Here is a 144,179-nt window from a genome sequence, read left to right as displayed (position 1 = left end):
TGAAGATAAACACGTGTCCATGTAGTTGAGAAGCAACAAGGAAGACACACCAGCCTGTGTGATCACAAGGTATTGAAGGGAACAGGTAGCGGATATCAAAGAACAAAAACACCATCATTATGTGCTCATCTTCCCCATACAAACGCTGAAGACAAATGTGTGCATAAGCAAGGGTAGTGAAGAAAGCTGATGGTGCGTGGCTGTTGAGAGATATAGCGTCTGGGGTCTTAAAAGATTGAATGTAAACCAGTGACCATCTAGCCCAGAAGCAACAAAGCCCACATGGAAGAAGTACACCTGCCTGTGTGATCACGAGGTGTCGAAAGGATCAGGTATCAAGCACCAAAGAATAAACAATCATATCATCGTGAATGCAGGTGAGTGCAGGGTGGGGACCCAAGGCCCATCTGTAGGCAACTGGACATCCCTTTGCAGAGGGTAGCGAGGAGGAGACAGGTCTGTCAGCTTCCTCTCCCCGTAGACCCCCCACTATCACGATCCCAATTCCAACTTACAAATCTAGCTAGACCAGAGGGTGTACACTGAACTGGACACACAGGGAATCCAGGTCAGATGAACCCCTCAGGACCAGTGGCGAGAGTGGTGATAACAGGAGGGTAGAGGGAAGGTGGGATAGAAAGGGGAGGGACCGATTATGGGGATCTACATATAACCACCTCCCTAGGGGGTAGACAATAGTAAAGTGGGTAAAGGAAAACCTTGGACAGTGTAAGATATGATAAAAAAAATAATTAATAAATTATCAAGGGATCATGAGGGAGGGGGGAGGAAAATCGAACTGATTCCAAGGGCTCAAGTGGAAAGCATATGTTTTGAGAATGATGAGGGCAACAAATGGACAAATGTGCTTGACACAATGGATATATATATTTATGGATTGCAGTAAGAGTCATATGAGCCTCCAATAAATGACTTTTAACAAAAAGATTCACAGGTTTGAATCCCAATATTGATTCACCACGTCAGAATCCACACCACAACAGTGGGTTTGATTTGTTCGGGGCTTCTCTGTGATGATGCAAATGAATGGATACAGAGAACTTTGAAAGTAGTTTAGTAGACCTGATAGTTTATCTTCTCTTCCCTACCATTGGTTGATTTTGACTCATAGGGACCTGATAGGACAAGATAAAATGCCCTTGTGGGTTCCCGAGTTTGTAACTCTTTGGGGAACTATAAAGTCTCATTTTTCTCCTGAGGAGCACCTGGTGGCTTCAAACTGTGGACCTTGCAGTTAGTGGCACAACTTGTAGCCTACTAGGGCACCGATGCTCCTTGTATAAGGTAAGAAGGGGCCAGAAAACATGTATAATCTTCTAAGTGTCTCCCTGCCTTATTTTCGCTAACCAATATGAAACAGCATCCTATTTCTCCTCTTGGCAATTGAGGAGCCCTGGTGGTGACCCTCTGCAGCACAACTCGTACTCCCTGACCTTTACCACTGATGTAAAAGGAGGAAACTAAAACAGGTGCCATTATAAAAGCAAGACAGATGCACATTCATGGAGACTGAACTATGATAGAGGCAACTGGAATAGACAAGAAGTTTAAGATCAGTCTATCTGAGAAGGAACCCTATTGGCATGGTGGTTATGTGTTGGGCTGTTAATCTCACGGTCAGGAGTTCAAAGCACCCATCGGCTCTCTGGGAGAAAGAAGAGGCTTTCTGCTTCTAAAAAGAGTTACACTCTGAGAAACCCACAGGGGCCCTTCTGTCCTGTCCTGTCAGTTGGGTCAGAATTGACTCGATGGCACTGAGGTTTTTCACTGCTCTTGTTTTTTTTAAAATATTACCCGAGGCAAGCAAAATATTTTATGCATAAAAATTTCAAACTAGTGTTATTTTAAGCTGAAAGCAAAGTATGTAAAGCACTACAAACAATTGTCCAACACTAGAATAGTAAATTTATCACTGGAATATCATGGACATTTTTAATAATTGTATATGTTGTGACTATCTTATAGGAAAGATGAATTTTACATATGCATCTATGGTCACAGCTGTTTGAAATATGTGTAGCAAAACCCTGATTAAAACAATAATGTGGAAAGAATTTGAGTATTCTGAGATGCTTTGCCCCCTAAAACAAATATATAGGCTTTTACAATGAAGCAAAATGTAAAAAGAAAAAAAAAAGATAACATAAATAATCCACTAAGCTTTAGGGCACTTTTCTCAATCAAGCTCTAAAAGATTAAGGGTGAGAATAAGAGAGAATGATTTTCACATGCCTCTAAGGAAACCCCGGGCTCCAGGTACAGTGTGTGCATTGCATGGAGAAACTCAGCATGTCAAGTTGCAAGCATGTCAAGTTGCAACCTCACTCACCGATTGCAGCTACTGCGGTTGTGCACAAGAGACTGTTTTCAATGAGAAGTCTTCCACACGACAAGAAATACGCTGGGAAATTGAAGCTTGGGCACGATGCTGTCAAGTGAGAGAAGAAGAAATCAAGGCTCAAGAAGACTAAGTGACCCATGATTATACAAGGATTTAATGGAAGGCATGGAGGAAGATGTTAGTCCTCATTCCCTGTGCAACATTCCTTTTGTCACACCGACGACATGCTTTTCCCTGAACTGCGGCATCAGCCCTCTCTATAGCTTGCAATTTACTTTATGCTAAGAGGGAGCGGGGGAAAAAAATCACATCAACTCAACCTAGAGTCTAAAGTATCAAGTTGGGACCGGTTTTCTTGATGAACTCATCTAAACCAGTCCACTAGGTGGGAAGTTTTCATTTGAAAGGTAACTTCACCCTTGAGTAAAGTCTAACAACCTCAGCAAATTAATATGTCCTTGTGTGTAGTGAGATATAATTTTACAAATATTCAATAAATCAAAAAGGAAATAAAATTGAAGTCACTAATATGAAGTATCAATTATCAAACCATGGCATGCTGAAGAAATGTTTTTGATAACCAGGGATTTTTTTTAAGAAAATCAACACTATTGTCATATAATCTACATAGACTAGCGAGCAGCCCACTTACTTACGAGGACAATGAATGTGGACTCAGCTTAACAGCTCAGTTCTGCCTCACTGACAATATAGAACATTCCTATCACCCCAACTAGTTTTCGTGTCTTTTTAATCAACCCCGTCCCACTCCTGGCCCTTCCCACTCTCTCTTCTCACCACCAATTAGCTTGGCCTTTTAAAAGAGCTATCATTGAAGTGGTTTCCATGTTGTTCCCAAGGCATCAATTCCACAATAGGCCACATAGCTCATACTACCATCACAAAGCCACAATTGGGCTGTAGTTGATACTCAGTCACGAGCCACATACCATGTGAGTGAAATGTGGAGCCTGATCAAAGCAGGCACTGCCTTGTCTTCTTCGTGCCCATCTTCAGCTTTGGAATGGTCCTGCTTTCAACCACAGGTTCTTCCTCTTTTCTCTAACCAAGAGTTTACGGTCTGAGAGCACAGCTTCCCCCCATTTCAGTACCCCAAAAATGCATTTTCAAACTTGACCTTGCTTTGAAAAGAACAGCAGACATGCTCCAGCTCATGTCAGGAGAATGGAATTTATGAGGCAACACTAATGACCTCCTTGGCTCCTCACTTTTTGTATTAAAACATTACCGATTGGTGTTCAAGATTTCCTCCTGCTGCAGCAACTTAAACATAATTTGGATATCCCCCCTTTTTTTAACTTACTGTTGTGTTGTCGTTCCTCTGTTGTCACAGGCATGAATATCAGGTAATGGACACCATTCATTTTTGTGCTTAGTTGGTCGTTTTCCTGGGGTGCCTGTGACGGGAGAAATGTACGCACAGAAACAAGCAGCTCCCTGTCGACTTCCGGCCCAGCTGCTCTGTGGATGGATGCGATCTCTCCCACGTGCTCCAGGTGGCTTCTAAGGGCGGACTCCCTGCAGAAGCCTCTAGTTGCACATCTTAAACCACTTACTGGGTTTGAACGGGCTGTTTCAGCCGGAGTGCAGTGATAGTACTCACATGTGTAATATTTGTAACTCCTGGTGTTACATTGCCCTCCCCAAGCCACCATCATCAGAAGAGACTCCACAGGGCCTTTGTGCACCCTGATTCCCTCCTTGTGCATGGATACATATATTTCCACCATGGGTAAGCACAAGGCCAAGTGATATAATCCTCAGCCCTTCTTGAAAGGCGCTTTGCTTTGTCTCTTAAATGCATATGACATTCATTGACAGGCTTTACAGTTTGGGTTCATGAAGGTTAGCTGTTTTCCCTTTTTCTCTTCCAAAGGGTACATTACAGAAAACTCTAACCAACCTGTCTGTTTAAAAACGTACTATGGTTTTATCAGGGGCTTTAAATTATTGTGCTTAAGACTTTTGTTCAATGCCAACCAAAAAATAATATGGTATTAGTCTGAACAATTCAAGGTTTTCATAGTGTTTTTGTTTTTGTGTGGACACTAGATAAGAAGGTTCAAGCAATTGCCTTCTTTGTTTTGAAATGAGGACTTCAAACCGGTTCATTATGGTTTGACTCATTGGAGAATTTGCATAGCCATCCCAGATAGACTGACTCAGAATCTACATTTTAGAAAGGAGGGCTCAAAAAATTATGGGAAATTTCATTACCTTTTAATTTCTTCTTCTACATAGGGTTTGAGGTCCCTTCAAATATAAGAATCACCTGGGTATTTGTTTAAAATTCTCATTCAGGATAGCAGGGGTGGAAATGCAAATTCCCAGAGGAGGTTGAACCCAAATGAACCAAGTTCAAAGAAGCCAAGATTGAAAGGCAGCATAGCAGACAACAGCCTTATTTCGCTCAGTCCTTTGCGGGTCAGTAATGCAAATTTCAGGAGTTCTTAATGTAACTGATAGCTGTGGTCACAAGTCTACATTGCCCCAACAAATTGTTAAAAAAAAAAAAAGAAAAGAAAAACATTTAAGGGACTTGGTAATAGGTTAGTTTAGCAATTAGCAGAGACAACACACGCCTGTGATTTCTTGGTGAGCCCCCACGTGCGATGATATTGCTGAGCCACACAGAAACCTTGTTTCTTAAAAGTACCCTCCGAGAGTGCATTGCCCATCCACACATTCGTGGCTCTGAACCTCTGATTTTTATTTGAAGGATTCCTGTCAGAAAGGGTGGGGTGCTTCTGTCTGGAGGGTTCACTAATGCATACCATCGGTATTCAGAAGCCGTCTGTGTCACATGGGATACGCCTTGTATCTTTCTATCCTCGGTGCAGAATAAAGACATATTCTCTTGTTGAGTGATGCTTGCCAGTTGTTATTTCAGAGCAGTTGGCTTGAATTGTGACCTGAATCCAATTACGTGAGTGTGCAATGTGGGCGATTACAGCAGGATACTCTGAAGGGTGTTAGGGAGATAGAGAACCTGCATCGTGACCTAATGATTTCATTTAGCTTTTGGCTTATGTCAGTGTTCTTCCTTTAACTCTCCAAAACACAAAGACCAAGCAGCCATGTGTGGTAGGGGATTGGCTTTAATAAACTAAGCAACCATTACACATCTTCTGGGTCAAAAACATTATGCTAAGAGGTGTGTACACAGTGAGGTGAATTTTCCCTTTACCAGTACCATCTGCCAGGTTCATAGTCCACCTCATTACTTCCGCACTACTTTGTATTTCAAAATATGCAGTCAACCCAGACATTCTAGAAAATTCTAAATATTGTTCAGTGATTTTGAGATTTGCGTGGGTGACAATACATAAGGCAAAACCCAATAACAAATAAAATAAGGAAAAGAGAAACATGGTAATTTTTTTGTTTTATGAGGCAAGGTCTTTGAATTGGATGAGGAGGAGACTTCAAAAAAGTTCCTGGGAAAACCATGGAATGAAAAGGTAATGGAATTTTTCACAGAAATTTTCAAGCCCCCTTCATCTGCCATGACCAAGGGCACATGGCTATGCCCATACTACATAACTTACACAGTCTCTGTAGTAAACATTCTTTTATGGATGTGTGGGACTCGTTAAAAATAAAATGAGGCCAAAGCTCAGCTTTCAAGGTTATTTGCGTATGACTGTAAAGCATGTTAAGCTACACAGCTAGGCATTTGTATTGGGCACTCCACAGTTCAATTGACCGCTATTTTACCTCCATGTCCCACTTTCTTCTCTGTCACAACTGACCTGAAATTTATAAATTAAATAATAATTACTGAACCACCTGCTTTGGCAAAATGAAGTCACACATCAAGAGTAAGAATTCACTGACAAATTAATTGAACCAATAAGGACTTTGAAATTATTTCTTCTGAATCCCATTTGCAGCAGAGGTAAATTCCAAGTAACAATTAGATTTTCTTTGGCTGAAGGACAAACGTGGAGAGAAACTGGCTTCCCACTAAGTCAGTCTTCACCATTTTGAACATTCCAGAACACTGCTGTCCTTAAACCAGAGCCATTAGGCAAGCAGGTCCTTACCTATCAGTTGTGACATGCCTCGCTTAGGATGAGATGACACTTCTGTCACATTCCTTCCTCACATGACAGTCACTTAAGAGAATCGTCCAGACAAATTCCAGTGAGCATCCCTAGCGTCCATGTATTTTTAGCACACTTCCTAGATAGTTTTGTGTCCTAACTTATCCAGAGCCTCAGGATCACGGTGGCTACAACATATTCAACTTCCAATATGGGCAGGTCAGCATGTCTTTCCGGAGAGAACACACTCATCACCTCATTCTCATTCAGTAAGACAGATGCGCAAAGTGGCTTCTCGTTCACGGTAAGCCTAGACACATGCCTGCTAGGTTTTCTGAGCAAAACCTAGTGAGCAAAACCAGGAAAGAAAATGCTTGTCATTGCTGCAGTGCCACAAGTCATGATAACTACAACGTTATGAACAATATATCACATTGAGAGCCACTGTATGTTGAGATATGCTTGGAAGGACTGCTCAGATTGTCTCTATGACAAAATGTGTAGAGAGTGAGGCTTCTTCTAAAATATACCATACCACTAAGAAGCATAACCATGGGTTGAAGGATGGGGTGTGGGGGGCGGGCAGGCAGAGTTTCATTCTGTTGTATGTAGAGATATGGTGAGTCAGCACCAACTCTAGAGCACCTCACAATAACAGTAACAACATACACAGTAGTTCTATGTCCTTAGAGGGTCACAGGTAGGTGTTGGCCTGAAAGGGGAGTGCAAGCTCAGCAGCCAGTCCAGGGAGAAAAAGGAGGCTGTTTGCTACTGTAAAGAGTTACAGTCGAGGAAACTCTAGCATTGCCAGGAGTCAGAGTCGACTCAATGGTGGTGGTTTTTTAAAAATTTAACTTATATAAGAAAAAATTCATAGTCAGCATCCTGAACACCCACACCCACACACACACCACCACCACCACCACCACCACCACCACCACCACATCACACACCACACACGTGCACACTCACCAGAAAAACGAAGTAAAGAAGGCAGAATTACACGTTGTCACAACACCAAACTCTAAGCATTGGCCCTTGAAGTTCCATTCTATAGAAGATGGTATTTCTACTTCATTTTAACCCTCTCGAGGCTGCCCTGGATTTTTGCTGATAGAGGATTCCACAACTTATTCGTTTGTTGTGCTATAGTGGCTTGTGTGTTGCTGTGATGCTGGAAGCCATGTTATTGGTATGTCAAATTTTAGCAGGGTCGCCCAAAATGAACAAGTTTCAGAAGAGTTTCCAGACTAAGAACAGAAAATGAAGAAGAATTTGACGCCCTACTTTGGAGGAAGAAGCTGCTGAAAACTTCATGCGTAGCTTTGAAGCATTTTCAAATACTGAAAACCTTTCACAAAGGAAGCAGAGGATGTCAGACATATTGCCAGCAGATGGGCCCGTCAGGTTCACGGAATAACACAATCTAGAGGAATGGCCTGGCATTCATTGTCAGCAAAGATCTTGCTAAATCCATCCTGAAGTGCAATGCTATCTGTTATCAGACTGTATCTATCCAACTTTAAGGAATCAAGCCAATGCAACTATTATTCATATTTATGCCCCGATCACAAAAGTGAGTAATGAAGGAATTGAAGAATTCTAACCAATGACATCAGTCTGAAATTAACCAAACCTTCAATGAAGATGCGTTGGTAATTATCGATGACTGGAATGAAAAAACTGGAAACAGAGGAAGTTGGAAAATATGGAATTGGTGATAGACTTGAAGCTGGAATTTATGTCATAGAACTTTGCAAAACCAACGACATGTTTGAGAGGTTAAAAACGGAGGATGGGGCTGCGCACCGGCCAGAGGAGGGCCAGGCAGCACAGACCCTCCTGTCAGTCCCAGGTCTTTCGGTACCAAGATGAGAGGTTGGAGGCGGAGGCACGGAACAGAGATAGAATTTATCCAGGACTGTAAAGTGGGGAATGATTTTATTGAGGCAGGGAAAGAACTTCCAGGAGGGAAGAGAGAGCAGAGAAAGGGACAGGAGCATCTTCAGCCCCAGGGCAGCTCAATGAGTTAAGTCAAGGAAATCATGCCTGGCAGTGAGTCAGTGGGACATATACAGGGCTTGAACCAAGGACATATGTACTGATAAGGGGAAGAAAGGCCTTCTGGTGCTGCCGTTGCAGGCTCTGAGTCAGGATGTGGTCTGTGAGTAAATTGTCCCAGACCACTGAAGGAAGAGGCTGTACAGACCCAGCCCTGAGAGATAAGCTCCTTGGAATGCTGGAGGCAGGGACTACACAGTCCATCTCTGGCCTTGAGAGGCAGGGGAAGGGGCCGCACAGTCCAGCAGGCTTTCTTTCGGGAGAGCTGGGGGAAGTGGTTGCAGAGTATGAACCTGGCCCAAACAATGTTCATAGCAAATACCCTTTTTTGACAACACAAAAGGCGTTGATACACATGGACTTGCCCAGAGAGAATACACAGAAACCAAATTGACCACATCTGTGCGAAGGCATAATGGAGAAGCTCAATATCAGTAGCTAAAACCAGACCAGAGACCAACTGTGAAACAGATCATTAATTGCTGTAAAATTAGGATAAGGCTGAAGAAAATGAAAACAAGTCCACAGGAGCCAAATATGACCTTGAGTCTATCCCAGCTGAATTTTGAAAACGTCTTGAAGCGCCGAACACAACTGACAGAAAATTTCCTGTGTGGGGACATCAAGACCATCATTCCTGAAGGAAGCAAAAGGTCAGTACAAAGACAGGAAATAAAAGATCCAGGTGAATATCAGAAAAAACTCTGAAACTTGCTCTTCACTGTCGAATAGCTAAAAGAAATGGAAGAAAGGATGAAGTCAAGGAGCTAAATAGAAAAGTTAAAAGGGTAGCTGGAGAAGACCAAGCCAAAATATTATAGCAAAATGTGAAAGGACTGAGCATTAACCAAAGGGGAAGAACATGCCCAGCATATCTAAAACTGAAACAACTCAAGAAAAAATTCAACCTTTTAATTGCAGTTTTGAATATATTTGAAAGCTACAGGCATGGTATTGATTGCATGACGCAGGGAGCATCAGGAGAAGATGGAAAGGATACACATGGGGGACTTGGGCCACGAATCAAGAGGCAGTTGTGAGAACAGGATAAGGGAGTACTGTATGGCTTAAAATCAAGAAAGGTGTGCATCCGGGTTGTATTCTTTCACCATATTTACTCAAGCTGCGTGCTGAGCAAATCATAAGACAACCTGGATTATATGAAGAAGAATGTGGCACCAGGATTGGAGAAAGGCCTATTAGCTTATTAGCAACCTGTGGTATGCAGATGACAAGCTTGCATGCTGAAAGTGAGGAGGACTTGAAGCACTTGCTGATGAAAATCAAGGACTGAAGCTTTCAGTATGGGTTACAACTTAATGTAAGGAAGACCAAAATCTTCACAACTGATCCAATAGGTAGCATCATGATAAATGGAGAAAAGGATGACGTTTTCAAGGATTTTACCTTAGAGCCACAATCAATGCCAATGCAAGTAGCAGTCAAGAGATCAAACAAGTTGCATGACGTCAATCTGCTGCCCAAGAACTCTGGAGAGTATTGAAGAGTAAGGATGTTACTTTAAAGAGTAAGAAGACTAAGATGAGAATGATCCAAGCCTTGGATCATTCAAATGCCTGTGAAAATGGGTCATTGAATTAAGAATGCCAAAGAAGAACCTACACATTTGGTTGGTTGGCGAAGAATATTGAAACTTCCACAGACTACTAAAAGGACAAAACGTTCTGTATTGGAAATAGTAAGGTGAGAGTGCTCCTTAGAGTCCAGGATAGCAAGATTTCATCTTACATACTTTGTACATATTGTCAGGAGAACTCAATCCCTGGCGAAGGTCATCGTGTTTGGTAAAATGGAGGGGCAGTGATAAAGAGGAAGTCCCTCATGGTAGTCACCTAATCTGGTGTCATTTTAAGGATTAAGAGTGGAGTCTATGCTGTCAATCTGGAGATAGCCAATGAGACTTCTGTGGGCATGGCCTTCTCTGAAGAATTCTGGGAAATCTAGTACTTTTTCCTTGGAGGCGGGAGCCACTTCTCTCTCTCTGCCACTCCCTGGGAGACATTGCAGAAGACAAGCCACAGGGATGTAACCAGACCTCTGAAGCCAGAAAAGCCACAGAGAGACCCCTGCCAGTGCTGAGATGCTTACAACACCACTGGACCCAAAGACTTTCTATCCACTGGCCTGTGATCTTCTACAGTTGGTGTCATTGCATGTGTTTTGTGAGTCTGAAGAGGACTTTATAGATTGGTATCAGATATCTGGGCTAATATGAGACTTATGGATTGATCTGGACTGGGCAGGGATGTTTTCTCAATGATCACTTGCTCTTGTATATAAAACTCTTTCTTATACACATATGTGTGTCTATGGATTTGTTTCTCTAGTCTACCCAGACTAACAATCCCTCAATGAGATAGACTGGCATGGTTGCTGCATCAATGGGTTCAGGCTGCGATCAGTCATGAGGATGGCAGAGGTCTGACCATGAAGTGTTTCTTTCTGTTGTGCATATCGTTGCTATTGGCCAGAGCTGACTCCATGACACCTAACAGCAACAACAATCACAAGGACTCAAAAGACCAAAATGGACTCAAAATGATGTGAGCTGTGCTTATTTTCAGAATAATGAATTTAGGCAATTCAAACTAAATTCTTTGGATGTTGAGGCTAACCTTTGCCTGACCAACTTCCATGTATGGGTCCTCCCTGTGACAATACGTGCTCTATGGCCTGTGATAGAAAAAATTGAAGATTTGGTAGAAAAAATGACGAGCTCATGTTGCTATCGAGATTACCAATGGCAGTCTGTTCTGGATTTACTAAAACACACAATTGGAGTTGAAATACTTCTTAGGTTCAGCACCAATAGTTTCAATAACCCCTGGGGAAAATGATGGAAATTGGGAGTGGATAGGGGCAGATGAGTAAAGTGGTCAATAAATTAATCCCAGACAATGTTGGCAAAGACAAAGATAAGCTTGCCAATTTATTTATCCTCTCCATGATATGTTCGTCAGAAAAGTAAAAATACTGAAGATGCCTAAGTTGTAATTGGGAGCACTCATGGGGCTTCCTAATGAAGGTAATAGTTTTGGGAGTGAGAACGGTGCTGAAGTTGAATGAGCTGATGGCTATGAGCCACAAGTTCACGAATCAGTTAAAATTTTAAACTTTGCAGGATAAACAACCTGGAGGAGAAAACAATTGGATGGATGGTTCTTGGGGACATGGAAGAGGGGGAGGTGGGGAAAGGAGGGGCGTGTTAACAAACCCAGAGGCAAGGGAACAACAAGTGATGCAAAATCGGTGGTGAGGAGGATGTAGGAGGTCTGGTAGGACTTGGTCAAGGCCAATGAAATCAAGAGGGATTACTGAAACCCAAATGAAGGCTGAGCATGATAGTGGGACAAGAAGAAAGTCAAAGGAAATAGAGGAAAGAACAATGAAGCAAAGAGCATTTATAGTGGTCAAAATACAGGCATGAACATATATTTACAATATGATGATGGGGAAATAGACCTATATGCATATATTTATAGGTTTAGTATTAAGGTAGCAGATGAACATTGGGCTTCTACTCAAGTACTCTCTCAATGCAAGACCACTTGATCTATTAAACTGGCATTCTATGACGCTCACCTTCCTGACATGATTGCTGAAGACAAAGCAGGTGCATAAGCAAATGTGGAGAAGAAAGCTGATAGTGCCAGGCTATCAAAAGATAAAGCATCTGGTGTTTTAAAAGCCTGAAGATAAACAAACGGCCATCTAGCTGGGAAGCCACAAAGCCCACATGGAAGAAGCACACCAGCCTGTGTGATCACGAGGTGTCAATGGGATCAGGTATCAGGCATCAAAGAACAAAGAATCATATCATTGTGAATGAGGGATAGTGTGGACTTGGGACCCAAAGCCCATCTGTAGGCAACTGGATATCCCCTTATAGAAGTGTCACAGCGAGGAGATGAGCCAGTCAGATTGTAGTGTAGCAATGATGAAACATACAGCTTTCCTCTCGTTCTTTAATCCTTCTCCCCCCTCCCCAATATCATAATCCCAATTCTACCTTACAAATTTGGCTAGACTAGAGGATATACATGGGTACAGATAGGAACTGGAAACACAGGGAATCTAGGACAGATGATCCCTTCAGGACCAGTGGTGAGAGTGGTGATACCAGGAGGGTGGAGGGAAGTTATGGTAGAAAGGGGGAGCCAATCACAAGGATATACCTATAACCCCCTCTGGGGGACGGACAACAGAAAAGTAGGTGAAGGGGGACATTGGAGAGTGTAAGACATGAAAAAATAATAATTTATAAATTATCAAGGGTTCATGACGGAGGGAAGGCAGGGAGGGAGGGGGAAACGAGGAGCTGATATCAAGGGCTCAAGTAGAAAGAAAATGATTTTTGAGAATGATGATGGCAACAAATGTACAATTGTGCCTGACACAATAGACCTATGTATGGATAGCGATAAAAGTTGTATGAGCCCCCTGTAAGATGATTTTTGAAAAGTTTAGACTTCTAATGGGGATATATTAAAAATATTATTGTATTGGTCAGTAATACTAAATATACCATGGACTACCGGAAGAACGAACAAATCTGTCTCAGCAGAAGTACTGCTGCAATGCTCCTTCAAAGTGCAGATGGCGACACTTCACTGCAAGTAGTGCGAGAATACTCTCAGGGGCAGCAAGCCCTCCAAAAGGACACCACGTGAGGTGAAAAAAGAGGAAGACTGGATCAGCTAACTGACACAGTGGCTGCAACAGTGGGCTGGCGCTTGACCACAATTGTGAGGAGGGCACAGGACAGGGCAGTGCAGCTTTCTGTCACGCATAGTGTCTCTTACCCATCAGAACCAGCTTGATGGCGCTGACAGCAGCAGTCCACAGTAAGGCTTGTACAAAAGTTTATGGACAAAGGGAGTTAAAAGAAAGACACATTTCAAATGTAAACTTTATTTCTCAGCAGAAGCACCATCAAAGTCAACGTTTGGGTGTGATGCTACCACAGTCCATATTAAATAGCAGGGTGCTGTGAATTTAAGCATGTCCATAAAGCCTTTTTTCACAAGATCGATGGATTAAAATTGGGTGTTTTATGTTTTTTTAAGATTAGGAAACAAAATTATGTCAGAAGACTCGAAGTCAGGACTGTAACGTGGATGCCCTATGAGTTTCCATGGAATTCATGCAAAATTACCCTTATTTTACAAGCATCTTGGACAAGAAAATGGTTGTAGTAAACAAGGACCCTCTGATGAACATTCCCTGGGTGTTTTAAATTTTATTTATTTTAGTTCTCCCCCCCAACTCCGGGTGTTTTTCTACTAAAGATTTGGTTAACTTTGTCAAGCCACTCTCTTAATCAGCAGATGTGGTCATTCCTTGGCCCTTCCCAAAGTCAACAAGCACACTTCCTTACACATCACAAAAAAGGTTGCCCTGACATGGTCTTGACCAGTCTCCTTTTTCTCGGACTGGACAACTTCAACCTCTTTGTAATCCTCACTTGGACTGTACTCCATCTTCACTATCATATTGTTAAAGTCATTTTTACCGGCTGTTACAATTCTTCCAAGAAATGCTCCAGGATCTTGACCTCACTTGTGTAAAATTTCTATTGGAATCTTTGCTCTCGCAGCTGTTCTGGGTGCAAGCCTTTTGGCATCTGTTGAGCAGAAAGTTCTCTCAATTTAACTTTTTAGTTAAAATTGTATAAGCTTTACCAATTGAGATGTCTAAGATACTGGCTATTGTTTCTGCTGTTAATCATTGGTCGCCTTCAATTAGGGACTGAACAAGATTAATTGTTTCCTTTCAGACTTATGTGAATCATTTGCCTTTGGGAGCTTCATTTTCAATATGCCTTATACCTTCTTAAACCAAGTTATTCATTTGTAAAATGATATTTTCTTTGGAGCATTGCCACCATAAACTTTTTATAATACATTGATGATTTCACCATTCCTCCATGCAAGTTTTACTGTACATTTGAGGTTTTCAATATTTCTGTTTTTTTTTTTGTTTGCTTTAGGGTTGTCTCAGAGGTGTTATGTCATTGGAGGTCACTCTCTTGACATTGTGTTATATGTTTTTTCTGTTTTTTAGTATATGAAAGCAAGGATTGATGAACCTGTAAGGAGAAGAAGTAGAATAAGGGTGCTGTTGTGTTGTTTTTCGGGGGAGGGTTACAGTGGTGGAGGTTGTAAAAGGGAACCGATATCCAGGAGTCCAGGAGCAAAGGAAAGTTTGGAAACTGATTGTCGTAGCACTGATATAATACTGCCTGATGTGACTGAACTATGGAATGATGTGATATTTGTATTAACTCCCAATTTATAGTAAATTCTTAAAAATTAAAAAGTAGTAAAATTTGATTCAATTTCAGTAGACTATCTATTGCTTCAATTTTAGTAGACTATATATTGCTCTGATAAGGGCTCTTTCATACTGTTTTACCTTTCTTAATGCCTAAAGCTTGATCAGATGCATCTTTAGCATATGAAGGAGCCCTGGTGGCATAATATAATTACACATTGGGCAGTTAACTGCAAGGTCAGCAGTTCAAAACCACCAGCTTTTCGAAGGGAGAAAGACAGGGCTCTCTACTCCAGTAAAGCATTACAGTCTCAGAAACCACAGGGGCAGTTCTACTCTGTCCTATAGGGTCTCTGTGAGTCAGAATCCACTTGATGGTAATGAATTTGGTTTTGAGTTTGGGTTGGAATATGATGACTTTTTGTTAGGTGCCATCTAGTTGGTTACAACTCATACCAACCAAGTAATGCCCACTTTGGGGACATCTTAACAATCATTGCTCTGTTTGAGCTCATTTTTGCAGCCATTGTGTCAATCTCTTCAGAGACTGGTCCCTCCTGATTGAGGGACCAGAGTATCTGAAAATAAGTCTTGTCATACTTGTTTCTAAGGAGCATTCTGGTGGCACGTTTTACAAGATAGAAATGTTCATTCTTCTGACAGTCCCTAACATATTGAATTTCTTCATCAACATAATTAAGGCTATCAATTCATCCTCAGTCTTCCTTACACATTGTTCTGCTTTCTCATGCACATAAAGTGATTGAAAATACCTTAGCTTGTGTAAAGTGCACAGATTTTCAAAGTGACATCTTTTAAAATAAACAAACCAAAAAACAAAGAAAGATGAAACAAAAAACATCTTAAAGGGTTTTTCATAACATACTTGCATAATGCCATATACCATACAGTTTCCTGAATGCTATTTCTATGGGCGTTGCTTCTAGATTCAAATAAAATTATGGAAAACAGCAAATTGATTATGGACTTTCAAATTAGGGTCAAGTAGGCTCTATTTTATATAAACAATCTAAATTTCTCATGGTAGGGAAAGAATATGTAAGCCCCCAAATAGACATTTAATTAATATGAGTGGGCTTAAAAAATTTTGGTGGAAAAATTCCATCTTTTCATTTCATTTTTCTATGAACTTTTTTAATCCCCTTGCATTCTTGAAATTACCAATAATTAGCATGCCTACTAAAATTTTAAGTTCTACTTTGTTCTAACAATTCGGCAGTCTGAGATGCTCACCTTCCTGGCACGATCGTTGAAGACAATGAGTGCACAAGCAAATGTGGTGAAGAAAGCTGATGGTGTCTGGATACCAAAAGATATAGCATCTGAAGTCTTAAAGGCCTGAAGATAAACAAGCAGCCATCTAGCTGAGAAATGACAAAATCCACATGGAAGAAGCACACCAGCCTACCCTGACTTGATCGCTGAAGACAAAGTGGGTGGATAAGCAAAATTTGTGAAGAAAGTTGATGGTGCCCGGGTATCTAAAGATATAGCATCTGAGGTCTTAAGGGATTGAAGATAAACAGGCAGCCATCTAGCTATGAAACAACAAAGCACACCAGCATATCCCGACACAATCGCTGAAGACAAATGGTGCATAAGCAAATGCTGTGAAGAAAGCTTATCGTGCCAGGCTGTCAAAAGATATAGAATCTAGGGTCCTATAAGCTGGAAGATAAACAAGGGGCCGTCTAACTGAGAAACAACAAAGTCTACATGGAAGAAGTACACCAGCCTGTGAGATCACAAGGCATCGAAGGGATCAGGTATCAGGCATCAAAGACCAAAAAACCATAACATTGTGAATGAGGGAGTCCATCTGTAGGAAATTGGACATCCCTTTGCAGAAGGGCTGCAGGAGGAGACCTGCTGGTCAGGGTACAGTGTAGCAATGATGAAATATACAATTTTCCTCTAGCTCTTGAATGCTTCCTCCCCCCACTATCATGATCCCAATTCTACCTTACATATCTGGCTGGACCGGAGGATGTACACTGGCACAGATAGGAACTGGAAATACAGGGAATCGAGGACAGATGAACCCCTCAGGACAAGTGGTGAGAGTGGCGATGTTGGGAGAGTAGAAGGAAGGTGAGGGAGAAAGGGGGAACAGATTACAAGGTCTACATATAACCTCCTCCCTGGGGGATGGAGCATATGAGGGGAGACATTGGATGGTGTAAGATATGACAAAATAATAATAATTTATAAATTATCAAGGGTTCATAGGGGAGGGGGAGAGGGGAGGGAGGGGAAAAATGAGGAGCTGATACTAAGGGCTCAAGTAGAAAAGAGATGTTTTGAGATTGATGATGGCAACATATGTACAAATATGCTTGAAACAATTGATACATGTATGGATTGTGATGAGTTGTATAATTCCCTAATAAAATGATTTGAAAATTTTTTTAAGTTCTGTTGTAACTGGCATGAACAATATTATTTGTACAGCATGAACAATATTATTTGTAACCGGTCAAGTGCTGGGTTGATTTTTCTCATGATGCCTCTGGGAGGCCAATTCAGTAGGAGTCCAGTTGCTCTGCTCTCCCTCACCTCCTCTTTCTCTGGAGTCCTCATCTTCCAGTGTGGTGGACGTGCTTCTACTCAGCACAATGAATGTTTCCATGTCAACAGACTCATTTGGCAGCATCAAGTTTGCTAGTCCAAGCAAACATGAAAGGATGGGAGGAAGGAGGGAAAGAAAGAAGGAAATAGAAATGAAGAGAGAGAGAAACACAAACAAGTGGGGGAGAGAAGATATTTGGTTATTTCCTTCAAAGGAATACCTGCCTTATATTGTGTATAATAAAAATGGCACTTCTATAATTGTTTCCATTGATATTCGATATGAAGCAGTTCACAATAAAGAATTACAGTAATTCAGCAAAAACAAATCAAAACCTTAAAGATCCAAAGGCTAGTAAAAAAGTTCACATTAAACTTGTAAATATACCTAGTATATGCATTTATGTATGTTTATATATATAATTTTGGCTTTACATTAGTGATTTTACCTAAAACTTAGTTATTTTATTAATTTTACTTTTCTTTTTACCTGAGTTCAGTATGAGTTTTGAAAAACGGTCATTGTGAAGCTATCTTACACAAAGGCCTCACCTATGTGAAAGTCTTAAGTTAAAGCTGATGATTTACGTTATTGTCACTTCGCTGACCTTGAAAAGACTGACATTTTTCCGGCAATTGTGGGAGTCTCAGAAGGAGTGTGCTGTGGACCTCAGTTACACAGAAAAACTCACTGGGTGGTCTGCTTGCATAATAGCTGGAGACTAGGACACAACAGTGTGGGTCATTAAATAATAGATATATATAAAGTATAATTTTAACATTCAGCATAAAATGATTTTAAAATACTAGGGTCATAAATAATCTGGAATCAACTGATTATTCACATTTAGACACCGCATTGTTTCTGCTTCACTTTCCATTATATGAATATCTAATAACAATAGCTAATGATTAGGATGGCAACTATAGGAAAATAATATTTAAATGTATCTGTCTGTATAGTAAGTGAAGAAAATAGATTAAATAATTACCTGGCTATTTAATTACTTAATTTAGCCTAAAATGTAGCGTAAAAGTTTAATTTAAACTAAAAGGTGTTTTTTTTTCAAAGAAAATAAAGACTCATGAAAAACACGTGACTGTGGGGGTCGAATGGACAAGTAGACTTCTCCATCCTACTGTTGGACCCAAACACGGCAGAGCTGCGCCTCAGCATTGGGACTTGGGCCACTTTGAGCGTACTGTTCTCATAGATCATAGATATGAGGTACATTTTTCTCTAAAGAGAAAATAGATTGAAATTCTTTATTTCTCCCCTGTCACATCCTATTCTCTTAAAGAGCCAAAACTAAATATATAGCAGAACTAATGCAAGGCCCAGTATTTTTATTCCTTTGTATGCTGATCTGCAACTGCAGCAGTAAAACTTTCAAAATCAAATGACCCTTTTTATGTCGACTTTTATTTGTCTTGTATTCCAATTGCAAAGAAAGTCTATAAAACAGTTGCACTCTGTAACTTGCGATATTCCATTCAAGTTGTCAAAGGAGGAAGGGAGGAATGGCTGTAGTTTAAAAATAGATTTGTCTGTGACCTTCTCTAGTGTAGGTAAAAGAACTTCATTATTGAAAGGAACTACGCTAATAAATAAAATTTATTTGTACCTAATGTACAGGTAATGAAAAACCGATACATGACTTTCTATTTTGTACAATTTACCATCTAATCAAGTGTTTCCTAAGACTTCTGTTTAATGTCTAAGATTGATTTATTCAATTAAGTAAAAAAAAAAACAACCAAACACCCACAAACTTCTCCATTACTCTGCATCTTACTTAGAGGCACAGACTCATTCTTTTGAAACAGATCTACGATTCACTTAATTGCAATTTCTGTGTAAAGGACAACATGGCATGATCAGATCTAAGACTATATGAATAGGGCATAATGTTATCAGCAAATAAAACCACTCAAATCCGGGTGCTGCCCACATTGCCAAGAAGCAAAATCCTGATGACACTTCATGTTAGCCAACCACAGAGCTTTCAAGTTATAATGCCGATTCAAATTCAGATGTCTGCTGTATATCAAATCAATGTGTTTACAGTTTTACTTCTCAGATTTCCACCCCCCAACCCTAGTGTGTCTTGTTTGTTTCTTTGTTTCCTTCATTTGCTGATTTATCAGCCTGAGACACAGCAGTTCTGATGATTTGTCTCCGCTCTGCCACAGTGGCCCTTTCTGCACCTTCCCCCAGCCCTCCCTCATCGATATGGCTTGAATTAACTCATGTCTAAAATTATGTTTAGATCTAAAATTCCAGAACACTTGAAATTGACATTTAACTCTACCAGCTCACAGGCTTTTCCTCCCCAAAATGTTTTTTGTTTCGTTTTGTTTTTTAACACCATGCTTTCTAGTCTTTCCATCAGTAGCTGTTCTAAGAATGGTCCATAATTTACCGTTCCAGGAAGAGTAGACCTTCAATGGTAGCAGCTTCTACCATGACCTCCAATGACCCATCGTCTTGTGTAACCCCAAGGTGGACCAAGGTGGGTGTGCTGCAGCCAATGGAACATAACACACGTGGCTTCTGAGAGCCGGTCATGGAAGGCAGTACAACTTCTCCTTTGACTTGGTGTATAACATGCTCTGGAGAGACCAGCCACCATATTGATAGGGCCCTAAGCAGTTTGGGGCCAACAGGTCCTAGGAAGGAGAATGTTACTCAGTCACAATTTCAGTTTTATTGCACCCCTCTCAATTCATCCACATAACCCCTCTGATAACTGACCTATTAAGCTCTCCCTCAAGTCTCGTTCTAAAGATTCTGTAAGCATAATAAATGATGGTTTCATATTGCTAAGTTTAAGGTAGTTTCTTTGTATCACAATATAATTGGAGCACAGGAAAGCAAGAAAATGTTGCTTTGGATGATGGCAAAAAGAAGAGGAGGAATGATGATAGAGAAGAGACCAAAAGGAAAATAAACAAACCTTGTTATCTTTCTGATTCTATATCACCCTAAGGCAAATAGATGGTCCCCAGTGAAATTTTGATAAGTAAAATATCTAAAATCCTGAGGTATTTCGTGGCCTTTCTAGCACAGAGAAATCCAAGTCACCAAGACATCATCAGTCCCCTGAAGAAGCTCCAGGTCAAATGGAAGAGATATGTTTTACATGAACACCCTCACCTCGCCCTTCTCCATGACCACCAGGAATAACACTAAACCCCGAAAACCGCCCACAGTGGAGGTTCTCCTTCTTCCCCACCCTTCTATACAAGGCGTTGTTTTTCTTTGAAACATTTCAAATGAAAAATCAGAGGAGCGGAGAGGGATGAAAAAGAAAAAAACGTCAAGTTGGCCAGGACATCTGAAAGTCTCTCTAGGGACTGAGCAGGAGTCCATAAGATGGCTTTGTTTTTCCAGGTCTTGTAAATATTTCTCTTTGCCAAGGTACAGTCTTGCCACTTCTCTCTTACTCCTTTTAGTGGAATATACTTACATTTTCTTGCACTGATAGGATTTTGCCTTGTGTTTGTTCCAGCTTTTTCAGGTTCTTTCAGTATTATGTAAGAGAAGTCACTGCTAAACCAAGAGTGAAATACTTAACAAGGGCTAGAGGTAGGAACTCAAAGAGTCCATGGTGACTAGAGGGGAGAATAGGACAGATTCAGCTGCGAGCCTCAAGGTCAGCAGTAGGAAACCACCACCATCAACCCCCCCCCCAGGGGTAAAGATGGGGCCTTCTACTCCCTTAAAGAGTCATACCCTCAGAAATCTATGGGACAGTTCTACCCTGTCCTCCAGGGTCACCGATATGGTCAATCATGAGTCACCATTGGTGCGATGGCAGTGAATTTGACAGTGAGAGGGGAGGAAGGATGTTCAGAAGTGGTAAAAGATAGGCAGGGGCATATCAAGGAAGCTTTGGTATACCTGTTATCTTCTGGGCAGGTTACTCCAGGGTGGGTCCACAGAGGGGCTTCATCAACATTCACCAGGTGCCACTCTCAGTCCACTAACAGACAATGGAGGGAACAATTTTCTGAGACCTGGGAGTGGGTGGATGATTTTTAAAAGCTCCATTAAATCAATCTCCCGGACATCAGGTTTGGAAATTTTGATGTTATTCCACTAGGAGATCTGAGCTAGAACATAGCATGATCGGGGATACTATTTTGAAAATTGTTTCTGGCTGCAGGCAGTGCAGATGATTGGATAAGAAGGAAGAATGTGGGCAAGCACGGAAACAAGTGGAGGCTGCCCAATATTTCTGGAGGTGAATTATGAGGATCTGAGCTAATAACTAAGTAGCACTGGGAATGCAGAGGAAGGAATGGATGGAAAAATATTTCTGGTTTCAAATCAATACATCTTTAAGGTGGACTGGATGGGGAACGCATAATTTTTATATTAAGATTCCAGGAGCCCTTTGGATCCACCCTCAAAACTTCCCTTCTGTCTGGTAGTACTTAAGAGACTTTTAAAAGGAGATAACTTTTTATTTCATAATTATTGAAGAAGGATTAAAATCTAAACACGTTGGTTGAAGAGACAGTAAAAATCACACTTAGGTAAAACATCAAGTGAAAAATGTGGAAAATGATATTAAACCATTTTTTAGATGAGGGGCCGTCATTACAATCGAGGAAGATATTGAAAGTGATGAAGGTAGTATTAATGACTGTGTAATTTCCTATATCGATAAATAGGGGCAACATTGATTTGAGGGATATTGATCTGATCTTTTGCTAAGTTCTATTTTTCAAAGCTTAAAACTTAAAATTTCATTTAAATAAACATTGATTTTTTTTCAGGTCAAACACTTCAGGCTAGAAGAATATCTCAGTGTTTTGAGTACACCTGGAAGCTTTCCTTTCTGATCTCTATGTGCTGAGAATGTCTTCTCTTATTCATAAAATGCTTACACACATCCAAGACTGGTAGCATAGTTTGGGGTCTTTAATAGTATTTATTTCTCATAAAGCTTTATAAGTACCCCAAACTAAACTTGCTGCCGAGAAGATTTCAACTCATGCTGACTCTATAGGGCAGAATAACACTGCTCCCGTGGGTTTCTGAGACTGGAACTCTATCAGGGAGTAGAGAGCTTCACTTGTCTACTGTAGACCCGCAGGTAGTTTAGAACTACTGACTTTGTGGTTCATAGCCTGCACATAATGCACTGCACCCCCAGGACTCCTGAGCTTGTGAGAAAACAAAAACCAAAAAACAAGAACAATGTTGGCGCCACACCTGAATTCCTTCAGCTCTCAAGGCTGACTGTCAAAAGGCAGAAGTCAGACATGCTTCCAATCTCCATCCCTCCATAACCTATTCACTCTGCTCGATGCCTGGGTTTGATGTTGTTGTTAGACACCATCAAATCAGTTCCAACCCACAGCGACCCTACGCTCAACAGGAGACAGGCCCCATCTTCCACCAGGCTCACAATTGTTCCTGTGTTTGAGCCCATTGTTGCAGCCACTGTGTCCTTCCATCTGATGGACAGCCTTCCCCTTTTTCGTTTTTCCTCTGTTTTACCAAGCATGGTGCTTATCTCCAGTGACTGGTCTCTCCTGACAACATGTCCAAAGTATGTAAGACAAAGTATCACTATCCTTACCTCTACGGAACATTTTCCCAGTACTGGGTTTGACAGTTCATGGCAATAGCTGCTCAGAACTCATAAATGATGCTCACAACTATGGAATTTATTAGGGTAAACGCAGGTAAGAATATTCAGTGTACAGCTATTCGGTCAGAACAGCTTCTTCTCCCTCATGCTAGCGGGCAGACCTCTCTGCCCTCACTCTCGTGGCTTGGACTCTGTCCGGCTCAGGTAATGTTCCATAGCTCTTTTAGGGCCCCCACTAACTGCCCCAAAGGCAAGCAACCCGCCTGTAAGTCTCAATGTAAAAGCACCCAGCTCCGGGCCTGTGGATCACCAAGGTCAGCCCCGGGTAAGTGCCCCAAGGCACCCCAGTACACAAGCCAGCCTTTGCCCCTCAGCATGCACTTTTCCTCGGTCTGCGGGTTGAGAAGTCCTCCACTTTGCCTTATGCTGTGGCTCCTGCTTTTATACGGCTGCTCCTGCCATACCGAGTCGTCTCCTGGATCAAAGGAGTTTAAAGTCCATGGATCTGAGGGTCCCAAAGACCAACTCTACCGCTGGCTCTTCTCTTTGATGGGTGATGAAATTCTCCTTTCCGACTTGTGAGACGATAGACTATTTATACCCAGCAGGAGGGCAGTCACACTTAACCCTGTTAATAATCTTTCAAGTCACAGCGTCTTCTTCCATCGTATTGCCCAGATCCATGAGGGAAACTAAGATCGCTTGGTGGGAGCAGCAAATGCTATGGCTAGAAGAGCCATGTTAAATCATTTGCCATGTTGCCAGCAGGTATCTTTAGCAGCTGTGACAGTTAGGCTTTATGACAACTTGGGTGACTAGGACTCTCGAGATTCTCCCTAACATAGTGAGGTCACCTTCATGATGGAATCTTCTGTGAGGCAGCCATGCAGTGTGGAGAGAATGTTGTTGTTGTTGCTGTTGTTAGGTGCCATGGAGTTGGTTCCAGCTCAAAGGAGCCCTATGTCAAACAGAAGAAAACACTTGCCAGTCCTGTGCCAGCCTCAGAATGGCTTTATATTGTAGCCCACTGGTACAGCCACTGTGTCCGCCCATCTTGTTGACGGCCTACCTCCTTTTTGCTGTCCCTCTATCTTACCCACCATGGTGCTCTCCCTAGGCATTGGTCTCTCCTGGTAGCAGGCCCAAAGTATTTGAGCCCAAGTCTTGCTATCCTTGCCTCTAAGGAACATTCTGGCTGTACTTCTTCCCACACAGATGTGCTCTTTTAGCAGTCTTTGGAAATTTCAATATTCTTCACCAGCACCATAATTCAGATGCATCAATTAATTCTTCATTGGTTTTCCTTATTCAGCGTCCAATTTTCACATGTGCACAGTGCAATTGAAAATACCCTGGCTTGGGTCACACGTATGTAAGTCCTCCATGTAACGTCCTCGCTTTTCAACACTCTAATGAAGTCCTTACCTAATGCAATGCATATTTTGATCTCTTGACTGCTGCTTCCATGAGCATTGACTGTGGGGCTCAGCAAGATGGAATTCTTCAGTTTTTGAACCATTTATCATGATGTTACTGGCTGATCCATTTATGAGGATTTTGGTTTTCTTTACATTGAAGTGCAACCCAGACTGATGCCTACAATCCTTGATCTTCATCAGCAAGTGCTTCAAGTCTGACCACTTTCAGCAAGTTTGTATCATCTGCATATTAAAGGTTGTTAATAAAACTTCCTCTGATTCTGATGCTGCATTCTTCTACATATGATCCAACTTTTCTGGGAATAATAGACGTCCTCCATCTACTTACAACCTTACTATGATTGAGGGAGATTTCATTCAGGGTGTAGCCCACTCATTGTAAATCAATACTATTAATAGGAAAGATGAATTGCCTTTCCCTATAAATGGAATTTCTATATAGATAAATTGGAAATATTTTAGAGACAACAAATTTAAGATACCATTTGCATGAAGGGCTACACTCAGTTTGAAAAAATATATTTTTAAGGAAATTATTTTAAGACTTTTAGTCATGTTGACCTGATTAATAACCACCAAATATTCTAAGAATTAATGAAGAATAGAGACCAGAAAAGAAGGAATTATACTGTGATATCAGAAGATGATTAGAAGGCTTGAAAGGCTTAATAATAAAAGTAGGAAAATGCATTTCCTCTCCTGTACACCTGAAGCATGAGTTTACTGAGAATTCAAGTTTCTTGTTTTGCATGTAAATGAAAAGGTATTTTTTTTAAAGATAACAAATGCACAATTCAATATACAGTTTGCTGAGAAAAGTTCCTAACATCTTGCCTGCCAACAAATCCCTGGGGCTCTTCTGCCTACTTTTCAGACTCATTTTCACCAGCACCAATGGAATACAGCAAGTGCTAGATTGCATGAGTACTCACCAATGTGTTGGTGATGGCTTGAAAAGCATGTTTTCAGGTACATTGTAAATAAAACTGTTTTTGGATATCACTCTCTTTTCCTGTCTCTCAACTTTGTTGAGCATGATGCCCTTTGCAGGGACTGGTCTCCCCTGATAACATGTCCGACGTATGTAAGACGACAGAATGCATGAAGTGATACACTAAGCCCATCTTATTGTGATTAAAACTTTCCAGCTTGTCTCATCATGTTGTGAGGTCTGCTTGTTTTGTGTCAATTTTGCCATTTTGGTCTCTTAAAAACCGATCAACCGAAGCAGTGGAAGAACATAGCTCTTCGATTTCCCGTGGAATGTTACGGGTTAGCTATTTAACAGGACAGGGAAACCAGGTTTTGCTATGATGAATACCAGGTAGCAATTCAGTACCCGGCCTATAAGAAGCATTATTTATACAAACACTGAATAATATATAAGTGTTGACTGTGACAACAGTAAGGGGTCTTCGGGGGAAAATAACCAAGGGGAGTTATTACAGACAGACACCTTTGAGCTAATGTAAGAATTCTAGTCTAATCGAGTTGTGAAGAGTGTCAAATATAAACGAGTTAGTTATGAGCAGAGGAGAACCCGCAATGCTATAACCTCAGGGTGATAGCAGCTCTGGAGAAGGGCAGCTCCGGTGTTTCCTGTCTTTATCCTGCTGCTGACATGCACATGGATGTGCTCCACAGGGTGCTCCTTAGAGCAAATCAGGTAACTTCAATGCACTTGAGGACTTGAATAACAATGAATGAGGCAACAATTCTAATTCTGATGCCATGATCATCCAATCTTTTTGCTGAGCAGACATTGATTTTCCTTGATATTTTTCCCTCTCCTAATTTCCTCTCTTTAGGAAATGGGTTTTTTCACCTGGATTTTTCCACTGGAAAAAAAATACAGTTGTGGTTCGTGTCATTCCGAATGAGGAGCTAATTAATATTTTGAAATTAATAATTCATAACATTTTAATATTGTTTTAAAATATCTTAATGTGTTTTAATATTTTAACATGAATAATTAATCACTGTTTTAAAATTGTACAGCCATTCCAATATTCAGTTAAAGCTTTGAAAACAGAGGGGAGTCGATTTGCAGGTTCTATATCCAGGACTAATGGAATTATTGTTACCTTCTGATCAAAGGTCTATTCTGTCTCTTATATATTCTGAGGATCATAAAGGCACAGTTGGATCTTCACGGACTCTGCATGTGCACTTGCTGAGTTCAAAACAAGAATAAGTCTGACCTTCTGGGTCTCTTTTTGTCTGTTCATCACTATTGGAGGTATCTTCTTGCCGTCTCTTTCTCCAAAATCTTTCATCTCAACTCGAGAAGCCGTTCCCGGATTGTGTTTTCCTCACCAAAGCTCCATCTCTAGACTTCTGAACAGAAAGACTGCCCTGCTACGGAACTGCAGTGTGATCGTCTTTTTGAATGATAGAAAGAGCAAGAATAAAAAGAAATCAAGTCAAACCCTGTGGGGATCAAAGAAAAATTATTATTATAATGGTATATATCAGAATTCTGGGATGCAACCTTGATGGTATTGAAGCCATTTAATACATTTTGTTTCATGATCCTTTTTTAACCTCGAGAATAATGACTTGATGCAACACCATTTAAAGTCTTTTAAAATCAATGCATTGCTGATGCCTCGCTGCCTGGCCTTACATACACTTTGAATCAGCGCTTGGTTACTATGCTAATCACCTGGGGAGTACGAGTCAGCTGCATGCTTTCATTTCACACCCAGGGAGCAGGCACAGAATTCCCAAACAGAGGAGAGCTACAAACAGGTTTCAGTATGCACACACTGCTACCCTGGGGCTGGGTATGCTGCATATTTGTGTACACAGTAGATGCATGTGTGTGGAGCAAATGGGGATCACAGCGGAAATACAGCAGAACTAAATACACTGCTACAGAGAACACTTCGTGGGAGCAAAGCACCTTTTAGAGTGGGGTTTCCTTTCATTGAAACACCCAGTGGCAGATCACCCAGTAAGCAAGGTAAGCCCTTTTAAGTCCTTGGCTATACTTCTTGTTGTTGTTAGGTGGTGCGGAGGGGTTTCTGACTTACAGAGGCCCTAAGCGCAACAGAATGAAACACTGCCCAGTCCCACACCATCCTCACAATGGTTCCTCTGCCTGAGCCCATTGTGACAACCGCTGTGTCCATCCATCTCCTTAGCTGTTTTCCTCTTTTTGGCTGAGTTTCCACTTTACCCCCAGTGGACCAGCTGCTCCTTGGGTGAAAGATGAGGCTGTCCACTCCTGTAAAGCATCCCAGTCCCAGAAATGCACAGGGTCCATTTTATCCTGCCCCATAGAGTGGCCGTGTGTCAACAGCGACTCGATAGCAGGCAGCTTCTTTTCCCACCTGACCAAGCATGAGGTCCTTAGCCAGGGACGGGTCTCTCCTGACAGCATATGTGCTTACTTACTACTCTGTAATAAGCGGTTTCACATTAGATTCACGTGAAAAGAACAATTCCACATGGGTTTCACTAATACGAGATTGTTTACTGCAGATTATTAAGAAAGCACAAATAAACTCATGCTTACCTTGTTTACTGGGTACTCTGTCCAGATAGGCAATTGTGAATTTGAAAAGCAGTTTGGATTCTGTAGGAAGGGGTTGTGCTTTGGGTTGGGGAAAGACAGATGACAGCCTGACCTTTGAAGCAGTATCTGTGATGCAGAGAAAAGTGCAAGGATTCACCACAGATGAGGAAGTAAGCAGAAGTAAATCTGTGCTTACCTTGCTTATGAGGTAATCTGCCACTAGCTGCCACAATGTTTTCTAATTATTACAATGCGAACATCATTAGAATAAACAGGAACAAGTGTATTTTCCTCTCTGATTCCTAATTACAACATACAGAGTACAGATAATAGCCTTTTTCGGCTGTCAGTAGTTAGCAAGTTTGAGCCAGTTTTTAGCAGTCCACCGTCTCCATTGGATGATGCTATAAATTGCAACACAATTCAGCACATCAGTGTGTAATTTTCCGAGGTTTTATAAAACCATTAATATAAAACATTAATGTGGTAGGCCTGTAGGCCTTTTTTTTGGTTGTTTTTGTTGTTAAGACTTTAAATCCATTGACTTGCAACTGGCTTTTAAAATGACATTTTTTCCTGGCTGCCTTCAATTAGTTCCAAATTAAAAAAATAATAATAATAAAATAAAATAAGAAGATGCCAGATGTCATGAGGCCAATAAGCAGGTGGGCCGAAGCTTCTGTACCAATTCAAACTGGCACCGCATCAAACCTGGTGGGTATAACCTTTAATTCACTGCCTCCCTGGCACCAGATCTAGCGCCATCTGCTCAGCCTTGCTAAGCTGTGCTTGTTTCTGTGCAGGGACGAAGCCAGCAACGCAAACTGTCTCCTACATGTGCAGGGACTCATCAGTGCAACTAGTTTTTCGAGACCCATATGGTGGCATCTGCGAATGCACACTGTCAGCATCGCTGCCTGTACCGCCCTGTGTGCTTTAAGAATGAGCGGAAAGGACGCCAGTTGTAATTCACTAGCTCGAGCCAGGAGGAAAACTTTTTTTCCCTCTCAACTGAATGTTTGTATTAGGGTCTTTGGAAATGAGCACCCCAGCTCTGTTATGAGGCTGAACTTGGAGATCCAGCACCCCAGGAAGCCTTGTGAAAGTCAGACCAAAGAGGATCCCCATATTTACTCAAGAAGGCCAGAGCAACAGAACCCAAAGTCATGTGCCCACCCTCGGCACTCATGTCCCCACCCTCGGCAAGGCTATCTTTTAAGAACTCTTGCTTCGATGAAGAGCTTGACTCCCTCTGTCAGGGAGTTGATTCCGCCTCAGGATGGGTCAGAGTTGCACAGAGGAGAGCTGCTGCTCCATAGGTGTTTTCCTTGGCCGTATAGGTGGAAAACTAACATATGAAGAGCTACAGCTGGGGTGGAGGGGAGTTAACCGTGTGCCTCCAGGACACAAATGAATATTGGAGAGAACACATCTGCTTCATCACTACCTAAGTTCAATGTGTCATAGAAACACACAGCATTGTGAATCAGGGCCCTTTATGAAGAAGGATTCTTTACCTACTTTTGACCTGAATATGCCGCGCACCAAACAGGTGCTATGGAGGAAACACAGAAACACATTCCAGACACACACCATCTAACCGGCTTTAGTGGAATGGCCGGGAAAGCGTGTGCTACATGCATACAATGATCCCAGAGCACACCGCTCCCGAGTGAAGCAATGCTGCATCTGCTGTATTTGTGTCTACTGGTAATTCACCACTTAGTTCCCCATCCCCCGGGACAATCGTGCTGAGCCTGAGTCCCAGGAGATTTGCACAGGAGTCTATGATGGGTGCGCTGCTAGGAAACACATATTTGTTAGTTTACCAATTTTCAATTTCTTATGCTGACACTCAGTTTCATGAAAGGAAGAACTTCACTTAGCTCACCAGTCATGCTAGACGTTGCTTCTAGGTTTAGGGTCCAGTGAAAAATTATAAAATGTATAACTAAATTTATAAACTAAATTAATTAAATAAATGAATTTATCAACACAAAGAAAATATTGCTTTCAGATCATCTAGGATATATTTCAGGAATATATGAATTATATAAAACATTGGTTAACATGTCTCAATTCCTGTTACTTCTGGTAAGTAATATACAACCAACCAAACTCACTGCCATCGAGTCATTTCTGACACACAGCGATTCTATAGGACAGGGTAGAATGGTCTCCCCCTTTGGGCTTCTGAGACAGCCTCATCTTTCTCCCTTGGGGTGACCTGGGTTCAAATGGTTGACCTTGGGGTGAGCATCTCGGTATGTAGCCTGCTGTGGCCCCCTGACTCAATATTTCTAAGAAACTAGCTTTATGCAAAAGTACATTCAGCATTTCACAATATTTCTCTTATTTTATGATTTTACTAAATGCTCACATAATTCCCATTGTAGAGAGAGGTCGGTACAACAATCCCAGGAGAGTTAGTTAGGTTTAAGTATGAAAGACAACCCAGCTCAGAAGCCAGAGCTTAAGCTTTTAATCTCATTAAAGGGCCTCTCTTCTATCAAAATATTTTGTAAATTCAATCTAAATCAAACGGGGGCGGGGGGAGTGCCAGCCAGGTCGCTTTATATTGCCACCCCATTTTAAGTCTTGTTCAGAAAGTTTCTATTTGCTAAGCCATTATTGTTGTCTTTAAGTTACACCGCTGGAGGCAGGTGCGTGCTTAACCTGTTGTGTGTTTAGAAGATATTTGTACCCTGCCATCTATACAACATATGTGCTTCACTAAAGATCCTAAAATTCACAAGTATAAAATTTCCAATTCTCACTCTGTTAACACCCCTCTCTGACTGTTACATTTCTGTATATACAGGAACTCCTGATTGCTGTATTAGTGATCTTGATCCCAGCTGGCAAACGAAAGATCTGGAAATACGAGGCGGAATCATTTAGGGGAAGGATCGTGATAATTGCAGAGCAGGTTTTATCACACACATGTGAGAATGCTAATTCACCCGATAACCACTAGCAACCCAAACGAGGAAAGGAAGGCATTTTCTAAACCCACATTTCCTGAAAAATGATTATTAGGGACTATTGATATTCGTTATCACTGTATATATAGAGAGATATTTAATCAGAAAAGCTGAGCCTAATCATCTGTTTTACAAAAAGAAGTATTTCCCATCGAATCACAGTTCGTATGCCAGTCTATCTATGTAGATTATACATCTCTTCTACCTTGAAACTCCAAAAGATTGCACTTGGAACATTTGTTGTGGCTTTTCTTCATTTTAACATTCATTGTGCTCCCTTCTCAGTCTCACGCCCACTGTTCTTGTCCCCCTTCCCCATGCCACACCTGCACCTTGACCCCCAGCGACACAAAAGAAAGAAGAGAAGGAGGGAAGGGAAAATGTTGGGAGAGGAGAAGGAAGGAAATGTAGGAGAAAGGCCGTGGATGGAGAGAGAGGCGAAGGAAGCAAGCTAGGATGGAAGGAAGTTAGGAAGGAGGGAGGGAGAGGGGAGGAGACAAAGAAAATAAATATGTTAACACTTGCTATAGGGAACATTTTCAGCAGAAATTCAGCCCAGAGTTCATTTGCAAATATGCATTTCTGCTCATAACTCCTTGTACTCCTGCTGGGGAGAGATGAGAAGAGGATGGAAAAGGTCAGGGGACAGGGAGCTAACACAAAAGACAAAGGGATTATTTTTCCCAGAGGGGAAGGTTAAGGAGCAGTGCCTACATTTTGAAAGCAGAGTAGAGGCCACTGTCGAAGCAGGCAGAGGAGCGCACAGGAAGCCAATGTCAGTCGCCACGTGTCCTTCAGGAAAGGCCTCATCTCAGCTGCAGTAATTTTTCTAGTTCACTGAATTGCTTCAAGGATCAAATAAGATAATGGAGATGACCCTGCGTTGTTCAATGTGGCATGCGGCGACACAAACGTAAGGTGACTTTTTAGAAGCATTGTTAGCACTCTTTATTGCCACCCTAGCCCACATACTTTGTCAACGGAAATGGCACAAGCAAGACTCTCATCATCAGGAAAGTCTGGCTCCAAATGGCAGCTGCCTGGAAAATGGCCACTTTGCACATTTAAGTTCCACTTCATCTCACATCAGAGCTGCCAGGTCAACGGACTTGAGCTTCAGAAACCTAAATCAGCACAATTTAGTTCTCAGGGACCACAGTCCTCATTTCCATTCAGGTAGGTCTTGCAACCTGGAATCTGTTCAGAGTTGAAACCACAAAGGAAACTCTCCTGACTGATTCATTGGCGGAGATTAAGGATCACTCCGGGTAGCTGCCTAAAAAGGCAGGAATGCGGTAAAACCAAGTTAGGAAACCTCTCTCTTCTTTCCCACTTCTTCTCCACTGCCTATTGCAAAGACCACCTAGGTTTCAAGCACAAAAAGTATAAAGGAGGAAATTTAGGATAAAGAGAAGACTGCTTAACTCCTTCACCCAATGTTCCTGGTAATATCAGTACTTTCCCACTGGCTCCTCTTTCACATTTTGCATAAAATGTTGCATGTAGTGACACCATCTTGCCCAGTTTATGGCGCAAAGAACAAAAGCATGTGATCAGTTAATAATGGAATGGTAATATGATCATATCCTTGGGTGGTGCAGATGATTACCCACTCAGCTATTAGCCACAAGGTCGATGGCTTGAACCCATCCAGATGGGCCTTAGGCAAGTGTGTTTCATAAGACCCTTTTAAAGTTTGGAAAACAATGAAGCTACTTTGAAGACGATGGTGAGGTGTGGCTGGCCCAAGCCTTAGTATTTTCCATTGCCTCATATCTGTAAAAAAAAAACAAAAAAAAACCAGACAATAAAGAACGAAACCCCAAAAGAACTGGATTTCGGTTTTTATATTTGATTTATGATATTGGTGAAGAATATTAAATATGAGGGGGTATCTCCCTTACCCAAATCCACCCCCCAGACCCCCCCAAAACAGATAAAACTCCACTGGGCAGAGCTTTCCTAGTATACATTTTTCCCACAAGGCAAACATCCAGCAAATCTCTCTGAATTAGTGCACTCAGTGGTGCCACCTGGGAAGATTCTCTCTGGTCGTAGTGAATTTTTTCATAAAAGCAGTTTTGCTGCAACCTTGTTTTTCCTGTGATGGTCAATTTAAGAGAATAGTGTGGGGCTGTGGAATTTTGTTTCCTGCTCAGGGAAACATGCCGCAGAAACTGTTGTGATGTTGAACACAGCTTACAAGGACAGTGCTATGGATAAACTCAAGTGCTATGCATGGTTTTCTCAGTTCAGAAAAGGTGAAATGTTGATTGATGACAAACCGTGTTCTGAATGTCAGTCAACTTCCTGAATGGATAAAAATGTTGACTCAGTGCATGTGGAGTTCATTCCATCAGGTCAGACTCTTCATCAATCTTTCTATTTAGAGGCTCTGAAAAGATTGCATAACAGTGTGTGACCAAAAAGGCCTGATTTATGGCAGATGGCAGATTGGTTTGGCCAACACAATGCACCTCCTCATGCAGCCATCCCAGTGCACCAGTCTTTGTCGAAAAAGAGCATGCCTCTCTTGTCCCATGCACCTGACTCACCTGATCTCATTCCTTGTGACTTCTTTTTGTCTCTGTGAATGAAGAGGGACATGAAAGGACAGCAATTTAATGAAGTCAAAGAGGTAAAGAAAATAATGAGGGAGGTGCTGTCAGCCATCCAAAAGATGATTTTGAAAAATGTTTCCAAGAATGGAATCACAGATTTGTCAAATGTAGTAAGTGTAATGGAGTATACTTTGAAGGTGATAAGGTTGTTTTTTTTTTTTTAAAAAAAAACAACAACATTAAATACATATCTTTGACGAAAAAATTCAGGGTTGGGGGCAGAGAAACTTTGCATAAACCTAGTCCAACCAGAAGAACAAATATACCTGTGTTAGAACAAATACAGCCACAATGTTTCTTAGCAGTGAGGATGACAAGACTTTGTTTCACATACTTTGGAAACATCGCAAGAAGCAGTCCCTGGAGAAGGCATCTAGGCCTGAGAAAGAGGCCAGCAAAAGGAAGACTCAATGAGACAGACGGATACAGTTGCTGCAGCAACTGAGGACCATTGTAAGAATGATGCAGAGGCATAGATGGCTGCTGAAAGTCAGCGCTGGTTCAATGTCACCTAACAGCAATCACAGGAGGGCCTCACAAAGGCCCTAATTAACTTTTTTCTGATTCTTTTGTAAACCAGTGACTCAAGTCTGGCCCATTTTTGTATCATGAAAACCCAAAACCAAACCCACTGCCAAGAAATCCATTCTGACTCACTGCGACTCTGCATAGGGAATCCGAGATTGGAAATCCTTAAGGAGCAGACAGCCTTCCCTTTCTCCCACAGTGGTTGGTGGGTTTGAATAGCCCGCCTGGCAGTGAGCAGTCCTCCACCTATCCTACTGGGCCACCGGGGGGCTTCTTTGTATCACAAGGGACCCTGAAATATCACGCCAAGGCAGAGGCCTTTGGAGGCAGTTCTACTGTCCTCCAGGGTCACTCCGAGTCACACTTAGTTCGATGGCAGCTGGTTCAGGTTCATCACAAAGACTTTTAATTTAGCTGATCTGGAGGGAAGTGATGCATCTGAGTTGTTTTGAAGCTTCTCGTCTAGAGGTGAAAATGACTCTCCAGATAGCAAGCATGCCGGATGCGATGACTGAAACCAAGTAAATGAAATACTCCCTCCCATTCACTGGATACACATTCACTGGTGCCCACTTTGAGCACAGTGAGAGGCCCTATGATACCTGCAAACAATAAACATAATTCAGGGCCAAGATGTTTTCCATAGGCAGGATGGCTTTCTTAATAGGTTTGTCTACGTAACTTTCATTTCCTGAATTTTGCCCTCAGACTGTCTGCCTTCCATAGTAGCTTGAATAGCTTTGTGCTAACCCTCATCTCTCCCAGGTGGCAAATAAAATCATGGAGAGAAGAAAGAGGTGATTCCACCCTGATGGTACCAGAAGAAAACCTTATTATAGGATCAATGGCTTATGAAGGGGAAGTTGAGGCAGACAGATGTACAAGGAAAATGAATAAAACATATCAGAATGCATGGGAGTCACCTATGGAGAACATATCCTACAAAATTCTGATTTCCTTCAGGGTATGGGTTGAGTGATTGATAGACACTTAGAAATGGAAGATGATTTTAAGCCCATAAGACATTTGTACCAGGTCAACCGAGCAATACTTACACCCAAGAGTGAATGCAGAGCAAGATCGCAAAAAGGGATTGAGGGAGGATATAAGGAAGACCACACAAAGGAAATCATTTCTGTCTTTTAGAGAAATTATGCTGTGGGCCAATTCTGCAATTGGGCAATGTCTAGTTTCTGCACCAAAGAGCGGAGGTTTTACAGGGATTTGCGACTCCTTCCACCTTCTATCAGGGTGGCTATTTGCAATAAGGTCTTGTGATGCGTTGCCTGATGAAGGTGGCTAATATATTTAGCATAAATATTTAAATTTATCCTTGCATTTCATCAATGCCTGTTATATGCACAACTACAATGTTTTTCAAAGTACAGTTTGTGGACGCAGTCTAGTAAGATTCATTAGGACTGTCTAAAATGCATTGGCTACCCACCTATTTTTCATTTAATTTTTCTTCAATTGTACGAGTCTAGTTCCACTCTCTGCTGGTTAGTCTTATGAGTCACCTTACAGCCACTTCTATCAAACTGATTCCAACTCTTGGCAACCTCATGTGCATCAGGAAGTTGATTTTTCATAAGTAGACGAGTAGGCCTTTCTTCTGTGGTGTCTCTTGAAAGACTAGAATTACTCAAGTTTTGGTGAGTAGCTGAGTGTCTTAACCATTTGCACCACCTACTCGTGTATACAAAGTTATCTATCTATCTATTGCTACGGTTGCCAGGTTCCTCAAGTCAGTTCCAATAGGTAGCTCCCCTGTGTACAACGGTACCAACCACTGCCTGGCCGTGTGCCATCCTCACCATCCTCCCTACGTTTCAGTCCCCTGCTGCAGCCATTGTGTCCATCTCACTGAGGGTCTGTCTGTTTGCTCATCTTCTACTGTACCACACATAACAGCCTTCTCTAGGGAACGGTCCCTCTAGGTGGAATGTCCAAAGTACGTAAGACAACTCTGCTGATATCCTTCTTCTAAGGAGCTTTCTGGATATGTTTCTCCCAAGATAGTACTCTTCAGGTCATCAATGGTTCTTCCAATATTCCTGGACAGAACCATAAACCAAATGCATCAATTTTCCTTTGCCCATCCTTTTTCATTGCCCAGTTTTCACATGCTTATGAAGCAATAGGATATATCCTGGCTTGGGTCAGACACATCAGGCCCCTAAATGACATTTCTGCTAACTTCAAAGGGGTCTTTTGCAGCCCTTAGATGATAGGAAAAATAGCTAAACCAAACTTGAGAATTAAATGTCCAATGAAAGGGGAATCGTCTTTTAACTTATCTTATGCTTAAGTGTGGGCTTTCATAAACAACTACTATATATGTATATAGTTGTGATTTGTAATGATTTGAAGTAAAAAAGAAAACGGTTCATACAAAATTGTGCCAACCATGTGTGAATGCTATGCTTAATAAACTATCTATGAAAAGAGGAAGACTGGAAAAATGAATTAACATGTATGAAATAACAGCAATTATATGTCATCTTTGAGAGCTGGGCCTATAGATGACCTTCCTTCAATTTTCCACAATGACAATGTACTATTTTCACAATGAGCAAAGCCCCTGTGCATTTATTTCTATCTGTATACATTCCTTCAAGTGGCTTATCAACAACCAAACATACCAAAGAGCTTCAGAAAATTGGTGGAAATAGTCTACTAAAATTAACACCCAAACCACTACTATTTCATCAATTGCACTAGGCTGTGACCTTGCAGGACAGAGACCGGCTCCTTGGGTTCTCTGATGCCATACAGCTTCATGGAAGCAGAGAGCTGGCTTTGCCCCGGACTATGGGCTTGGAACACTGACCATGCAAATAACTTGTCAACACTTAACCACGGCACCCCCAGGGCCCTGAAAATACTCCATTATATTTTAATTTCTTTCCTCCCCACACACAATTTTCAAAGTCATCTCATATGTATTACAATGAACGTTCTGCATAGTTTTGCATGTGCCTTGAAGGGGCCTCCTCTCAGAACATCAGCACAATCTTTCTAGTGAGTCCCTGCTACGCATTCACACTTGCCCAGAGCCCGTGTTGTTTTAAAGTCTATAGCTTTCAGACTTGGAAAACACCAGTGTGTGGCAGGAGCAAGGGGCAGGTTATTGGGCTTTTTGTGAAGGACACACGGATGGTCGCAGTTAGGCGTGGGCAGGACTGCTTCCCACGGTCATGATGGGTGTATCTTTTAAGTATGCAGTGTGGGCAGTTCACGTTCTGGGCTCCAAGACACTGGAGTGCCAAGCCCCAGAAGGTCCTACAAGGTTGCCATGGGGCACAGGGGGAGCAATAATTCTTGACCTATGTCAGTTAATCCAGCAGACAGTCACCAAGCATTTTAGCCACTGTACCACCAACATGTTAGTAGCAAAAAAATAAATATTTATTAAGCTTCCGAGTCTGTGATACAAAGACTGAAGCAGGGTATGTCTGGGAACTGCTTCAGGTACTGAATGAGGTGACTCATAAGCTGATGGTGATGTATCATGTTCTCCCTTGGCTGGTCAAATTCAGCTTTGTGGTTTGTTCATATGCCTCTCATTCTCCAGCAGGCTTCCTGGGTATGTTCTCATGGTAATGGCAGAGGGGAAAATATAGGAAGCACTCAATTGCTTGGTTAAGACTCTGGTTAGGTTCCATCTTCTAGCTTCCCCCTAGCCAATTGGAGTGGGGCAGCCAAGCCACTTGGCCAAGCAGATCACAGCAATAGGTGTGGCACCAGAGAGCTGTGACCCAGACGTTATTAATGCGATCAGTATTCCACAGTACAGAAAGTATTTTTAGGTTTTTCTCTGTCTAGAGGGTTATTCCAGCTTTCTGGGCTGGTATGGCTGCGAACACTGAGTGCCCTAGTACATGTGAGAGCACACTCAGCCTGGGGAAAACAGCGTATTAGATTTCTCTTCGTTATCCTTGCAGGATAAACTGACAAATGCTTTCTTTTTTTGTTCTTGTTTATGTTACATCCAGAATGGGGAGTGGGGGGAGGGGGAGAAAGCTTTATTGAAGAAGCATCTATTGGGATGCAGCTGGGAAGATCTGATATCGCTGGAGAAAATTTCCCTTGGCCCTGGCTGACATGTATTCATTTTAGAACCAAAAATTGAAAAGAGCATCTGGTATTTCATAATGAGTCTTTGTTACAGTTTATTTTTAAGCTTGCATTTTATCATCCAACACAAAGTTAATTTCTTACAAAACTAATTCCATGAGAGCATCAGTATGGATAAATGCTCATTGAGTAACTGAATGGTGGATTTAATCAATTGATATGTGAATTATGTGCTACAATAAATTAATAGTAGAAATATATCTTGCCTTCTAATTCATCCTGACAGAAATACAGAAATAGACTATGTATGCTTTCCCATTTCTCCAGACTAATCTTTGTAATGGACAGCAAGAACCACCACCACAAAAGGGGCATCGACCACCCTACTCACAAATATGCATCTTATCTGGGAATATTTAGTAAAATAAATCTAAAGAGCATGCTCCATGAATGAAATATGCAGATTAAAAGTCGAAGGCTGTTAAATCTGTCGAGAAGAGTCACATCTTTTCTCTTTCTTTAATTGTCCATTTAGATTTCAATACAATGATGTTTTAGAATTAGAAGACATAAGTCATCAGCCACTGTTTCATCATTAAAAGTGAATACATTACTGAAATCATTTTCAACTTTATTATGTGATTGAGACAGAAGATATGTAGAAGAACATTGTAAATAAAAGAAGCTAAGCTCTTTGTAATAAAAATTGTCAGAATTATTACTAGTCATGAAAAGCATGCCATTCTGATACCTGCTGCCACATGGATGAACCTTGAAATCATTATGGTGTATGAAAGAACCCAGTCACAAATGAACACAGATTGTGTGATCCTATCTATATGACATACAGAACAAAAAATCCACTGCAGGGACCCCTATTTGGAGTTTCCAAGACTAAATCTTTAAGAGCCAGACAGTCTAAGTTTTCTCACACAGAGTGGCTGATCAGTTTGAACTGCTGACTTTGTGGGTAGCAGTTCAATTTCTAACCCACAGCACCACCAAAAATATGAAATAGGAAACTACAGAGAGGGAATTGACTGCAGATTGCCTAGACTAAACCAAAGGAAATGACAGCAGAAATGAGAAAGCATTGCTAATAGATATTGAGTTTCTTCTTGGACTGTTGAAGAGATACCTAAAATTATATTACAATAAAAGTTGCACAACTTGTGAATATACTACAAGCCACTGAACTGGCACTTTGAAAGGATGGATTTTATGATATGTAAAATATATAATTGGGGGGACGTGGCAGTGATACTTACAGAAAGACAAACATTGTAAAGAACTTTTTTGCAATAAGTGTGAATTATGAGTAATTGCATGAAGATATATACAGAGAGTAACAATATACCCACAAAGATGTATACATTTCATAGAGGCTAATTCCTGAAAATACATCTCTGAATATGGTAATTCATACAACAGACAAAGTTCTGAACCATTTTAGACATGACCAAACACCACGAGGGAGTGCTCGGCCTAGGTGCTCAGGATCATAGTCTTGGGGGTCATGAAGATCGGCTGGCACAATCTGGCTCACAACGAGTATGTCTACATCCTACCTGGTGAATATGTTGAATGAATGACGGTGATCTTAATGGTTCATTAGGTTCCATGACCCTCTAATGTGCAATTGTTGGTGTTTTATTAGACGGAAGAATGAACGGTCTTCTTTATTTTCCCTTTGGACCCATTTGGTTGTTTGTTCGAGTTTCTATTTTCTTCTTCTTTCACTTGGGTTGAGTTGCTTCAATGTTTTATTTTGTTGTCATTATTTTTTCTTTGCAATATTTTCCTTTATATGAAATCCAGGATAGTTATATCTTGGACAGGTCTATCTTTAGAGATGGTGACTTATTAATAGTTCCTTAGGGTCATCATGCAGCAACCTCTCTGTTGGGTAATTAAGAAATTGAGGACATAACACAAACAGACATATGTACATCTATGTTTATTGAAGCAGTTTTCAACATAGCAAAAACATGGAAACAACCAAAATGTCCAACTATAGAAGAATGGATAAGCAAGTCCTGGTACATTCATACTATGGAATTTCAAGCATCAATAAAAAACGATAACTCAAACACCACAGGCCATGGAGAAAACTAGAGAACATTATGCTTAGCAAATCAGTCAATCAAAGAAAAATACTACTTCCATTATTATAAAGAAAAACAGACAAGAAATGAGAAAAGACTACTAAGTGGCAAGGGATAGGAGTTGGAAAAGAGAAAGGAGAGGAAATGGGAGGTGTGTATGTGGTGGGTTGGGGTGGGAGTGGAAGGTTTAACATTGCCCCCCCAAATTAATTAATTGAACATTTAAAATTGCTTCATGGGGAGTGGGGACATGCCAGATTCCTTATCTTTCAGATTGAAATATTGGCCTCACTGGCAAAAAAAGGAGGAAAAGCAAAACTGAAGTGGACTTGGGGTCTTTAATGATATAAAAGTTCATTAAAAAATGTTTATTAAGGTTAGTGCAGGGGAGCTTGGGGTGTAATGGGGAGCTAATAGTAATGGATTCAAGAAGGAAGAAACTGCTCTGAAATTGATTGTGGTGATGCTTGCACAACTATTTTTAATATATTTAAACAATCAAATTGTATAGTATATAAATCTTGGCAATAAAACTATTAAAGATTCAAAAGTAAAGATAAATAAAGAGAAAATATTTATTAAAAGAAAGAAAAGTGATAAAAATTGAAAATACATGGAAACCTTTAGTCCAATGCACCAATGTCCATGTGGCCATCAGTTTGCACTCTCTGAGACCAGAAGAACTAAATGGTTCCTGGCTACCAATATCAAATGTGCTAAGTGGGCACATATTAGAAAGTCACAGATGGAATGGAAAAAAGTTCAAAATTTGAACTGATACCAGACTTACTGGTAAGTCAAAGACTGATGGATAGACTCTAGCCCTTTGTAACCCTTCAGGTCTGGAAAAGAATGCACCACCCATGGTTCAGTTTTTAGCCAAATAATGGACAATTCAATAAGGGAAACAGTAATAAACACTAATGAGATATGGACAATTTGGAATCACCAACCATGTGAGATCAAAGGGTGAGGTTCAGAAGGGGTGAGAAGGAAGGAGGAGTGGAAGCAGGAAATACGGTGAGAAAGTGCAATAAGTGATGCTGCATGGAGGGAATAGCAATGAGTAGGATGGAACAAAATGTGTATGAATTATTGAATGGAACATTGATGGTCTACGGTGCAAGCCTTCACTTAATTAACAATACAAGTGAAAGGAAATGGCATTGCTTGGGAACGCTTTCCTTAGTTCTCAACGTGAAATCCTTGCTCTTTAATACTTTCAAGAGGTCTGAGAAGTACTATGAGGCAGAAGTAGGGGAAGCATGATGGTGGGGCAGATGGAAGGTAAAAGGAAACAGAGGGATGATCTAGGAAGCAAAGCTATGCATAGAGGTATAAGCACAGGGGTATCCATATGTAAATACATTAATCCATAAAAGTGGAGATATTGGCCTTTGTACATTTATTTATAAGGTAATACACTACTGAGGTAGTGGACAGACTTTGGGCCTCTGCTCCTCCCCTTTCTCAATACAAGAACATAGTGTTCTAACAAATTAGCAATCTGTGATGCTCATCATCCCAACATAATCGCTGAAGACAAAATGGGTGTGTAAGCAAATGTGGTGAGGAAGGCAAATGGTGCCCGGCTATTAAAAGATACAGTGTGTGGGGTCTTAAAGGCTTGAAGTGAAACAAGCAGCCAGCCAGCAGAGAAACGGCAGAGAAACAACAGCAGAGAAACAACAAGCCCTCATGGAAGAAGCACACCAGCCTGTGCAATGATAAGCTGTCACTGGGACCAGGTAACAGGCATCAGAAGACTCTTAACAATAAAACAGACAAAATCATATGGTTAAGAACAAGGGGGATTGGAACATAGACCAAAAGCCTATCTATAGACAATGGAACATCTCCCACAGGGGGGTCACAGGGAAGGGATGAGTCAACCAGGTGCAGTAACGCACCGATGAAACACACTATATTCCTCTGGTTCCTTGATGCTTCCTCACTCCCCTCCACTATCCCTCCAGTAATGCTTCTCACTTCGGACTAGACCAGAGCATGTACACAGGTATACATAAGAGATAAGAGCTAATGACACACACAACTCAGGAGCAAGAATGGGAAAAGAGATACGAGATGGGAAGGGTGAAGGGTGGGGGGAGGAGGAGAAGAAGGGGGAACCAATCAAAATAATCGATACACAACCACACACACCCCTCCAGGGGAAAAAACAGTGGAAACCATGAGGGAAGGGAGAGAGTGGTCAGGTGAGGCATGAAAATAATAATTTATATGTTCAGTATATCCCACTAGTCAATTTGTGACTTCTCTATATTTGTATCCTTCCCTGTTTTCAATAGCTTATGTATTCCCCCATGCAAAGGTTCTCAGGTTTGTCCCAATTCCCTCATAAATGGCCCTAATAGTTTGAGATTTTACTGTGAGGTCTGTGATCAACATTGAATTGATTCTTGGGCATGGAATGAGGTAAGGGTCTTGTTTTGCTTTTCTACAGGTAGATGTCTATTTTTTCTAACACCACTTATTGAAGAGGGCATCCACTTCCCATTTGATATTTTTTGGGCCCTTATCAAAAATCAGTTGTCTGTGCTAATGTTTTTATTTCTGGGTTTTCAGCTCTTTTCCATTGGTCTGAATATCTGTTGTTATGCCAGATATTATACCACACTGTTTTGACCACTGTGACTGTAAATATGAGCTAAAGTCAGGTAGAGCAAGCCCTCCCACTTTGTCCTTCTTCATGAGGAGTTCCCTGATAATTCTGGGTTTCTTCCCTCTCCATATGAAGTTGCTAAACAGTTTTCCAATTCCTTGAGGAAGGATGATGGTATTCATATTGGGATAACATTAAACTTATATAGTGCAGAACTGACATCTTTACTATATTGAGTCTTCCATTCCACGAGCATGGGATATTCTTCCATTTGTTAAGGTTATTCTTGGTTTCTTGTAATAGTGTTCTGTAGTTTTCCTTGTACAAATCTTTTGCTTTTATAGTCAGGTGTATCCATAGAGATTTCAATTTGTGCTTGGCTATTGTAAAGGGCACTGCCTTTTTAATTGCCTTTTCTGTGATCCTGTCTGATGTGTATAGCAGTCCAATATACTTCTGTTTGTTGATCTTGGGTCCTGCCATGCTGGTGTATTTCTCCATTGCTTCTAACACTCCACTTGTGGAGTTTGGGGGATTTTCAATATATAAAATCATATCATCTGCAAATAATGATAGTTTTGCCTCTTCCTACCCCAGACAAATACCTTTGATGTCTTTTCTTTTTCTTATGTTGTTAGCTTGGATCTCCAGTAGATGTTAAATAGGAGTGAGGACAAGGAGCATCCTTGTCTGGTTTGCTTTTTCAGTGGAATTGTATTCATCGTTTCTCCATTGATTAGCATGTTGGCTATTGGTTTTTCATATACAGCCTATATAATATTGAGAAATTTTTCTTCCATTCTTTTCTTCTTAAGTGTCTTAAACAGGAATGGGTGTTGGATGTTGTCAAATACTTTTTCCTGATCTATTGATATTATCATGTGGTTCTTTTAATTTTTCATATCAATGTGGCAAACAATACTAATGGTCTTTCATATGTTGAACCAGCCCTGCATCCGTAGTATGAATCCAACTTGGTCATGGTGAACTATTAATTATAATATGCTTTTGTATTCTATTGGCCAGTATTTTGTTCAGGATTTTTTTCATCAATGTTCATTAGGGATATTGGTCTATAGTTCATGACTCTTGTGGGATCCTTGCCCTCTTTAGGTATCAGTTATACTAGCTTCATAGAAAGAGTTTGGGAGTTTTCCATCTTCTTCTGTGTTCTAGAAGAGTTTGTGTAGGATTGGTGTCAGTTCTTCCCTGGATGCTTGGTAGAATTCTATTGTTGAAGCTATCTGGCCTGGGGGATATTTTGTTGGTAATAGCTTGATAACCTTGTCTATTTCTTCTATTGCTATGGGTCTGTTAAGATTCTTGACATCCATCTGGGATAGTTTAGGGAGGGATTGTTTTTCCAAGAATGTGTCTATATCTTCCAACCTGTTGGATTCATTAGCATATGGGCCTTCATACACCAATGAAACACACAACATTTCTCTAGTTCTTGGGTGCTTTCCTCACCCCACTATCATGACCTCAATTCTACCTTACCTTAGACCAGAGCATGCACACTGCTACAGACAAGAACCTACAGCACAGGGAATCCAGGAGAGATAAACCCCTCAGGGCTGTCTCCTCACAGTATGGCTACAATCTTGAACAAGAATTCTAGGTTGAAATAAAGATTGAATTCTTGTCTAAAACACTTCTAGGGCAGCTAATGTGTGATTTGCATCTTTAACAAGGATATGTGGTAAATTGTCGAAGGAGGAAATAAAATATTCCACATCAAAAAAAAGAAAGAAAAGAATGATTCATAATATATCAAGGGGTCACGAGGGTGGTGGGGAGGGAGGGGGGAGAGGAGCTGATTCCAAGGGCTCAACAGAAAGTAACAGTCTAGAGAAGAATGATGGCAACATATGTACAAATATGCCTGATGCAAGTGATGTGCAGATTATAATAAGCCTTGTAAGAACCCTCAATAAAATGATAAAAATGATACTTCAAGGAGGTCTTGTGCATATTTGATTGATATTGTATGTGGTTCATTAAATCTAAGTAAGCTAAGTAAATTTTTTCCAGCTTCAATTTTTTCTCCATTTATCATGACACTGTCTATTGAGTCAGTTGTGAGGATTTGGGTTTTCTTTATATTGAGTTGTAATCTGAACTGAAGTCTTTGATTTTCATCAGTAAATGCATCAAGTCTAAGGAGAACAACATACTTAGAAACATCTGAGAGACTTCTAGTGTGTGAAAATAAGAAGACAGGCAATGAAAAAATAGAAATCAGAAAATAATTGAGACATAATTAAGAGTAATAGAAACATAATTAAGAGGAGACAAAGTTCAGCAAAGAAAATGAAAGGTTTGGAAAGGAAGAAAAAAGTCATTAAGGTGGGAAAGAGGTCAAAGAGAAAATACAAGTTCTCTCTTGTTAGTTGTCTTGGAGCTGATTCCCTAAGCTTCCCTGTGCACAACAGACTGAAACACTGCCCTGTCCTGCACCCTTCGCCCTATTTTTGTTATGTTTGAGCCCATTGTTGCAGCCACTGGATCCATCCATCTCCTCCCTGGCCTTCTGCTTTTTCCCAGGCCCTCTGCTTTTCCAAGAGGTGTTATAGGTTATGCCTTAAGCTAGTTAGTTAAAAAGATGTTAGAGCCCACAAATTGTTCTTTGGGAGAAAAATGAGGCTGTCTAACTGTCATAAAGATTTAAAGTCTCAAAAACCCAAACGGTCAGTTTTCCGTCCTATAGATTTACTATGAATGGGAGTTAGCTAGATGGTGTAGTGCAAGTTCTGTTATGGGACTGGTGTATCTATGAATACCGTCAATTGATAAAGGCTGTAGAGTAAGACTGTGTTTAAAATGAATTATTATAACATAGATTGCCATTTTTTGACAGAGCCAGGAGGGTCTATATTCACAAAATATTTCTGAGACAAATATAAATAATATACCAGACTCTTCATACTGCCATTCCCTTCTCTGAATAGTTGAACTCAAATCAAACCAGCCACCTACAAATATACAGATCCCAACTAGCCCTAGAAGGCTTGAGAGAGAGTAGCTAATTTAAAGATATTCCCAAAGCATAGATTCACTTATCCACATTTATCTTTTTTTAATTATTCATCAAGTTTTTCTGGCATATCATATGATTCTTGAAAACAACCAAGAAGTTTTAAGAGTCAATATCAGTGTTCACACACCGAAATGCAGGAAGCCACACCACAGACACACCCATGGATCTCTAAAACCAAGAGGCAGTATTCCAGGACAGTCACTCCACACTGAGTATCTGCTTCAGTCAGCGTCTAAAGAGGCGGAAAAAAGAATCAATTTAAATCGCATATACTCAGCCTCTTTGGTTGAGATCACATGTCCATGTCACACACAACATTCATATCGAATTACTAATTTCTCCTCTGTCAAGCAACAGCTTAACCTTGGATTGACTTCTTCGCTTACAAGCTACACAACGTTATCATGTGACTGGGAAAAGCTGAAAGGAATTCAAGGAAAGCAGGCAAGGAGCGCCACCCAGCTCAGATGGAGCCAAAGAAGCCTAAGTGACAGTCTGCAGCTCATGTTGTCCAGGGCAAAACTCACTGTAGTAGTCAATCTCCGGTCCCGTTTCAGATGCATCGCAAGAAACAAAGTGGACTAAGAATGCAATCTTTAGAGTACATTCTATAGGCATTTGAGAGTCCCTGGGTAGTGTAAATGGTCCAGCACGCTCACCTGCTAACCAAAAGGGTAAGGTTCAGTCCACCCAGAGGTAGCTTGGAAGAAAAGCCTACAGAAAAATAAACCATGAACATCCCCCTCGCCCCGTGTGTCATTTCTGCACGGTCACATTGAAGGTCACCGTGCGTTGCCATCTCCTCAACAGCAGCTGGAATGTGGTCACTTGGTAATGGGAGCATGAACCCAGCCAAGGGGTTGACCCTGTTCAAAACCATTTTGAATCCACTTCAAAATGGAGAACTACTGTGACTGAAGTGGGTGGTGGCCACATGCCGCAAGATGCAACTGGAAAGTTGGGACCCAAACTGAAGCCATCATTCTTCTTGCTTCTTCCCTTGTCTTTTTGCTTTGGGACAGACTAGTCCCAAAGGTGGCTTGATCAATTGTGAGAATATTCTCATCTTGTGACTTTATGGCCAGGAGACAAATATACCTGTTCACTGTCTCAACTTCCATGTCAAATAGCAATAGTTATGTTTTTGCTGCTTAATGGTTTTCATATTTAAGAACCAGTGGCAAACTTCCAAATGATGACATATGATCAACAAGAGAAAGAGGCAAATGCAGTGAAATTATATAACCATTCAAATTAATATTTCCTTATTTTATAGAGTGCAAGAATTCAATTTGTTGCAGTAGATACCTTGTCTTTATTGTATCTAACCAAATATGTGCATGTGGTTTGGTCTGCTTTGACTCAGTGTCTCTGAAATAAAAGCACAGAGAAATATACTAAGGAATACTCCCTTTAGGCTCAGGAAAACATCTATGAGATTTACATTTGCATAGCCTTAATCATAGAACACATAGACCTAACCACTTCTTAGAAAATTAAGCATTGTTTTAGACTCTGAAATTTAGAGGGTAGCATTACTGAACAAAAAAGATATACAACAATATAATTTGTGTAAATTAACAGAAGAAAAGTTAAATTCCAAGATAAAACCTAAATTATAAATACAGATGAAATATGTAGTAAACATTGGTAGAGTTATTGAAAAATGGGTGATCAGAAAAGTCCAGGCTTTTTAGAGATGAATAGCATTATTAATAAAGAGACTTTTGAAAGAGCATCGGTGCAGAAGTTTAGAAATTTGTAGGGAAATGGCGAGCAGATGAGAAGGGGCTTTCACATGGAAAGAGAGAAAAGTACCCAAGAAAAGAATTTGTAAATAATACAGCCTTAAATCATTTCTCGCTTATAAAGGGTATGAGCAATAACTAATTATGATGTATTCTGAATCCAGTGGCCTCCTGTTAAAATACATTGTGGATACAAAAGTATTTTTAGAAGTAAAGAAAAAATGTTAGAGTGAGGTACATTGGTGCCCTGGCGATCAGAGAGAAAGAGTCATTTAAAATATAACTGCGGAATTGCTTTAAAACAAAATAGCTAGGGAGTTCCATTGTTAGGTGTCTGAGAGGGCAAGACAGATCCTGTAAGAAGCATTTTTATGGGGGGGATGAGGGGATGTGCTCCTTAAAGTTAGCACACTGATTTTCTTTGTCCATTCCTTCTTTGTCATTAAAAAAAACCCCATGGGAACAGGGTCTATTTTCTTCCATGAAAATGACATTTCCACTGAAAGAGGATCTAGGGAGAGGGAACTGCCCAGCTGAGCTGGTCTAGGTTCTTGTGATGAGTTCAATAGCCCAACTCAGACCAAACTCAATGCCATGGAATCCCTTCTGACTCACGGCGACCCCACAGGACAGGAGAGAGCGGTCCCTGTGTGATGCCCACACTGTGGATCTTTAGCGGAGGAGGAAGCCCTGCCTGTCTTCTGAGGAGAAACGGATGGTTTCAAACTGCTGACCTCGCAGCGAGCAGCCCGATGCCTAACCATATAACTGCCATGCCACAGGGCTCTGGCTCCCAGAACAGGCGGGCTCTGTTAGATGCCTAGGCTCTGGCAGAATCCAGTGATTTGTGCAAATGGTTAAGTGCTTGACTACTAACCCGAAGGTTAGTGGTTCAATGCACCAAGGAAGAAAGGCCTAGAAAAAAAAATAGCTAGGCTCCATCTACAGAAATAAATTTAATATACAAAAGGAAATCATAGCTTAGTCACGTTTACTTTTGAATTTTTAGTGTATGCTTTATGTGAGCATTACGTATTACACATGTTTGAGTGGGACAGAGGAGAGCTGCCCCTGGGGCATTCGGGCTGTCTCCTTTGCAGAGCAGACTGCCACCTCTTCCTCCCATGCAGCAGCACGCTGTTTCCACCCGGAGGCTGCGGTTAGCAGGAGAGCACTTAACCACGGCGCCACCAGTCCTCCTTCACTATAGGAGAGTAATTTAACTATTGTACCGTATCTTGGAATCCAATACCAAGATTCAAACATTTTAGGTGGAAGATCGGCTAGCAGCCCAGCCACCTGAGATATCTGCCAGAAGGCCAGGTGTTCTGTGGGAATCTCTTCCATAGCTTAGCATCTGGGTTTGCTAAGTTGTTACCAAGGGAGGAGAAGCGGGGAGTGGGGGCGAATCTACCACAGTGTGCAGTGCTGAGGTTACTGGCCTCTTTGGAATAATAATATGAAAATGTTTTCTTTTCAACAATGAGACGTACAAAATGGGAATAGAAATCCAAAGGTAACAAAATAGTGTATGCTCTAAAATGTCTTTTCTGCATTATTTTTAATTTATGTTAAGACTGTATTAGCTTCAGAGTGTTTATCTATGTCCCCAAGAGGGGATTAGCTAGAACATTCTTTGAGATAAACTAAAAGAACTGCTTGGTGCTGGCACTGTTAAAATTTTCTGATGTGCAGGTGTCTGTACTATTTGTACAGTTGCCTGATTGGTTCTCATCCAGGTAAATCCACAGAGAATAAGGTTTATCGTTTCAGGATAGAGAGGTGCAGAGGCTATTACAGGGTAGAGTGAAAATCTGCCACTCGCCACTTCCATGCTGTTTTCTAAAGAGTTTCATGTTCTGGCTCTCAGAATATAAACAAGCCTTCACCTTTTCATTAAATGTGTCTTGCTGAACTTTGTTGAATCCCATTCATGTTTTTTCTTCTCTAGCATCTTCCATAATCAACCCTGTATTCATAACTCTGCATCAGTATTACAAAGTAAGACTATACATGCATTCTGTATATACTTATCTATATATAAGTATAGATGTGTGTTACTAGTTGCTCTTTAATTGGCTCCATATTGCCAGTCATTATGGACAAATAATAAAATAGACCAGACCATTTTTAATTTTTATGTATGCTTTAGAATAGTCCTGGACAAAAGAATTCAATCATGTACTCCTTTCCTTGAGGAAATGTTGAGGTACTGTGCTATGTGCAACTGATAGGAGAGGCTTCAGAATAGCAATGGTCATTGCTTCCCTGGACAGTGGCACAGAGAAGGTCTGCACCCACGACGCCCGTTTGTAGTCAGTGCTGCGCTCCAGAGCATGAGCTCCCGCATCAGCTGTGTTAACAAACGATTTAACCAAAGCTCCCTCACTCTGAAAGCGCTTCACCCAGGTGGCCACCATAGATGTGGAGGTCAGAAAGACTTCTTGGGAGAATTCCTTTTAATTCAGTTGTGTTAAAAGTGGCCCAGAGCAAAAAAGAAAAATTAGAAGTAGAAAGAGGAGGGAGGAGGGAGAGGAGGAGGGGGAGAACGAGAAGGAGACTTGAGCCTGAAAATCTCTAAAGTAATTAGGGATACAGTGGACTGATCTACTGCCACCAAGAAAGTCTACAAGCACAGCTTTATAGCAGAGCCAAGAAGAGCTGCAGTTGCATTAGAAATGACCCACTCTCCCAACATGTGTGTAACTAATGGCTGCATAAGACAGCTCCATGCCTCAGACATGGGCCAGAAGGAGAGAACGCTGAATATATTAATGCAATTACAAAAATTATAATTAGTGCAAATGATTCCATGGTTTTTAAATGTCAAATAAAATTTAAGGTAGAACTCTAACCAATCATGACACATTCCTGGCTCATTCACCTTATTTTAGCCCCAGCCTTGTAGAGAATGTTCTCAGAGGCCACCTCTTAAGAAGTGCTGAAGAAATAGCCACATATGAACATCTGCCAGACCTCATAAGACTGCACTTCTTCCTAGGCAGGATCAGCTTAGTAACCCCTCATCTTTCCCCCTTTCTCCCCAAAACAACTCTCAACCCCTTCCCAACACAACCACCAGAGGTCAGGAACTGCAGCTAGTAGGACAAGGAGCCTGTGAGGGCTGGAGTGAGGGTTGTGTTGTGTGTGTGTGTGTGGGGGGGGTTGTTGTACTGGACTTGAACGAGATTAAGGACCCTGATGGCACAGTTGAGTATGCATTGCACTGTTGACTTCAAGGTTAGTGATGTAGACCGGGCAACCACACTGCAAGGGGTGTGTGTGGGGTGGGGGGGGGAGAAGCAAGCTACTCCCATGAAGTTTTATGGTCTTAGAAACCCAAATAGGGCAGTTCTGGTCTGTTCTAGAGGATCACATTGATGAGTGAGTGTGTAAAGTGAGACTAAAAGGTCCTTCTGGCTTTGTAGATTACACTTTGGGCTGCTAACTGGAGTCTGCTCCCTTAAAGATTTACGATGTTTGAAAACCTAAACCCTACAGAGGGTCACTATGAGTCCTGGCTGGCATTGGGGTTAGTTGAGACTGAGATTAGCTTATTAAATTGATTACTCTTCAACATTGTCACCAGGTGTCCAGGACAGAACTAGTCCGATGAGTAACCAAGAGAGAAAGGAAACTTTCTGCTCATTCTACATAACAAATCCACAAGAAAGTAAATCAACCCATAATTATCAACCATGAGTCATGTTCTAGGCAAGGCAGAAGGTACCACTGGGGACTAGCTAAGATACACTGGACAGATGGAAGCATCTCTGAGAAGGCAGAGGAGAGCCAAGCCAGAGTCTCCAGGATTCCCTCACTGGTAACATCAGAGAGGCTGGAAGGTGGACCAAGGACCAGACAGGGTAGAGATGACAAGGAACTGGATTTTCCCCTTAACAATGAGAGTCAGCATTGCCAGTATTTTCAGTGTACTTGGAAGCATCCTGCGTTGGGGCCTTTGCACTAGCTGTTTCCACTACCATGTTATCTGCCCATAAAATATTCCCACAACGCACTCACCCCCCTCTTCTACAGTTTTGCTTGAAGACCCTCTCAGTGAGTTCTACCTCCCTTAACAATTTAAACTTTATACTTCCTCCTTCATCTCAACATTCCAGTTCTTTGTGCTTGTTCTAAAGTTCATAGAATCTCTTCTGTTTTGAGTGTCAGGCTGCCATCAACTCAGCTCTGACTCACGGCATCCCCGGGTGACCCGGTGTAACTGTCCTACACTATTTTCTTGACTGCATTCTTTATGGAAGCGGATTTGAATCACCAATCTTCCAGGTAGTAGCAACGTGCTTAATCATGGCATCACCCAATCCACTTTCACTGAGTCAATTCCAACTCACGGTGACACTACACATGGTTTCCAAGACTGCAAATATTTATAGAAGCAGAAAGCCTCATCTTTTCCCCTTGGAGCATCTGGTGGGTTTGAACAGCTGACTTTACAGTTAGCATGGTAGGTGTGCTAGTCTGGGTGGACTAGAGAAACAAATCCATGGACAGACATATGTCTTTAAGAAAGAGGTTTATATACAAGAACAATTGAGCATGGATAAAACATCCCAACCCAGTCCAGATCAAGTCCATAAGTCTGATATTAGCCCATATGTTCGATACCAATCTACAAAGTCCTCTTCAGACTCACAAAACCCATACAATGAAGCCAAATGCTGAATGATCGCAAGCCAGTGGGTAGAAAGTCTTTGGGTCTAGTGGTATTGGAAGCATCTCAGTGCTGGCAGGGGTCTCTCGGTGGTTCCTCCAGCTTCTGAGGTCTGGTTGCATCCATGTGGCTTGTCTCCTACAATGTCTCCCAGGGAGCAGCAGAGAGAGAGAGAGAGATATCTTCCGCCTCCAAGGAGGAAGTACCAGATTTACCAGAATTCTCAGAAGAAGGCCATGCCCACACAGAAGTCTCATTGGCTATCTCAATTGACAACCTAGGCTCTACCCCAACACTCTTAATCCTTGAATTGACACTGGATTAGGTGGCTACCGCAGTAGGATTTCAATGCCTCAGTCCCAGCTCCCCCAAGGCACCTCGAGTAGCATTTGCATGTTCTAATTGCAGTGTGGCTCCACAGGACAAAGCTGAGCCCGTGACTTCTGTCAGAAAAGTAGCTCAAAATAATAATTTATAAATTATCAAGGGTTCATGAGGGAGGGGGAAGGAGAGAGGGAGGGCAAAAGATGAGGACCTGATGCCAAGGCCTTAAGTGGAGAGCAAATATTTTGAGAATGATGAGGGCAACGAATGTACAAATATGCTTTATACAATTGATGTATGTATGGATTATGATAAGAGATGTATGAGTCCCTAATAAAACTATTTTAAAAAAGAGTTAGAAAAAAGAATTGTAGCTCTAGAAACGATATACAGGTCACTGTGAGTTCGATGGAGTTGACGGCTGTGGGCTTTCTGGAATAAGCATATACGATAGAGTTTACTTATGGATTAGCTCCTTATTCTAATGTTGCTATTGTTGTTAGGTGCCATCAAGTCAGTACTGATGCACAGGGACCCCAGGTGTTACAGGAGGAACCACGTCCCGGCTCTCTGCCCTGTTCACACGGTTCTTATAGCTTGGCCGTTGTTGCAGCGACGGTGGTGTCAGTCTATCTTGCGCAAGGCCTTCCTTTTGTATTTCCAGCCCCTCCATTTACTAAGCATGACGCCTTTCTCCAGAGCCTGGTCTCTTCTGACCACAAGCTCAAAGTACACGAGACAAAGAGTTGTCTTCTTTGACTCCGAGGAATATTCTGGATCTACTACTTCTAAGACAGATCTCTTTGATCATTTGGTAGTCCACGGTACTTTCAAGATTCTTCTCCAGCACAGTAAGCACAACGCATCCTTTTTCTCACTCAGTCTTCCATATTTACTGTCCAACTTTGGCATGCATATGAGGTGAGGGAAAATACCATGGCTTGGGTCTGTTTCACTGTAGACCTCAAAGTATAATCCTTGCTTGTCAGATTGTTAAAGAGGCTGTGTCCTGTGGATTTACTCCATGCAGGGCAGTGCATTGTTTGATCTCTCTCTCTCTCTCTCTCTCTCTCTCTCTCTCTCTCTCTCTCTCTCTCTCTCTCTCTCTCTCTCTGTGTGTGTGTGTGTGTGTGTGTGTGTCTGTCTTTAAACTTTGGAAGATATATTTATTTTTGATTAAAAAAAAGTTTCCTTCATGGCACAGCTTGTCAGTGACCTGACAAGTCACTTCGATTCTCAGATTCGTGTGACGACTTGGACCCTGGTGAGAACCACTTATGGCTGTGTGCCCCGCCCCCATCATTGCGCAGAGTGGAGCTGCGGAGCAATGGGCCACCAGTGCCTCACAGCCGGTGGCCAAAGCGGTCCCTGCTCTGGCTGCGGTGGGAGGTATCTTCACGCACGAAGGGGCTGGACCTAATTCAGGGCCTGGCGGGCAGGGGTGGCCCCTGGGCTGGCCGCTCAGGTCCCTTCACCACACCTGGCACTTCCGGGTGACCTCCCGCAGGGCCTTCATGCCCTCCATGCTCCAGTTCTTCACAAGCAAAGCCAAGACGACAGCTTGACTTCTTGAGACACGCATGTCACCGGGTTCTTCTCAAAGACGTGGACGAGAGGCTCGCCCTGCCCGAGAAGCACTGTGGTGGTGAGTAGGGGCTTACTGATGTCACTGGGCCCCACCTCAAACTGGGTCACCACCAACAGAATGTGGCTACGGAAGGAGGTGCACACCCCCTGTTTAGGGAGGCTGCGCAGCACCTTGTTCCACTGTTTCAAGACAAGCAGCGGCTGTCGGTCCACGGTGCTGGGCCCCTTCTTCCCCCGTGCCTGGAAGTGACCTGTTTGATCTCTTGAATTGCTTCTATGAGCATTGATTGTGGATCCAACGTCCTCGACAACTTCATCATTTCTCTATTTTCCATGATGTTATCCATTGGTCTAGTTGTGAGGGGTTTTGTCTTCTTCACACTGAGTTGTAATCCTTGGTCCTCATCAGCATGTGCTTCAAGTCCTCCTCACTTGTGCCATCTGCCTTTCGCAAGCTGTTAGTAAGTCTTCCTCCAACTCTGCTGCCCCGCTCTTCCCGTGACAGACACCTCTCCTGGTTTTAAATCATGCAGTCTTCCCTTGTTCTGTTTGCATGACTGCCTCTTGATCCGTGTACAAGTTCTGCATGAGCACAATGAGGTGTCCTGAAATTACCACTCTTACCATGGCTGTCCATAACTTGTTATGATCCAGACAATTGAATACTTCACACAGTTAATTTCTTTCTGGTATTCTCTGATGCAATTAGAATGTAACTTTAATAGAATTATCCCCATTTGGGAAGAAATTGTTTTTTCTTCAGAGTTTTTCTCTGGAAGTTCCAATGTATGAAAGAGTGCACCGTCAATAAATATTTAAGGGAGGAAAGAAATCACAGTAGGGGAAATAAAATATGAGTAAAAGCAACATGCAACTTTAAAAAGGGTATAAAGTCACCATCATCTTAAGACCGGTTTAGATCAAGTGTGGAAGTAAGGAGGAAAGGAAGTTATCTCCGGCTTGGATACTGTTGGGGAAGGAAAACGTGAGAGAGAAGGGAAGAGAAGCCGAGATCAGAACATACCAGGGATACAGTCTGGTCCATAGAAGCACTTCTCTCCAGCCAGAAGCCAAGTGTCTTTCTAGTCCCCAGCACCTCAACCACGTGGTCTCTTGGCCAGGAAGCCTGATTGCCTTTCAGTCTCATAGTTTCTGTTCAGTCTCATGATCTCCTTGCCTCAGTCTCTGGGCTTAGTTTGCCTCTCTTGTTCTGCCCTATGATCCCTGTACTGTAGCCTCTGGTGCCTCTGAGCTCAGCCTCCATCATTTCAGATAGAGATGGGGAATGGGCTTCACGGGTGGCTCATCTGCTAATGGGTTTGGGATTTCTCTGTGTGTCTCAGATACACTGAGCGAGGATTAGGTCTTTCAGAAGACCACACCCCATTGGAAACAAAGGGAGAATACATCCCACCTAATCCCTGTACATTTGCATAGCAGAGAACTCACTCCAAAATAGGATTATAACCACAGGCACAGAGGCTAGGGTTTATAACACATTACATACAGGATATTGGCTAGAAGGGTCATATTAATTGACCACATTCCAATGAACAGCAAAGGAATTCATCCCACAGGAAAGGCCATGGGTGATACATGTTACACAGAATAGAGGTGGTTGAAACAAAAGTGTAAACTGATCTTGAGGCCAGATAAACATTCTTGGCAATTACGAAAATGTGAAGTTTGAACAGTGAAGATACAACAGAAAAAAGAACATAACTGGCAGTGTACATACAAATTAATTTGTGAGAGGAATGTAAAGTACGCTTATGCTGTGGTTTCACAATGTCCTCGAGCCAACCCCAATGCAGAGTGGCCACCATCAAGATGTCCATACTGAGACTTGTGAACTAGGAATGGAGGCAATTGGAACAGAGGAGTTTGAGATTAGTAATAGTATACTCATCGAACCAATATACATAGTGAATTGATTGAAAACAAATCTGATACTTTATATGATGCTATTAGTATAAAATATATAGCAATATATGACTTGACAATTCACAGACTAGTATTCACATGTGCTGTAGCATTTAACTCTTACAATGTCCCTGAAAAATGCACCATTATCATTTTCCTTTGATTAGACATTGAAATGAGCAAAATGCATTAAGTTCATGCAATGGGATAGTACTTAGGAATTAAAAGTTGAAACTCACTTATTGCCATTGAGTCAATGCTGACCCATAGCAATTCCCCAGTGGATTTCTGAGACCATAACTGTTTCTTACAACAGAAAGTCTAGTCTTCCACGGAGCTGCTGGTGGTTCTGAACTGTCAACCATGCAGATTATAGCCCAGCATGTAATTATTACATCACTGAGGCTCCTGTAAAAATTATTTTTTAAAAGATAAAAAGGTATACTAATTAAATGATATATACTACAATGGTATTTTTAAACCTTTATGCATTTAAATATATCTTTATATACGTGTGTAAATAATATAGTTATATTTCATATATTCACACATAGAATTTTCATATATGAATTTACAGAAATTTATATATGTGAATGTATTTATTAAATATATACAGATTTAAACATACTGTTGCAGTCATTATACTGTTGCTAGAAAGATCTCCACAGTTCCCATCACATAAACATGCCTTACACATTCTAGAAAGACCTGGAAGTAATGCCTGTCCCTGTGATGACCCCAAAAGAGGAAGCGCAAGACCAGCGTCCTAAGCAGAATCCCCCCATTTCCTCTTCTTACATGCTTAAAACAGTAGTCTGAACATTAAGTTTCATTGCTTTCAATGTGAGATTAAAATAGAGAAGAAAGTTATTAAAGCATAATTATAACATAATGCAGTCTTTTATTTTTTTATACTAAGAGAATTCTAATATGCTGAATTACTTACCTCTAGCTTTATAATAGATGAAAGTTACATTCATTTGCAACTTTTGTTTAAAGAATCTAAATTAGAGGGAAATGTTTGTTTACTCCAGTGAATGAAACCAAGTTTAATAGAAATTAAAATACAAAGGAAGCAAAGAAAAGTGATTTACCAAAACTTATTATTTATTTACAATAGGCTTAAGCCTTTATATTATATAAATTATATATATCAGTAAAGGGCCTTTCGGCTTCTCTCCAGGACCCTTGGCACACCTATAAATTTCAGCAAATCTTTAAAGGCTCTTTTTTTCTGATGAATTCGTTCACTACAAATTAAATACTTATTGTAAGCAAGTAATTTTTTATATAGTTATTGTATTTCCTCGTTTCAAGAACACGTGTTTTCCCAGATTCATTCCAGACAATCCCCACATGTGGGTGTTACAGCTTCTGTTGCTGTATAATTACGGACCTCTAGAATAAGAACGCTGTCACTCAGGCAGCTCCTCCTCTACCTGCTGCCGTGCTAAGGAGATTGCCTCCATTATCTCAATTAATCCTCACAACAGGCTGATGAAGTAGCGGCAATAATCGGTCCCCATTTTGCAGACGAGGACTCAGAGACTCGGAGAAATGAAGAAACATAACCAAAGTCTCAGTAAATAGCCGAGCAGATTTTAATGAAGTTTTTGAGGCACGTGAGTCTGATTTCTTTTCTTTCTTTCTTGTAGAATCTCATATCTCAAAGGTCAAACACTGGCCCTTGTTCCTCTTAAGCTGACGCACATTATATGGGAATAAATATTTACGGATGGATGTTGCCTGGGACCTGAGACCAGGTGTCCTACTTAAAACAAAGAAAACGTACCTGCCGCCTGCCCATGACTCCTCCTGCAGTGGCCCCGCAGTTGTCATCTGAATGGTGCAAATACTTATGAATCTTGAAACTGCCTAGATGTAAAAACAACCTGTCACTGGGTTTTAGTTGCAGCCACTTCCCTATGGGATTTTACTAAAACTTAGCTCATTATGATGCCATTACCAAACACGTCAGATTGATTATCTACTTATTTCTTCTCCTTTATCAAAGGCCTGATTAAAGGACAGTGAGCGTGTTTAAAACAGTATTAATCTAACAGGGCAGGGAGACAGGAGAAGCTGCAACAAGAAAGCATGCTAAGAAAACAGGCTAGAGAAACATAACGGCTTAGAAAAATTCAAAATATTATAATGGTATGTAGCCTTCAATTTGGCAAAAAAATAAACATCTTGCAGAAACTAGAACAGAAATATAAAATTATATAAGTACAAGAGAAAATTTAGTACAAGTATTCTATTGTCTGTCTAATATTACTTTTAGAAAGAGAGAAAGAATAGAATTGAAGAAACTTTCAAATACAAAAGACACACTCAAAAGAGGTCAAATCTCCCCAGCTTGAAAGCAGAGGCTCCAAGAAAGTAGATGGGAATCAGCGAACTCCAAGCACATTATCTTGAAACTTCAGAAGACCAGGACTTAAAGAAAAGCTCCTTGAACAAAGGAAGAGGTTTCATGAAAGGGGCAGCATCCAAATGCATCCAAGCTCTCAAGAGCAACACTTACTCTGTGTCTTCATAATAGACTAATGGGAAAAATCATCACCTTAAGTTAGTTCTACACCTGACATTATTCAACTGTAAAATTAAAACAATTGCTGATACCTGCATGCAAAATGTCTTCTATACGACCATTTATTAAAATATATGCATGTGTATAAATGCATGTATGTAGTATATAGAAGTACATGTAATATGTGTGCCAATGCTACTGAGTGCCATCAAGTTGGTTCCAACTTATTGCGACCGTATGCACCCAGAACAAAGCACTGCGTGTGCGCCCACTGTTGCAGCCACTTGTTCAGTCCATCCTATTCAGGGTCTTCCTCGTTTTAGCTGACCTTCTTCTTAACCATGAATGATGTCATCCTCGAAGGACTGGTCTCTCCTGATGACATGTCCAAGGTATATAAGGCACTTCTAAGGTGGTGCTTTTTGGCACACTACTAAAACAGATTTGTTCATTATTCTGCAATCCATGGGACAGGAAATAGTCTTGCTATTCCAAGATTATTTCTTGCTCCTTTAAAGCCATTAGCCATGGCTCTAGGTCATGGGGTCATGTAGGGAAACCAAGCTAAGGAGGCCCTGGCATCTTCAACAAGCATTTCCAAAGTCACAGCGGATCTCTCTTTCCCAGTAACAAAATAGGAAAGAACATGGCATGCCATACATAGAAAACGTTTAGAATCAATGCCGGAAAATGCAAATACCATGTCTCACATCTCACTGGCTACTTTTAGTCTTGTGAAAATTCAGAAATGTAATCTAACCATATGTGGAGGAAGAAGATAAAGGAACTTTGAAGAAAACCCCTGTATTTGCCATGCAGAGACGTCAACGCATACTTCCAATACGTTCTCAGAGAACTACTGGAGCTTCCACTTGAGGAAAAGCAAAACCCAGACTCGCTGCCATTGAGTCAATTCCTACCCATCCTGACCCTGTAGGACACAGAAAAGCTGCTCCTGGAACTTTCTGAGACTGTAACTCAGGGGTCCTCAGACTTTTTAAACAGGGGGCCAGTTCACTGGCCCTCAGACCATTGGAGGGCCGGACTATAGTTTAAAAAAAAAACTTTGAACAAATTCGTATGCACATTGAACATATCTTATTTTGAAGTACAAAAACAAAACGGGGCAAAAACACCCGGCGGGCCAGATACATGACCTAGGGTGGGCGCATGTGGCCCGCGGGCCATAGTTTGAGGATGCCTGGTGTAACTCTTTAGGGGCATAGAGTTTTTCTCTCACAGAGCAGCTGGTGGTTTCAGACTGCTGACCTTACAGTCATCAGCCTACTACTTAACCACTGTATCACCAGGGCTCCTACTTCAAACAAATTAAAGGAGTCAACCAAGACAGAAGAAGCTGTAAGGTCTAAAAGTTTAGAAGATGTGGGATGGAAGAATAAGGTCAAGTCAATGAACCATAGAGCAAACTTGTCCAAATGAAATATGTCAGGTGACATTTGTTTTTCCCTTACCTAGAGAAAATTCAAAATGAGCAATTTGCCGTCCTCATTCTTAAGGATTCAGAGAGGAGTCATTCATTTTGTTATAGGTTTACTCTGGAAGTAAAACTTGTGGTTGTAGTGTTGAGCTCTCTGATTTGACAGCTTGCCCACTTGACCTGACACTGTGGACATCGGATTTGACTGCATCTGGGCATGGGCTCTGCTTACTGTTTCATTTTCTCACTTTCATTTGTTTTCAGCTTGGCCTCCAAAAATACTTTACTCTCTAGTCAGATTACTGATAGGCTTTGAGTAGCAGGGGTCAATTCCAGCAGAGTATAATGTACTCTTTCTATGTAATTATAATGGGTACTACTGTTTTTAATTTTTTCCTTCACACATTGTTCACTTATTTAACTATGCATGTGTATTAACAATAAAATATATCATTGCTGGTCCTTTGTTACTTCCATTTTCACAAACCTAACTGGGAATGGAGTTTTAAAAAGCCATTGTCAAAAAGAAAAGGAAAGTTATAAATATGAACATACCGGTCCATGTTTTAAAACCCCAGTAAAGCATGAGTCCTTTCAACGTATTATAAAATAAGTATTAGTTTCTCTCCAAGTCACTTTTCTCCCCAACCCAAGAGCCTTTCTCGCATAGGCTCACTGAAATCTTTCCTGGAAATTTGAAATTAGGAGCAAAGATCTCTGGTCAAGTTACTATTGGGTGCTAGGATTGTGACAGCTATTTTGCCTCATGCACCTAGGAGAAGGCTCCCGTGCCTGGAGACCATTTATTCACCGAGAGAAGAGCAGCTCCCCATGATGCGTGGCAATTCTCCTAAGACCAATTGTACTTGTGGCGAAGGGTAGCAGTTCTCAGACCACATCTAAGACTCCAGTGACCTTGTGATCCAGTGGTCACACATCAAAGTGTGCTTGCCTTGCTCTCTGGCCTGCCTTTGCTTCCGTTTTCTTGCATGTAAAATAAAGATGCTGGTAATGCCACATCATAGGACAAATGTGAGTCTGATGGATTACTTTATCAGTTCTCATCACCTCTTGCTCTACCAATCTGAAGATTCTATACTCCTATTGACCAGTGACTGGTTGTGCACGCATGTATTATGAGAGCCAGACTTGGCTGTGTGACCAGTTTTAAGCACTGGGTATGAGCAAGAGTGGCGAGCACACATTTGAGCAGAAGCTGTAAGAACCATGGCTCTCCTTCCCTTCGTTTACCACCAGCTAAAAGTGACATGTGGGGTAGAGCCACATGGTGGAGCTGATGTTGACCTTCAGTTGACAAATAACATGAGAAGAAAGAGGAGGAGGAGAAGGCACAGGAGAAGAAAACAGAATCTTTGTTACAATGTCACTAGACTATAAGAATGACTCTATACCATATCCTAATATAGCAAAAGCCAGCAATATAGAAAATCAGTACCTAGAAGTAAGAGTGTGCAGTAACAACAACCTAAACCACGTGGCATTGGCTTCAGGAGTAAGTAGGGAGGGACAAGATACAAACTATGGGAGGCTGGAAAACTGGTGACTCAGGCTACTCACTGGAAAGAAATTTAAAACATATGATAAAATTGTTTCCAGCTGTAAAAATTTGAATGGCAAGAATACTGACATTAAAGAACAGCCTTTTAAAAAATGGGATTTGAGACTCTGGATACTATAAATTAGATGTGTTCCAGATTTTTTTGACAAAATAAGACAAGAAATATGTAAGCTACAATGTTTTGACCCTTCAGCAAGGACAATTTAAAGGGAAATAGAACAATGAAAACTTCAGAATTTGGGGCGGGGGGGGACTGCCAAACAAAACTCTCTCATTTAAACAGATTGAAAATCAAGTCAAATGATGTTTTGAATGGCAGCATTTGATGCAGACAGATTCGTGGCCGGAAACAAAATGAAATTAGAATTAACGTATTTTTGTTAGAGCTTCCGAATCAGCTAAGGTGACGACCATTAAATTAGAAAGAGAGAGATCATGTGATGTCTGGGAAAGAATTATTATTGTGCACGTAGTCATTTGGAATGTAAGAAGTAAAAAGCAGGCAGAATTTTTGAGAGCTTTTATTGCCAAAGAGATGCTTGCTTAAATTAAAAAGACACTGCGATGGCACTTTAGAGACACTCTGGACCCCGCTATTCTGTGGACAAGAAGTAAGCCCAATCTGCTGAGCTTCCAAGGCTTCGCAAAAGTGGTCCAGGAGAGCAAAGAAGGTCCTTCCAGATGGCAGAGTCTGACGCCTTAGAAACGATCTGACAAGCTCCTATTCCCAGAGAGCAGAACCAGGTCCTGATCAAGGGTTGGTCCTACATCCAGGAAGGAGGCCCTGCTATGGAGATTGTGGTTGTCAGGTGTCCTCTCTGCGCACAACAGAACCAAACACTGCCTGGTCCTGAGCCATCCTCACAACTGTTCCTATGATGGAGGGAGCCCTTTGGCAGCCACGGTGTCCATTTATCTTGCAACAGTCTTCCTCTTTTGATGGTCTCATCAGTTTACCAAGCATGATGTTCTTCTCCAGATGACCTGGCCAAAGTATGTGAGTCAATGTCTTGCCATCCTTGTGGCTGTGTTCCCAGACACAGACACAATGAGATTTCAGAAACACCAGTGACGTCTACAGGCCCACACTCATCCCCATTTGAAAGGAGGTGTTTACCGTGGTTGGTGCCTCACCGCTAAATGTTGGATGTGGATGTGCGGGAGATAACTTCTTTTTCATTCATTAGTTTCTGAATCTAGAGCCTTGTTCATTGGATGTAGAATTGGAAGAAAAGTATCGGAAATCAGAAGTTGACTATTAATGTTTTCACTGCTCTTCCTTTCAGGGGATGAAACACCTGAATCTGCTGGCATGTGACTTACAGTGTCACCTACTCCAGAGACAGGTGAGGCCAGAGGACTTGAATGATTCACTGTGCTATGACCAAGAGGTGCTTTACGAACCATCCCACGGTTCGCTTCTCTTTTTTTCCTCCACCTTACAACTAAAATGGAGGCTGCTATTTCAGTTCATTGCTTAAATAAATAACATATATATAATTTACATATATACGCATATCTATAACAATGTAAGGCCAAGTGGAAGCCAATGAAAATCTTTCAGGTTGCAAGTCCCTGCTACAACCACGGAATCTAGGAATTTAATATAGAAATAATTTAATTAGTGAGTGTTTAGAATACGTAGTTCAGCCCTCTGCCATCTAGACGACTCCAACTCATAGCCACCATGTAGGAGAGGGTAGAGCTGTCATTATGGGTTTCCAAGACTGTAAATCTTTACAGGAGTAGAAAGCTCCATCATTCTCCTGCGGAGTGGCTGGTGGTTTTGAACTGCTGTAATCCAGCATACCAAGAGTGCTCTGAACATATCTCCACCCTAGGTAAGTATTTGATATTATCCCTTAAATGCACTGTTTTGTTACTTTTCTATTTTTGCTTAAACTACCTTTTTTCTTTGCAAATAAATACCTGCCTGGTGGCATATACAATCACAATGAGCCGTAGTGGTATTGTGGTTACCTATTGGGCTGCTAACCACAAGGACAGTTCTACTACATCCTTCGGGATCTCTGTGAGTCAAGGTCAATTTGATGAGAATGATATTTTGGGGTTTTGGTCTATGATCACTGAGCAGAAAGCCTCTTCACCCATGGAGCAGCTGGTGGGTTTGAACTACTGACCTTGCAGTTAACAACCCAAGGAGTAACACACTATGCCCCCAGAATTGGTGGAAGTGCCTTGGTGGCATAGTGGGTTGTGTGCTTTGAGCTCTGAACCACAAGGTCAGTACTTTGAACCACCAGCTGTTGTGAGAGAGAGAGAGAGATGTCTACTGCGAAGATTTAAAGTATCAGAAATCCAAAGGCCAGTTCTGTACTGTCCTACGGTGTCACTATGAGTTGGAATTGACCCCATGGCAGTGAGTTTGAGGGATTTTGAGTGAATTATCTGGAGTCTCTAATACAGGCAAGCATTCAGCTGCCGCTAACCAAAAGCTCGGTGTTCTCAAGTTCGCCCAAATGAAGTACTTCAGAAGAAAAATGTGATGTACTTCTCAAAAACCAGTCACTGAAAATCCTGGCTTCCACCTCTGTTGTCTTTTAATCTGCTCTGAATGTATTGCTAAAGTCAATAGATGGTTTCTGGCCTTTATCTTTGTTAAATTGATTACTATTGGTCATTTGCTTTAACTTAGAGTGCTGTGATCGCCTGAGGTTCACTCCGACCAGCTTTTTTATCTTCTCCTCGTCTGTCTCAGTCATTCCACTGTGTAGTTTGCGTGGCTTCTCGGGCTGGACTGTCACAGTGACTGCTGCAGTGGGTTCACATGTAACACTCACAAGCTGGCGAAGGGCCGGGCAGTGTGTCCTCCTCCTGTACAGAGGGTAGCAATGAGTCGGAACCCACTCAAGTGCTCACAACGGGCTGACTTCATCTGACCTTTGCTCACCAAAGTTTGCATTTCCCCTTAGCCATGCTTTCCGTTCAAATCTCTTTCTGAATTATTGACACAGATTCCACTTGGAGATCCCACAGGTAACTCAAGCTAAACCTATCGGAATAAAGGTAAGCATTTTAAATTAGCTTACGGAGCTTCACTATTCTTGCTTCTGGTTTTATTTCTCTGGATGTCCCATGGGTTTTCTTATCTAAAGCAACACAACCAAACTCATTGCCATAGAGTTGCTTCCAACTCTAGTGACCCTTCTAGGATTTAAGAGGCTATGTCATTACTGAGCTGCAGATAGTCTCATCTTTCTTCTAAGAAGTGGATGTTAGGTTTGAACCTCTGAACTTGTTGGCAGTTGAACACCTACTGGACAGCACTACCAGGGCTGATAATATCAGGATTCTATATTCTCTGTCCTATCTCCATCTTGACTCATTCCATCTAAATAAACAGTCAATGTCAATTTTAACTCTTCCATAAAGTTTGAACTTACCTCTTGAAAGTATGAATTGAGCATGCGCATAGGTGCTCCTACCCATATATCATGACATTCTTCATGTGGGCATTTGACTGAAAGCCTTGGGAAGGCAAAACCATGTTTGTGCTATTACACCGCATTGTGTCTCCAGTTCCCAGCATAGTAATTTATACATAGGAGCAGTTCTTTATGTGCGAAATAGTGTAGTGGTGTGGGAATAGGCTCTCAGGGCAAATTACATGAGTTTGAGTGCTAATTCTGCCACTTACCATTTAGATAACTTTACACAAAACACTGGATATCTTTGTGTCTCAATTGTAGATGTAATGATAGTTCCTGTTTCATGAAATTATTTTGAGAATCATGTAATTCATTTCAAAATACATTTTTAAAGTTCCTTGCACAGAAGGGATTATTTTGGTTATAAATAACAATTTATTTGTAGTATGTGATTGCTACCCCTATTTTTCACCACAGACAACTTCAATCTAGCTCTGAGCACTAGATTGTATGGCCTGGGAAGACAGTACAATACAATTGGAATTTATTGTTAACTACCACAGTTACCTTAAATGTACACACGGTAGGGAAGGAGTCAATTTACAGTCTTCCCTGTCTAGACCTCCTGTGTCCTCCAAGGGAAGACCTGATCGATCAGAGTCCACAATTGTCTGGACACATTTACTCTCTGTAGGGCTCTCAACCTTCCTATAAAACTCGATAGGGAGATGTACTCTGGATTTTCAGCACCCTCTCTTAAACTTTCTTTCCTCAAATGATTGGTCAGAGAGGAATAGGAGGTCTCACTTACATCTTAAATATAATTCACACAATCCAACATAGCCTTAAACCACAGTTCCTTTGTGGAATGTGTACTTGCATAGCAAATGGAGCTCCTCGGTTCGTATTCTGCTCTTATTTCTGCCATTCACAAGTGGCTCGAGAAACTGATAGGACAAGATTCTGGCATGCACGGTCTTGCCTGAAAGTTTGTATTCCTAACACATCCATTTGTTCACTAAGGGACCAGACTAGGGATGGTGGGCGACCTAGGCCTGGGTTCTGCCCTAAATGTTAAAGAGGGTCCAAACGTGAGTCATATGGGTCTGGGTCCAGCGGGTTGGCCGGCTGCTAAGGGGGTGAGTATATACACTAAATAGTAAGGGATTTTAAAAACCATTGCATGTGTGTAGAAGAAGAATTAAGAGAGGATGATCAGGTTTGTTTAAAGATAGGGAAATACTCCCAAGAAGGAAACTCTCAGGAGTTTCTTAGGTTTAAACAAATGCAAATAAACCCACTGCTACTGGGGTGTCTCTGACTCGCTGCAACCTGGGGTAGAATTTCAGAGGCTGTGGATCACCAGAGGAACAGCTACCCTCATCTTCCTCCTGTGGAATGGCTCGTGGATGGTAACTGCCATTCTTACCCTTATGAGCCAATGCCTCGCCTACAGGGCACCAGTGCTCCTCCAACCAAACCCTGTCATGGTGTTGGTTCTAACTTGAAAGAACCAAACCTCCTGCCATTGAGTTGATTGAACTCAGAATGATCCCCAATAGGGCTTCAGAGGCTGTCAACCTGTCCGGGAGCAGACAGCCTTACCTATCTCTTGAGGAACAGCTGGTGCATTTGAACCACCCAACAGGTGGCTAGCAGCCTGAGGCCTAACCCTAAATGCCAACAGGCCTCCTTCTAGACTTAAAGGAAGGAATAAATGCTCTCAGCCTAGGCATGGAGAAATGCGGACAAGGCCAGTGAGCAGACCAGATTTAGGGAAACAAGACTGTACCCATGCATCTTCAAGAAGGGATGCGGTGAGGGGCTGGTGTCTGTCACACTGGCTACATGGAATAGGGCCACAGAGACCCGGGCAAAGGGTGCTTGCTTAGGCTCTGTGCTGTGAAGGATGGGTAGCTCCCTGGTTACACTTAGTCAGATCCCATTAGAAGAAATGAGGCCCAAGAAGAGACACGCACATGTTTCAGCATAAAACTGGCGTCCAGAGTAAGACCTGAACTTTGTAAGGAGAAGGCAGCATTTTCCGTAGAGGAGAGACAAAGATATTAATTCATGTTGTCAGAGTCACGAGCAGTGACATAAGGCCAGTATTCTAAACACAGTTCTAATTTGATTACCCCTTAAAAAAAACCCCAAAAACCATGAAACAAACCTAAATAGCAAAACAGAAACAATTTCAAACCATTAGAAATGAGCTCATGTTAAATTCAATGTGGGCTGCAGAAGAATCCAGTAGATCCAATAAAATAAAATATCCCAGACACCTGGTGTAATTAAAGCAAGTAAACCAAGTGGTAAAAATATCTCTGATCAAAACCATGCTGATCTCCGACAGGAAGACGAAGATTCTGTGACTCTAGAGTCTGAAATAAGTAGCCTGGCTAGAGTGGGCCTGGAACAGGCAGAGTACAATTCCTTCTGGTGGGTCAGAGAGCCCGTCACTGTACTGTGATGCCTTCAAGGTAGGTTCTTCACAGACTCTCTAAGTAGTTCAAATCCCTTTGGTTTGGTTTTATTTCTTATGGTGTTGAGTCTCTGCGAGGAACCCCGGTGGCCTAGCGGTGACCCACTGGGGTGCTAACTGCCTGGCCAGCAATTGGAAACCATGCCGCCTTGGAGGGAGAAAGATGGGGCTTTCTACTCCAGAAAAAAAGCTAATGTCTCAGCAACTCACAGGAGCAGTTCGATCTACCCTGTCCTATAGGGCTGTGATGAATTGGCATGAAGTCGATGGCAGTGAGTTGCCTATTTGTTTTTCTTTTGAGTCTGCGCTGCCTCCGTGAGATGGGCAGAACTGGCTCCTCGGCTTTCGAGGCTGCATTTTTCTGGCTGCACAACAGTGCCAGTTTGTCCTCCCACCGCGTCACTGGGAGAGTTCAAACCTCCGAACAGTGGACGGATGAATCCGTAGCCACTGCGCCACCAGGCTCCCAAACCTACCTGGCCTTCTATCTTATTCTATATCATTGAAAAGCATTCTATGTAATGGAAAAGCACCTGTATACTTAAGAAGTCCCACCGCTAACCGAAAGGGGGAACACACCAGCCAGAGGGAGGAAAGGTGGGGGTCTGCCCCCCTAAGGTTTTACAGCCTTGGAGACCCTTGGGGGACAGTTCTGCTCTGTCTGAGTTGAAATCAACTCCCGGGCAGTGGGTTTATATCTATTCAGTGAAACACTCAGAGGAAAAGGGGTCCTTGCCCAGGTGCTGGAAAGAATCCAGTCCGTTACTGGGGAAGATACAGAAGGCTCATCACAGCCCCTGTGACTGCACCCGCGTTTCCTTCCCATTCACTAGCACAGATTGACCTCATCTATAAATTGTCTTTTACTTGTTGGTCACATCTAAAGAGGTCACCTGCAGTGTTCCACGCCAGTTCCTGGTAAACGATTCTTGATTGCAAAAATCTCAGTACCCCGTCAGTTAAAATGTCACCTATCACTTAGGCACGGCGGGGGTGTTGCAGCCTAGTAAGGGATATAGTCAGTAGACAAGAGTGGTTTGAAAAAGTATTTTTTAAAAGATTTTAAAGTTCATTAAGAAATGGCTTTTCCTTCCCCGAGCAGGAGGATGGTGTGCCAGGAGCTGCAGGGCATCGGCGACTGTAAGGTGTTTTTAACTTAGGACTTTTATGCACTGAATTCTGCCCCCAGTGCACAGTTACCATAGCAACTACTGTATCATCTGTACCTAGAGCTATTTTTAAGATCCTGATAAATTTCTTAAGGAAATGTACTGGCATCGTAAGGCAAATCTCTTCCCTAACTCTTCTGTGTGCACAGTGACACCAGCAAGAATCCACTGCGACAGAAAATGCGCTACAGCAAATATGTTTATGTGTATTCCGTTTATTGAATCTACAGTTTATGGTAATTTATGTCCAAGGTGTTTTTTTTAAGTGTGCATTTAGGAAAGTTATTTCACAGGTTAATTGTGCTATAGTTTACATCTTAAAAGCTGCAACTATTTAAGGCATATAATTTTTAAGTTGTACACACAAATTCAAGGAGCTTTCAAATTCCTAAAAACTCCATTATCTTTTCATGCCATTTTTCCATGAACTTTGTGACATCCCCTATTATATTAGGATACTCAACACAGCTATGAGGTGAATATACATTTCTCTTTTTTTGATATATTTTTATTGGGGCTCATACAACTCTTATCACAATCCGTACATGCATCAATTGAGCAAAGCACCCTTATACATTCATTGCACTCATCATTCTCAAAATTCACCTTCCACTTGGGTTCTTGGAATCAGCTCGGTTTCCCTTTTTTCTCCCTCCCCCTCCCTCCCTGCTCCCCCTTTCCCCTGATCCCTTAATAGTTTATAAATAATTATTATATCTTACCTTACACTGCCCGGCGTCTTCCCTCACCCACCTCCTCATTGCCCATCTCCCAGAGAGGTTACACATAGATCTCCAAGATCCGTTCTCCCTTTCTACACCCCCTTCCCTCCTGGTGTCGCCACTCCTACCGCGGGTGTTGAGGGTTTCGTCCGTCCTAGATTCCCTGTGTTTCCAATTATCTTTATGTCCCTTAAAATCCGCCCCTTCAACCCTTTTCTAATCCCCATCCCCACCATCATCCTAGAATAACCTCTGATTTCCTTTCCACTGGTTTGCATTTTCTAGAAACATATCTGAATGAAGCCATACAATGCATGCTCCTCCTTGTCTGGCTTCTTTTACTCAGTCTAGTTATCCTGAGATGCAGCCATGTTGTAGTGTGCATTACGAATTCATTCTTTGTCTTGCTGCAGAGTAGTCCATCACAGGTCTGTGGCACCATTTTTTTATGTACTCATCCGCAGATGGTTATTTGTATCCTTTTCTAGATCTAGGCTAGTCCAAATTAAGCAGCTGTGAACACTTGTGTGCAAGTCTTTTCATATACCTAAAACTTCATTTCCCCAGTGTAATTTACCTAAGATTGACATATCTGAATCATATGGTAAGGCTATGTCAACTCTTGAAGGAATTGGCAAATTGTTTTTCAAAATAATTATTCCACTTTGGCTGCCTACTAGTTGCATATGAGAATCTCAGATGAAATTTCTGCTAACACTTGGTAGGTATGTCAGTTTTCTAAATGTTAGTTAGGACTCAGTGGCCTCAGTAATCATCTGATAAAGCACAGGGTCTATGTATGATTTCTCCCCAGGAGAACACTGAGACGGTCTGCTCTAATAAAGATTTACAGTCTTGGAAACTCTACGGAGGGTCACGATGAGTCAGATTCAAACCAGTGGCAGTGGATTTGGTTGAGGGTTTTCCTAGATACACAGGGGTGGACCTTTGTGGTTTTACTTAGCATTGCCCTAGAATTAACTTTTTTAATTCCTAGTGTTCATTTGTCATCCCACTTTTTCCTTTGATAAATTAGCTATTTAAAATTTTGCACACAAAAAAAGCATAGATAATTCTAGGTCTGTCCTTTGACTTTTATGACTATCTCCCCATTGGTCCTTGGGGGTTTTGAGAACCGCACCTCCTAGCCTGAAGTCTATTTTGGGGGCTCCTCAGTGGTGTTGTGGCTTTGCTTGGCCCCAGTTGCTGATCTGTTATTTGCCTACCTATATGATCGACATGGGAAGCAAGCCTGAGGAGAAAGCAATGGGATTGAAGGTTCCGAAGGAGGAGGGTGGTAGGAGTGGTGCACAAACAATGCCATAAACAGCGCTCTAGCTGAGGGAATTACTAAGAGGCAGAAGATGGGCAAGTGTGATGGTGGGAAAAGAGGAAGATAAAAGGAAACAGAGGAAAGATCTAGGAAGCGAAGCTATGGATAGAGGTACAAACATAGGTGTGCGTGCACTTCCCTCAAAACAAGAACACTTTGTTCTAACAATATGACTTTCTGTGATGGTCCCCTCCTGGCAAGAGCACTGAAGGCAAAATGGGTTCACGATCAGATGTAGTAAAGAAGGCTGATGGTGCCCAGCTTTCAAAAGATATAGCATCTGGGCTCTTAAAGGCTTGAATTAAACAAGCGGCCATCTAGCAGAGAAGCAAAAAGCCCACATGGACGAAGCACACCAGCCTGTGTGCAATTGTGAGGTGTCATCAGGACAGGGTAACAGGCATCAGAAGACCCCAAAGAAACAAACAAAAACAACATACTGTTGAGAAGAAGGGGAATCAGAGACCCAAAACCCATCTGTACACAATGTGACATCACCTCACAGAGGGCCACGAGGAAGGGATGAGTCAACCAGAGTGCAGTAAAGTACCGAAACATACAGTATTCCTCTGCTTCCTTTAGGCATCCTCACCCCTCCCTATCATGACCCCAATCCTGCCTTTCACTGTGAGCTTGGGCAGAGCATGTATACAGGTACAGATAAGAGCTCCAGATACATAGAATCAAGGTCAGATAAACCCCTCAGGAAGAGAAATGGGAGTAGTGATACCAGGAGGGTGGGGTGAACGTGGGAAGAAGGGGGGGAAGAAATTGCAGGGGAAGGGAGACAACAGTGAATGTAAGATATGAAAACAATAATAATTTATAATTTATCAAGGAGTCACAAGGGTGGGCAGGGGGATGGAGGGTAAAAAGAGGAGCTGATACCAGGGGCTCAAATAGAATGTAAATGTTTAGAAAATAATGATGGCAACATATGTACAAATAAGATTGATACATTTGATGTATGGACTGTTATAAGAGCTGTAAGAGGCCCCAATTAAATGATCTTTAAAAGCTAATAACAAAATAAAATTTGGCTACTTTTTAAAACAAAATTGAGAAGTTTGGGGTTTTTGTTTTTGTTTTTAATTGTGAATATTCTTAATATATTATAGACACAAATCTTTGCCAGATATATGGTTTGTAAAGATTTTCTGTCAAAGTGATTGGTCCATTAATTCTCCCAACAGTTTCTTTCAGACAATAGAAATGTTTAATTTTGATGACATTCAAATGGCCTCCCTGTTTTATATATGACACTTCTGGCACTCTATCTAAAAAATGTGCCTTACTCAAGATCTCAGATTTGAGTCTACGGTAAGACTGGAGGGGTTTCTTTTGTTTGTTTGTTCATTTAATAGTGCAATAATTATCCCCCAAATCCTGTTGTAATGGACACGTACACATAGTGGCATGCTGCACTTTCATTTTCATTAAACTCAAAACACCTTATAGATTCCGTCCATTTCTTGTGTATTATTAGTGATGCCTATTTAGGATTATATCCTCTCCATGAATTACCTCTCTCCTTTGTAAAAGAATCTTGCCTCCTCTAATATTTATTTTTATGAAATGTGCATTGTTTCACATTGATATAGCAGCTTTCTCTTGCTTGGCATTGACCCAGGTTATCTTTCGCTGTCCTTTATTACCAAAGGATTTGCATCTTTAACTTAAAGTGGGTTTCTAGTAGGTGCCATGTAAGGAGGTCTTGTACTTTTTTTTCAAGCTTACAATCTCTGCTTTGTCATTAGCTCTTTACTCCATTATCATTGTATTTGTTTTCTATTCATGCAAAATAAAATATTATAAGTTTAACAGTTTTAAACAAGACCTACTTAATATTTCACTCCTTTGTAGGACAGGAATTGGAATGGGTTCCAATTTCTCGCTGCTTAGTCTCCCAAGCCCAGAATCAAAGTTTTGTTTTACTCAGAAAACCTTTGGGGTTAATTTTAGGATTTTTGTCTGCTTTAGCAATCAGCTTAATTATTGATATAGTTAGGTTTAATTCTGCAGTTTTTATTTGTTTGTTTTGTTTTCTACTGCTTTCTTTTCTGTTTCTATTTCCCTCTTTTTCTGTCATTCCCTCAATTCAGCTTTTCCTTGTTGTTGTGCCTCCTCACCCCCCATTTCATCTCTTTTATTGACTTTAGCTGTAACTTGTTATCGTGGTGGCTGCTGTGGGATTTAAAATATACATTTTTAGTCATCACAGTCTACCTTAAGGTGACAAAATACCACTTCGCATATAGTCTACCACCCATCTGTCACTTGTTTGTATGATGGTGGCTTGCATATTAATAAAATCCTGGAAGCTGTGCTATCAGTATTCCAAATACTAGCATGGTCACACATTTCAGTGGAAATTCCAGAAGAAGATAGAAAAGGAAGGTAGTTCTGAGTATCGATCTGGAAATGAAGCAATGGAGATCCTATAGATCACAGAAGAACACTGTGGGATAGCAGTGCTGGAAAATCAGCTCCCAGGGGCGGGCCAAACTAAAAGCCCAAACTCACTGCCATTGAGTCAATGCCAGCTTATAGTGATGCTATAGGACAGGCAGAACTGCCCCTCTGGGTATGCAAGACTGTAACTGTTTCCAGATGTATAAAGCCTCGTCTTTCTCCCACAGGGCGGTTGGTGGTTTCAAACAGCTGACCTCAGGTAGGCGACCAAACTCATCAGTAACCACGATGCCACTACAATATGGCCGCAACAAAAGACTCACATGTGTCAACGATTACAAAGATGGTGCAGGACCAAGCAATGCTTCGTATGCTGTACACAGTCTTGCCAGGGGTCAGAGGCCACATGATGGCAACTGACCACAAAGTCATCATCACATAGAGCCTTATGATTACATCCTTCCATTTCTTCTCTCCTGTCCTTTGATTCACAAGTGACGATTGTCATTTGTTTTAGAAGTGCCACACTACATGCTAATTATTTTTGCTTAAATAGTCAATTATATATTTCATGGGCTTAAAATAATATGAAAACAATGCAAGTCTTACCCACAGTTGCAAAGCTTTGCATTCCTTAGTACGTACCGGTAGCTTCATTCAGTGCCACTTTCCTTCTGTCTAGCAAATGAATTATTTTAAGCATGTTTATGAGTCTGCCAATGATACATTCTTTCAGACTTCCAGTCCTGCAAAAACATCACACTTTTACTTTCATGTTTGTATTATTTTTCTTTTAAGTACTTTAAAGACGTCATCTTGCTACATTTGCTTTTGACAAGAAATCTGTGACTCTCATTTACTTAGTCGTCTGTACATAAAATGAGAGGGTACCCCTAAAATCTGGAATTGCACTGAACAAAGTAGAAATCTCCTAATATGGATCCCCACCCACCCTAGACGAACATTAAGCAACCTGCTCGGCGTTAGAGCACCCAGTGGTGTCTCCTTGGAAGGTTCTCTCTGGTCACTGTGAATTTTTTCATAAAAGCAGTTTCATTAGAACCTCGTTTTTCTAATGGCTGATTTAAAAAACAGCATGCAACTGTGATATTTTGTTTCCTGTTCTTTAAAAATGCCACCGAAACCGGTGTGATGCTGAACACAGCTTACAAGGGCAGCTCTATGGGTAAAACTCAAGTGTATGAGTGGTTTCCTCATTTCAAAACAGGTGAAATATTGATTGATGACAAACTTCGTTCTGGATGTCCATCAACTTCCTGAACAGAGAAAATGTCAACTCATAGTGTATTTGGAGTTTGTTCCACCAGGTCAGACCATTAATAATGCTTTCTGTTTAGAGGTCAGAAAAGATTGCAAAACAGTCTGCAGCAAACATGTGGCAGACAGGGAACTGGTGTTGCCACCACAACAATGCACCTGCTTATGAGGCCACCTCATTGAGCTAGTTTTTGGCAAATAAAACATCATGCCTCTTGACCCATCACTGGATTTACCTGACCTTGCTCCATGGGACTTATTTTTGTTTCCTTGAATGAAGAGGGACATGAAAGGACAGTGATTCAATGATGTAGATGAGGGGAAGAAAAAAACATCCAGGGAGATGCTGTCAGCCATCCAAACAGATGAGTTTGAAACTGTTTCCAAGAATGGAATTACACATTTGACACATGTATTAAGTGTAATGGAGAGTACTTTGAAGGTGATAAGGTTGCTTTGTTTTATATAGATATATATATATATACATATATATATATAATCTGGCTATTTGGGGGATACAACTAAGTATCCTTTTTATAGTTGCTTTTGAAATTTTTTTCACCATAGTGGTTTTGAGCAACATAATTTTGATGTGCCTTAGTGTAATTTTCTCCATGTTTCTTCTGCTTGGGATACATTAAACTTGAAACATTTGTCTATAGTTATCATCAAATTAGGTAGGGATGTGGTCATGATGTCTTCAAATATCGCCTCCCCCAAGATCCCCACCCCAAGTCCTTTAAGTACTCTACTCAAATGAGTCATTAGGTTTCTTGAGGAAACCTGTTGGTTGGTACAGTAAGTTAAGCATTACGCTATAGCCACAATGTTACTGGTTCAAGCCCACAAACAGGAAAGAGATGGAAGTATGTGCTTCCATAAAGTTTTACAGCCTCAGTAACTCTGTGGAGCATCTCAGCTCTGTCTCATAGGTTCACTATAAGTTGAAATTGACTCAACAGCAGCAGGTAGGAGATGTGAGACTCTCTGAGAGTACTTTGTTTTATTTCTACTGTTAATGTTATTTCTTCTACGTCTTCAAGTTTATTAACATTTTCTTCTTTGATTCCTCCTCTACTGCTAATCCCAACCAGCAAAATTTTCATATTTTATCATGTAGTTATATTGGGAGATAAAAGTATTTACATATGGGTCTTTGTGCAGGTAACCATTCATATCTTTACTTAACATGTTAAATCCTTTCTCTGGCTTCTAGAATATTTGGAGTGCAGTTATCTGTTTCAATGTCCTGGTCTGTTAATTCTAATATCTGTGTCCATCCTAAGCTGGTTTCAGTGGATTGATTTTCCTCCTCATTTCCATGCTTCTTTGCATTCCTGTAATATTTTATTGGATGGCAGACACTGTGAATTTTACCTTGTTGGGTGAATATTTTTATATTTTTTTAAAACTTCCTTCGTTTTATTCTGATATATCCATTAAGTTACTTAAAAACAGTTTGATCCTTGCTTTTCAGGTTTGTTGAGTGGGACTAGAATCGGGTTGAGTCTGGGGATAATTATTTCCTACTGCTAAAGGTTTCCAGCCTGGCTCATGGTAATAGCTACTATTTCCAGTCCTATCTAAGCCTCCTGTAGATTTGTTCTAGCGATTTTATTCAATTCTTTTCTCGGTTTTGGTTAGTTTCCATATATGCATATGCTAATCAGTATGCTGAATCCTTTGACTCAGCAAATCTTTATGCACTCTCCGTTCATTGTCGCTACTCTTTTCAAGTGTACAAGAAAAGTTCTTTTCTAGTGTACACTTTTCTGAGTACTAATGCTCCCTTAGTCCCCCCAAACTCTTGCTTTTGAAGGTAAGTCTTTCACAGGTCTCACCTGGTTTGTTTCCTATCTCTCAGTTTCACTGTCCTTAAAATCCTAATAGCCAGGATCTTGAAAACCATAGATTTATGTTTTTTAATTATTTCAAACAGAAGAGTAACTGCAGTACCTCAATCCATCTTGCCTCAAATCAAACATCTAAATATACATTTTAAAGCCTGATAACACAAACTCCACAAAACATGAAAGACATATGATTCTAGAGACAACGTGCGATTGAAATAGCTAATGAATATTCATCTCATATAACTGCCTTGACTAGGATGATTAGAATTTGTGCCTCTTCAATTCAAATACAATAATGCTGTCACACAATGTGTATATGTTGTCTCATATAGAGAAAGGAGTCTCACCAGCATTGGCTTTGATATTCATCGTGGATACAAAAAAGAGTGAACTCTTGTATTTTCCAAGAGGAGACAAATCTTGCCAGATTTTAGCAAAACTCATTATATCTAAATAGAAGAGGTTTCTTTTTGAATCACCATATTGATTCAAATTCACAAACCACTCAATTAAACCTCATTCAGCCAGAACTTTTCATTATAATAATGATAAAATTCTATAGGATCATCTAATAGTTAAAAAAACAAAATTATTAAAATAAATTATTATTTTTTTAAATACTAGTGACACACAACAATCTGTATACCTTTGCTATTGTTCATGCACATTTAGATTATTTCTCTATTTTGTCTATTTAAAAAATGATGTAAAGAACATTTCTGGGGGAGACTTCTGGGAAGATGGCAGACCAGGGGACCCGCATACTCTGAGAGTTCTTTCGAACAAGGCGGGTTTGGTGTCCAGGTAGCTGGATAGTAGGAGTCTGGTGAGTGAAATATCCCCTCGGACAGCACCTCACCTTCAACCCATGCGTTTTTCCTGAGCCGGGGCCTTTGTGATCCAGGATGCGATTTGTGGTACATCTCGGGTCAGTAGGCTGCCACCACCGTGGCCACGACTGACTATAGCCCCACTCCATCTCCAGACGGGGACTCCACTCCCAGAGTCGCTTACTTGCTCTGCTGAGACACGCGCAACGGTGGCGGGACCCCCTACAGCAGCTGTCCACTTTCCAGACCCCTCTAGGAGAGAAGCTTCCCTTTCCCGCAGCCCCCTCTCCCCATGTGTCAGCAATCTGCTCTTGGGCCTGCATTCCTCCCTTCATTCATCCAAGGCCCAGGTAAATGACCTACAATCTACCTGGGCTGCCTGGGAGACCCTCACGGGGGTCCATCCACCCCCATTTCTGCCTGGGACCTCTCCACTGGCACCCCTCTTGCCCAGCTGCCCACCCCCATCAGCTTAGCTCCTGCTCCATTCCCTGCCCAGGAACCTGCACTGCGCACTTCCCACTGGCACGACCTGCAGATGGAGCCCATCCTGCTTCTATCCCCAACACTGCATTTTCCACGGGAGCCACTTCAGGCTGGCCTGTGCCACTGTGGGGCCCTGTGGCCGTGGCCTGTGGTGCAAAACCTGCCAGCCCTGGGCGATCTTTCCAGCGCTGACAGTGCCGGGTATAACAGTGGGCGTCCCTGCCTATTGGAAGCGCAAGCGACAGGGCTTTGCACACTTGCCGAAGTGGCTTTGCCCTCCCCAGTGTGCAGAGATTAGAGCGGCCAGCGCCTCCGAGCTCTGAGCTGCTGCAGCACATCCCTCTCAGGGTGGAGGGCAGGTGTCATTGCCCGCTGTTTCCCGCCAGGGCCGCTGCTGTCCCAAGTGGCTCATACGGTACAGCCGAGGAGCCTGTGCCACTCACAGGGCCAGCCGATCAAGCAATAAGCGCATGCCTGCTAAGGAGCCTAGGACATGGCTTTGCAGTCCCTGCCGGAATCATCTGTATGCTCCGGCTTGCTCTCACCACTCCGGGGCCCTGTGGGGTTCCCAGCGCCAGCTTCTAAGCCTGCCCCAGCCCTTCCCAGCTGGCATAGGAAGCGAGCACTGAGGCCTGTGCCTCTCTCAGCACCCCTTGCGCCCCAGTCTTTTTGGCTGGTCCAGGAGGCCCACCCCTGTGGGGCTTCCCCCTCCTGTGTAGCCTCTCCCCACAGGTTCAACTCTACAGGCCGGCAGGGACCTGGGAGGGCTTGCTGATCTGAAGAGCATTTTCCCCTCACATAGCCCACCTCCGGAGCCCAGATCAGCACCATGTCTGGTGGCAGCGAGACCTCACCCATCTCTGCCTTCTATTAGGCATTACTAGAGCTTGGAGGGGAAAGAAAGTGAAAAATTTAAATATATCTTTTATCTCGTGCTAGTTTTTCTCTTTTTATTCTTGTACTTTCTGAGTTTTCTTTTCTCTCTTCTTTCTTCCTCCTTTTTCATTATTTATATTATTTCTCCTCTGTCCCTTTTCTATAGGTTTTCCTTCTATCTCTCTATTCCTTCTCCTTCCACTTCTACTATTATCACTTCTTTTCTCTCCTCTTTTATAGTTTCTCCTTCTTCCTCTCAGTCCATTTTTTTTCTTTTTCCTCCCAAAAATTTTTTTTAAAAACTATTTTTTAACTTTAATTTTTTTTTATTACTAAACAAAGAAAGGGCTGCTAAGGGTACCCTGAAAGACCAGGTAACAGCAGCCTGGGAGCACACACTGAGGCTACAGCCCCATCCCACTCCAGTCGCTGTAACATCTCACCACTGCGGGTCACTAAGCCTTCGGGGAATCTGCCTACACAGCAGCCTGACCCATCCTTATAGTAGGGCATAGGCAGCTTCCTGAATTAATCCTTATCAGTAACAGAGGTAAGGTTCCCCTGACCTCATAGTAACATAGGATCCAGGAAAAATCAACATACCACATCACTCACAACAAATAAAACCAGAGAGATGAACCGTAGTAGCTAAGCTAATGTCTCACATAGAAAAAACAGATACAGATCTGCCACAGAAGGAAATCTTCAGAAGTCTGCTGGCAGTGATACAGGAGCTGAGGGAAGCAACCCCCAAATCAGGATGCAATGATAGAGAAGATGAAGTCCACAATAGAGGTGATGAATTACATGCACCAAAGGGAACTGCAGGAGCTAACAGAGTAGGTAGAAGAAGCTACACGCAAGGTCACAGAATTTATGATTAGACTTGAGGAGGCAGAGAACCATATCAGTGATCTCGAGGACACTCAAACAGACCTAAGCAATCAAGAAAGACAGTCAGATAGGAAAATTAAAGAAACAGAAGATAGCCTGAGATCAATGACAGATGCTATGAAGAGGAATAATATTCAAATAATCGGTCTACCAGAGCACAGCACAACACAACACACAAGTCAACAGCCAAGATAGTAAAAAAATTTCTGGAAGAAAATTTTCCCACCCCAACAAGGGAGAACCAGGCACTCATACAGGAAGCAGAAAGGATGCCAGCTAGACTAGACCCCAAGAAGAAGATGCCAAGACATATAATAGTAAAAATAACCAACTTAGAGGAAAAAGAGAAAATTTTATGAGCAGCAAGAGAAAGGAAGACAGTCACATACAAAGGAATGCAGGTAAGAATATGCTCAGATTTATCAACACGTACCACGAAGAGGAGGAGAGAATGGAGTTACATTTTCCAAAAGCTGAAAGAAAAAAATGCCCCCCCCCAGAATCCTGTACCCTGCCAAGTTATTCATTAAGATAGATGGTAAGATAAGAGTCTTCCAGGACAAGGAAAGACTCAGAGAATATGCTTCAAAACACCTGACCTTGTGGAAGATACTGGCTGACTCACGATGGCCACAGGATCAATATTCACCAAGAACAGGGAGGAGACCACCATATAGCCCATCTCCTTCTAGAAGCCAACATGCCAGCAACAAATACCAGGACAACAGGGTTTCGGATGGAAAAGAAGACAAGATAGAAACTCTCCACTCAAATACAGCACACTGATATGAAGTGAGATATGTAAAGACCCAATACACAGCAGACCGAATACACAAAATCCAATACACAAAACAGATAGGTAAAGACCCAATACACAGCCCCAAAATCAGTTCATATGACATCTATGAATCCACAGATAGTGATAATAACTCTGACTATCCAATGGATTCAATTCATACATTAAAAGAAAAAGGCTTGTGGATTGGCTCAGAAAACAAAATCCATCAATCTGTTGCCTGCAAGAGACACATCTTAAGCGCATAGACAAGAATATGCTAAAAATAAAGGGTTGGCAGAAAGTTTATCAATCAAATTGTAACTCAAAATAGGCAGGGGGAGGCTATCTTAATCTCTGACAAAATGAAACTCAAGATCCAAAACATAAAAAGAGACAAAGAGGGATACTACATAATTGCTCAAAGTTTCAGTAAACCAAGAAGTACTTAGCATACTGAATATTTATGCTCCTAATAATGGTGTGACGGATTTCGTCAAGCAAAATATAAAAAAAGAAAATAAAAAGATGAAAAAAGAAATAACATACTCACCAATCATAGTAGGTGACTTTAACACTCCACTATCAGAGAAAGACAGATCACTGGGAGAGAAGCTCAGCAAAGAGGCCATAGAGCTAAACAATGGAATTAGACAACAGGGCCTGATAGACATTTATAGAGCTTTCCATGCAAACGCAAAGGATTTCACATTCTCTCAAGTTCACATGGATCTTTTTCAAGACTAGATCACATGCTTGGACACAAGAGCAGCCTGAGTAAATTCAAACACATAGCTATTATCGAGACATCGTTCTCAGATCACCATGTCATAAAGCTGGAGATTAATAAGAGGATGTACAGAAAAGCAAGGGCAACCAACTGGAGGGTGAACAATAATCTCCTGCAACATGAATGGGCACAGGCCTAGATTAGAGAGGATATTAGGAAGTTTCTAGAAACGACTGAGAACAAGAATACAATGTATCAAAATTTATGGGACACTGCAAAGGCAGTTATCAGAGGTAGCTTGTTATCATTAAATGCATATATGGAAAAAGAAGAGAGGTGTATGACAGATATGTTAACACAAAACCTCCAACAACTAGAACAGAGTCAGCAGAACAACCCCTCCAATAGCAAGAGAAAATAAATAATAAAAATCAGATCAGAGTGAAACCAGTGGGAAGACAAGAGAACATTGCAAAAGATAAATGCAGCTAAAAGCTGGTTCTATGAAAGAATGAAAAAAAATTGATAGTCCTCTGGCAAAGCTTACCAAGGAGAGAAAGGAGCAAACATCAATAGCCAGGATGAGGGATGAAACAGGGGCAATAACAACAGACCCCAATGAGATGAAAAGGATAATCACAAAGTACTATGAAGGTCTGTATTCTAAGGAATTCAGAAACATGGAAGATATAGATAAATATTTGGAAAAACAGTCTCTTTCAAGATTAGCTCAGATAGAGGTCAAGAACTTCAACAACCCATAGAAAAAGAAGAAATACAAAGGGGCATCAAGAACCTGCCAACAACAACAACAAAAAACATGCCAGGGCCAGATGACTTTACAGCAGAATTCTACCAAGCATTCTGGAAAGAGTTGACACTGATCTACCACAAAGTACTCCATAACATAGAAGAGGATGGCCAACTCCCAATCTCATTTTACTAAGCCAGCATTACTTTGATACCCAAGCAGGGTAAAGACCCCACAGTTATAGAGAATTATAGACCAATATCTCTAATGAATATAGATGCAAAAATCCTTTAAAAATATTGGCCAATAGAATACAAAAGTTTATAAACATATCATCCACCGCAACCATGTAGGATGCAGGGATGGTTGAACATCCAAAAATCCATCAATATTATATACCACATAGAGAATAAAAAGGATAAAAACCATATGATAATATCCATAGATGCAGAAAAAGTATCTGACAACATCCAACACCCATTCCTAAGCAAAACACTCATGAAGATAGGATTGGAAGGTAAGTTCCTCAAGCTGATACAAGCTGTCTATGAAAGACCAATGGCCAACACCATAGTCAATGGAGAAAAGACAAAAACAATCCCACTGAAAAAGGGTAAAAGACAAGGATGCTCCCTGTCCCCACTTCTATTCAATATTGTTTTGGAGGTTCTGACTAACAACATAACACAGCAGAAGGACATCAAAGGGATCAAAATGGGATAGGAGGAGGTGAAACTATCACTTTTTGTAGACGACATGATCCTGTCCACTGAAAATCCCAAAAGATTCGCAGCTGGAGTTCTTACCATGATAGAGGAATATGGAAGAGTGGCAGGATACAAGATCAATAAACAGAAGTTGGTAGGTTTTCTATACACATCAGACAGGACCATGGAAGTGGGGATTAAGAAGGAAGTACCCTTCACAGTAGCTAAGAACAAACTGAAATACCTAGGAATATATTTAACAAAAAATACTAAAGACTTATACAAGGACAACTATAAGCCCTACTACAGGAAACCAGAAGCGACCTCCACAAATGGAAGAACATCCCCTGTTCACGGATTGGAAGGCTGAAAGATGACAATCCTACCTTAAGCACTTTACAATATCAATGCTATACCAATTCAAATACCATCAACCTTCTTCAAAGAATTGGAAAAACTGACCACCAATTTCATATGGAGAGGGAAGAAACCCAGAATTAGCAGAGAACTCCTCAAGAAGAAGGACACAAGTCGAGGTCTCGACTTACCCGATTATAATGCCTATTACACAGCTACAGTGGTCAAAACGGCGTGATCCTGGCACAATGACAGATACCCAGACCAGTGGAAAATAATAGAAAGCCCAAGAATAAAACCATCAGCATATAGATAACTGACCTTTGACAAGGGACCCAAAACCATCAAGTGGGAAGCAGATGCCCTTTTTAACAAGTGGTGCTGGAAACAATGGATATCCACAACTAGAAAGATGAAACAAGATATTTACCTGACCCCATGAACAAGAATAAACTCAAAGTGGATTATAGACCTAGAAGTTAATCCCCATACCATCAGGACCATCAAGGAGGGAATTGGGACTAACCTCAGAGCACTGGCCCAGGGAATTCATAGGTTCAATACAATAGGGAAGGGTACACATACAGGTGAACTGGAAATCGACAAATGGGATTTAATAAGAATAAAGCACCTGTGCATCTCAAAAGACTTCACCAAGAGGGTGACAAGACAACCCACAGACTGGGGGAGAGGGTTTTTAGTAATGACACATCAGACAAAGGGCACATTACTAAAATCTACAACACCATCATGACTTGCAAAAAAGATGAAAACAGTTAACCCCCTAAGGAAGTGGGCAAAAGAACTGAAAAGAACTTTCAATAGGGAGGAGACCCATATGGCCAATAAGCATATGAGAAAGTGTTTCGAGTCATTAGCCATAAGAGAAATGCAAATCAAAACAACCATGAAATACCACCTAACACCCCTGAAGCTAGTCCAAATCATCAAATCAGAGAGCAACAAGTGTTGGAGGGGCTGTGGTGAATTAAGAACCCTCCTTCACTGCTGGTGGCCTTGTAGATTTGTACAGCCACTGTGGAAAGCAATCTGGAGATACTTAAAGAAAATAGAAATTGATCTAACTTATGACCCAGCCATCCCTTTACTGGGCATATACCCGATGGAAGCAACAAATAAAACAGTCATCTGCACTCCAATATTTATTGCGGCACAATTCACAATCGCAAAGACTTGGAAATAGCCTAAGTTTCCATCAATAGATGAGTGGATTAGTAAACTATGCAGCACTGAAAAGCACGGATGATCACATGAAACACATCATTTCATGAGAAGAGCTGGACGGAATCATGTTAAGCAACATAAGCCAAACTCAAAAGGACAGGTATAACATGAGTCCCCCAAGGTAAGTACAATCAGCACACCAGGGATAGAAGAATAAACACCTATCTTGCAATAATGTGTGGAAGCATAGATAGTTGGAGGGAGGGAAGGCCACCCTAGGGAGGTACATGAGAGTCCAACATAAAGAAGGGGAAGTGGGGCAGGTGGAGGGAGAACCTGGGTAGGGAGAACTGAGTTGATGGCACCGGGGAAACAGGGCACTAGCCCACTCAGGGGGAGAGTATTGGTTGTGTCCCCACAGAACTGGAATGTGTATACAGACTCCACCATGACACGCCAAGCCAGGAGGACAATGTAACTCGTGGAGGAATCCACAAAGAGACTGCAACATATGCCAGCACTAACCAGAATTAGCCTGACCCCCACCATAGAAGGGAGTACCACAGAAAATGAAAATAGATCGTCTGGTGTGGGAAAAGAACTGACCTACCACACCACACCCAGAAGGAAGATTAAGCAAAGGAAGGAGGAAGAACTGAGCAGAGCACAACTGGGCCCACCATGCTCAGAGGACAATAGCCTGGATCGGAGCACCCAATGTACACAGAGGACCATATAGCCGGCCTCATGGTGAGATGTGCTATCCTGCACTGACCCATGCCCCTACACGGGACAGCACCGGAGACATAATGTGGGATGTGCAACTGAGCTGCCCCCACCACACTGAGGCAAAACACTGGGGGTGTGCAATGGAGCGGCAGGGTAGCAGAGCAAGGAGGTCCCAAGGGAGTATAAAGGATGGACTTTGAGGCCAGGACATGGCACCCCATCACACTTGTCTGGAAAACACTCCTAAAGGTCAACAAACAGACCTTGAACTACTAACAGGTTTTTTCCCCCCTGGCTTTTTGTTTTGTTTTCCTCTTCTTTTAAATTTTGTATGTCAGTGGCTTTTTTGTTTGTTAGCTTGTTGGTGTTGCTGTCGTCGACACTATGTTCTTATGTGCAATTATGGTGCTGTCAAAGCCAGGTGCAATTTTATGCACATATTACTGTATCTACAGGTTCACCAGATAAGGTAGGCTGGACAAACAATGTGAGAAGAAAGTAACGGGACCAATGGTCCCTGAGGGACATGAGAGTATGGGAGGTAGGGGAAGGGAGGAGGTGTTGGTCAACCCAGGGACAAGGTAACAACGAGTGGTTCAAACCAGTGGCAGGGAGGGGATGGAAGGACTGGTAGGGAGTGACCAAGGGCAAGGTAACTGAGATGAATTACTGAAACCAGAATGAAGGCTGAACATGGTAGTGGGACAGGAGGAAAGCGTAAGGAGATAGAGGAAAGGAGTAGGAGGCAAAGGGCATACAGAGAAGCCTAAATACAGACATGTACATATATAAATATATTTATGATTATGGGAGAAATAGACCTATGTGCATATATTTATAGGCCCAGTAGTAGGGTAGTAGGTGGACATAGGGCCTCCTCGTGTGCATTTCCTTAATACAAGAGCACATTGCTCAGCTAAACAGTCATTTCATGATACCCACCTTCCCGACATGATTGCTGAAGACAGACGTGTGCATAAGCAAATGTGGCGAGGAAAGCTGATGGTGCCTGGCTATCAAAAGATATAGCATCTGGGGTCTTAAAGTCTTGAAGGCAAACAAGTGGCCATCTAGCTTAATAGCAACAAAGCCCACAGAGAAGAAGCACACAAGCCTGTGTGAACACGAGGTGTTAAAGGGATCAGGTAGCAGACACCAAAGAACAAAAATCATCATTGTGTGATCACCTTCCCCACAAAAATGCTGAAGACAAATGTGTGCATAAGTAAGTGTGGTGAAGAAGGCTGATGGTGCCCAGCTATGGAGAGATATATCATCTGGGGTCTTAAAGGCTTGAAAATAAAAAAGCGGCCATGTAGCCCAGAAGCAACAAAGCCCACATGAATGCATCACACCAACATGTGTGATCATGAAGGGCCGAGGGGACCAGGTTTCAAGTACCAAAGGCAGGGTTGGGAAATTATATCATCGTGAATGAGAGGAGCGTGTGATGGGGACCCAATGCCCATCTGTAGACAACTGACCATCCCTTGCAGAGGGGTAGTGGGGAGGAGATAAGTTACTCAGGGTTCAGTGTAGTAATAATGAAACTCACAACTTTCCTCTAGTTCTTAAATGCTGCCCCCCAACTATCATGATCTCAATTCTACCTTGCAAACCTGGTCAGACCAGATGCACAGCGGTACAGATTGGAACTGGAAACACAGGGAATCCAGGACAAATGAACCCTTCAGGACCACCGGTGAGTGTGGAGATACTGGGAGGAGAGGAGGGACAGAAAGAGGGGACTGATCACAAGGATCTACATATAACCTCCTCTCTGGGGGATGGGCGACAGGAAAGTGGGTGAAGGGATATGCTGGGCAGTGTAAGATAAGATAAAATAATAATTTATGAATTATTAAGGGTTTGTGAGGGAGGGGGGAGTGGAGAGAGAGGGGAGGGGGAAAGGGAAAATGAGCTGATTCCAGGAACCCAAGTGGAAAGCGAATTTTGAGAATGATGAGGACAACGAATATATAAGTGAGCTTTACACAATTGATGTATGTATGGATTGTGATAAGAGTTGTATAAGACTCAATAAAATAATTTTTTTAAAAAAGAACATTTCTTTATATGTTTCCCTGTGTACATGGGCACACATTCCTTTAAGGTTCCTACCTAGATATAAAATTATTGGCACATAGGTATGCATACCTTCTTCTTTCCTGAATAATGCTAAAAGTTCTTATACCGATTTATATTTTCATTGGCACTGAAATGAGATCACTTTTGCTCCACCTCTATTCCTATACTTAGTTTATTTCTATTTTCAGGTATTTTATTCAAAACTAGGAAAAATGGTAATGGCTGTGTTCATTCTTTTTTTTCTACCAATTTTCCTCAAAAATCTACTTTAATCTTATATTTGGGTGCTCTGAAATTAAAGATGAAGACACTCTTTGCTCCTTACCTCAAGAGTGTCACAGACTAAGCTATACAACATTGACCAATAAGCAAAATGATTAAAAGGCACATTCGGGTGGCCGATAGTGGATTATTTAGCTAATCCAATACTTAACACTTTTTAACTAGGTAGAATAAATTTACCTGGATTTCTCTCTCTCTCTCTCTCTCTCTCTGTGTGTGTGTGTGTGTGTGTGTGTGTGTGTGTGTGTGTGTAGAGTGAAACAGGTATAGTAAAAGAGAGAAAATCTATGCTCAGCCTGATGGATGTTCCCTTCAGAGGGTCAGTTCTAGAGTCAATAATCCTTAATAAAAAGCAAGATATTGAATATTTTAGTAGTTATGGGTTGCACAGTTTGTTGCCTAACTATGACTTTACCCCGGAAGTGCAAAAATAGCCACAATGTATAAACAAATTAGTGTGGTTTTATTTAAAGCACACTTTAGTTACCAAATCAGGCTGCAATTCTTATTTGACACAACAGTCATACTGAATGAACATGGATCTGAGGCATAAAAACTAATCAAAGAGACAAGATTCCATGGATAACCTATTAGAATATGTATGATTATTATTTTAGTCTGTTTAGCGAGAATAACTTAAAAGTAGCTTTAGTTGATAGAAAGACAGTATGGAAGAGAAGAGGAAAAAATGGCATCAAATGACAAATTTCACCCACACTATAACTTTCTTGTTATTTGGTGTATGTCTTTAACTTCATTGTGACTCATAGGCCACCCTACCTACAGGGCCAATCTTAAGACATATGATTCAGTGACATTTTAATTTCAAAAGGCAACATTAAACTGTATGTGGTTGTTGTTAGTTGCTGTCAATTCCAAGTCATAGCAAGCCCATGTGTGCAGACTAAGAGTTTTCAAGATTGTGCCTTTTCAGAAGAAGGTCACCCACCCCGTTGTCTGAGGATGCTCTGAGTGGGTTTGAACTACTAAGCTTTCAGGTAGTAGGAAAGCATGTAACTGTCTGCACCACCCAGGGACTCAATAAACTATAGGTAGCATCAATATGTAAGTTAGTGAATGAAGGGGCTTTCTGAAAGCAGGCAGCATGCTTTTATATTTACTAAGAAAAGAAGATGATGATATGTTTACTGAGCCCAACCAGTTGAAAGTGTGCACAAAAACTCCATCTTTTAGTGATAAGTATGTAGTGATTCTTACCACTTACCTGCTGAGATTTCTTAGACTTTCACTTTAGAATATATGCAATGGCATACTGCATTCTCCAGTATGAATTGTGCTTAAATCTAGTATTCAGGAAAGTGAATTGGTTTATCTTGTTGAAATATACTAGGTTTAACCAATCTTCAGTATCTGAAACAAGGGAGGATCCCCACTGAATAGTCTTCTCTTTTCCTAATGAATCTAGGGAAGAGACTGTGGGGGAAGGTATAGATAGAAGTATAGGATTCTGGGGTAGGTATTAACAAAACTGCAATTGTGAGACATAAATTTTTTTGCTCACTTACAGAATGTAATGTAAATGGGGCTGGTGTACTTTCTGTTGTACACATTTTAGCTGTATCTTCTTAGATGAGGGGTTCTCAACCTTCCTAATGCCATGACCCCTTCATACAGCTCCTCATGTTGTGCTGAGCCCCCAACCATAAAATTATTTTTGTTGCTACTTCATAACTGTAATTTTGCTACTGTTATGAATCAGGCGACCCCTGTGAAAGGGTCATTCGACCCCAAAGGGATCCCGACCCAGAGATTGAGAACCACTGTCTTAGATGCAAACATGATTTTACTTTTGTCTCTGAAGATTACGTATGGTTAAAGTGTGCACGAGTCAAGTTGACAAGGGGCGGCTTGTGATGGTTAGACTTTTGGTCGACTTGAACCTGAGTAAAAGTAGGGGTGCATTCCAACCTATCAATCAGGTCAGCCTGATGGTATCTTTCTATAAGATACATTGGGGACTTCTCTCTCATGCCTTTTGCCTCCAGCTTGCTTGGATTCTGTATTTGCTTCTAAGGATGGCATATGTGGGGTGCCAAACCTGGAAGCTATCTGTATCCAGCCATGTTCCCATCAACCTTGGATCCATGAGACTCAGCTCTAACTGGCCTGTGAACTTCTGCTTCATCTTTCTGTTTCGTCCACCTATAGCTAGGTGTGAAGAGGGCTCCATCTAGCATGGATACGTGAGCTTGAGTTGGACTGGGCAGGGATGTCTTCTTGATATAAAAGTACTTCTTGACATGAAGTTTCTCTTACATATATGAGTGTCGTTGGTTTTGTTTATTGTGATTACTTAGGCTAACAAAGCATCCCAGCAGCTGCTCATTAGTTTTGACCCTCATTTCGGGAGGTAAGATATGATAAAGAACAGATGGTATTTAAAGAAGACGCTTAAGCTGAAAAACAGGTTTGGTGTAAAGCAAGGCTAAAGGAATTAACAGAATATTGTTTGAGATGTTTCAACGAGTGGATGCAATACTGGGAGTGTTCACTCATCAATGCCAAGGAATTTGGAAGACAGCAGCTACCTGGCCAGGTGACTAGAGGAGATGCATATGCATGCCCATTCCAAGGAAAGATAATCCAGCAGATGGAAGCATTATTGAATAATATCTTTAATACCAAAGGAAAATACATTTCTGAAGTAATTTAAAAAGGGTTGTAGTAATACATTGACAATGAAGTGCCAAAAATTTAAGCCATATTTAAAAATTAAAAATCACATGGATCTTGCTGAAAGTAGAGAATACCAGAAAGATACAAGATTCCATATGCAAAGGAATTTGAGTGTGTGGATTGTAACAAATTATCAATAAAATTGCAAAGAATGTTTAGCCTGGAACACTGGGCTAGTTCTCATGTGAAACCTGCATACAAAGTGGAGGACATTTAAAAGGAATAAGAGGATACTGTTCAAAATCAGGGCAGGTGTGCACCAGGGTTTTATCTATTCACTGTGCCCATTTAATCTCTAAATTAACCAAATAATCCAGGGAAGTGGACTATGTAACCAAAATGTGCACGATATTGGGATGGAGAAAGATTCCTTAATAGCCAGCACTATGTCAATGACACAGCCTTGCCTGTTGGAAGTCAAGAGGCCTGGAAGCAATTACTGAGGATATAATACGACAGCCTTCAAAAAGAATTGTGTCTCAGCAAAAAGAAGACAAATACCATCTACACCGGACCAGTAAGCAACTCCATGATAGAGAGAACATTGCAGGTGTCAGGGATTTCATTTTACTGATGATTCAGAATCAACACCCATGAAAGAAGCAATCAGGGAATTAAATAAAGTATTGCTTTGTGCAAAAGTACTACACAAGCCCTCGTTAAAGTGTTATAGAGGAGAAATATCACTTTGAAGTCTTCGATGTGCCTGACCCAAGCCCTGGTGTTTTCAATTGCCTCCTAGGCATGCGAAAGGTGAACAATCAATAAGGAAGACAAAAGTGGAATCCGTCCTTTTGCACGATGGGGGTAGTGAAGAACATGGGGCATGCAATGGACTTCCAGGTGAATGAACAAATTTGTTTCGGAACAAGCACAGCCAGACGGATCCTTTAGAGTGAAGAAGAAGGGTCAGTGTCTTATATACTGTACACATGCTAACAGCAAAGGCCAACCTTTGGGAAGACCAGTTTTCACCAGGGGTAGGTATAGTAGAGGGTCAGCAAAAAGAGGAAGACACTTCGTGAGCTGTATTGACATAGTGGCTTCAATAATAGATTCAAACTCAGCAATCCTTGTGAAGCTAGAGCAGGGCCGCCCAGTGTTTTCTTCTGCTGTATGTGGGGCTGCCGTGAGCTGTAACTTTCTCTCTGTGACGACACTGAACAACCATAGACTAGATATTAGGTAGTTGCCATTCATAATCATACATTAGCATCACATCGGCATCCCAGTGAAGCCAACAGAATCTTCTTACTTCTATAATGCTCTCAGTGAATAATTGTAAAATATAGAATATACCTTTCTTAATATTTTAAATAATAAGAGCTAAAAGTAATCAAGGTATTGTCAAACATAATTTCCAACAATCCTGTAAAGCAGAAAAGATAATGATCCCACTACTTGATAGATGGAAAAAAAAGGCACAGAGATGTTCAGCAACTTCATTAAGGACACACAATTGAGATTATTTCCAGCTGGAATTCAAACTGACATGTTTCTTTAGAATGCTCTTTCCTTAAACAGTATATCAGTCAGCCCCTTATCCTAAGGAGAACCTGAAACCCAAACATATTGCTTATACTATTTGTGTTAGTCTGGGTAAACTAAGTAAACAAATCCACAGAAACACATACGTTTAAGAGAGTGTTTTATATACATTAAGAAAGCATCCCAACCCAGTGCTGTCCAAGCCCACAAGTCCAACATGAAGCCATATGTCTGATACAGATCTACAAAGTCCTCCTCCATCTCACAAAACACACACTATGATGCCGACTGCAGGGGGAAAGCCAAATCAGTGAACGTGTACGCATCTCACCACCTAGGGCTGCAACTGGACAGGTTCATGTGGCTTCTCCTCAGAGATGTCCTGCAAGAACTGAGCCTTACCAGCTGAAGCAGGGAACTGGCTAAGGCAGCTGCACCCTGGCTGGACCATCAGAAAGCAAGATATCCTGGAACCAGAAAGGCCAGGCTCGTTGAGCCATTTATCTCTCCACCCTTCAATTAATCCCACATGTGTTTATCAGGTTGGCACAAAAACCTTAACTATCTCACTATTGATTACCATTTTCTTACTATTCATCCCCAAAAGCTTATATTTAAGACTAAACTGTAAGTAGTATTTTATGTAGTGCTTTAAAGCCCTTGAGTAACTTTACATTTTAAAGGACCAACATATAATAATATAGGTTCGATGCTTTAAAACATAAGTTTTCTAGCTTATTTGGCTTTTTTACCACTATCCATGAAAACAAAATTCAGCCCCAACCCTAGAAAGTGAAAACATTTGTACTATAGCCTGTAATCCAGGACAAAATGTAGGTATCTGTATTTGCATCTTCCCCAACATTCCTGCATCTCCTAGAGGACTGTATTGTCCACTTTGGGAAGCACTGCTTTAAATGATGACAAAAAGAAATTCCATTCTGTTATTTTAAAATTGTCACTAAGCATAATCTACTACCAAAGAGAAGGCACTTTTCTCTTTGTCTAAAACAAAGACCTTTCCAGAGGAAGATCTTTCAAAGCTCTGCTCCAAACCTTGTCCTTATTCTCCAGGCCAATGAGGCATTCCTTCCTCAATGCTTCCTAAGGACCTTGTTCCTATGGAAATGTTACATTGGGTGACAATCATTTGCTTTTATGTCCCCCACCCCTCCCCCCTCTGAGATGTGAGCTCCTTAATAATGCGAGGAAGCATATCACACTTCTTAGTTCTCTATAATCCTGGTGAGGTCCACACATGAAAGGCAATTGAATGTTGATGAAGAGTTGAATGAATGCGAAAAATGACCAGATTTATTGGCCTTAGAGAGACGCGCAGAACCCATGAAACTATGACCCTTAGTCACCCTTCAAGCCTGGAACTGAATTTCCACCCAAGATTCAATTTTCAGTCAAATGTCAGAGCTGAAAGGTAAATAATAACACAATGGGAGGCGCACACTCCTTTAGAACAGCCAACTAGAGGATGTCAAAAGGGCAACATTTGCCAATGTAAATGAAAATACAATGTCTCATAAAGGGAACAATAGGTGACATCATGATAAACCGAGAACAGACTGAGGTTGTCAAGGGGTTCATCTTGTGTGGGTCCACAATGGATGCTCGTGGAAGCAGCAGTAGGAGACCAAAGGACACACTGCGTTGGATACATCTTCAGAACAAGGGCTCCCTTTAAAGTGTTGAAGAGCAAGGATGTCGCTTTGAGAACTAAGGGGTCCCTGACCCAATTGCCTCATCTGTATGTGCAGGTTGAACGCGGAATAAGGAAGACTGGAGAAGAATCGGTGAGTGTGAACGATGGTGCTGGTGAAGAGCACTGAAAGCACTGTGGACTGCCAAGAGAACAAACAAATCTGCCCTGGAAGTCGTACAGCCAGCATGCTCCCTAGCAGCCCACATGCATTCGGACATGCTATCAGGAGACACTGCTTGGAAAAGTGAGAGGCAGCAAGCAAGAAGAGCTCAGCAGCACGGATTGGCGCCCTCTCTGACCCAATAGTCTCAAACTTAATTGTGAGGATGGCGCAGGAATGGGAGGTATTTCATTCTGTGGATCTAGGGGTCGCTCTGAGTCAGGATTGACTAGATGACAACTGACAAATGCAGCAAAGCTTAACAAGCAAGACGGGAACTGCAACTGGTGAACACGGGGAGGAAGGAGGATGCGCGCGCTGATGTTGTGCAGGCTGCGATCCACGGTCCAAATCAAAACGTGTAGGCATTGCTAAACGAAGAACCAGTTTATTCTGGAAACTCACTCAGGTCACAAGCACAAGTTAAGGGGGAAAAAAGTTGGAGGCATTGGATGAATGCACTCCATGATTCCAGCATTGTTACTCTCTGCAAAAGAGACAAGACTGAAAAACAGCAAATCTTAAATAAAAAAAAAATCTTTTTAAAGAGGCTTTCTTAATCAAAAACATCTGTTTCATTTATGGCAGATGTGTGTAATCACTATTGGAGAGGGCTGCTATCCAATAAATAGCAAGCGGTGCAACTTAGAAGAAGCCCTGGTAACACACACTAGCTGTCTCAGAGATGCGTATGCTGTTGCTTTGTCTTTTCCAAAGCTTCCACGGGGACACAGCCAAAGCCCATTTGCCTCCTCTCAAGTTTTAATAATATTGTTAAGGAATCCGTTATAAGAAATTGCTGAGAACACTTAGGGGAATTGCTAAATAATTCCACAGTAGTTCAGCTTAGACATCTTAAGTGCTAAACTGCATAAGACCACCGAGTTTTCATTTTGGTTTGCTTTGTTGGATTTTTTGGGGGGAGGTGGGTTTGTGCATGAACCCACGTGACCATTGCCAGTGTTGTCCTTCTAACTAAAATGTCAGAAGAAATGGGATGTTCTGAGCTTTCATCTTACTGGATGAAACGGCACTGCATTCAACATGTGAAACGCAGAGTCCAACTTAACCCAGGGGCTGGGCTTCTCCAGATACCACAGCAAAGGGGGACATTGCAAAGTTCTTGCTTATTATTTTGCTTTGTCTTTCGTGGTATGAAATTCTTTGCTGTGCTATTCCACTTTCAAGGTTTGGTTTGCTTTTGTCCGTGTGGTGGGGTGTCATTTTTGTTGGTTGTTGTTACTGTATGGGATTATTACTTTGCACTGGGTGGTGTTACAAGAGGCATGTTGTAAAATCTGGAGATGGTGCCAGTAATTAGGCAGCTGGGTGGCCTAGAATCCTCTCCATCACACTGTCATCTCTCTGCCAGTTCGCTATGCTCCCTTTTTAAAAAGAGAAGACAAAACAAAACGCTTTGTTTTTCCTCTACCAGGTTCTTAGAGGCTCTGGCACAGCCTCAACTTCCACCTTTAGGATTCATGCACTTTGCTTTGCTTTATAATCACTTTTCAAAAACAGTTTAATGAAGGATCAGGGGTAAAGAGTTAATGTGAAAATGAGGCTCCGCCCACTGAACCACAGGCTTCCCCCACACACACATGCTGTGCACATGCATTAACATGGGGCCCAGGTTTTGAAACCCAAGTCGTTTTCCAGTGTGCATCACTCAGAATCAAGACAATACCAGTCCTTGTCCGGGGATTATCATAAATAAGTGTGAGCAGAGGAACACTGCACATGTCTAGCTGCTCTCCCTTTCTAGCTCTGTGCCGTCTCGGTCTCTCCCGCTCTGATCTTGGTTTGGCTCTTTTCATTCTAACATGTGTTTGTGAGTGAGAAGTAAATAAGTGTGTGTGTGTGTGTGTGTGTGTGTGAGTGTGTGAGTGTGTGTGTGTGAGTGTGTGTGAGTGTGTGTGTGTGAGTGTGTGTGTGTGAGAGAGTGTGTGTGTGTGAGTGTGTGAGTGTGTGTGTGTGAGTGTGAGTGTGTGTGTGAGTGTGTGTGTGTGAGTGTGTGTGTGAGTGTGTGTGTGAGTGTGTGTGTGTGTGAGTGTGTGTGTGTGAGTGTGTGTGTGTGAGTATGTGTGAGTGTGTGTGTGTGTGAGTGTGTGTGTGTGTGTGAGTGTGTGTGTGTGTGTGTGAGTGTGTGTGTGTGTGTGAGTGTGTGTGTGTGTGTGAGAGTGTGTGTGTGTGTGTGTGAGTGTGTGTGTGTGTGTGTGTGAGAGTGTGTGTGTGTGTGTGTGTGTGAGTGTTTTGAATTTTCTGCTTTGGGGTTGGTGAGAGACCATGGGATCTGCTACACAGAACAACATTTGGTATTCTATAGTGTTTATTGAACAAAACGGTTGCCTCTCTTTGGAATTATTTTTCAAAAATGTTTGAGGCTGGCTGTAGTTGGCCCAAGGATCCCTGGTGGTTTAGAGGGTAACACACTGGGCTGTGGGCTGCAAAGTCACCGACTGATCTGCAGGAGAAGAATAGGCCTTTCTGTCCCTGCAAAGAGGAACGGCCTTGCCAGCCCCATGGGCAGTTCTGCTCAGTCCTACAGAGTCCCAACGAGTCAGAGCAGACTCGATGGCACAGGTTGACTTTGCCTCCCAAAGAGATAGTTCTATCTTCTACTCCAGGCCCAAGGGTGCACGTTATCTGGTACAAAATGATTAGGTTAAAGATCTTGAGAGGAGACACTAAACCTGGATTATCTAGCTGTAATTATATGCAGCCTCATAAGAGAGACCGGGGAAATTGAGATACAAACACCGATGACCACACACACATACAGACACACACACACACACACACACGAGAAGAAGGCAATGTGACCTTAGAGTGATGCAGTCACAGCCAAAGAGTACAGGGCACATGCCAGGATCCCAGAGTCAAAAGTACAGATCATCCCACACAACTTTCGGAGGGAGCACAGCCTTGCCAACTTCGTGATTTTGGACTTCTGGCTTCCACAATTCTGAAGAAAAAAAATTGATGCCGTGGTAAGCCAAGTAATTATGTTGCGGTGAGGTGCTATACCAACCACAGGAAACTGATTTCGTGGTGAGCCTCATGAATCACAGACAGGCGGAGCCCCGGGATGTGGTGGCCCTCAGGAGACCAGAGGTGCAGGGAAGATGAGGAAGGTGCAGTCGGAAGGCAGGGTCTGAGGGGAGGCACCTGAGTTCCAGCCGCTGTTCTTACAAGATCTGAGCTAGGAAGAGATGCGTGGGGGGGGTGGGGGGAGCCTTAGCCATAACCCACATGGCAGGATGAGACTGGTCAGGTGGGAGAGAACACACACACCGAAAACTCAGTTTACTAGGCTTTGAATCACCACTGACCTATACAGAATATTTTACCGTTTCCATTTTACAGATGAACGAAAGAGGTCATGCAAGGTTACATATCACTAATAAATGTTTCAAGCCAGCATTCAAACCAAAGCCTACCTAAGTCCTAGTCTAACCTTTCACAACTGCACTATACCCTCCCTCTCAGCTTTGCTACCCTATCCGGACTATAATAAGAGGCTTCAGGATACAAGCCTGTTTATAGGAGAAGGACAATGTAAATGCTCAATCCAGTTCTGAACAGACCACAAACTCCATTGAGATGCGAGAACAATGTGGTTGAAGAGGAATTGAGGGTGGGAGTCAAGGTAAACTTCATTCAAATTCAGACTTAACCATTGGCTTGCAGGCTGGCCTTACAGTATGAATAATATTGTAATATTGTAGCTATTACACAAACACAATCCATATACGAGAATATACAGTCAATCCTCATTATTGGCAGATTCCATAATCTGAAAATTCACTTACTTTCTAAGATTTATCCATGATCTCAGAATTAATACCCACTACCTTCACCTGCACTGACACAAGCACAGCAACAGAGAATAAACTGACCAGCAGCCATGTGCCCAGCTGAAGTCAACCAAGGTAGCACCTGCCTCCCAGGCTCTACGTTCAAGCTGTAGATGACGTGTTCTTAGCAGGCTCTATTTAGGGCCACGGTTCTTAAAAATTCTGTTGTATTTGTTTGTTGATGGCTTTGCTGATATGCCAATTGTACAAGCACAAAAATGCCTTATGGAGAAAATATCTGTAATAGAACAAGTGTAAGTTATAATTCTGTTGGCTATGAATTCAACGTTAAGAAATCAAAGCATACATTAAATAAAATATCTTTAAAGAGAAATACTCCAAGCAAGGCTATATATTGATTGGGAGTGTGGTAGTTACATAATCTGCTGTCAATTTGGGATTTGGGAGGATTAAGAGAAAAGGAGTGGAGTCTAGTCTATCAATCGGGTCATAGCCAATGGAGCCTCTGCATGGGCATGGCTTTTTCCTAAGGATTCTGGGGACACACACACTCTCTCTCTCTGCTCAGTCCCTGAGAGACTTTACTGACAAGATTCATGGATCTATGCTGATGGCAGTGAGAACCCTGAGCATGGAGAAACCGCAGAGAGACCTCTGCCAGTGCTGAGATGCTTACACCACCACTGGATCCACAAGATTTCCCACCTGCTGGCCTGTGATCTTCCTGCATTTGGTGTCATTGCATGTGTTTCATGACTCTGAGGAGGATTTTATAGATTGGTATTCGACATATGGGCCATTATCAGACTATGGACTTGATCTGGACAGGACTGAGATGTTTCCTCAATATTCAATTGCTCTTATATATAAAGCTCTTTCTTATACAGATATGAGTGTCCATGAGTTTGTTTATCTAGTCTACCTGGACTAACACAGGAGTTCTGAGTGTTACAAATAGCTTGTTTTCAGCGGCTAACTGAAAGGCTGGGGGGGTGGGGGGGGACTGTCAATTGAGCCGACCCAGAGTTACCTCAGAAAAGGCCTAGTGATTTGCTTCCAAAATATCATCCATTGGCAACACCACAGTGGATCATTTAATCTGACCCAGTTGGGGTTGCCATGAGTCAGAGCTGAGTCAATGGCATCTAGAAGCGTTTATCCAGCAACAAAACCAGGGTGATCAGAATTTGGGTGTCATTCCCAGAAATGTAACCCTGGATTCCTCCTAAAAGCAATGGTTCATTATTTGCTAAGTCAGTGTTTGTGACAATTTTATAATACAAAACTACCACAAATAATAAAAATCAACTGTATGTAAACAAATGCTTAGTTCCAGGTCTAATAAAAAAACTCCTGTCACATGGCAGAGCCTGGAGAAAACTGACAATAGGCATTGTGTCCAGATAGTGGAAACTTGTATGCTTTGTTTTTCAGATAACCATTGAGTTCCATTGAATCTAAGGAAAAGAAGAAGTGGTTTGATTTGGTGTAAAATCCTCTTGATTTGAAGTCCAATTCCCTAAAATTTTTAGTTTTGCAGTCCATTTTCAGAATCACTTTTATTTCATCCAAAGAAAAACAAACTTGTTTACAAATTACAAATACAAGCTAACTAGGTAAAGGCTCAGCCTTCTTTCTGACCTGGAGGGTGCATCAGGCTGCAGTTGATAGACTGCTGCTAGGTGTTTCTTGTCAAATTCGTACAAGATTTGAACTTGACCCCTGGAGGCAGACCCCTCTTTCAGGAAGAGCCCCTCACTAAAGAGCCCAAAGTAGTCATGTTTCAATGGCACTAACTGACAATAAAGAAATGCTAAACATAAAGCATTTTACACCTCCTGAATGTATTTTAACCCCAAATCACAGAGTTCCTTTGAAATATAAGCTACTTGAGTTTGAAGAGGCAACCATTGAATAGTGCTATAAAGACAAAATAAACAGGACCAATAATGGAACCTGTCGATCTATTATTACAAAAAATGAGTGGATATTTCAAATAGAATGCGTATACTATCTAATTGATTTTGAGAGAGAGAGAACTTTACAAATTGCCCCATTGAGCTCAATGAACAGCAAGCATATGAAGTCTACATTATCACCTCACTGGCAGAGAGTTAGCTCCCATGAGAGTGAGAGCAAAAGAAGGCAGGGAGGAGAAGACAGAGACTGGGACAATTGCTTCAGGAGCAATGATGGCACTGTTCTCGACTCGTTCTTTGAGTGGGTTTTGCTTTAGTCCTGGTAATGTGTTCTGATAAAGTTAAATGCTGTCACCAGCACCCCTATAGCCAGTCACATCCATTTATGAGTGGCTGCCATTGGTTACCAAGGCCATCAGAAGCATTGAGCTAGAACAAACCATACTTGTGTCTACTTGTGTGACATCAAATCCAGGACCCCGGGTTCCTTACTCCTGTTGCCCAGTGAACAAAGCTGCCAACCCTCTGGGAGGGGTTGTCAGAGATGATTCTTATTTAAAGGCCTCAGAATTCTTTTTAAAGGACAAACTGGGGACAGATAATGGTCTAGGCCAGTGGTTCTCAACCTTCCAAATGCCATAACCCTTTCATGCAGTTCCTCATGTTGTGGTGATTCCCCCCCAGCCATAAAATTGTTTTCGTTGCTACTTCATAACTATAATTTTGCTACTGCTCTGAATTGAAGGACTCCTGTGAAAGGAATGTTCGACCCCCAAAGGGGTCATGACCCACAGGTTGAGAACTGCTGGTCTCGGCCTTATCCTCTAATGTTTAGACCTATACTTCAGTCACTGGTGGACACAGGGCGGTGACTTCATCTACCTATCTGTATGTATCGTGGGTATTAGATTTTTAAAAGCAGGAACGTTTTGACTTTGCAGTTATACATTAGAGGAGGTAAAATATTATGTGGCAAGGACAGAAGGTGTAATAAAAGGGGCCCGAATTGTCCATTTGCATGCTAATAGATACAAGGATCTCATAATTTTAAGCAGTCACGGGTTCTTTCTGAAGAGCATAAATGGTGAAACCATAGCCCATGTCCAGGGCTCTGAAAATAATACACAGAATCATTGCTTCAGCATCAAGCTAGTTCTGCTTAAATATACCCACCAGATTTAATTAAATCCATGTGACTTACCAGCACCAGAACCGAGAGTCTGAAAAGACCCCAATTTGTACTGAATACATGAGAGTCTCAAATTCAGCAAGAGCTTTTCAAACGTATTGTCTATCACATTGTCTTTATTCCAGAAGCAAATAATTTTTTAAGTGTTAATTGGCAGGTCTGCAAAGATTCCACAGTGCCCCCACACTAATTGCATCACCTGCAGAATTCTCAGTCGGACTCCACTTCCAATCTGTACAGTCAAGAAGTCTGACAAGAAAATGTATTCTCAAACTTCTCAACAAAGGGGAAATTACTTTTTTATCTGCTATTGAGCATGTGGAGATATCTGAAAGTTATTTCATTCCACTCATTAGGGTTGGCCGAACTTGACTAAGCTATACTGTGTTTCAATTATATAGCTGGGTTCTTCTCCCCTTACTTTTAGAGTATGCGCTGCTGTTTGGTCCATCTATTAAATATTTGAAATAGTTTGAACCAGTGCATGTGGCCCCGTGGCTTGTCTGTAGTAGAGTCAATCAAATTGCCCCACTCCACATTTTTTTCCCACACAATTCTTTCCCACACACTATTCCAATGAAAGTAAAAGTTGCTTGGGCTGAAGAAAGTGTGTGTTTGATGGCTGGTAGTTGACCCCACGGCTGGAGTGACTAGTGTGGATTGTTATAACTTCAAATGGAGGAACTCCATCCCAAAGTTAAGGCGCGTTCTTTACAAGACGTGCTGTCACACTGCAAACACCTGGGAAAGAAAGGATCCTGTCTACTGCACCTTCCACCTTGTGCCTGCCAGTTACTGTGATCTATAGCAAATTAATTTCAAAATGCTTTGACTTCTGATATATAAAACACAGCTAATATTTGGATGAACCGTTTGAGAATTGTCAATCTTTTAGGTCCCTAATGGTCAAATGTCAGCAACTTCAGAGTTCATGTGAATCATAGTATTCCTCTCCTTGGTTTGGTTCACGGATTCACTACGTGGAAGGACGCTCTGGACACAACAACAGGAACAGATTAAATAAATGCTCAATGAATGGGAGCAATCCTCACAATGGTAACTGTTACTATTCCGAAGACTGAGTTTACCTGAGGAAAGACTAGCATAAATACAAAGAATTGTTTCAGCACGCTCCTTCTCTACGACCATGGGTTTCACTGGTGAGACCAGGTAAAAATGCAGGAACCCAGGGTGGGATGCAGCCAGCTCTTACTTTCCCTGCAGGATAAAGCTGCTGTGATTCAAGAGAAGTCAGTCAAGAAAAAGCTAGGTCCAAGCTGGAAAGAACACAGACAGCAAGGCCTGTGTCTGGGAGCCCTGACGGCATTTCACTAAAGCCACGGTGAGAACGTTCATAGAACAGAGCCCAATGGGATCAAAACGTCTAGCCACAGGTTCAAAGGAAGAAGGTGAGCCAGGAGCAGTTTCAGAGCTGGCAGGTACCGGGCGGAATGGAAAGATTCCGATCACTGGTGACATCACAGAGAGAGCTCCAGTCCTCCATCTACAGGGCTTTGTTCTACCACACATCAGCTAATGTGGAGTCATAAAGGGGTGAGTCATATAGGGCTAATAGAGAGTCAGAAAGCGATGGACACCTGGGGTGCTATTTTGCCTTCAGATCCCCAGCTTGTGTTAGCTCCTCCCGTGATCAGGCCCCTCGCTCTGCTGTTGATAGCTCCCACAGGGCTGCTGAGTCTGAGTGGACTCCTTAGCATCTAGCCACCGCCACAGTGAGCCTGTGATGTGTCCCCTTCGGGGTGGTACGAGCACTTCCCCCAGTTCAGGTCCTAGAAGTCAACATTTCCCTAGAGGAAGACGGATGAGGTCAGGAGATGAATTTGTAAATATTCCTGCTGTTCAATGGAAAGAGCACTGCCCCTCCTAAGAGAGTTGTCAGGCGGCTCACTAACTGCTAAAACCCCCTGCCTCCACAAAGCATTTAGTAGGTGTCAGATAAAATACGATGACTCACTCCTCAGACACATTGCTCAGCCTCATCATGAGGTCACTCAAGTATTAGGAGCGAAGTTAAAGACACACTAAAAATCTGTTTCCTGAAGGTTAATATAATTCAATTGTCATAAACTAGGATAATACCCACCAGCATTTAAGAATAATAAAAAGGTTTATATCATATAAAGTTCACTGAATGTTTATAATATATATACTCAACCCTGCCCCCCCGCCCCCCCAAAAAACCCAAAAGAACAAGACACTCACCACCATTGAGTTGATTGGGACTCATCGGCCCCCATAGGACAGAGAAGAGCCACCGTTGTGGATTTCTGAGACTGTAACGTTTTACAGGAGTAGAAAGCTTCATCTTTCCCCTGAGGAGTGGTTGGTGGTTTCAAACTGCTGACGTTTGGGTTATAGCTGCCCAACAGCTAACCAGCATGCAACCAGTACTCCTATATCTCAGGGGACAGAGAAAGGTAAATTTCCACTTTACAGAATTTATTCTATGTAGTATGTGACAGAGATGGTATTTGAATCTGGAAGCTGAAACCAACAAGGCTGTTTTAACACATCTCAGTCGCACTTAGTAATACCCCGATGGATGTAGCACATCGCGTTAAATGAAACCAAGAATGAGAGCGGCGTGTTACAAAATACTGCTGGACAACATAATAGTTTGCACATTGGTGATTTTATTTATCAACTATTTTATAACATTAGAATGTTTTCCCAGAATTATATGTGCTTGTGTATACATGTGTGTGCATTATATGCACATAATGCTCTTGTTTCATTTAACATGATGTGCTACTTTTCGTTGTCCCTTGCTTTCCTTATCTGTAAGATGGGTTAATCGAGTAAAAGCTCTAGAAGACTCCTGGGAGGATAAAATGAAGGGATGTACAAAGTGCTCAGAACAAAAAACAAGCACAAATAATGGGTTACAGTTTGGGCTGTGAGGGATTCAAACCCACCATTCACTCGGGGAGAGAAAAATGAGGATTTTTTCTCCCCTAAAGATTTATAGCCTCAGAAACCCGCAGGGGCAGTTCTGTCTTGTCCTATAGGGTCATTGTGAGTTAAAATGGACTTCATGGCAGTGCATTTGATCTTGGTCTTTTTAAGCCATTTGATTTTAAATGTGAAAATTTACAGAAACATATATCTTTCTGAGATAATTTTTGGAATTTAAAATTTTGAATGACTTTCATGGTAAATTCATGACTAAGTTCAGCTGGCCCAAGCCATGATGATCCTTTCTGCCACGTCATGTGCACGTGAAAGCTGGATACTAGATAAGAAGGGACAGAGTTTGATATTGGTGAAGAATATTGAAAGTGCCATGGAGTGCCAGAAGAGCAAACAAGTCTTTCTTGGAGGAAATACTGCCGGAATGCTCCTGAGAAGCGAGGATGCAGACTCTCCCAGGCATTGGGCATGTTTTCAGAGACCAGTTCCTCAGGGAAAATCACGCTCAGTGAAGTAGAGGGTCAGTCAAAAGGAGAGAAGACCTTCAATGAGATGGAATGATGCAGTGGCTGCAATAATGGGCTCAAACGTGACCACACCTGTGAGGATGGTATGCGCCTGGGCACGGTTTCCTTCTGTCATTCAGAAGGTTGCTATGAAGGTGGGTTGACTGGACAGCACCTACCAACAATGGGCCTTAAACGTTTTGAAAAACCCATTCTAATTCCATTTTTCCATGAACCATTTGAAGTCTGCGAATATATTTACACAAGCACTAAGGTAAGTTAAAGGGATTCCTACTAAGGCTCTAGTTCGTATGTGTATCAGTTGATTATAAACAAAATGTGTTTAAGCAAGTCTGCTGTCTGTGGCTGGCTTCCGATAAGTAATCATAGTCTTTTAAAGACAATTACTTCGTGTGCTAGGAAAATAGAACAATTTTGAGGTCAGGGCTAATATAGAATTGCTAACAAAACTCACATAAGCATCTTCTCAAATTTGAAGCTCTGCAAGGAGTTTATGGGAACGCTGCCCCACGTAAAACAACCATTTCCACATGGATCAAGAGTTTTAAGGAAGACTTCAACGATGAATTCAAGACAGAGAGGTCACAGCTCAGAGGTTATGGTGGTAGTCCTCGGGATTTCAACTCTTGATAGATTTTCTCAAAGGACAGAGATGATCCCAGGGCTTATTAAGGTTTTCTTAAAAATCGAAAAGTGCATTGGTGAGAAAAAGGTCAAAAAAACTGTATTGAGGACTATTTTTTTGCCCCCCATCATGACAGTGCACCTGGTATCCTCAGAATTTCTTTGAGAAATCGAACCCCTTTCATACCAATACCCAATCTTTCCCCTTTAAAGTTGGTGTTTGTTTCTTAACTTGAAAAAAAAAACATTTCAAAGGATCATTATCTGAATTTCAAGGTTGCCAAAATTTGGACATGGTGTAAATTGGATACGCAGAATTCTGTGACTTGTTGAAGCAGAATGCAAAGTTCATTTTCTGAGGCACATACATAATCCTACCCAATTTACAAAACACTTTTGTAAATAATACTATCGAATCCTGCTAAAATAACATTGCCTTCATCCTACCACTGGAAAAAATACCTTAAGGCTCAGAGAGATGAGGTGAACTGCCAAAGATCCCACCGTCAGTTAATAGCACAATTGAGAACTGATCCCAGGTCTTCTGATTAAAGTGTGGTTTAACCTGGGATTTCTTTTTTTAAGTGGGACTTATCTTTATATAATACCTCAAAAATCTTATACCTTGAGAGATACGATGTCCTATGAAAAAAATACTCCATAGGAGAGATATAAGCTTTCATTAAAATATGACTGTCCTATAATACTGAAGAAAATGAAAAATGCCTCCAAGATATTTGGAGGACACCATTGTTGGTATTTGTCTGGATGTTTCATGAGGTCCCTAACTGCATAGTAGGACGGATTCTGTCTCTAAGTGCCTCTGCTGTATGCTGCTTTCCCATGATGGACAAGCCATGTTCACCTATGGGTAAACCTAGCATCAGAAAAGGGTGCTTTCATTCATTAGGTTAATTAACCTTCCAGCTAGACATAGATTTTGTCAAGGAGGGTCTTCATAGAATTAGGTCAATTTGCCAACTATTAATTTCCTTCTTCCTGTGCACAAAAAGGAGACTCAAGCCTGGTATGCACCATAAATACTGAAAGAACTCATTCAATTAGAAATTTTAGATTCAAGATCTATTTCATGTTAGTTACCACTGTGTTTTAAAGAATGAAGAAAATAATGGAGGCAAACAGGCTGATTACTCTTTTGTGGCTTTTTACCAATTCATTGGTTACATTTCTTGCTGGTCCTTGACACCATTTTTTTCAAAGTAATAATCTTTCATGTATCAAGTACAAAAATAAGATATTACTCAGAGTGAGGCATGAAGGACATGTGCTGCTTCTCCCTTATTCTGATATCAAGATGATCTGAAAAGTAGTAGACCCAGTTGAAAGTAGAGAAAAATCAATCAGCTCTGGAAATATTATGATAGGCTAATATCTTGTAAGTTTCTAGCAATATCTAAATGGATATTCATGTTAAAGAGAGACCTGTCTTTTAGCTAGGACCACAGAATAAAGGAGTTATGCATAGGGCGTTGAAAGGCAAAACATCCATATAGACTATGAGGGACCTGCTTAATTTAATAAGGTCCAAAATAATTTTATGTTTGCAAGCATTTTTATGTAGCATTGCTTGTTTATATATAGAAGATATGGTATTATTGCAGAAATTATTACATCTTATGGTAATTACCAAGCTTTTCCCAAAGACACCTTCATCTGCCACTTAATGTGTCAAACTACATCAACTGCTACACCTACTGGTAGTGGTGAAATTGCAGGGGGGCGTCCGCCGCCTCCCTTGTCAAGCTTACAACCATCAAGGCTTTAAGGAAATAAACTAGGCTAACAGCGGCCTGGCAACGCTCCTGTTTGTTTGAACAGGAAAGTAATCTACATATCACTGTCATCGGTGACTCTGAAGATGTCAAGAGGCAGGTCATTTCTTTCTGCTGAAGTGCTTTTTCTTTTATTACCAGCCCTATAACAAGATTATTGAAATGATTCAACAATAGTCACGCCACAGCTATAGATACTTGTTGAAAGTAAATAATAAAAGCATTTGATCTGAATGACTGTCATTTTCCTGTTGAGGGATGCATCTGCTACATGAGTACATTTGTACGTGTGTCTGCCTTTTGTGAACCGCTGTAATTTGGTTATCTTGATAGGTGCCCTTGTAGTTTCATTCTAACAATATGAGAAGAAAAGAAGAGGTCAGTCATTTCAAACTTTAATTTGCAGTCACTTCAGCCAACAGAATTGCAACAAGATTGAAACCCACAAAGAAGGAGCTTTGAAGGGACAACTGGAAAAGCTTTGTGGAGCATACCGTAATTTCAGATGCCAGTTTACCTTCAGCAAAAGACAATTAGCAAAAAGGAAACAAGTTCTCAGCATTTAGATTAGAAAGTTAGTGAGAAAGCAGGGGTAACTCTTAAAGGCAAAGGATTAAGAGCTTTTATATGAACCTATTTGCTAAATTTCCTGCAGGCTGGGTTACTTTTAAATGACTAGGGTAATACTCCTAGTCTTACCTTTGGTTTTCTTAGGGGCTCTTTTTGATTATTTAAGTCTTTTGCAAGGAGGACTTTGGGCTTGTTAATTATTTCCCCCCTTCTCTATTTCACGCGCATCAAGACGCAGAAGTTTGCAGAAATTTGGTGAAATCTGATTTTTGTTCTCTTTCTATGTCAAATAAATGATAACATCTGAAAGTGATGCTTAGATTGATTTACTAATGTAATGCTCTCTGAAATACATTCATGAATGAATTAATGAATGAAATAATTATAAGAAATTTAAGCCAGGGATAATGTACCGATACTTAAATGATTTCTTCACAGGTCTACAGACAATACTGGGCATGTGAATGTCCAGTGCCATTAAGTGAAGAATATTTTGTACACCATGTTCTACCAATATTAACCGAGCATATCTCACGTGTCAGACATTGTGCTGGACATTGGACAAAAACCAATATCCTTTGGGCTTTATTATAGTCTCCCTAGCTTGAGAGAACAAAGCAAGCACTTACTAGATATATGGGTGTTTATTATATATATATATGTATATATATATATTCTGCTTTCAATGTGTTCATTATCTCGAAAGTGTAATCAATGACACAAAACACTTAGGATCCTAATTTATGTCCAATGTGGTGCTAGTCGTTAAAGACACAGAGACAGGGTGTCTAGACTAGTCTGGGGAAGCGTTCCCAGAGATGTGATCCTTGAATACTTGAACTAAGCTCTAAGGACAAGGAGAAATTGACCACAAGAAGGCTGGGGAAGAGGGTTAGAAGAAACAGCATACAGAAGAAGATGAAGATATGAAATAGCATTGCGGACTGCAAGCAGATAGAGAAGTAAGAAGGTAATGAATTAGTGAATCCTATGTTGTCTGAGAAATGAGATTCATTTTGTCCTAAACCTGTCTCTCTTTTTTTTTTAATTGAAAGAATTCTAGCAAGCATAGATGACTTAATCTTGATGTCCTTTTTCATGAAGCAATAGGAAAACAAGCAAAGCAACCCCAGGGCTCCTGCCATCACTCCAATTCAGTCGTTTAGCAGCCCTGTAGGAGGGGCACAACTGGCCTGTGAGTTGCAAGACTATAACCCTTTATGGGAGTAGAAAACCTCATCTCTCTCCCAATGAAGCAGCTGGTTGTTTAGAACTACTGACCTTGTGGCTAGCAGCCCAGCTAGTAACTGGCTATGCCCCCAGTGATCCTTGGATATGCTCATCAGAGGTACCTAGTGTACACCCCAAATGTGTTTCTTTTTAAAATAGTCAGTTTTCTCCTAGGGTCCAGTAATAGGAAGTCTAGCTATCCATCCTGGTTATTGTTGTTACTAGGGGGTTTGACATGGAGATGCCATGCATGGAAGAGCAGGACTCATTATTCTTTCAGAAGGATGCCAGGCATCCGTCCGGAGTGCCTTTGGGGTGGGTTCCAACTGCCAAGACAGACGTCAGCTGCTCGTTAAGCACTTAAACGTTTGCGCCACCCAGAGAGAAATCCTGGGATTCTTTACTGGAGTCCTGGCAGTATAGTAGTTACACATTGGGCTGCTAATCAGAAGATCAGCAGTTCAAAACCACCCGTGGCTCCATGTGAGACAGTTGAGGCATTCTGCTTCTGTAAACACTTCGTCTCTAAAGCCGGTGGAAGCAGTTTTCCCTGCCCTAGAGGGGCACTGGAAGAGTCTGAATCTCCTAGATGGCAGCGCTGGGTTTGCTTGTCCACAGGGATGTTTTAGCTCCTTCCATGAACGTACCACCAAGTAGATTGATTTCTTTATTCCAAGCTATTTCTTAGAGAGGTTTCTCTGTCCTTTCTGGTACTCTCTCAGGGTGAATTTATTGCCACAATCTCCTTTTTTGGCCCTCCTGCATTTTCCTGGATTTGGTGGCTGTGTTTCTTTGTCTTGCTTTTGAAATAAAGATACTCAGTCATCCTAGTGCAATTTGAAGAAGAAAGAAAAAAAAATACTATCCTGATAACTATTCTTTCTAAAATCAAGTGCTGGTAGTGCAGCGGGTTAAACATTGGGCAGCTAACTTCACGGTCAGCAATTTAAACTCACCAGGTGCACCACGGGAGACAGAGGCGGCTGCCTGCTGTCGTAAAAGTGCGCAGTGCAGGAAACCCTAAGGAGCTGGCTACTTTGTCCCCTAGCGTCACTATGATTTTGAATTTACTCAATGGCAATAGTTGAGATATCTTTTTTCCTGAAATCTTGAAATTAAGGAAAAATAACCCCCTTCCATTTTATTATTTAAATTCATTGAAATGATTTTAAAGTGTGTGTAATATTCATGAGTCTACCATAAGAATAAGCCCCTTGCCAAAAAAAATCATATGTGATTATGATTTTCCTCATTTTTCAAATGTATAATTCCTGATGATATTTAAAACCTATGACTGGACAATCATTTTAAACATCATGGGGAGAATTATATTTTGAATAAAGAAAAAGCATAATTTAGGTTTGTACTTCAGATATTCTTTGGTAAAGGGAGAAATGTAATACTTGAATTTCAATTGCGATCAATTTTTCTTATAATTTCAATTATGATCAAATTTTGAAACCACATCCCATCCATGATTAGTAAGGCAGAAGTTGATGGGAATTGCAGGCACATTTTCATTATTCCAAAGGCAAGCAATTTTCCAAACAACAATTTTTTAAAATATGCTTAATTTACAATACATTGCCTATTTTAATGTATATGTTAATACACTTTATACTTATTTCAGAAATAATGTTGTCTGGAGACACCAGTCTCTGGAGAAAGACACCACACTTTGTCAAGTGCAGGGGCAGCAGAAAAGAGCAGGCCTGTCTGCTAGATGAACAGACACAGTGGCTGCAACAACGGGTTCACACCTGAGAATAATCCTGAGGATGTCCTGCCACCTAGCAACAAGATCTGTAGAAAAAACATGATGCGGAAGACAGGTAAGTTCCATGCTCCCTTCATATCATCTCTCTCCTGTTACTAATGTCCTGTTTTCGTGTAATGCAAGCATCCCTAATGAAGATGTTTGGTGTGCCTGGGGCCGCTAACCACAACAAGGTCAGTTTGTCAAACTCACCACCAGGACACAGCCGAGGATGTATAAAGACCTGCAAACCCCCCAAAGACCTATCCATACGACGGGAGCCATGAATCAGCATGGATTCAATAGAGGTGGTTTAGCTAGTCTGATTAATTGGATAGGAATGATGAATGAATATTGGTAAGTTATTGTTAACTAAAGTTAACTCTAATTTACCTTGGGGTTCACTATGTTGTACAATTTTATGGGTTTGGACAAATATTCAATGTTGTACATTATCTAGCCACCATTATAGAAACATGCAAAATAGTTTAACTGCCCTTAAATTACCCTGGGTTTCACATATTCACAGTCTAGAAGTTGTTTTCCTAGCAAATACTAAAAACTCTTTACTATTTCTAGTGTTGCCTTTTCCATTTTACTATTTCTAGTGGTGCCTTATAAAATGCCAATTATAATTTACTTTTTCCCAATTGCTCCTTGTGTGTAACAGAACATTCACTGGTAGGAAAATCAAATAAACAACTTGTAAGTATTCTTGTGAGTGAACTGTGCTAAATTATGCAATTGTTTCTTTAGTCCCAATTCCTCCTAAAGCTGTGGTTTCTGAGTTTGAGTTTATGAGTTTATGAAATTTGCCCAGTATTAAAAGCCAAATTTTTCACACATAGTAAAGTTGAATGAAATAACATAGTTCAAAATTATGTGTACATGTTCAATTATGTATCTATGCGCACATAAGAAAGAACTTCAAAAAGTTTATGTGTGAGTCACAAACAACCTGATGGCAATGAGTTGTTTATTTTTTATATACACACATATAGTGTGGGGGGGGAATTTGAAATGTTTACATCTATATATACCTACATATGTAAGAACTTCAAAAGATTTGTAGAAGAATAATTAAAGGACGATGGAATTTTTCCATGAACTTCTTGAAGCCCCTTTGTATATAATGCCAAAATTTCAAGTTTGATAGTGAGATTGTGTAGAAATAGTCAGAACTTTTCATAAAAATATTTTAAAGGTATCTAAAAGTGTAAGCATATTCCCACATTGCACTGTACGATACGTAAGTATTCTAGCTGGCCACTTTCAATGAAGAAAGAAGCTGAGTTGACAATACTTAATGGAAAATATGAAGGATAAATCTTAATGGAAAGATAACTTCATCCGACCAGGAGTCTTTGATCCATTCCCTCCCAGTGGTGTAGTTGTTACTCTGACATTGACATTCGCATGAGTTATAAACTGAAAAGGAATTTCCATAAAAACAACTAGCTGGCTTTGTTAAGTAAAACAAGTCCTTCTACCTCTGGCATCCAGTAAAGAGGTACTATCTAAAGACTAGTGAATGAGAAAGAAAGAACTAGTTATCAATACTATTTTTTAATGTTTACATTTCATGAACTAGGAAACTATTGTTTTGTAGACACATTCAGTGGGGCTACAGCATTTTATTTGTCTTACAATTTGAGTTTTGCTGTCTGTTTAACATTTTAGAAACCATGAATATCCCCACCTATAGATACAGATGGTTGGACTCAACTCAGAAATTCTGGGATTTGTCTCTCACACAAGACAAAAGGACTTTAAAACTCTAAAACAAAAAAATAAATAAAACAACTCTAAAACATCTTAAGCCAGAGGGTCAAACTCAAAAGACAATAAGGCAACAAACAGGTGTTAAACACCCTGTGGTGCTGTGAAGAAGCATTGAACTGCTAACCACAAGGTCGGATGTTCAAATCCACCAGCGGTTCTGTGGAACAAAGATGAGGTTATCTACTCCTCTTTATATAAAACTCTCTCTTATACATGAGTTTCTGTGGCTTTGTTTCTCTAAAGTATCCAGGCTAACACAGAACTCCCACATAGGATCTCTATGAGTTTGAATCCCTTGATAGCAGTGGGTTTAATTTTTGGGATTTTTTTTTCAAGGCTCTGACCAAGAGTCCTGGTGGCGTAGAGGGCATGCTTCAGGCTGCTAACCACAATGCCAGTCGCTTGAATCCACCACGGGCTTTTCCAGAGGCTCAAAATTCATAGGGGCAGTCGACTCCACCCTGCCCTATGTGATCACTATGAATTGGAATTGCTCACAATGGCAGTGAGTTTGTTTTACTGTCATTAGGCTTTGACAAATATTTCCTTGGTTACTGAGGTATTATCCAAATCAATATACAGTGCCAGCTGGTGCTTCAGGAAACTTACATGATCGCCCATTAATAGGAATATATCATTAACATACATACATCATTTTTCCCATCAAGAAATTAACTGAATGTTTAGGTAGTGGAATTATAGAGTTTATTGTTATGTTCCTGTTTAATGTATTTTGTGGCAAGATCATGGTCACACAATTAACACTCATTTCAGTAAGGATGTGAACACTGATATTCATCATATAAACATTTCATATGAACTGAAATATAGCATTAGTAACTAGAAAACAAAACCAGTTTGAGCCAGAGATGTTTATTTCAGAGGGGGAAAAAAAGTAAGAGTTACGATTGACTGAGGGCCATGGAGCCAGATGCTAGGCATGTCCTAAAACACGCAGCAGATCATCTCATTTCATCCTCATAAATCCACCAGATAGGTAATTTTTCTATCCCTTTATTGAGAAAGTTAATGTTTATGAGGATTCGTAGTCATTTCACGTACCATCTGAACCTAGTGGATGCCACAGCTTGCTGTTTCACCATTTTCGTCTGCTGAAATAAGTTCCACTTCCACGCCAAGAGGCAAACCACGTTTCTCATCGATAGTGCTGTACTCATTAAGGGAAGCCCTGTGATGGTTCCATGGTAGATTGCCTTCCACACTAAAGACCTGACCTGGATTCCTGAACAGTGCACCAGGAATGGTCCAGCACAGTCACCACCCACAGATGGAGGCTTGCATGTTGCTGTGCTGATGAAGAGCTTTCAGCAGAACGTCCTAACTTAGCCCAGCAAGAAAGCCTTGACAATGATGTCACGAGGAGACAGTGACTTCATCACAGCTAGTGACAATATCGAGGCAACTAGGTAAAAAGATCCATTAGACTGGTGGTAGTTTTAGAAGCAATAATAAGGGGGTGGAAATAAATTAAGACAACAGTAAGGAACATGGTTCATCCTAAAATGATCTCTATTGCTAATTTTAAATCTAAGTTGAAGATTTGCTGATGGGAAAATCTTAACAATTTGTTAAAGGTTCTCAATACTTAGGTCTGTTGAACTTCTATTTTTCTTTCAAAGACCAGCTCAAAGTTGACCACCTCCTTAGTGGAACCAATTCTTCCACTGAACGATTACTTCTGGGTCAGGAATACCGAATTGCATTGTATTTGATGGTCTGAGCTTCACAGAGTTCACCATTTCCTTTATACCCCAAGATGTGAAACAATGGGGAATGTTGATCAAGGTGTGTATGTGCAGTATAAATGTATAAAATATCTAACTATGGCCTAGAGCATTAGCATTCCTGTTCATCAGAACCCATATGGAATACATTTTAAAACTCTCTCTCTCTCTCTCTCTCTCTCTCTCGTGATTTATTCCTTCCAAGTATACCTGAGGAATTTTGAAAGTTTTATCAAAATATTTCTGTTCTACCTTTAATGTTAGAAGGTCTCAATATCTAGCTGATATCCCATTTAACTTTCTAATACATTGCTAAAATAATTTCTCAAATATTTATAAATGAACTTCCTGTGACATACCTGTGTGTACGTATAACCCTTGGAGACATTTCTCTCTCCAGTTTTAAGACAAAAATCATGGTCAACCTGAAACAGTACAATGAATTACGATGTGTAGGGTTTGTTTGTATTTTACCCTTTTTATAAAGGAAAGGGAACAAGGTCTATTATTAACTCCCTGTCTTGTCTTCCTATTTTCTTTATGCAACAATTTAAAATACAGAGAAATTTCTTTCAAGGGCAAACATGCAGAAAAAGGAAATAAAAGAAGCAAAAGTGTGGAATAAGAAAAATCTCAGGCTATAAGTACCGTTCTCCAATAAACCCTGTTTTCTATATCTCCATATTAAACAAAAGCGCCAGTCAGATGTAAGTTAATAAAGTGAACACAAGGGAGATGTACCTTCAAATCAGAGCCAGACGGTGAATAACTCAGCAGGAATGTTCTTAAAGCTCGGTACCAGCTCGTGACAAGGTCTGTTCTCTGTCTTAGCCCTCAAAATTTGGAAAAGCTTCAGGAGCCACGAGAAAAACTTTCAACCTGACAAACGCTCCAGGGCTGGGAAAGGCTCCCGTTTTAATTCAGCCCAGATGTGATCCTTAATGAAAGCATTATGCCCCGCAGCTGCGGTGGATGGTACAAGCATTTTTCAAAGAGTAAATTATGTTAAATCTTTTTTTTTACCTCTTACCATTATGCTTGACCTGTGTTGGGGTAAATCTTAAGATGGACTATAAAATAATTTATGGTTTCTTGCCTTTCACAGTCAGAACACTGAGCTAAACTAGATGCAAGGGAGAGCAATTTGAAAATGCAGGACATATGGGCTACATAAATATACTTATCATCCTGACACAGAGCACCGGAATCCAATAACTCCCCCAGAGCTAAGTAAGTATCAAGCATATAGAGTATAAATATATTAAACCATTCAGAACCCTGGTTCTCATGATAAAAGCTAAATTACTTACATGGACATTTCTCAAGTCTTTATATTTGCATTTAATTATAATCCTTGGCAGGTATACATGTTGTTGTGGTTAGGTCTGATCAAGTCAGTTCTGACTCACAGCGGTCCTATATACACAGAATACTCCCCAGTTCCGCACCATGTTCTAAACTTATCTTTTGATCCATGGCTGCAGCCACTGTGTCAGTCCATCTCGTCTAGGGTAGTGTTTTCCCCTGGCAGTCTGCTTTACCAAGCATGGTACTTCTCCCGGGACTAGTCCCTCTTCATAACATATCCAATGTACATGGGATGAAGTCGCACCGTCCTCATTTCTAAGAAGCTTTCTGGCTGTACTTCTTTCCAGACAGATGTTATTTCTTCTGGAAGCCCATGGTGTATTCAATATTTTTTGCGAACACCATCATTCAAATGCATCCTTTCTATTTTGATCTTCCTTATTCATTGTCTAGCATTTGTGCACATTTGGGGTAATGGAAAATACTATAGCTTGAGTCATGAGTTCATAGTGGTAACCACAAGGGCAGTGGTTCGAAACCACAAATCAATCCTCAGGTGAAAGAAGAGGCTTTCTAAACCCATAAAAGTTGCAGTTTGGAAATCCAACGAGGCAATTCCACTCTGTGCTACTGAGCTGCAAGGAATCCGAATTGACTCGAGAGCAATGCATCATGGCTTGGGTCAGGCATCGTTTAGATTTCAAAGAGGCAGCTTTATAGTTGAACACTTAAAAAGTGTTTTGCATCACATTTGCCCATTGCAACAGGTCACTTGATTTCTTGCCTACTGCTGCCATGCATGTTGCTGTGCCCTGAAGTAAAATGGAACCTTTAACAGCTTTCATTTATTTCACTATATATCGTGATGCTGTCTCTTGAATCAGTTGTCGGGATTTGAATATATTTTTTAAATGTGTTGGTGTAATCCATACTGAAGGCGATACTCATTGACATTCTTCAATAAATATTTCAAGTTCTTTTCACTTTCAAAAAACAAGGTTGTGTCATCTGCATATTACAAGTGGTTATGGAGTCTTCCTCCAATCCTGATGCCACATTCTTCTTCATAGAGTACAGCTGATTAGAGTCTTTGCTCAACCTGCAGATTGAATAAGTCTGGTGGAACCTGAGACAGCTTCCCCGGTTTTAACCCACAGCTCTATAGAAGGGCTGTCTCTCAGTCTACGTACGTGAGTGCAATCGAACCTTCTGTAGTTTTTATTTCCCCAGCCACACAGCTGTGACCCACACAGGCAAAACCTAGGCACACGTCTTTATGGGATTCTCTGCTTTCAGCCGAGGCTCATCTGATATCAGCAAGGTCCTCCTTTATTCTACATCCACTCCTGAATCCAGTTTGAATTTCTTGCAGTTCCCTATGGATTTACAGCTGCAATTGTTTTTAAAATATCTTCAGCAAAATTGTATTTGTATGTGATATTAGTGATATGGTTTCAATGGCTCTTTCAGTCTACTGGATCATCTTTCTTCGGAATGGGCACAAACAACGACCGTCTCCAGTCTGCATGCTCCGGAGCTGTCGTCCAAGTCTGTTGGCATAGACTCACAAGTGCCGCACTTGTTGAAACATCTCAATTGGTATCGCCTTAGGCCTTGGGAACTTGTTGATTAATGCCTTCAGTGAAGCTTGTGCTCCTACCTCCAGCCCTATCAGCTTTTGATCTATGCCACCTCCTAAAATGGTTGAGTGTGAGCCAATTCTTTTTGACACAGCGATTCTGCAATCTTTCCATTAATAATGCGCCATAGCACCTACAGTACCAGCCTGACTTCCTGGAAACATGACCGGGAAGCCTTCCCATCAATATGATTTGTTTCCTCCAAATAACCCAGAAAAGTAGATGAAAAGTATCTGGGATAAATTAAACTTATGACTATTTTTGAATAGCTTTTTAAAAATTATTTGAAACTATGCTAGGCTAGATGAAGGCATCCAGAGAACAGCATCTACTGAAATATTTGCATATTATATAACATGCCAGCCAAAGGCTGGGGGCCTCCCACTGAGCCCATAGTTTTAAAGCTGTTACAGAAAGTTATTTTCTAAGAGTAACAAGAAAAAGATGGAAGAACCAAATGATTGAAAGGTATTAAATGATTTTGGTTGAGAGCAGGAAATGCAGGTTATTATTTGCTGACAGATTATTCAGAATGAATTTCATCATTCTTGTTACAAATGTGTGTTTTTTGACACTTTAATTGTGAAGGAACTACTCTGAAGCACAATATGAACAGAAGATGGTATAAGTTTAAGTAAAATGCTATTATATCCTCATTTTACAAAATTCACAATCACATTGAAATTAAACAGCATTTCAGTTTTGTAGAAAGAAATGCTTATTGCAGAAATGGAATGCATGTGGATCAGGTGACATTTCAATCACTTTATTTTATACAGTATTTAGAAATAGAGGAAATGGAATGTAGAAAGCTTAGCAATATAATATGTACAGTACTATGCATATAGCACACTGTAGCCATAACATGGCATCCTCTCTATTGCTATTTAAAGCAAAGAAAGATACTTATTAAAGACGAGCGAGTAGGTAACAGATGTCAGTACCTGAGTACATTAGTACTCTGTGCACTCAGCTGGTTTTACTCCTTCCACCCGTACGCCCCAATTTACTAATGAATGTCTCAGTTTATAATTTACTTGGGCCCATTTACTCTAGAACAGCCAGCCAATCTGTCCAATGACCATAATTTAAACAAATAATCTATAAATCATTTTTACAAGCGATGACTATTAAGTTGTGATGTGTTGATAAATTTAACAGAATAGATAATGGCAGATGAGGAATCCCAATAAACTTACATTCAGAACAATATCAAATCCAATGACTAAATAGTTTTCAGAGAATTCCCAACTTCAGCTGATACGGGCAATAAGATCACTAGATTCAAAAACCAAATTCTTATATCCTGCCAATCGAGACACAAGCAGAAACAAAACTTTGGCCTTTAAAGGGTGAGTCTGTTCTGCCTTTCAGAGGGTTCACCCTCACTTAGAGGATGATGAGCTCAAATATTCACGTCTGTGTGATTGTGTAGACGCACCTCCCAATGGATGAGAAGACTTCTAAAATCTTTATTTTGAATGAAATGAAAATTTACATATGTGACCTATGCTATATTTCCCTATTAGTATTTGTCTTCTGTATTTCTAGACATCTCAGAAAATAGGCAAGCTCCACGAGTTCCCTTTCTATTATCATATGTTTCACTTATTTCACATGGAAACACATGGGCTTTGATGCGTGGCAATTTTCAAGACTAAAATATCTGTCAGAAGAAATGCTCATTGAGTGAGCTAATTTTATTTCTGGACAAGTTAGGAAAATATTTGTACTTATTAGGTAAAGATTTTACTTTGCTCAAGTAACGGTGGTTATTACATCCATTCTAGGAAAGAATTCTAGGATTTAGACACCATTTCCCCATCATTGAGTGTGGAAAACATGACCTTCTATAACATTTGTTTTAATTAGACATATCTTTCTAAGTATTATACTCCCTCAAGTTATAACACGTTTTAAAATCCCTTATCTTTAAGTAAGATGGATATTGAGATAAGCAACAGCTTTCCACTCGCTGAGAACCAATATAATAACAATAATAAGGACTAATTCTATATTATTATAATATTGTGAAACATATATAGAAATAATTACCCATTTTCCCATTTTACCCAGTCTTTGCCTGTAGAGACTCTATACTTAAGCAATGTATATTTTCCAGATTTATAATCTCAATCTTCCATAAGTGCTTAACAATCAGGTACACTGTATCAGCTCCATTTTACAGGTGACCCATTCATTAGTTCTCTGTCTTAATCACAGTGCTTTAAAAGCCAACATTTTAATGTATAATACATACATGCTCAAATGTACATGTTCATCTGAGTTAATCATAAAACCATAACCACTATTGAAATATATCAAACTAAGAAACACCATTTTCAAAAGAAAAGTTTTCATCTTTGGGAATTATAACCAACCATCTATGGGGCTCTCTCTCTTTGAACAAAAGAAAGTATAATTTCAAGCTGCTTTGCCTCTTTAATCCCTTTTGTGTGGCTGGAAATTAGTGACGCATATGGTTCTGAAATTCAAATAAAATGCAAAAGACTTTCTACATTTCAATCATTTGAATTCATATTTAATGTATTGAAAATTAACATAAATGGAATATTTCCCCAAATGTACATATCATACATGAAAATAGCATAAAAATTCAATCTTCTTGGCTTTGTCTTACATTACTGAAACTGGTCCCCTCAGCGTTTTGATGATGACAAGACAATATTTTTATCCATTTCAAAGAGGCATAAGAACCATCCTTTTGCCCCTACATTTTTCCTGCGCTATTTTAATAGAAGATGCCCTCATTTAGCAGCTACACCTCCACTGTGCAATATGCAGAGAAACATAATTAAATTTAATAGAAGCTGCCCCTGTTTTGAAGACACACTTGATTTACAGTCACTCACAATTTAAAGCTGCAGGGAGATGTAATTAAATTTTATAGAAGCCACAGTTTTAAATGAAGACACATGATCTATGCATATGCGTGTGAACATACACACATATGCAGTAAAAATGGGGGATTTAAAAGCTTCCTCTGTAATTATTAATATTATGATTCAAAATATGAGACATTGCTCAGATGATAGAAGTTCTTTTTCTTTTTTATGCTTGATATTATTATGAGAACATAGCAAGACACTCATCATTGTGTTATCACTATAATACCTTATGGTCTACATTGATAAATATTAATCTATATACCTATACTGTTCATGCAATATGCCTATTCTTTTTCTGAGTATATTTATTTCAATAAAAAATCTTTGGTCAATAATGTATCTGTTATTTTTCACTGACTTATTCAAATAATGTCATGTTGTTTTAATCACTCTAAGAATGCACTTACACATCTTTATGAATGTAGTGCAAAGTTGGAAGTCATTATGCATTGCTTTTACTACATGTGTTTTTTTTCCACTGAGTATTTGTAATGTTTATTAGTGCATCTAGGAAATTTTAAATGACTACTATATTTTAGTATATTAAAATATGTGAAGCAATCAAGGTTCAAATCTATCACAAAATGTTTCCTACTGTCAAATCTTTGCTTTAACTTTGGATTAGCTTTACTGTCCTTAAAGAGCTCTGTGGGCATAGCATTTAAGGACTTGGTGCTAACTAAAAGGTTGGTACTTCAACCCCGTTAGCTGCTCCGCAGGAGAAATAAGGAGTAGCTCATTTCTATTAATATTACATTCATGATCAATCCAAAATGACAGACGTAGCAGATGCACTGCCGAGGTCCTCCAGTGAAGTGGATAAGGAAGACCATCGTAGACTTAGCGATTTTCAGGACAGGATAAAGGAATAGACCAAATACCAATCGGAGAAAGAGACTGAACGTAAATTACAAACCAGGAGGTATACTGAGAAGTGAATTGCTAAGTGGCCAACACAATGTAGACATTTCGAATGATTGAAAGCAGCATTCCAGTGAAAGCAGGAACAACATAACTGGCTCAGCTCACCCAAGGCGACAACAGAGCCCACACTGGTCATCTGCGACCAGAGACAGTTTCTCTCCACCTTAGCCCACAAGAACTCTGAGCAGCCGGAGCCACGGAGCCCTCGCTCCGCCCATCAGCAACTGTCAATGCTGTGTTGCTTTATTTATGTCTTTTTAGTCCGTCCCTCTTTCTGTCACCCATTTTCTCTTTTGTCTTTCTCCTTCCCTCGCCCTTCTCAGATTCTTTTTTTAATAATATGTAGTAGGCACCCTGCTCCCATTGTTTCTGGCCCTGACCATGAACAATGTATCAGTGTACAAACCAAGGAACCACTGGACACATACCTGTCACAGCCATCTGTGGTGACTGATGTTTGTCTCAGTACTGTGCTTTTTAAAAATTTTAAGTTTTCCTTTTTCTTTTTAGTTCTTCTTTCCCCCACCCTTTTGTTGTTGTTGTTGTTGTCTCATTTCCCTCTTCTTCTTTTTGTCCCTTCTCTTGCTCTCTGTTTTCTTTTACTCCCACACAATGGCTACACCACCCCGGCCCCTTCAAAGTCAGTAGTAAATGCCCCAACCCCTCCATAAGGAGCAAATATATTCCTCCCACAGCTTTGATTGGCAGCTAGCAAATGAGGGGGTATCCAAAAAACCAGAATATTTTTCCAAGCTATATTTTTAAGTTTATTTTTTAACAAACCAAGCTTAACTCTTTCAAAATAATCTCCATTACACTAATATATTTGTCAAAGCTGAGATTCCATTTTTGGAAACATTTTTCAAACTCACCTATTTGAATGGCTGACAGCACCTCCCTCTTTTTTTTCTTCGCCTCTACTATTTTGTCAAATTGCTATCCTTTCATGTCCCTCTTTACTCATGGAAACAAAAAGAAGTCTCAAGGAACAGGGTCAGGTGAGTAAGGTGCGTGGGCAAGAGACACATGCAGGGTATTTTGGCCCAAAACTGATACACTGAGATAGCTGTGTAAGCAGATGTTATTTTCATGGTTGAAAAATCAGTGTCCCATTTGCCACAAATCACACTTTTTTGGTTACTCACTGTTATGCAAGCTTTTCAGAAAGATTTTCTTTTAAATAGAAATCTTAATTAACAAAGTGACCTGGTGGGAACAACAACAAAAAAGTGACCTGGTGGAATGAGCACCAAATGCATTATGAGTAAACATATTCATCCATTCAGGAAGTTGACAGATGTCCAGAACAAGGTTTGTCATCAACTGATATGTTGCCTTTTTGGACATGAGAAAACCACTGGTACTCTTGAGTTTTTCCCTATAGCACTGTCCTTGTAAGTTGTGTTTAACATCACAACAGTTTCTGTGGCCTTTCTCCTGAGCAGGAAACACAATTTCATGTCCTCACACTGCTCTCTTCATTGGCGGCCCCCCCAAAAAAAAATAAATAATGAGGTTCGAGTAAAATTGTTTTTATGAAAAAATTCACCGTGACCAGAGAGAACCTTCTCTGGTGATGGCACTGGATGCACTAACTCAGAGAGGGTTGCTCAGTGCTCACCCAGCAGGGAAAATGTGCACTATGAAAGCTCTGTCCAGCAGAGATTTTTTCTTTTTGTGGTGGGTACCTTCTCATATGTGTTAGTATTGTACCACGTTTACTCTCTTACTTTTATTTTTCTTTTCAGTTCTTTCTTCGTCCACCCCTGGGGTTGTTTGTTTTTCCCTCCTCTCTCCCCATTACACCACCTCTCTTTTAATTTTTGATCCCAGGTGAATGTTTTTTTTTAATCCAAAATAAAATGAGAATGAAAATGCAGCATAACTAACAAATTTGAGACTGACAAGATCAATGTGCAAGAAGTCAATTTATAGCAGGAAACACACATTTAAAAATTCCCCCAAAGTTAAAATCAACACAATTATCCAAAATTCCAACAGTTAGCAATAAAACAGTAAAAAACAACTACCACTGTCAGATAAAAAATACAATAAAGATTGAAGCAGAAATAAATGGAAAAATAGAATAAACAAGGTTAAAAGTTGAATCTTTAAAAAGATTAACAAAATTTAAAGACTACTGATGGACAACACAGCAAAGAAAAGAAAATATAATTACACAAATAAAAGAAAAAAATGGTGACAACACACCAGAGTCAATTGAAATAAAAAGGGTAATAACCACTATGAACTGTACTCTAACATATTAAGAAGCCTAGGAAAAAACAGACAAATGTCTCAAAACACACAACCCACCTAAACTAAACCAAATTGAGGGGGAAAATTGAAAATACTCATAACAATAGAAGAAGATTGTGCAGAATATAAAATAACACCCAATTGGTAAATTTTACTAACCATTCAGAGAAGAGCTAACATCAATTTTTCCCAGAGTTCAGAACACAGAAAATAATGGAATACTCTAAACTCTCTACAGGAAGCAAGCATGACTTTATACCCAAGGCAGGCAAACATACCACCAACAAACCCCGAATGAACATAGATGTAAATACCCTCAACAAACTCCAAGCCAATGTAATCTAACCTCATGAAAAGAATAATCCATCACAACCAAGGATGATTAAAAGCAGGTATGCAGAGATGCTTCTACACTAGCAAAGAAATCAATAAAATTCACTACATAAATTAAACAAAGAATATGAACTATATTATCATTTCAATCAATGCAGAAAATCCATTTGATAAAATCCAACACCAACTTCTGATTAAAAACTCTCAGCAAATAGAAATGAAAGGAAATGCATCAGAATAATAAGGGCATCTACACAAAGCCAATGGCTTACATTATTCCTAATAGAGATAGGCTGAAAGCAATCTCTTGCAAATGAGAACCAGGTAAGGGTGTTTTTTTTATTACTCCTCCTATTCAGCATTATATCAGAAGTTGTATTCAAAGTAATAAATCAAGAGGGAGAAATAAAAGGCACCAAATAGATAAGGAAGAAGTTTAAATGGTCCCTATTTGTAAATTATATGATTCAATACATAGAAAATTTCAGAGACTCAGCTAGAAAGCTATCTGAACCAATAGAACAATTCAGCAAAGTGGAAGAGGAAAGCCATCTTAAAAATTCATTGAATTCTTGTCCACTAGAACTCAGAAAAGGAAATAAGGAAAACTGTATCATTTAAAACTGTTACCCAAAAGGAAGAAAAACACTTCACACAAAGCCAACAACTTATGAATAAATCTACCTATAGATTCTAAAGATCTACTTGAAAACAAAGAACCAAGAGACCCACACAAAGGGAAGAGCACTCTATGCTCATGAAAAGAAATACTTAACATTGTGATAATATAAACACTATCCAAACCAATATCTATTTACATATAAAATATAGCCCCTATAAGATTCCAGCAACATTATGCAAAGACATAGAAAATCCAATCACCAACTTTACCAGGAAAGGAAAGATACCCTGGATAAGCACAGCGCTACTGAAGAAAAGGGGCAAGGTAGGAGGCTTCACAGTCTCTGAGTTCAATCTATGACCCAGCCACATTATTCAAAACATCCTGTTACTGGTACAAATACAGACACACAGACCAGTAGAACAGAACCGAGAGCACAGAAATAAATCCATCCACATGTTAGAGAGCTTTTCTTTTGAGAAAGGGCTAAAATCAATGAAACGGGGAAGGTTGTCTCTTTAATAATTGTTGCTAACAAAACTGGATATCCATTGGCAAGAGAATGAAACAAGATCCATACTTCACACCACATAATCTGTCATCAATTTGAGAATACCAGAGTGAAGGGGTGGAGTTTAGCCTGACAATCAGGTCCCAGCTTGATGTCCTCATTTGGAAGCATGAAGGAGATAAATAGCTCACTGGAGGCTGGACACATTCTCACTCTCTTGGAGAATCTCTACCGACAAGGCTTACTCCCTGTGAGACATTTCCATTGACAAGCTACATGGAGCGATACTAGAGCCCTGGAGCCAGAGGAGCCCCATGGAGGCCCCTGCCAGCGCTGTGATGCTCACACCACCACTGGATCCACAAGACCTTCCACCCACTGATCTGTGATCTTCCAGCATTCAATGTCATTGAATGTGTATCGTGAGTGTGAAGAGGACTTTATAGACTGGGATCAGACATATGGGCTAAAATCAAACTTATAGACTTGATCAGGACTGGGCTGGGATGTTTTTTCAACATTCAACTGCTCTTGCATATGAAACTCTTTCTTATACACATATGAGTGTCTATGAACTTCTTTCTCTAGTCGATCCAGTCTAACACAATACACAAAAACTAACTCAATATAAATCAAAGATCTAAATGTAAAATGTAAAACTATTAAGCTCAAGAAAGGAAAAAATAGGGATGAACTTAGGGGGCCTTAACTTATGGCATAAACACACTATCAAAAATGGACAAAAACAGACAATAAACTAGATAGCTTGGATTTCCTAAAATTAAATAGTGGTGTGCATCAAAAGCCTTCTCCAAAAGACTAAGAAGAGAACCTGCAGATTAAGAAAAAATGTTCAGCAATGTCAACTATGACAAGGGACTAATCTTAAAATAGAAAATGTCAAAACCCACCAGAAAAAAAGACATAAAACTGAATTAAAGAAATGGACAGAGTATATATACAAACACTTCATAAAACAAGGCCCAGGTGGTCCACAAACACAGGAAGAAATGTTTATGATCATTACCTACTGGAACAGTGGTTCGCAACCTTCCCCATGCTGCAACCCGTTAATACAGTTCCTCATGTTGTGGTGACCCCCAACCATAACATTGTTTTCACTGCTACTTCATAACTTTAATTTTGCTACTGTAATGAATCGGGCGACCCCTATGAAGGGCCATTCAACCCCCAAAGGGGTCACTGTACTAGAGGGTTAACAAAAGTATAACAACAATGAGATATCATCTACCCCAATAAAACATAAACCAACAAATGCTGATAAGGATAAGGAGTGATTGGGATTTTCAAACATGCCAGTCAGACTTAGAATGGTTCAATCACTGTGGAAAGAAATCTGGTGCTTAAAAGTTAGAAAGAGACATAGCATACGATCCAGAATTTCACTACTATGTACATATCCTTGAGAAATAGAAAGCATGACAAGAATAGATATATACACTCCCATGTTCACCACAGCATTATTCAAAATAGTAAAGGAAACCATCTAAGTATCTACAAATGATACATACACAAGATTAAATACATCAGTAGACACAATCTAAACAGGTGTGAGAAAGAGAATGGAACTAAGCCTGTGAATACACTGAGGTTTGACAGAGATTCTTTCTCCATCTATTCACATGCACTACACATGTATCCATGGAGATAGTAGAGCACACAGGCAGCAGGGTTATGAAAGGTATTAGCCCAAACCAAACACGGAGAGAATGAATAAGTAGCTGACCCTGGGCTTCAGGACGGCAGGAGCATGAGGCATCAATTGGCACAACATAGTCAACAAAGAAACTACTGGTATTCTATATCCTACTTTAATAAGTAGTGAGAGGGCTCTTAAAAGCTTGTGAGTGGCCATCTAAGGTACAGCTATTGGTTTATCCCAGGCTAAAGAAAAAAATAAGTGAAGAAAATTAAAGATATAAGAAAACAATCAGTGCAAAGGTCTAATGGACCATTTGAAATCCAGTCACCATGGCTGGAGGAAATAAGTAGTGATTATCTACCTCTATCAACTGATAGGCAAGTCCTGGACAGAGTGAGAAAAATGTGGCCCCAAACTTAAAATAGTAAGAAAGACCAGGCATATTGATCTTCTAGAGGCCAGTAGAATTCCTTCCTTCAACCCAGAAGGAAACATCCCCTGGTTCAACTATCAGCCAAGTGGTAGGCAGTAGTGGGGAAAAACCACTTGGAGATATAAACTCCTTAGAAAACCAAACTCACACGATCAGAACTGGGCCGTATTAGCCCAGATAGAAAGCTCAGAAGGCCAGAAGAAAGAAAGATAGCCTGCAGCAGGAAACACAGGGAAGAAGTGCTGTTACATTGTGGGGACTGCAGTCTATGTCACAAAACAAAATGTGTATGAATTGTTGACTGTAAAACCAAATTGCTCCTTAAACTTTCACCCAAATCACAATAAAAACTTAAAATAAGCAAATACTTTTAAGAAAAAGAAATTAGTCACTGAGTTGGAATAGACTCAATGGCACTCAGAAACAACATCCTATGCATACTAGTTTGTGTCAACTTGGTTTTAGACTTTGCTGGAAGAAAAGATGCTATAAATTAAGAGTCCTGAAGTCATTAAGTAAATATCTTATGTGGAAAAGAAAAACTCCTTTGTAGATTAAATCTTTGAAGAAGACCCTGCTCAGACTCTCCAGGCAGGCTTTGTTCCTTTAATGTCTGTGTAATGCCTTGGAGAAGATGTCCCCTGTTTTGACCCCCCTTGAACTTTAGAGACCAGCTCAATAAACTACAGAAAGACCAAATGTTTCAGAAAGAATGATCTTTAAAAAAAAGAAAAAATCTTCCTCAGGGCTATACGCTATGTCCTCAGTGTGAGAACAAGCCCCAGGGGAAGTCAAGATCTTCTGACTTTGCCACTATTAATTATCTCTTTCGTAACCTCCTTCTGCTCTAAATACCATACTTCCCTAACCCAATCCTTCTTTCCCATGCCTTGAGCCAGGGATCATCCAGCAAGCACCAGCCTTCATTCAATCCCTTCAAAGTCCTCTTTTGTTGTCCAAGAATATTAAGCTACGCAAATTGTACAACCAGTTTCTAAAGCAAAATTAGATTGTGTTGTTTAGATGCAAACTCCATAGGTGCTCATATCATGATTTGTCCGAAGCAGAGATGTAGGAATTTTTGTCATGGCATATATATGTAGGAAATTCTTTTAAATTCACTGTAACTCAGTGGTTAGAAATAATATCAATCCTTTCTATTAAAATGGTGTTGTGCTTTTCCTTTCTGAATTAATATGTTTTTCTGTCCTCTATTTTGTAGATTCATTATAAGTTACATTCAATAATACTACTTATTACATTCCAGGCGACAGAGAATTACAAAGAAAAAACGGAGTTAAAACAAATCATCTAAATTAAACTTCAAATATTTTTTTCTATTTGTGGAAAGTAATGTGTGCAGTAATAACATTATTCAACTGCTTTACTAATAATCTCACGCTAGCTTCACTATTGTGTACAAGCTATTTATCGAATGAAGGAAGTATCATAAAAATGTCAGCAGTTGTTACCAATGGGTGAAGAGATAATGCGTGACATTTATATTCTTCTTGAATTGTCTACAATAAATAGTTGTCCATGTCTAGTAGCAGAAAACACATTTAAAACAAAACATACCTGACAAATGTTTCAAAATTAAATATTTTATATAAAATAACTTTCTGTCTCTCTTATATAATCGTCACCTATCACAGTGTCTGCTTCATCATGTCATTGTAAGTAGAGCTACTTGAATATTCACTTTGTGTTCTGCTTCCATTTTTCTAGGTACAACTTAAGAGACATTGTATCAGCCCATATACTGATATACTAGATGATCTTCAACATAAGGCTTTAAAATGACAATTTTTAATTAAATTTAAATATTTGGACCTAAGAGTGTCTAGCCTATATTTTTCTAATTATGAATAAGCATCTTTCTTGCTACTGGTGTGGCTTTATAGCATCAATTTAATTCAGACTCACAATAGTCCTACAGGCCAGAGTAAATACACCATAAGTTTCCTGGGCTGTCAACCAGGTCTTTTCTTCCCTAAAGTCACGAGTTAGTTTGAACCACATGTCTTCCAGTTATCAGTCTATCACTTACACCAAACCAAAGCCAAACATGCAGAAATCAATCGGTTTACTATATACCAGTGATGGGACTACTGCAAAAGATATCAAGGAAACAGCACCATTCACAATAGCCAACTCAGAAGCTGAAATACATAGGAATAAACCTAAGCGTAAAAGCTCAAGACCTGTATGAAGAAAACTATAGAACATTACTCTAAGAAACCAGAAGGGGTCTATGCAAATATGGACGAACATCCCATATCCGTGGATTGGAAGACTCAACATCGTGAAAATATCAATATGACCTAAAGCACTCTACAGCTGCAATGCAATCCCAATCCCAGGATCATTCCTTAAAGGGATGGGAAAATTACTATTAACTTCATATGGAGAGGGAAGAAAGCCAGGATAGGCAAAGAACTCCTCACATGAAGAACAAAGTGCGTGGTCTTGCCCTCCTTGACAGCTACGGTCGTCAAAGTGGCCTGTGCGGATTCAATGACAGATACACGGGCCACTCAACGAGGACAGACAATCCAGCAATAGAAACATCTGCATCCAGACAATTGATTTTTGACACATACCTTTAAAATATTGAATGGGAAGCAGATGTCCTCTTCAGTAAATGATGTTGGAAAAGTTGGATATCCATGTGCAGAAAAATGAAGGATTATTCATATCTCACTCCATGCACAAAAGCAAACTCCAGGTGGATCAAAGACCTAAATACAAAACCCAAAGCTATAAGTATCATCAATGAGAAAATCAGGACAAATTTAAGAATCCTAGTGCATGGGATACACAGGCTATCAGACATAGCAAATGAAAAGAAAAAAAAAGAAATAGCAAATGAAATGTATTCCATGGAAGATAAAATAGATAAATGGGACCTATTACCACACCTTTCCTCTAGTTCTTTAATGCTTTCCCCCCGGCGCCCACTATCATGACCCCAAATCTACCTTACAAATCTGGCTAGACCAGAACATGCACACTGGTACAGATAAGAGCTCAAAACACAGCGAATCCAGGACAGATACACCCTGCAGGACCAATAAAGAGATGAGCAATACCAGGAGGGTATGGGAAAGTGGGGAGAGTAAGGGGGAACGGATCACAGTGATTGACATATAACCTCCTCCCAGGGGGACGAGCAACAGAAAAATGGATGAAGGGAGACAGCGATCAGTGTAAGACATGAAAAAAACATTATCAAGGGTTCATGAGGGAGGGAAGGTTGGGGAAAGAGGAACAAATGAGGAGCTGATACCAAGGGCTCAAGTATAAAGAAAATGTTTTGAAAATGATGATGGCAACATATGTACAACTGTGCTCGACACAATGGATATATGTGTAGAATGTTATAAGAACTGTAAGAGCCCCCAATAAAATGATAATAAAAACCAAATACCCGCATTACTAAAATTGACAAGTGGAAAGTAATTTTTAAAAAATAAATAAAATGCTTGTGTTCATCGAAAGACTTTATTAAAAGAGTAAAAAGAGAGCCCACAGCCTGGGAAAAGGACATTTAGTAACGACATAACAGACCAAGGACTAATTACTAAGAGTTACAGAATTTTTTTACAAGTTTACATCAAGAAAACAATTAATTGTCCACTGAGAAGGTGGGCAAAATATCTGAACAGAGGATTCACAAAGGATGACACCGGAATGGCTAATAAGCATATGAGGAAATGCTCCTACTCATTAGTCAACCAGAAGATGCAAATCAAGACAACTATGAGGTACCACCTAACACCTATTACTGTAGCCCAGTTTAAAAACAAAACAAAGAAATCTGAGAACAGCCAATATTGAAGAAGGTGTAGTGAGACAGGAACTCATATCCACTGCTGGTAGACTTGTGAATACGTACAAACACTGTGAAAGGTGGTATGGCCATGCCTAAAACAGATGGAACTTGAACTAGCACATGACCCAGTGATCTAATTATAGGGCATATGCCCCAAAGAAGTAAGAAATTGATCAAGAGCAGATGCTTGCTCCCACATGTTAATTACAGCACAGTTCAAAATAGCAAGAAGTTGGAAATGGCCTAAATTGCCATCAATAGGAAAGTGGCTAAAAAGGAAAAAAAAAAAAACCTGGTACATGCATACAGTGTAATACTACAGCGAAGAAACCATAAAACACCGCAATGCGTGGAGGGTTCTGGAAGACATTATGCTGAGTGAAGTTAGTCAAGCACAAAAGGACTATATGAGTCCACTGGGGTGGGAACAAGCAGCAAACTGGCACAAGCTCCAGCTTGCGAGCCCTCCAGTCTTGTGGCTGAAGACCATAGAGCCTGGTAAAGAGCCAGACTGGTGCCAATGAACCACACACGATTTACTCTAGGTAAGCACAGTGCAGGTCGCGTGGCCAGAGGGCACCTCACCACAGTTGGGATCAAATGAACAGGGGAGGGGGGCGGGGATCCTGTCTGCTGAGTGTCAGCCATGTGAATCTGTGGTAAGGTCCCTGGAGAGGGAGGCGGCCCTGTCAGAGGGATGAATCTTACTGATGGGGGTGTGGGGGAAGCATGGAATAGGGAGAGGGAATGATCAAGTTTGGGGGGAACATAGGTGCATGACTCTTGAGGGGAGGGGAGGGAGGGCTGATCTCCAGGTGGGAAGAGGAGAGATTGAGGATGCTCTTGGGAACATAGGTGGGGAGGGTCACTGGTGACATGCAACAGGTAGACGGAATTGACCTAGGGTATCTGGGGTCTCCTGGGAACCCAGGCTAGGTGCTGTAGAGCACTGGATCACTGAATTCTGGATGGCATGATCCAGAAGCTGCATCGATGAGACTCCATATGGGAACCCCAATGGGTGAAGTGGACGCTACCTCAGACACACTTGTCATATGAGGATTTAAGCCAGGAAACACCTGGTGTCTGAGGATGCAGAAGACAGCTGTACCAGGAGTGATGTACTATTGGTAGGAGGACAACCAAGATCTTGCTCCATCAACACCCTGTGTGTCATATTAAGAGACATTATTCCGACAATTCTGTGATGGCCATTAATTTTACTTTTCTTGTGTATGTTAGAGTATGAAAGAGGTGTGCCTCCTGTAGAGCTCACCCTCTTGAAGCTGCAGTATTTGTTTCTCTTTTTTTAGTAAAGGAAACCCAGGGATGTTGAGACTACAGGGAAAGAAAACCTAACAAGGGTTTGGGGAGGGGCGATTTAGAGGGGTGGGGAAAATAAGAAGGAGATGACATCAAGAGGCCCAGGAAGGAAAAGTATGCTTAGGGACTGATTGTGAGATCAATTTTACAATTATATTGGACATGATTGAACTATGGAATGATGTGGCATATTTATTCATTCCAAGTCACAGCAAATTAAAAAAAAATTAAAAAAAGATTAGATCCAGGAATGAGTTCAGGGCTTGCACTAAATCCTAGCTCCAACTTAATAACAACTAGTTCTTACAGCATGGCCTTGCTCAGTACTCACCGACATGAAATGATGACTACAGAGAAAGGTACAGCAGCAAAGTGTGGTGGAGAAAGTAGTGCCCAGCTGTCAATCAGAATAGTGCCAGGGCTCTTAAAGGTCTGTATTTAAATGAGCAGTCATCTAATTGAGGAGTCAACTGAGTCCACACAGAAGAAGCACACCAGCTTGTGTGATTCAAGAATGACAATTACACAATTTGAATATGGTGAAGAGAAAAGTATCAAAGCTAAAATTATGAACACCCAATTTATGGAGGGCAATGGAGGACTGTAGGTCCCCAAACCCATCTGCAGAGGACCTAGTCAGACTGAGCCCCTGGCAGATATACTCTAGCCAATGGCAAGAGTTCCCAACATCCTTACTATCGGGCAGAGACCATTGTAACCTTGATGATGTTGGATCAAACATGATACTTGGCCAGTTGACCTCCCTACAGACACGACCTGAATTTGTTCTGAGTGCAAGTATCTCTTAGTCATTCCATGACAGAAATTTCTCACCTGTTTTTTTTTAATGTTGATGGGGTCTTCTCCCTCCAAGGGACTAGTTCTATGTTTGTTTTTAACCAATATGTTCTTATCCTTACCACTGTAGTGGGATTTGTTTTTCTTTGGTTTCTGTTGGGTTTCCCATCCGTGAAACATAGAGGAGTGGATGTAAAGGATAATAACTGATACAAGATATTCTAGGGAATTCAGGGGTGGAGGATGAGTGATATGGAGGGAAAGGGATTTCAGGAGTAAATAATGAAGGCAGGAGGGGGAGGGAACACTAGAACTGATTGTGATTACACAACTCATTTTAAAGGTGATTTAACCATGGGTGGGAGGAATGTTCTAAGATAGACGTGGTGGTGATTGTACAATTCCCCTTGAGGTGATTGAATAATTGAACTACTCAATTGTATGATATGTAAATTATGAGCCAATAAAACTGTTGAAAAAAGAAAGGAAGCAAAAACGGTGCCGATTTTATGTTTTTCCATAACATTCAATGCCAGGGAGATGCTGTTCTTTAGGGTACTGAGGAACAAAATGAAGAATCTTATACCCAACCAAGTTGTCATGAACGTGGGTGAAGGCAGACAGCGCAGAGTGTAAGATATGAAAATAGTAATAATTTATAATTTATCAAGGGGTCACAAAGGTGGGAGGGTGAGAGAGGAAGGGAAAAAGAGGCGCTGGTGTCAAGGGCTCAAATAGAAAGGACATGTTTTGAAAATGATGGTAGCCACATATGTACAAATGTGCTTGATACAATTGATGTGTGGATTGTTATAAGAACTGTAAATCCCCCAATAAAATGGTTTATATAAAAAAGATAAGTTATCTCTTTCTATTTTCTGATTGCCTATCCCTCAAAACTGTGATCCTGTTTTGACATAAGAATGAGTTATTGATACTCTAACGAGTCTGCTTTATTTATCTATATCCCTTGGAGAGGATCATGCTTCTCCAATGTATCACATCATAAATAGACAACTAAGTTGTGTCCTACTGGTTATTACTGAAGAGGCTGGGACCTGTCACTCTTATGCATATCCATTAATGGATGGGTCCTATCTCTCATCCTCCATGTTCACTTCATCTGTTTGTTACTATCTTTTGTTGCCTTCAGATGGCAGTCATTGCCATGGTCAAATTCATGGTCCTACACATTATCCCTACTGACCTCCCTATTCTCTGTACTTTAGTCCTCTAAAGTTCATTATGATAACTGCTTGAAATAACATTTCTTGATTCTTTAACAAACTCTTATTTTCTTTTCATAATCACAATAAGTGGTGATAAAATCGATTGCACTTTTTTTAAGGAACCTGGTGGTTTAGTAACTCTTTATATGATTAGAAAACACCCCTGTCCTATATGGTTGCTATGATTTGGCAATGACCTTGATGGTAGTGAGTTTATTTGTTTGTTTGGTATTGTAGTGGGTTAGAATGGGCTACTCAACACAGACTAGCTGTTCAAACCAACCAGCCCCTCCTCAGGAGAGAGGAAGCTTTCTACTCATGTAGAAAGTTACAGTCTCAGAAACCCCCAGGGATAGTGCTACCCTCTTCTGTAAGGTCACTATGAGTTGGGACTGACTCACTGGCAGTGAGGTATTTTTAAAAATAACAACCATGTTTCCGTAGTGAAGAGTAAAGAAATTGAATAGAGATTTTAATTTCGTATGAGGACATGAAGCCAAATAGGAAAAGATAAAGTCAATGAAAAAGCAATGAATGCCTAATAAACTTGGTTTGAAATGGTGTCTGCAAAACACCTTCTGATGTAATATCAACTAACTCCCTTTAATATATGTATGAAGCCTCAAAAGGTTTTTTAATGATCAACACAATTGTTCACAATTAGTACATGTGGACAGGCCTTAGCCAGAATCAAAAAATCTCTCTGGAGCAGCAGAATTGTGAAAAAATCTGTGTAGCTGGCAGTTCCCGCTTTATCTCATGGGATTGTGGGGGTGGGCTGGGGGAGGGAGAGTGAAATCAAAGGAAGGTGACTTAAGTTTCTCCGACCTGAAAGATTGTAGGAAGGAACTTTCACTCTTCTTGAATGTCTGCTCTGTGCATTTAGCAGAGAAAACCAGCCTGTTTCTTTTTATTCACCAATATTATGTTTTTGTGAGTCACACCATGCATTATTGTCTTTTGATTTTTGCACCTCTTCAAACATTGCAGCTCTCAGAAAATAACTGGACAATAATAAAGGGAGATTCATCAGGGCTCCTAGAATTCAAGGGAGGCTTAAAAGTAGGATTGGCTGTCTATTTGTTAGCTGAAAGATCACAGGCTCTAAGGTAAGCATTATTGCGATGTGTTACAAAAAGGCTGCAATGCAGGTAGTTGAGCACTGGGAACAACACATTGGAAGGAGGCGAGACCAAAGATGCAGGCAGTGTAAGAGGTTAAGATTTTATACCAGTTAGAGAGTTGCCAAAAAAGGCTAAAGGCAAGAGGATGCAGTCCACTGATTTTACTTTTAATAGGTCACACTGACTGCACCATAGACGGTAGTCCACAGAGTCTTAAGAATTAAGTCAAGAAGACTTGCTAGAAGGCACAAGCACATAAAGTTCCTTCGCTAATGGTGTTTACTTTTTATTATTATTGTGAAAATAAGCATAACCTAACATGCCACTTTTCATAATTTCTGTATGTATAATTCAGTGACAGGGATTAGAATCTTCAAGTTGTGAAAGTATCCTTTCCTAAATCATTCAATGGTGCTTTCTCACTTTCTTTTGGCATCCTGAGCAGGAAAGAAAATAAGGTCTATAAGAAGATGAGAAGCAGATAGTGCGTGCAGAATTTAGGATGTGATGTATGGGTTTGGATTAAAGGGGGAAAACAATGCTACAACTTCACCTGGCAACTTACTGGCCAACTTAATTTGGGCAGATTGATAATGAAGCAGTGCTGTACCTGCTGGGTCAATTCTGTTATCAATTAGGTGATCAGTTAACTTTTGCCATAAAATCAACCACTCCCAAATAAATAGCTCAAAATGCCAATCATATCTATTCTGACTCATGTATCCAAAGGTTTCTTTGGGTTGTGTGATAAGAGCCTGAGTCTGCTGAGTTTGACTTCAAGGTATAGATTGAGACACCTATGGAACCTCAGGCTACCCCAAAGGTCATTCATATGGCTAGATGTTGAAAATCAGAGGTTCTAGCAGGAATAGCTAGTGCCTTTTAGGGCCTAGACAGACATGGCATGTGCCACTTCTGTCTGAATTCCATTCACAGAAACAAATGATATGTCCAGGCCTATATCAGTAGGCCATGGAAATATTCTTGGCGTGTAGAGCAATAACTACAAAGTTGCATGGCAAAGAATTTGAGAGAACAGGCTTTCTACATCGTTCAGAAACTTGCAGGCCCCTTTCTTACAAAGGGTCCGTCCACATTTGGTTTAATGTTATGTTATCTACCATCATCAAATTCTTAAAATTGGGTGGGGAAATTGTCCCATTAGTTCATTTTTCACTGGGTTACCCTGATTTTTATAGCCACTTGGGTGTGTGAAATCTAATAACGCAGTCTACTACCAGAAGTCATGTGCATGCTTCAGCATGACTTTTAAGATACCATCTTGCTCATGGGTATAGCTAAAAAGAATCAACAACAACAAAAAAACACAAAACAAAGAGAATCAAGTTGCCTTTGATTCCCTTCTAACTCATGGTGACTCCAGATGACTTAGAGTAGAAATCTGTTTCAATTGTGTGTGTGTGTGTTTATGAACTTTCTGCAGCAGATTACCAGAAATTATCTGAGGCCCCTCTGAATGGATTAGAACTGCCCATCTTTTGGTTAATAGTTCATTGAAAACTATTTGCACCATATAGTATTTCATCAAAAAGGAGTAGAGGGAGAAGAATAACAAGTGTGCATACAGACCAAAAGGAGCCCTACCAGTGTAGTGGGTTATGCATTAGACTGCTGACCACAGGTCAGTAGTTCAAAAACCTCCAGTCATTTCCTGGGGAAAGACGAGGCTTTCTGCACACATAAAGATTTTCAATCTCAGAACCACACAGGGTCAGTTCTGTTCTGTCCTGTAGGCTTGCTATGTGTTGTAAATGACTCAGCAGAAGTGAGTTTTTGAGTAGACAGACTAATGAAAGGAACAAGAGACTGCGAATGGAAAACCTAACAAGCCAGAAGGAAAAGGATGAGAAACAAAAGTGCAAGTCTCTTGGAAGCAGAAATGAAGTTTAAATAGCCAGAAGTAAGAACAATAGAGGAGCAAAGGAGACCTAGACAAATCTCAGAACACTAAGTTGGTCATAAGTTAACTCGTAGGTTATCCGATTAACTGGATGAAGAAGTAACTTCCCCACCCCACTCTTATTTTTTTCTTTTATGGGGTAATTATAAAACACTACTTTCCTAAATATTCTTCTTCATTGAAATATAGGATAATACATCTAGATAAATTATTAAATCTGTTTAACAACACTTTAAAGGCAATTAAGATATGATGGTTATGGAACACAGTTAGCTTTTAATTAGGATAAAAATTACTTCTTATTGATTATTTTTTTCTGGCATGATTTCAAGCACTATATTAGGTGATGATCATATGCTTTCTGACAGGATTATGCCCTGCATCATAAACCATTCTGAAATGCATTATAATATTAAAATTATCAGCTACTTAGAGCATCATACTCAAATTGACTTCAAATTTTGCATCTGCCTAAGATCTACATGGCAGTTCTAAATGCTACTAAATCATGCACTAAATCATGCACTCGGTTATGCAGTCACCCCATGGTGACTGCTCATTTGTTCATTCAGAGAAAGGTTCTTACATGCCTACTCTGTGTCCAACTCCATGTTCATTTTCATAAGAGCTTTCAGCCCAAGAAAATCATCCTTAAAAATGCCAGGAAATAGATGATGGACAGATAGTTACTGTTAGTATGTTTGTTTTTGTTAGTCTGATACATATCTTTTCCTTGATTTAGACTAAATATATTCCATTAGACTAATATGACTAATATAAAAAAAAGTATTCAAGTCTTAATCTAGAAAGAAATGTAAGAAGGTCAGGACCATTATTGTGAAATCTACAAAGTCCTTAAGGTCTTCTGGAGTGATCCTCAACTTGTAGGAGTCAGGTTCTCCAGGATAGTATCTAACATAGTTTGAGTAACTCGGTGATCTTTTGTGATTTAGCCAAGCCGTTTGGAGAATAGATCTCCCTGGTCTGGACAAATCCTGGATAAGATTCAGGGAGGTCGCATTCAGTGTGTGTCCTACTCCTAGTGGAAATCGACAGTATGTTGTAGCTCACCCTTACTGCAGGGTTTGGCTCCTACATGTGGTTTGTTGAGCTAATGCTAGTCTGCCAATCTAAGGAGGCATTAGCAGACCTTCAGCCTAGGTTTATTTTTTTACTGACCTGTGGTCTTCCTGCTCCATCATCCTGCTTCCGGATCACTAGCCCTTGGAGCTACAGAACTCAGAAGCCTTTAGTTTGCATCCAATTCCCACTGACTTGAACTGGGCTGGGCTTACTCAAGTCTACAATGGTGTGAGTCCTTTCTAGATGTAAATATCTTCCTAAAGACATTTGTGGCAGTTACATAATAGGGTGTCAATTTGAGGATTCAGAGTGAAGGGGTGGAGTCTAGCCTGTCAATCAGGTAGGAGCTTGGTGACCTCATTTGGAGTCGCTAAGGAGATAAATAGCTCACTGGAGGTGGGGCACATGCTCACTCTCTGAGAAACAACCCCGTGCAGAAGACACATGAAGAGAGGCTGATGGAGCCAGACTTCTGGAGCCAGAGAAGCCACATGGAGACCCCTGCCAGCATCGAGATGCTTAAAACACCCCTGGATCCTTAAGACTTCCCATCCACTGGCTTGTGATTTTCTGCATTCAGCATCATTGCATGTGTTTTATGAGTCTGAAGAGGACTTTATAGATTGGTGTTGGATGTATGGGCTAATATCAGACTTATGCAATTGATCTGGACGGGGCTGGGATGTTTTCTCAGTTTTCAACTGCTCTTGTATATAAAGCTCTTTCTTATTATACGCATGCGTGTCTCTGGATTTGCTTCTCTAATCTACCCAGACTAACACAACTTAGAAGTATCACTGATTTTGTTTCTCTAGAGAACCCAGCCTAACGCAATGCTGCAATTGGTTAACAGGCTTGGCTACTACACCAAGGGTTTGAGGTTTGAGTCCACCTAGAGGTGCCTCAGAAGAAAGGCCTGTGTTGCTTATGGGCATCGAGTCTATGGGAACAGTGGTGGGTTAATTTGGAAAAGGATAACAATAATCGTTGTACAGCATGAAGTGTATGATCAATGGCACTGGATTATCCATGTGGACGTTGTTGAGTTGAATAATGTTCTGTTGTGCATATTTTTGCCACAATTAGGAGGAAGAGGAAAAAAAATGACATGGATAACAATGAGTACAAGGAAGAAGAAAATGTTCTAGAATTGATTGTGATAATTGGACAACTCCTCTTAATATGATTGAATTATTGAATTGTATGGCATGTGGATGAAGTGCTAACAAAACTCAAAAAATAAAGTAAACGTAATAAAAGCACTACCTCTAAAAAGAAAGAAAGGCCTAGCTATCCACTGAAAGGGTTTGCCATTGAAAACGCTAGGGAACAGTCGGACTTTGACACACCAGAGGCTGCCACGAGACAGCTGCAGCCACAGGGCCATTGGTCCTGGCATAGGAGTAACGAGCAGGGACCCTGTCCTAACAGCTTCCAATATAACTGGATGATCAACCTGAATTGCCTCAGGAAGAAAGAGTTATCACAGTAAGGTTTTTGAAGAAAGAAATGCGGTTATTAGAAAGACATTAATCCAGGGGTCAGCATTTATAAATGTCACATTGAAAGGCATTGAGGAGTAGGAGACAGGAAGCTTCCATGAAATAAAATGACTGTCAGTCACTTTTGTCTGGTGCTCACGGAACACACACCACGGGCCCATTTTGTCTGCCTTTCTCAGTAGCAACGCGCAAGCCGTTCAGCTGGTGATTCTTTTGGCAAGCCCATAAAATAGTGTTCGCTGTTCTAACATACCCCGATGAATATTCAGTAAAACAAGATTGGGCTAAGAGGAAGCTATATATACAGAAAACCCCCCTATTTATGCTATCACCATTTTGAATTTTCTCATTTCCCGAGCCATGAAGTTGTCTATGTTGTTAATGTACAGATTTCCTGCCATTTGCTATCGTTTTTTCAGAAACTGTTAAAACATAATCCCATGTTTGCTGTGAAATTAGCCTTGAAAAGAAAGCTGCTGAAGAGTACATAGCACCTTCTTCAGTTGTACACACCTCCCCAATTCCTGCCGCCGCCCCGTACAGAGAGAGAAATAGTATATGTATCTAGCCAGTGAACAAACACACATTACCGAACACTTCCTCTGTGCCAGGCACTGTGCTAGCTATGGAGACAAAATTCAATCCAGCCTCCGCAGAGAGATCATCGAAAGGAAGTGAGCATGGGAGGGCCATGCTGGTGGAGCTGACAAAGGCTCTGTCTCCGTGCCGCCTGGAGAATGGACTGGCGGGTGCAGGCTAGCTCCCCAGGGGACAGGGGCCAAGGGTGAAGTTGGGGAATCCTACGTGCAGTTTCCATTTGGAGTTAGGACAGTGGTTTGAGCCAAATCAGAAGTGAATATACTGAGAAATAGATGCTTTGAAGATGGAATTCACTTTAGAGAAGAGTCCAGTCACCTCTACCTAAGACGTAGAGGGGAAAAGAGAAATACCATTTAGTGAGGTGGAGAACGTTAGGCCAGGGATAGATTGGGGAGGAAGGGCTGATGAAGCAAGAGGAGTCTTTTGGTTCTCCAAAGAGTGAAAGTGCCCTATGAGTAAGGACAAGGTTGGAAGTTAGTCCGCTGAGAAACAACCTGCAATAAAGGCCAGATGCTCTGGCAAAAACAAGAAACCCAGTAGCCCTTGGGAGCCCTGTGAAGCACGGTTCTATGCAGGTACATAGGGAGCTCTCAGGAATCCGAGGTGACTGGCCAGCAAGTGGACGTGAATCAGAAAGTTGGTATTGGACACGTTAAGCTCGGGATACCTATTCAATATCCAAATGGAGATCATAGGTAGACAGGGGAAAGGTTGGCACTGACATTGGATTTAAATATAATCAGAATATAGATGGAAGTTGAAACCATGAGACAGGATGAGCTCACCCAAGGAAGACTTTACAGAGAGAAGAGAAGGTGTAGTAGCAAGGTATGATATCTCCCTCCTTTGTGATAACTCACTTTATCACCAACTCTTTCAGTGCCAGTCTGCAGCCCTGTGCCCCTGGTTTCTAGTCACTTCCCAGTGCCCACGAAGGATCCTAACTCCTTTCTTAACTGCCCCTAGAATTATTGTTTGATTGCTTTACTCAGGCTGAGGTGCCCTGGTGGGGCGTGGTTATGCGTTGGGCTGCTAGCCAGAAGGCCAGCAGTTTGCAACCCCCAGACCAGGCTTTTGACTCCCTAAAGAGTCCGTCTCAGAAACTCACAGCGGCAGTTCCACACCATCCTATAGCGTTGCTATGAAGCTGTGTTGACTTGGTGGCAGTGAGTTTGGTTTTTTATAATCAGTGCGGCCTCTTCCAACACTAGACTTATCACCACATCACATCCAGCGTTTGGCTTCGGCTGGGTCCTTTGGAAACTCTCCTGTTCTCCTGAGCTAGGGGAACAGAGCTTGTTCTCTTACTGACTGTTCACTCTCAGACTTGGTCTCCTCTCCCGTCAGTCCTTTCTTTGCTTCTTCGGGCTTGTTCTTTCATGTACCCAAGAAGACGTGCTTACTTTCCCACAGAGCAGTGTAACTTTGCTTTGTCTCAACTTCGCCATTCCACACAGACTCTTGGCCATATCTTGGTATAGTCAAAGTTCCACTAAAATGTTTTCACAGACAACAGCACAGTTTTCTTCCCATGATAAATTCTGCCAAACCCTAGACTGTCAACGATATTACAGTTTTCTTCTTTTTAAATTATTCTTTTGTATCATATAATTCATATTGCATATGAACAGGGTGATGTTTGCCTCACTGATTCAGCCAATTTTCAAGATTGCACATCTTTACATAGGCAAACAGCCTCATCTTTCTGCCAAGGGGTAGCTGGTGGGTTTGAACTGCCAGCCTTTCAGTTGACAACCAAACATCTAGCATAAGTCTTGTATTTGATAAAGCTTTCCTGTTGCTCATATAAATTTCAATATAAGCTAATTTTGTACCACTCCTCCACACACCATCCAAAGCAGACTTTCTTCTAATTATTTTATTTTTTGACTTATACTTTCTTCCTATCATTAGTCTCTTTTTCATACAAAAGTAAAATAGAAATATTTAAATTTAGTTATAAAAATAGGGGAGGAGATCCTAGGAGATGCAAATGGCTAATTCTCTCAGCTCTAACTGAAAGCCTCAAAGTTCAAGATCACTCAGAGGTGCCTCAAGAGGTAGGGTTTTTTTTTTTTGGGGGGGGGTGCATTAGCTGCCTTGAGCCATTTTGGACTCTTCGTGATCCTATAAGATAAAATAGAGCTATTTCCATAGAGCTTCCAAGGCTGTAATCTTTACACAAGCAAATGGCCACCGATTTCTCCCACAGAACAGCTCGTGGCTTTGATGTCCCAGCCTTTTGATGAGCACTTGAAATGTCAACCAGGGCAACACCATTGTTCCATCAGAACAAGGTCGTGCATGCTACTTGTGAAAGACCAGCCACTGAAAAGACTTAGGGGCCAGAATCAGCTTAATGACAACTATATTTTTATATAGAAATAGGGAATTCTGAAAAAGCAGCAGCATAATTGATCAAACGACTCTCAATTTGGGAGTCAAATTGAATTGTGCCTAACCCCAACTCCTCCACTTCCCAGGTGTGCAATCCTGAGACAGTCATGGACTGACCCTCTGTTGCTTACCTGAAGACTAGCCATTACCATGGGGAGTTCATGGGGGGGGGAGGGGAAGGGTAGGGTTGTAAATGCCTGCTATGTACTCGGCATTAAAAACAAAACAAAACAAAAAACCACTGCCATCAAGTTTATTTCAATTTACACTGGTCCTGCAGGACGGTGTCCCTGTGGGTTACCCAGACCGTAACCCCCTTATAAGAAGAGAAGGCCTTGTCTTTCGGCCACAGAGCAGCTGGTGGTTTCTAATGGCTGACTTTGCAGTTGGCAGTTGAACACGAAACCCACAATGATATCAGGGCTCCTGCAATAGCATTGAATGCTAATTATTATCTGAGATTGCCAGTCTCTGCATTGATGTTGGGGCTACAGAAGAAGGTCTAGCCCCTGGGCAAATTAGGTAGAGCCACTGACCTTTGACATAAACTCTGACCCTGGAAAATCCGTGGGAATGTTCTCTGGGTTGTGCCACTCATTCAACAGCTACTGCACTTGCTCCCACCTGCCATGTCAGAGTCGCCGGGCTCCTGTCAACAAATCCTGAAAGATGAGACCACTAGCCCAAGATCAGTAAGCTTACTTCACGACAAAAGGACCCACCTCACCTGTCAGCTGCCACAGTGACTCTTTTTTACGTGATTCCAGGGCAGCAGAGGTGACCTCTCCTTCAGGTGAACTGCAGTCTTGGGAAGGGCAAAGGAAGTTATGGTTCTGTGTCTTGTAGACACTGCGTGGTGCTTTGAGGTCTGGTTTGCTTTGAGTGGGTAGCTTTAGGAATGGCTCCTTCCAGGGCATTCTGTTGAATAGCCCACGGGAAAGGGAGGTCTGTGCTGAGAAGAGCCCATATTTAACTGCAGACTCAACCTGTCAGGTGACAGGCCAGGCTCAAGTTTGGGTTGTTGCACTAACCTGGTGGGCTGCACCTGTCAGCTGGGCTCGCAGCCAGCCTTTCTGATTTGAAAGACCTAGTTTTAAACCTAAAAGCATAAAAGCAGTTGTTTGACCCAAGCATGCAATTGAAAACGATCCTCTTTAGAAACCATAGTGTTATAGGACACAAGCTGCTCCAAAAGTAGCCCATTGAGCATTAAGACCAAATGAATTCTACCTCAATAGTGGACTGAGAAGAGGTCCTGCAGTAAAGCATATTTACGTACACACACACACACTGGCGCGCGCTCAACTGATAGAATAAGGCACTCAACTGCCAACTGAAAGGCTAAAGGTTCAAACCCAGCAGCAGCTGTGTCTGTGTTCAAACAGAAATGACAAATTGCCCTCATAAGGGTCACGTTTGAGAGCCCCTCGGGGAAGTCTGTCTACTGTATAAGATCACTCTGAGTAGGAATTTACTCGATGCCATATAACACCGCCACATACATGAAAATACACCTGTGGGCACATATAACCTCTTTTGGGGGTCCAAATATAGCTGCCCTTATAGAAAAGATCATTCAAAAAGTCGATGTTATGTGTATGCTTGAAGGGGCTTCCAAAAGTACATGGGGATTCTATTACCTTTCCATTTCATTTCCCTGGGAACCTTTGAAGACTCCTTGCAACTGCTCAAATAAAATAACCTTAAGAAATGTTGGCGGAACCCAGAAAACAAAGCTTAGAAAAGGGGACGCGGGGGGAGCAGTCTTAAGGGAACTTTATTTGATGATAGCAGCAATTCAAGGTCATACAGTTGAAAAAGCATAGGATCAATTTCCCCATTATAATGGTAATGGGAAACATTTTAATACCTCTTCCCCTCAGCCATGTTCAGATCTACCTGTAACAGAACTTTTTAAATTCACAGATTCATTCACTGATGTCTTCCCCGCGGGGAATTAACCTCTATTGAGTTTGTTGCTTGACTAGTTTACCATGACAAGAAGTCATTGAATAAATATTTGTTGAATGACTGAATGGTGACACCAGTCCTTGAAAGTTAGTCCTCATTTGGCATTGGACCATTCAGAACCTGAAACATAGAACTCTTTTTAATCAAGTACACGAAATGCCTCTGCTTTAGTCTCACTAGTAAACTCAGTCCTGTGTTGGCTGCTATCCAGTTCCCATCAAACAGACACTTCAGAGAATTCATATTTGAAGAAAACATTGTCTACGGCAGTGTTTCCTAACTTGAATGATGCTGTAGACTGGCAAGTTTTCAAGATTTTTTTTTAACATTCATAAAAATTTAGGGGATAAGAAATGAAGCAAGCATGTTACTGAGAATTGAGTTAAAGGACAAGATTTTTGCTCTTATCTTTTTGGCTAGAATTGCTTTGTAGTTTAAAAATAGTAGTTAGGCTTAGCTGTTTTTAAGGAGACACAAACTGGTATTCTAGATATATTGTGAGATATATTACAAGCAATTCATCATAATTCATTATTAATGAGAAATAACGAGTATACAGATATTTTCATTTTAATATAAATTAATGAGGGTCTGAGATCTGTTTGGCCAAGCTCATTGATATATTTAGATTATTTTCTTCTACCACAGAGAAAGAGCAATGAACCTATATAACCATCATTACCACCACATGAAAATGTGTCAGTCTTTCAGACAGTATCCTTATGTGTGTTTTGGCAAAAAATGGCAAAGGATCTCAGGTATAAGAAAAATATTTTTTTTCCTTCTCCCTAACC

The 144,179-nt window shown here is 40.9% G+C and overlaps 1 pseudogene; it reads right to left on the bottom strand.

Moving 5' to 3' along the window:
* Positions 1 to 54,137: 54,137 nt before the first annotated feature.
* Positions 54,138 to 77,290, bottom strand: LOC142449078 (proteasome assembly chaperone 3 pseudogene; annotated as a pseudogene).
* Positions 77,291 to 144,179: the final 66,889 nt, after the last annotated feature.

The sequence above is a fragment of the Tenrec ecaudatus genome, chromosome 5, assembly GCF_050624435.1.
Source record: "Tenrec ecaudatus isolate mTenEca1 chromosome 5, mTenEca1.hap1, whole genome shotgun sequence".
In the NCBI taxonomy this organism is placed as follows: Eukaryota; Metazoa; Chordata; class Mammalia; order Afrosoricida; family Tenrecidae; genus Tenrec; species Tenrec ecaudatus.
This window is presented reverse-complemented; position numbering and strand designations above follow the sequence as displayed.